Source organism: Motacilla alba, chromosome 1A, assembly GCF_015832195.1.
Source record: "Motacilla alba alba isolate MOTALB_02 chromosome 1A, Motacilla_alba_V1.0_pri, whole genome shotgun sequence".
Taxonomy (NCBI): Eukaryota; Metazoa; Chordata; class Aves; order Passeriformes; family Motacillidae; genus Motacilla; species Motacilla alba.
In genome coordinates, this window is record NC_052031.1 from 58,041,665 (window position 1) to 58,185,843 (window position 144,179).

General features: G+C 41.0%; 1 protein-coding gene, 2 long non-coding RNA genes and 1 pseudogene across 3 annotated transcripts; 2 read left to right on the top strand and 2 right to left on the bottom strand.

The window, feature by feature from the left end:
- The first annotated feature begins 14,665 nt into the window (after nt 1-14,665).
- On the top strand, nt 14,666-18,873 carry LOC119708469 (annotated as a pseudogene).
- Nucleotides 18,874-23,348: 4,475 nt separating this feature from the next.
- TRIM24 (tripartite motif containing 24) lies at nt 23,349-78,720 on the bottom strand. Its single transcript, XM_038153786.1, has 19 exons — nt 78,203-78,720; nt 57,465-57,583; nt 48,576-48,723; nt 46,552-46,684; nt 45,133-45,249; nt 44,018-44,132; nt 43,250-43,396; nt 40,531-40,648; nt 39,005-39,270; nt 38,205-38,369; nt 36,531-36,710; nt 34,697-34,832; nt 33,548-33,620; nt 32,206-32,374; nt 31,369-31,667; nt 28,267-28,399; nt 27,199-27,273; nt 25,849-25,998; nt 23,349-24,802 (listed from the first exon to the last, which is right to left on the bottom strand). The coding sequence occupies exons 1-19, from the start codon at nt 78,582-78,584 to the stop codon at nt 24,593-24,595; spliced, it is 3,135 nt and encodes a 1,044-aa protein (XP_038009714.1). The 5' UTR covers nt 78,585-78,720; the 3' UTR covers nt 23,349-24,592.
- On the top strand, nt 78,087-108,517 carry LOC119708015. The gene is made up of 3 exons (XR_005258944.1): nt 78,087-78,220; nt 96,453-99,720; nt 105,474-108,517. It is a non-coding gene; the product is annotated as an uncharacterized LOC119708015 (long non-coding RNA).
- Nucleotides 79,548-104,639, bottom strand: LOC119708014. The gene is made up of 3 exons (XR_005258943.1): nt 101,213-104,639; nt 96,431-99,958; nt 79,548-93,595 (listed from the first exon to the last, which is right to left on the bottom strand). It is a non-coding gene; the product is annotated as an uncharacterized LOC119708014 (long non-coding RNA).
- Nucleotides 108,518-144,179: the final 35,662 nt, after the last annotated feature.

Genomic DNA, 144,179 nt, shown 5'->3' on the forward strand with positions numbered 1-144,179 from the left:
ATTCATAGTATAAACTCCTGAGGGTGATGACTGTCCCTTGCTGTACATTTAAACTGCACAACTGGAGCTCAGTTCAGGCCCGTTGTTGTTGAAATAATAACATGTAAATAACTTAAACAAATCAACAAAATAACTGGTGGAAGAGTGCAGATGGACATGAAAAGAGATATGGGTGAAAGAATGTGAAGGAGCAGAAAAGACAAGGGGAAATTAATGGCCTGAAATGAAAAAAAAAAAGTTAGAAAAGGGAGTTAAAAAATAGCAGAAGAGCACAGAACATGGTCATTCCAAAATCAGCTGCTGCCTGCTGTTCCCCACTGTCCAGAGGGAGATTTGAAGTGGTTTAAACACAGAAAGAAGTGAGCAGGGAAACCATCCTGCCCTTCACCAGCTCTCTGCTAACCTCAGTTTCCCATTCATGAACTCCTAAAAAACCTTCAGTAATCCGAACCTGTAAAACAATTGGTTTAAGGCAGTGGAATTTCCTTAAGGACCCAGCACCACTATATCCCCAGCACACCACTCTGCCAGCATCTGTTAGTCCGCCAGGGGTCATCTTCGACCTGTGCTAATGTAATCCTGCTAAAACCTTCTGGCTGTCTGGGGCCTGGCTGTCTTCAGCAATACACTGGTGTGAAATAATTATGGATTAAAAGGCATTTTGAGGGGAAGTCTTTAGCTCTACTTGTGGCTAAGTGATGGACTCTAGAAGGTTGCAAGTATAAGCTGAGAGGCTCAGAATACTGTGATAGAAGGTGAAGTCCATGGAGAGGCCCAGGCTAATGCATTTTCAAGTCAATGGAAAGATTTCTCTGTCTCTGAGTGTTGAATTGGTCTGCGAGGGACTGGATGAGATCCAGTTGAGGCCCATAGTTATCAGAAGTTGCTACCAGCCAATGACCATTCAGAGGGTCACATTAGGCAAAAAGATGGTTGCAGTAAAATGTTTAGTGACCAATGGCTGCAGACACAAAATATTTTTCATTCTTCACAGTGGTCTGGGGTCAGAAGACCAGGGAGGAAAAGGCATGAAGGCAATAATAATGAATTTATCAGTCCACACCTGCTCCCACTGAGGGGTCTGGAGGAACAGTCAGATGTAAACCCCATTCTGTTTCCCAAAAGATCCAGGGAGCTGCAGGCTGGAGTTGCTGTGCTCTATCAGGCTGACTCCCTCTACCAGCACTGAACTGCTGCTTTAAAATAAAAATCCAAGAGTTGACCTATAACTACTACACTGCCAAACACAACTGAGATTTCTTAGAATCTGCTCATACTGTGAGTTTTGTGTAAAATGTTTCCCAAGATGTCTTTGTGTGGCTATTAGTTATTGCAGTTGATGTGCTGTGAAAGATTTTAAATGGCAAGTCACAGTGTTTTCTTGAGAACTTTTCTGTTACGGACAGCCCTTAAGTTAAACTGGGAAAACAGAACAACAAAAACAAAAAGCAATAATGAGGCTGTAATGGAATGGGAAATATTCCTGGTTTCTACCCTCACTGATAATTAGTCAGAAACACAGACTTTAGGTTCAGCCTGAAGGAAGACACTGGAATAAAAACTGCTTAAGACAAAGGATCAAAGTGATTCTTCAGCCATTTTAAATCTTTCAGGAGAAAGCTTAACTAAACACTGCAACACATTTTCAGAATAAATTGTCTACAGAAATAATGGAATTTTTAATTTTGGAGAATTCTAAGCAAAGAGCAGGCTAATGCTTGCTAGGAAAAATTTAGGTGGTGCTGACGCTATGGTGGAGCAGGGGAATAGACCAGGAGACCTCTTCATGTCTCCTGTAAATTTATCTTCTTGGATTCTGTGCTTACAAACAGGAATGTTTGCCAAGAACATGCTAAACTTGGGAAGGTGTGCAGTAATGTTTTAAATCCATTTATATACAAACTAAAGTTTAAGAAAATATACATATGAGATGAAGAACTGCAAATGAAAGATGACAGAGAAATAACACACAGGCATTTGAAATGTGGGCCGAAAATAAAACAGGATTCAGCCTGGAAAATGCATGCTAACATGCTTGGGGAAATATAATCCTAAATAATATCCTCAGTGGGAAAGCAAAACCTGGAAATCATTTATTTTACAAAGGAATCTTCGGGCTGATTGAGGACAGTGAATCAGATAGATGAGTTTTAAGCACCACCATAACAGCTGGAGCTCAGCTGGAACTTCCAAATTCAGGTTTGTTGCTGCTGCAGCCTGAGGCACACAAATAAATCCCCCAGCACTCACAGTAAGAGTCTACCAGCTGATTTATACTTTGATTGAAAATGTGAGTCTCTGAAGCTTCAGCTGGAGACCATCAGCCATGCCTGGAGATAGGGTCTGATGACGATCAGGCTGGACACTGTTTCCAACACAGCAAGGAAGCAGGCACCCTTCCACCCCGCCCCAGTTTACATGTAGTAAGGCAGTTTGAGGAAGGTCTTGACTCCCTGACATTAGTAAAGATTAAAGTTCTTGCCGGCTTCTAGGGACACAGAATTGTACCAATACTGGATATTCAAAATTTTGGAGAGCAGTTGGAAGAAAACACTAGGCAAGTAAGTAGAAAAGAATTCCAAGTGATGAGATAAATTACAGAAAGCAGCATGAAGAACTGGTGAAAAAAAACCTACCACATACACAGATATTGGCAATAACTCTTGCAAATTATTAGACACAGTCTCTTTTACCTGCCTTGGCTACTAATTCTGTTCCCTACTTTTCCGTTCATATAGAAATCCAAATCCATTGAGGAAAATTCCTTCACCACCTGATAAGAGCAATCAATTCCAAGGCCCTTGAAAGGGACCTTAAAATCTGGCTAGACAGAGATGTTACATGGCACTCCTCTTAGAATGTTTCAGAAACATTTTTGAATGTAAATATCTTAATGCAATAAATGTTAAAAGCAAATATATTTGTTACCTTTAAAATTAGACCCAGTGAATTTTTGGGGATACACCATATCAAATAATTTCCCACCACCTTTGTGCTGCGCTAAAGTGATGGATTTTTCTTTATTCCTGTTAGTTAGGGTGGATATTAGGAAAAGGGCACTGGAACAGGCTTCCCAGTGAAATGGTCACAGACACAAGGCTATGAGAGCTCAAGGAGTATTTGAACAACGCTCTCAGGCACAGGGTGGGGTTGTTGGAGTGTCTGTGAAAGGCCAGGTGTTGGACTCCATGGTCCTGATGTGTCCCTTCCAACTGAGGATATTCTGTGATTTTTCTTAGGATTACTCAGGTAACCCAGTATGTCCCCTAGGGGGTTTTTGCCAGTATTTTGGTTTGTTTCACCGGCAACTGGATTTCCAGACCTTCTACTTTGCAAAGAAAAAAACCTCTTCTATTTTTATTAAATTCCATATTAGCATAATGCACCACTGGACATGTCATTTTTGGGCTTCTGCCTTTCAGGTTCTGATTTGCATGAATCTGGTTCTTCAGCTTTTTTTTGGGTGGATATTGACATCTTTTGGAAAATGTTTGGAAATTGCTATCACGGGACCCCTGATAAGGCAACCCAAAGGCAGTGGGACCTGCTTTGCCAGCATTACCACTTTCTGTTACTTCCTTGCTGGTATTCTTCTGCTTGATCAGTTGACAATCTATGAGCAGTAATGCAGTCACAATTAAGTCCACTAATCTGGTAACAATATGGCTACATCCCAAATTTTTGAACTCCAGGGCATGATCTTTGGTGATCTTTTCTCGGTTCCCTTCTTGCTTGTGATTTTGAGCACTGTATGCATTGCTATTGGTGTTCAAACCCTTGATTAATAATGTAGGATTAATAATGTCCACTGCATCTGCACAACTAATTTTTTTTCTCTTGGCAACATTTCAGTTCTTATTGCTGTAGACCTCAGTTCTCAGCCTTTGCATCAGTTCTTGAACCTGTTTTCACACAGACATGTTAGGTGTTATCTCCTTCAGGTTTTTGCTCTATCAGGTAGAATGGAAATGATGCATCATTGCTTGTACAATTTCTGCAGCCTTACAATTGCCTGGGGAGAATGGAGTTTGCCTTGCTGAAGAAACAAAATCTGAATTACTCAAGAGCTTTGTCTGCTATGTCATGTAAGTTTCTCGTACAGAAGTCTACAAAGTCTGAAACCACAATCCTAGTAATGAGTTCTCAGCGCAATACAAACTTTAATTGAGTATTTCCTGACCTCATGGTCTTCCATGAGACCACTGTGAATGAAACCTCATCATTTGCATAAACTAGTGTCTCTTTGTTTAAATTATTTGCAAAATTCATCTTGGCCAAAACATATTAATTGACAGCATTTTCCCTTCTCTTGTAGAAAAGCTCATTTCTATTGACAGACTGGTTTATTGCTTTATAAAAATGTCTTTTTGGAAGGTGGAGTCTCTTCATATTTAGTCTCTTCTATATTGACACAAGTAACATTTGCTGATGGACTATTTTTATCTTTATTTGTACCTGTTCCAAGAGATTTATGACCAGGCTTTCCAAGAACAGCAAAATATGGGTCAGGGCCATCTGACTTTTCATTAGTCTCTGTATGGTGCTATTGCAATGACAAGGTTACAGAGTCTGTTGGGATAAAAGGAAACCTCTTCTAACTCTCACTTGCCTTCAAGAAGTCACCTCATCCTCTGTGTCCTTTGGCTCCTTTGGATTTGGAGTGGTTTCTGTGTTCCAGTGAAAATCTGGTGGCATCCACACTTCATATGTTCACCATAGACACTGAATCCTCCTGGTGATCTGCTGCAGTGTTGGAAACTCTTCCAGCAACGAAACCCAAAAGAGGGAATCCTGGAGGAAGTGGAAAACACTGTCACTCTGTTGGTGGAATTCCTGGGAAATGAAAAGCAGCAGAAACAGGAAGAACAGAGCTGGAACCATTCTCCAGCTGGGTAAGGCAGACACCAAATCCTTTGGAATTAGAACTAGGCAGGGGTGAGAAGAAATAATTGCTAAATTTGTACCACATGGATTCCTGAGCAGGATCTCAGCAGGGAAACTCCATGAGAAGATCCAGACTGGGGATTGTTCCCAGATTGTTCCCAGATGTGAACAGTGAGCCTTGGAATTGTCTGAAGGACAGCACAAGGATCAGCTGTCAGACAAGGAAATGTTATCAGACAATTACTCAGGAGTGTTTCGTTCCCAAGGCAAGTCATTCCTTCCCAAGGCAAGTCATTCCTTCCCAAGGCAAGTCTTTTGAAGCTCAGAAATCTGTGAAGACTCCAAGTAATGTAGGGAATTGACTGATAGATAAAACTGCTGGGCAAGGGTAGGGAAAATCATCATATTAGGGGGACTCATTTTGTATAGGAATTGTGCAAAAATTATCCAAAAGAACGGGAATCAAATTGGATTGACATATTCCTTGGAGACCACAATCCAGTGGGAAAGCTGAGAGAAGGAAACAAAGCCTAAAAAGGTAAATGAGCCAAATCTGCCAAAATCCTCAAATGGCCACGTTCCCTGGCATTGCTGAGGAATTCAGGCAAGCTCTAAGAAAAGGTGAGCCTTTATGGAATTCTTTATGGGAAGCCATATCCAGCTGTGACCCTTCCTGGGGAAAGTCATGGGATAGGTTATCCCAGTTTCAGAGAATATGTCATTTCCTTGGGAAAAACATTTTGCATAACTTTATTGTTTTAGCCTACCCAGTAACCTGGGATATCCGTGTCCATCCTCCCCAGTGGGGAGACTGGGAGTACATCTGGACATGGAGAATTTCTGGGAGAGCTCTGGAGAAGAAAGAAGGCTCCAGCTTTGCAGGTCCATGTCATAACCCATTGTGTCAGCCACTCCTGTTTGATCTCAGTGGATATGTCCTCTTGTATTCAACCTCAGCAGCACTAATTCCTGGGAATTAAACAGCCTTTGGTACTTCTTTTCCACAAAACCTCTCCATCCCACTCTTCAATCCTGTTGTGCATAGAGGAAAACCACAAAAGTTCATATTTTCCCCTCTCCCCTTCCCTTTGCCTCCTCTTTTCCTGCAGGCTTTGGGCTATCCAATCTTGGATGTGGATTAGGCAGAACACCTTGGAAGCTCAGGTCAAGGTAGGATTGGAGGAATGTTAGAACCACCATGGGTTCTCCCAAGGTTTGGTGTGAGGAGCTGCATCTTGGGAGGGGCCGGAATTTTGTGCTGGGCTTTTTTTTTTTCTTTTTTTTTTTTTTTGCCTTTTGGACCACCTCAGAGGAAAAGCTGGAAACCAAACCAACAGAAGGGGATTCCCAAATTCCTTTACAGACCTTTAGAAGAGGCCCAAATGCACATGTACCTGAGAGATATGAGGAGAATGAGAATAATTGAGCCTCAGGACTCTGCACTTCATTCTTTTAATGTGTTTGGAGGTGCAGGACAAATCAAATCACAAAGGAATTCTGTGTCTATTACATCAAGTGCAACCTCTTTTAAGCCAAGTCCTCAGAGCAGGGTTTTCCCCAGGTTAAGTCCAGATGTGACATGGAAAATCCTCAGCAAGGATTTCCAACCTTGACTACACAGCTTTTGGAAAAGCTTAGTAGCCAAACAATATCAAATTTATATCAGATTTGCATCAAATGTGGTGTTTATATCTGGGACCACTCAGTTCCCTGGGTGTGAAAGTCCTTCAAGTAGCAAAGCTGAGCCATTTTTGAGAAATTCCAAGTGTTGTGTCCCTAAGATTCTTACGACAATATTTAAATGATTAACATTTAATTGAGACAATATAAAGTGGATCTGTTAGAGTGGCAGAAATGTTTTTTCACCTGGAAGTGTGTTGGGATAATCAACATTCCTTATGTCAGAATTAATTGGTCCTCCTTCTTTTCTTTCTAGATTGTGGATAATTGGGGAGAATATTTGGGATAAAGAAATGAAATGCACGAGGGAAGCTTCATGTTCCCCAGGGAATGTTTTAGGGATGTGCAGCTTCTGAACTGCAAAAGTAAGGCTCCCACAGAAACCTTCCAAAGCTGGAAGGGACAGGGAAGAAAATTCCAAGAGTGGTGTGAGAAGTGCTTTCTCCCAAGTCTGGACACTGCTGAGCTTGGAATGACTAAAAAATATTCTATGTCCCTCTCTTGTTCCCAGCCCAGGACTAAGTTGGTGTTTCCTGAGTGGCTGCAGCTCCCTGGATGTGGAGGGAGAAGGTCTCCACTGGAGAGTGGGAGAAATGTCCCTGCTGGGTCCTCGGTGGGCAGAGAACTCTGATCTTGGCAAGATGGATTTGTGAGTATTGAATCAATCCTACCTCCTTTTGTAATGAGTTGTATCAATTAGTCATCAGCAGGGACCACTTTTAGCCAGCCTTAGTTAAGTTTCTTTTTCACAGATTTCTTGTTGTTTTGATCATGACATCATCAAAACTTTAAGTTTGCTAAATTAACCCTGAAAAGCTTCAATAAACAAATCCTGAGGGAATTGGGGATTGGATATCTGGGCTCTTATGGCCCTTCAAGGCCATGTTGGGTTTACTCACTGATTTTGTTTCAAGGGAAACTCCAAGTTAAGAATAATCAAAATATGAATCAGGTCTCATGAAACTCAGCTTTCCAAAACTTTATTTAGGATCAAAAAAGATGAGAATGCCTTTGGCAGAAAAGCACCTGTGAAGCAAAGCAGACTTAAAATGGCTGTAAGAAGATTGTAAGAAGATTACAGAAAATCATCATGTGTGTGTGTATATATATATACACACACACATATATGGATAGATATAAAGTAGATATTTTATAGCAGTTGAAGGTAAACTGTCTGGGTTGGCTTTTGACAAAAATATTGTTTTCACAATAAAGTATTCTATAATTATGCATGTGATTTTTAAGACTAAAATAGAAGACTAAATCTCTTGCTAGAGTATTGCATTGAAAGTCTACATGGTTTCTCCTCTTTCCCTGTTCCAGGAGAGTTCTTAGGAAACTTCTGTTATCTATAAGAAGGTTGTAGCATTGGAACTGCTGATTTCAGTGCCTTTATCTGAACTTGATATATTATCTGTATTATTGTTTAGATGCATTGTTTTAGACAGAACTAAGGGGCTGGAAGAGCAAATTGAAGGAAAGGGTTGTAGAGAAGGGGAAGAGAAAGAAAGTAGAGGCCAAATCAATCCTAAATTAGGATTGAAACCCATCAGGCTGCTGGTTCAGTCTCCTGGCAGGAAGTGGTGGAGGAGATCAGTCGGTGTTGAACGCAGGTGTTCCGTGGGTTTGTCCCAGCCAGACGAGGGTGTGGGGGACACTCTGCACCCCAGCCAGGGCAGGGAGGGCTAAGAGGGACAGGGGGGTCTCCCCAGCCTGCTGGGAGCAGTGTCACACGAGGCAGGTGCCTGCAAAGGTGCGTTGTCCTTATGGAGATGTGCCCATGGTGTCAGTTTGCCATGTACCTGAGACCCCTGGCATGGGTCTGGGTCTCATTTTGTAAAGGGTGAGTGTTGCACAGAACAATTCTGAATTATAATTTGGGATGTTGTGTGCTGTGGGCTTTGGGGCACGCTCTTTTGTTTTGTATGGTTCACACTGGAAAATTTTGTGTATAGGTGGCTCTGATCTGCTGGGTTTTGTGCTGCTTGTCCCAGTGTAAGCTCTGAGCAAAGGAAGGACATGGCAACTCTCTCAGTGAGTTGGCATCCTTCGCCTCAGCAGTCGTGGAAGCAGCAGACAGGTTTCTTGCCTGCTGAACCACTTCTTGTGGTGTTAAGGCTGACATCCAGTGCTAAAGAAAATTCCTCTCTTTTCATGTGACAGCAGCACTGACAGGAGAGGGAAGAACTGGAGCAGAGTACTAAAAACCTCAGAATTTCAGGTGTGACACAAAAGAAAGCTCAGAGCACAAAGAGGGAAATGTGTGCCCAAATTGACTCTGGAGGCAGTTTTGCTGTCTGTCCCCGTGCAATTTTGTCTTCTGAAAATGTGACTATTTTATTCATTGTGCTGTACAGAACACTTCTCTTAATTACAAAGAAACAGATGATACTAAAACTTGAAGAAATTTGGATGTGTAGAAACAAGCTGTTCTTTCTTCTCCAGTGCAAGGTACTTGATGTTAGGAAATACTGAAAAGGAAATGGTTATAGTTGAGTTGGTCACTCTTTATCTATTACCCCCCTTTTTTTAAACAGAGGAGTAACTAGGAAGGTTACAGGAACTAAAGGTGGATGTAATAAATCCCTAAATCTTAATAACAAAAGAGGCTTAATGGAGAAGTTAACAGTCCTGTGAGGGGATTATTTTTTTAACTCAGAGTAAGTACAGACTGCAGAACCATGAAATGCCATCTGAAGGAGCCTAAGTCAAACTGGACACTTTTTTTTTTTTTTTTTTTTTTTTTTTTTTTTTTTTTTTTTTTTTTTTGTCATTTCCTCACGTTGTTCTTCTTATCTTTAATCTCAAGGGCTGACACTGTCATGCTTCTCCACAATCTCGCCTTCCCCAGCACGGCACTGGGTGGATCCTTCTGTCTCTGCTGGAGGAGCAGCTTCAGAGCCCAGGGGAGGAGTCACTGCTGGGGCAGGGGAGGCGAAAGCTGCCGCCTGTGAGCTGGCAGGGGGGCTGGCCTGGTTTGAACAACTGACCGCAGCCAAGTCACAAAGAGACTCTTCTGCTCCCCAAGCTCCTGCCAGGATTCTGGACACGGGTGGAAATTAAGGGAAAGTGACCCAGATCGAGCTAATTTGTTGTGAAATTGTGTTTGTTAGGGAAAGAAGGTAAGGATGAGAAGTCTTGGGCTGAATGGGTTTTTTTCCATGAAATACCAAAAGCAATATTGGGAAACTTACTGATTCTATTGGTAATAGCTATATGCTCCTGCACTTATCCTATTAGTTTTCCTTTCAAATACTGGAAATTCAGAGACTGTTCTAATGGAATTGTCTCCTGTCCATGGTATTTTCTTGGTTGTTAAAAAAAAAAAAAAAAGCCCAAAAAACTTGGTCAGTAATATTTAAAACTCTTGAAATGCATTTGTTCATGACCAATGAAAATAGCTGTGTGACAGGGAAGGAACAAGCCAGGAGCAGGTGATGCATTAATTCTTGTGGGGAGATCAACCTGTTGTCCATAATGGGGAAACTTCTCTACCCCTTCAGAGCACAGGGATTGAATTTGGTTTGATTTGAGCCAAGGCAGTCCAGGCTTTCCCTGCCTGCTCAGGTGGAGCAGTCACCAACCTGTGGCACCAGGGCTGGGATGGAACTTCAACCCTTCTGAGGGCTGACCCCCTTTATTATTACGGTTGAGAGAATCCTTTTGGGGAGGATGTACACATATAAATTGTTAAAGCAACGTGCTGCTCTCCAGGGCAGTTTGACTCGTTTTGACTCACCCTTCTTCGGAGGTGGGGGAGGAGGTGGAGAGTCGGGGGCTCAGAGCCGATGTCATTTGGGGCCCCCCAATGTCCCCAGGAGAGTCAGGATGCTGTGGAGGAGCAGGTGAGTGGGGAATGAGGGGGCTCATGCTGGGTGCCTTCCCCCAGCGGGGAAGAAAATTCACAGGGAGGGGGTGTGTATAGAATATTAAAACCTGTCAAGATTTTCGTTTTTCATATATTGACAAGTAATACTTATTTATATATAAATTCATTTCAAAATAAACCCTATCTATTATATACAGGAAATGTAAGAAGCTTTGAGTAGAGATCTATAGGGTTTGAAAGTAATGACATAACGTTTTTATATGTGAATGAAGCAATCAAATGCCTGGAAACGTAAGAAAAGGTGATTGGGGTGAAGGAAATAAAAAGGGCTCTATCCCAACTTTTCTCTCCGCTTTCTCTCCACCCCTCACTGTCGCAGCCCCCGGCTGAGCTGTGCGGTGGTGCTGCCGCCTGGCGGCAGAGAGCGGCACTGCCGCCCCCGGCACAGCGCCCTGACCGTCCCTGACTGTCCCCGGCTGGGTGACACGGGACACTGGCGTGGCTGCCGAGCATGAGAAGGGCAAGAGCCGGGACCGAGCGCGGCCATGTCTGGAAATAGAGTGGAGGGGGGAAGGAGAGTTAGGAGTGCGAAGAGTCAGGGCCATGAGCGGGGCCAGGTGACAGAAAGAGTGGAGGGCGGTGACTGAGAAGAATGACAGCCGTGGCGCCGGTTGTGCCGGGCGGCAGAGACACGGGCTGGGGACACCGGGCGGGCGCGGTGCGGGTAGAGCTGCCCGTGTGCCCCTCTCAACATGGCGGCGCGAAAAGGACGCAGTTCGCCACTCCCAAGATGGCAAAAGTGGCAAAAATCAGGTGACAGGACGCGGCAGATGGCCGGTCGGAGTTGAGCCACACTCAAAATGGCAGACATGGCGGGACCTCGACAGAGGCGTTCCTGGCTGCCTGCTGCCGTTCGCGCGGCTCTCACCAGCCCCCGGCGCCGTTGTCGCCACCACCCGTGTCCTCACACCGGGAAACACCGCGAAAAATCGCTCAGAAAGCGCTGGGTCGGCGTAAGAGTCGGGTGTGGGGATTTCAGGCAGCCAGAAGGACAGACGCCCGTGTGAGCAGCGGGGGGGCCTTAACTGTACTACACCAAAGATGGCGGCTGAGCCGGAGATGACTTCCGCCAGCACCCAGGGTGGCGACAAAGGGCGGAAATCACGTGGTGCCGCACCAAAGATGGCGGCATCGTGCGCATGCGCCTTGACAAGGGAAAAACGGCGGCCCGGGAGAATTGCGCTCCCTCTGTTCGGCTGCCTGAACGCGATCCCGACCCCGAGCCAGTGCTTTCAGCGCTGTTTCCCGGTGCGGGGACACAGGCTGTGGGGCTAGCGGCGCCGGCAGCAGCCAGCAGGATGCAGCTCCTCTTTCGCTGGAGGTGAGAGAGGTGGCTGGAGGCAGGGTTTGCCAGGCAGGGCCAGCAGGGAGAATTCCCGCTGCCAGCCACCCTGGGAGTGCTGGGTGGACTCGGGCTGGGGAGGTGGGAGGTGTGGGGGGGGGTTCATGTCCCCGGGAGCTGCTGGAATGGCAGCTGGCAGCAGCCTTGTCTGTCAGTGTGGAGCCAGCCGCAGCGCTGGCAGCCAAATCAAATCCTTGTCAGATTTGTATCAAATGCGGTGTTTATATGTGGGACGGCTCAGTTCTCTGGATGTGAAAGTCCTTGAAGCAGCAAAGCTGAGCAGTTTTTGGGCATTCCAGGTGTGCTCTCTCCTGCTCTGTGACCCCCCCAGAGCACATGCAGGGTGAGGGAGGGATGTGCATCTCCTGTTTGCTGGGAATTCTGTGGGACCACATGAGGGAACCGGCCAGGTGGGCGCTGCGTGTGAGGCAGCGAGGAGATGAGCAGAAGGAAGGGAGAGAAAGAGATAGAGCTGAGGGATTGCTCAGACACACTTAAATGTTCTTCCTCGTCTGAGGAAGACTTTCAGCCCTTGTTTCAGTGAAATCCCTTAGGGCTGGGAGCAAGCCAGCAAACCAGAGCTGTGGGGTTTGATCGGGGGCATTCTGGGCGCTGTGAGGCAGCTCTGGAAGGAAGGAAATGCTGCTTTAGGGCCTGGGGCTGACACAGCGGCACCCAAAGACTCCGATGGCAGCTCAGGGAGACGTGAGGTGTGAACCCTTCCCTGTCCTGCCCAGTGGAAACAACTGCCCCAGATGCCAGGGCAGGGAATTGAAAATCCAAGCAGGTAGAACCCACTGGAAGTCTGTGGGGTTTTCATCAGGCAATGCTGAGCTGCTGACACAGAATTCTGCAGGTTCCCAGGAAAAGTGAGTTTGGATGGTTCTATTCTAAGATATATTTGGGGCACAGGGGAAGAGAAATGCACTTATGTGGTATCTTGGGACACTAGAATATACGATTCTCAAAGTTGAATTGGCTTTTTGTTTGAAGAGAGACAAAATTAATATGGTAGATTTTTGATAATGGTGAAAAAGTGGAATGAAAGATTCTTTTTTACCCAAACTGAAAAGGCTTTTTTGTTTGTCTTGAATTGTGTTGCCTGGTTTAGGGAAATATAGCAGATCTCACTTTTTTTTTTTTTTCTCTAGTTGAGTGAAGTGTTATCTTTTTAATTCAAAAAGAATTTGCTGTATGTGTAATATTTCAGCTGTAATTCCACAGTGGGGGAGAGACTGGAGCAGTCAAACTGAACCCAGCAGGCCAGGGAGGGAGCGCTGCCCTTGTCCAGCAGTGCCCTGCAGGCCGGGATGGGGAGGAAATCCCAGTTAGGCTGGATTTCCTTCTTTTGTGGCATCCAGAAGGTAACTGAGTTTGGAGGGAGGGTTTGAGTGTGTGCTTAGTGTGCACCTGGACTGTGCAAAGGGCCTGTGCTGAAGGTTGTGCTCCTGCTGGGGCTTCCAGGACACTTGTCTGCAGCCAAGAGCTGCGGTGTAAATAACTGTAGTACTGAGGGGTGGCTCTTTGTGCTAATTTGGGGTCTCCTGGCTACTCTGAGAAGAGCAGGAGCACAGCAGGGAAAATGTCTGTCCCAGGGCTGTCATCCTGGCAAATTTCACTTGGAATTTCTCTTTTCTTACATGTTACTCATAACGAAAAATTGCTGTTGAGGATGTGAAAGGCAGGGAAACAGGGACAACATCTATCCTAGGAGAAGAGAGATCCTCCTCTCCTGTGAGCTGTGCTTACACCTGATAATTTCTGTTCCAAGATTCCATCCTGCTATTTATGGTTTGCCTGTGCTGAGGTGGAAATGTTTCCCTACGAGTTTTGTCTGCCAGTCACTAAAAACAGACTCCAATCTTTTAGTGTAAACGAAATTCTTCTTATTTTTCCCAGCCTCACCAAGAGCACAGGAATTGGAGAAATGATCCTAATTTTTCCCTGCTCCACACTGCATCCCTACCACTTGATGGTCCTACCAGGACCTGTGATGTGGTGCATGAGAAAAATAAGTTATTTTGCTGATATAATTGGATTCTAGGTATTTTGCTGTGGATTTGAACTTTTTTTGTAGTAAAGCTTATAAATCTTTTAGATTAGAGCAGGAAGCCATGGAAAAACAGCCTGGCTTGAAGGGTTTGTAATAAAGTGGCGAGACTTCTCTGTCTCCTTTATAGACACCGGCTTTTCATAGTGCGATTTTCCATACAGGAGAAAACAGAAGGAAAAAGTGGGGGAGGACAAAAGGAAAAGGGGAAAAAAGGAAGGAAGAGCAGAGGCATAAGAAGCAAGCTCCACACAGCCCGAGGGGGGCGGGCTCCCGCAGCGTTCCCATCGCATTCCCGGCGCCGCTTCCCGCTCCCGGAACGCGGCGGGGCTGTGAGGGGCACGGAACAAAGGGCTGGAATTGGGCACCGTAAGGGAACTCCAGACCGCGGGCGGGGAGACCCGGGAGGCACTGCTGGCTCCAGCGGGGCCCCACCAGAGCTGGAGCTGTGGGATGCTGGAATGGTTTGGGGTGGAAGGGACCTTAAAAGCTCATCCTGCTCCACCCCCTGCCACGGGCAGGGACACCTTCCACTATCCCAGCTTGCTCCAAGCCCTGTCCACCCTGACCTTGGACACTGCCAGGGATCCAGGGGCAGCCCCAGCTTCTCTGGGCACCCTGTGCCAGAGCCTCAGCACCCTCACAGGGAAGAAGTCCCTCATAATAGCCAACCTAAAGTCTTTTCCTTTGAAACAAGTAAGAATATGCAGGCATCTTTGCCAAATTCTTACTTGTGTTCTGGGGAAAAACCCAAAACAATCCAAAAATACTAACAGGTGTCCTTTTTCCCCCTCCCTCCCAGCAATGTGGCACAAGATGGATGTGGAAGAAGATGGATTTCACACAGTTGGAAGCCGTGGCTTATGCACCAGAGGAGCTGCTGAACATTAAAGGCATCAGTGAAACCAAAGCTGACAAAATCCTGGTAAGGATGTTCTGGAACTTTAACCCAAGATATTCCACAGATTTGTTTCTGCTGCCTGGAAGCATTGTGGTGAATTTGGAAGGTCTCCAAAGGGCAGTAAAGGTGATTGGAGGTGTCACATGACTTGTGATGGGAAAAGGCAAAATGCATCAGCACAGGACTGAGCTGAAGGGGAGGATATTTCCATAAAACACACGAAAGGGATGTTGGAGCTTTTTCTTGGAGCAGAATTTCAGTTCTGTTCAGAGGTACCAACTTGTGCAAGGTCTATGAAATGTGCATGGAATGATACAGGCACCTCTCCACAAGGCAGGAAATACTAATTACTGGGGGTTAATGAATGGCATGAGCTCTCCTGGCACTGCTCAGTTAGGTTTTCCTTCAGGCTGAGGATGCCAAACTGGTTCCCAGGGTTTCACTACAGCCACGGAATTCCACCTGCAGTGGTCAGAGATCATCCAGATCACCACTGGCTCTAAAGAGCTGTAAAAGCTGCTTCAAGGTCAGCATTTTATTATTTCTCTTTCCTGCTTAAGCTCAGTTATTGGGGTGGTGTTACAGTCATATTTTCTGGAAAAATCCCTTTGCCCAGGATTCTTCTCCTGGGAAGCTGAGAAGCTTCAGAGAAAAAGGAAAACAATAATTATCTGATTTGCTTCTCCTGTGTTTTGCTGCTTTGGAATGTGTTTGGAGATCGTTTATCCAATAGGTGATTGTTTCATTGGTTTCATGTGAATTGTTTTGACTTATTGGCCAGTAAGGGTCAAGCTGTGTCAGACTCTGGAGAGAGAGTCACGAGATTTATTATTATCTTTTAGCCTTCTGTAAGTATCCTTTCTGTATTCTTTAGTATAGTTTAGTATAGTATTCTTTAATATAATATACTATCGTAAAATAATAAATTAGCCTTCTGAGAACATGGAGTCAGACTCATCATTCCTTCCTGCCGTGGGGCACCCTGCAAATACAATAGGGTGGCGTTTTCCCATTAGCTTATCTTTGCATGGAACCACGTAGAACAAGTCTTGGTTGGATGAAAAACCTCTAGGACTCCTCTTGAATAATTGCTTTTATTTTAAAAGCTGCAGAAATACTTTTTAACCCTTTTAGTCATGATGCAAGACTCAGAGTTGTCAATTTTTTGATGTGTCTGGTTTATTATGTCGGTGATATGTTTAGGGAAAACAAAACCAGGCTTCACCATCTCCCTATTCCTCTGGTAATCCAAAAATGAAAACAACTAATTTCAGCTCTTCAGCATCTTCATAAACACACTTGGACTTCTTATCCACAGCATGAACAAATCTCAGGATGAAAAGCAGTTTTCCCTCATAGTTTTGAAACTTTCAGCCAAGTTCAGTGTTTAACTGAGTCTCTACACATGTAATATTTTGTATGTAGGATAGCTACATGGATATCTGTTTATAACATGTGGCCTTTTAATTTTTATTAATAATTATTATTGTCATTTTCCTTTCAGGAGAAATAGAAACAGGATCTATAACAGAGTTATTCGGGGAATTCCATACTGGGAAGATGCAGCAGTGTCCCAGCCTGCAAGTCTCTGGTCAGGTGTGTGGTTCACCTCATTGTAATCCAATATTCAGACACCACAGCCTTGGGCTATTTGCTAATTTGGGCACTTTCCTTGACTTTCTAAGTGTCTTTCACTGTCTAGAGGTTGCCATTCCCTAAAACATCAGTGGCTTGGACTTAATTTGATCATTTAGTTGACTGCCTAAACTTCCCAGCTCAAAGCTGACCACCGGTTGTCTTGTGTAGAATCATACAATCCTGGAATCAGGATTAAAGTGACTGGAATCCTGGAATGGTTTGAGTGGGAAGGGACCTTAAAGCCCATCCAGTTCCATGGGCAGGGACACCTTCCACTATCCCAGGTTGCTCCAAGCCTCATCCATCTTGGCCTTGGACACATCCAGGGGGAAGCCACAGCTTCTCTGGGCAACCTCTGCCAGGGCCTCACCACCCTCACAGGGAGCAATTTCTTCCCAAGATGACATCTGTCCCTGCCCTGTGTCAGTGGGAAGCCAATCCGTGTTGTCCTGGCACTCCAGGGTGACAGGTATTGCAAAGGGAAGGTGTCAGAGATGGGCATCAGGAATGCTTCCTCTTGCTTTTTCCAGCTAAAAGGGAATTTAATCACAATAGCTTGGGATATTATTTGTTCTATGACCTCAGTGAGTGCATGTGGCCATATCTGCTGTATTTATGGATATTTTATTCCCTGTTCAATCCTTTTCTTCTCCTTTAGTTCCCCATAAACCATGGGGGCAGCAAGGGAAAAGCCACATCCGTGGACACAGAGGGGATCTTCCATCCAGAGCAGCTCCTGTCTGTGGCTGAAAGGTCAGTGAGTGGAAGACAGGAATAGATGGACTCACAGCTCAGCTGGAAAATGTTTTCCACAGGTCCTGGGGGTTCATCTGGCAGGTGTTCCCTTTGGAAAGCTCTGGTGTTGCTCCTCTCCCATTTCTGCTGCTCTCTCCCCACAGCTCTCATGTCATTGTCCCTTGGCACGAGGTGATTTCCCTCTCTTGCTGCTGGAAGGGACTGGGAGCTTCCCAAGCAGCTGGGGATAGGACTGGCTGCATCCTGACAGCTCTTTCTGAAGGGAATTGGATCTAATCCTGCTGGCTTCTCCCACAGCAAGGACTGCTCCCGTGTTCTCTGTCGCCAGGGAATGTTTGGCAGCCAAGTGAAGGAGAGGAAGGGAAATGATGCTTGCAGCAGGCACAGGTATGTCTGTGCTGGCCGTGTACAGGGTGTCCTTGGAATCGTGGAATCCTTCAGGTTGGAGGAGCCCTCTGAGATCACGGTGCCCAACCATTCCCCAGTGCTGCTGAGGCCACCACTGTCCCATGTCCCCAAGTGCCACATCCACACGGCTTTAAATCACTCCAGGGATGGAGCCTCCACCACTGCCCTGAGCAGCTGTGCCAGGGCTGGACAGCCTTTCCACTGTGAGACTTCCCAATATCCAGCCTAAACCTCCCCTGGGATCACGTCAGGCCATTTCCTCTTATCCATTTGAAATGGTTCCAATCATTCCCTTCTCTTTTCATCAGGTTGCATTTTTTCCCTCTGTTTTTATGTCTGCTGGGGATGTGAGTTTTTCTTCCAGTCTTTTGGCAAAGCTTCTGGCTAACTCCAGGAGCTCCAGGATTTTTTCCCCCTGATTTTGCAGGAATGGCCTCTGGCAGCGATGCCCTGGACAAGGTGGCCTCTGCCAGGGCTTTACCAGGGACCGCCAGACCCAGCTGCTGGATCAGGGTGAAGACAGGAAACTCCTTTTCTCCCCCTGAATGCCCAGTCCGTGTCCCTGAGAGGCTCCTTTCCTGCTGGCACTGCAGGGATACTCCCCAAGGCAGCGGGTGGAGGGAGCTGTGGGTGTCAGTGTGGGAACCGTCGGGACGCACCGAGCGCAGCCGGAGCCGTGGGAAGAGATCTCCCTCTGGGCTGCAGGCACAGGGCAGGCCCGGGAGCTTCCTGGGCAGTATTCCCATGGGAATTCCCTGCGTGCCTCCCTGGATCCCGCCGTGGACCCGGTGCAGAGAATCTCGGTGGCCACAGTTGGGAACTCAGTGAATTGGAAGCAAAGCTGAAGGGTTTGTCCATCAAGAGAAGTGGTGATTTATAGAGCAAAACAGAGTGGTATTCCACACAAGGGATTTGGGATTTGGGATGGTCCCAATCCATAATCCTTCTGTTCATTTTCTTTTGGATGCTGCAGCCTGCTGTCCTGAGGGAGCTGCTCCTTTCCATTTCCATTTAATTTTCTGTATTTCATTAATTCTCTGTGGAAATCTGCTTTTAATGAAAAGGCCCAGGAGGATACTGATGACATGCCTCAGGTGTGAGCTCAGACCAAGGCTTGTTCTGGGGAATTTAATCCCTGCACCAATCTCCCAGGAATCTCAGCCTGGATTTTCTTTCCCGGTTCTCCCAATTCTCACTTTGGAGGTGCAGTGCAGCCCTGCCCTGTGTATCTCCTAGATGAGTTTTGGGGTTAGAAGTGTTCTTTTATATTCTGCATATATATATATATATGTGTGTGTGTGTATATATATATATATATATATATATATATTATAATTTGATTAAAAAGAATAAAACCATATCAATGTGGCTTGGACTGGTTCATTTGCATTGGTTAATTAAAGCAAATCATTGAGAAGGGGTTTGAGCAGCCCTTGGTTGGAGCTGGCAGCTCTTCCTTGTTGTCTCTTCCTTCTCTGAGTTTCTTTGAATTATTTCTTACGCAGTTACTGCAATGCAGATACACAGTGAGGAGAAACAGCATTGCTGTCCTGCTGGATTGGGAAATCCAAGTCCAGTTCCTCAGAGGGATTGAGGGGATTAGGATCTGATCCTCAGGCTTGGATTTGGCAGCAGGAATTCAGTGAGGAGGGGAGAGGAAGATTCCCTAAAACTGGTTAAAGCCAATTCTGCTGGGTTTGGGTGCCCCCACCCCAAAAAATGATCCTGGTTAAAGGGAACTTGAGGAAGCAGTGGGACATGCTGGGGGGCTGTGCTGGAACCCCCAAACCCTGGGCAGGGATGGTGTGTAGTGCCAGACACACAGGAACACTATGGAAGGGGGGCTGTCACCTCCAAATTCGAGTCAGGAATGCTGGGCACTGCCAGCTCTTTGGGACACTGCCTGATCCAGAGAGTTTTCCTATTATTTTCTGTCCTGCTCAGTACCTGACACTTCATTAGAGACGCACAGGCTTAAAATCCTATGGGAGCAGCTGGAATCACAGCCGATCACCCAGAAGCCGGTGCAGGATTGGAAATGAGCTGTTCCACAGATTTATTTTTCCCCATGGGTTTTTAATTTAAAGCATGCCCCGACCCCGTACACTTTATTTTTGGGGTTTCTCCATGAGAATTATCTGCCTAGGCTGGATAAAAAATTCAAAACAAATTCCCCCGGCTCTGCGGGGCCCGGCGGGGTCTGGGGTGTCCCGGAGCCCCAGCGGGGCCGCAGCCGGAGCAGGAGCGGCAGCGCCGGGCTCGGCCCCAGCGCCCGTCCCGGAGCGGCTCCTCCCGCCCGCGGCGAGCCCGGTCCCCATTCCAGCGTCAATCCCACCCCGGTCCTCCGGCCCCGGGACCCCCAGCGGACACGGGCAGGGCCCACACCCGAAGCCCCGGTCCCAGGGCCGGTTCCAGCTCCGATTCGGCCCAGGTGTGAGGGGTGGGGCAGCGAGCGATGGGCCCGGCCCCATCCCGGGCAGGCCGGGGCTCCGTGAGGCGGACCCGGGGCGGAGCCGGGGCTCGGTGAGGCGGGGCCGGGCGGGGCCGCGGCTTCAGGGGCGGGGCGGGCCCGGCTCAGGTGCGCGGGGCCGCGGTCATTTAATCCCCGGAAATCTCCTCGGCCGCCATCTGCTCGCCCAGAGCGCGGTGCGGGGGGGAGCTCCCTGTGCGGGCAGCGCAGGTGAGGCGCGGGGGGGACCCCTCGGAAGGAGGGGCTCCGGGGGGAGGGGCGGAGAGGGGAGGGGCTTTCCCCCCTCCAGACCCTGCCGTCTCCTGCGGACCGCCTCCTCCGGACGGGCTCCGGCCCTCTCCCGGGGGGACCCCTCCTCCGGCCTGGGGGCAGGGAGGGAGGCGGGTGGGGTGGGGGGGAAGCAGAGGGAGTTCCGTCGCTCTGCAGCGTGAGCGCACATAAAAAAAATTACCAGAAAAACGAACGGACCCTCCCCTCTTGCCCCCCTTCCCCACCCCCGGTCCGCAGGAGGGGGTCCCCGGGAGAGGGCCGAGGTAGACCCCGTCCGGAGGAGGGGGTCCGGAGGAGGAGGCGGAGCCTGGAGGGGGAAAGGCCCGCCCTCCCCCGGAGGGGGCCCACCCCGACAACCCCCAGGCGCCCCCTCCGGACCGGGGGCCCTCCCTCATCCTCCAATCCACCTAGGACCCCCTCCTGAGGGGAGGGGCCCAGCCCCGACCCCGCAGTGTGATGTTGGGAAACCCGGAACCCCGGCAGTGTCGGGCGGTGTATTAGACTGGTATGGGGGGGACCCAGCGAGTGGCTCCGGCCCCTTGTTGGGGGACTCCAGCGAGGGCGGGGGGCGCCGGGCTCCGGCCCTCTGGGCTTTATTCTCCGGTGCCCGAGCCCCGCGGCTGCGGGGAAAGAAGGAGAGCGGGGAACGGAGAACGAGAATAGGGGAGCAGAGGAGGTGGTCGAGGGGAGGGTGACAAGGACAGAGGGCAGGTGGCGGGAGGTCGGGGTGTGCAGGGCACCAGGGCAGGGCACTAGTGGGAAGGCAGGCTGGAGGAGGGAGGGGAAGGATTGAAAGCAGGTTGGGGGGAAGGAGGAGGATGGGGTGGGGGGGAAGGTATCATGGAGAGGGGACAGGAGGAGCCGGGGTGAGGGGGGAAGGAAGAGTGGAGGAAGGAGGGAGAGGAGGGAGAGGTGCGGTAGGGTTGGGGTGTGTAGGGGGATGGAGGGGTAGGGGGGGACCCGGCCGGGGGGAGCTAGGGGGGAGAGGGAGAGGGGGTTGGGGGGGATGGTATAGGGGGGGTGGGGGAGGGGAGGAAGGAAGGGAGAAAGGAGAGGTATAGAGAAAATGAAGTACAGAAGAAAAGAAACGTAGAAATACAGAGAAAGTGAGATACAGAGCCCGCCTGGGCTACACCGGCCCGCAGCAAGACCCGAGGGGAGAATGATTCCACCGTTCCCGCCCTGCGGTTTAAATCTCCTCGGCCCCGCCCCGCGCAGGCGCTCTGGGGCCCCACGCGCCTCTGCCGGCTCCGCCTCTCACACCTGTGCCGGCTCCGCCCCGCCCATAACTCCCGGAGGATCCGCGCCCGCTCCGCTTGGTGCGGTGGATGCTCGGCCCGGGGTGGGGTGGGATCGTCGCTCGGAGCGCTGCGCAGAGCTTGAGACGCTGAAGTGGGGTCGGTACCGGGATCCGGGCCCGGAGATCTGGGTCCGGGTCCTGCCGGTGTCTGCTAGGGGACCCAGGCGGAGCCGCTTCTCGCTCGGCGGGCGGGGTGCGGAATTTGGGCTGGGGTGAGGACCGGGATGGCCACGGACAGGAGGAGCCGCTCCGGGACGGGCGCTGTGGCCGACCCTGGCGCTGCCGCTCCTGCCTGGGCCGGCGTGTGGCTGAGGTCCCGCCGCGGCTCCGGGTACGGTCCCGGTGCGGCCGCGGGGAGCCGGAGCTGTGCCGGTGCCGGACCCGGAGGAGGGCGGCGGTTCCCCGGAGCAGGCGCTGGATCGCGGCTGGAAGCGGGCGGGGCGCGTGCCGGCCCCGGGACCCTCCCGACGCCGCCGCTCCCTCAGCGCCGCCCGCGGCGCCGGCCCGTGGGGCGCCCCCTGGCGGACACGGAGCGGCGGCGCGAGCGCAGCGCCCCCTGGCGGGCAGCAGCGCGCTCCCGTGCGGGCCCGGCCCCGCAGCGCCCCGGGGATGCGGAGCCCCCCCGGCCCGGAACGCCGAGGTCACCGCACCGCCCTGGGCAGAGCAGCGCCCTCCGCCCCCTGCCCCCTGCCCGAGCCCCCGGGAGCTCGCGCTCCCGCGGAACGAGCGGCGCTGGATCGCCGCGGGCGGGAGGAGCCGCTCCGGGGCGGGCGCTGGGGCCGAGTCCGGACTGCGCCCGGTGCGGGACCGGGGCCCCGCCGGGGCTCGGTCCTGCTCCAGCCGCTCATCCGACATCTGCCGGGTGAGACTTGATGCTCTCCCTTCTCTCCTCCACTTTCTCTGTGGCTCGCACTCCCCAGTGGAGAAACCCGTGGGTTTAAAAAGCCAGAGAAAAGTGTTTGCTCTTTATTTCCGGAGCACAGGGGATTCCGGGTTGGAAAGAGCCACGAGGAGCGGCTCTAGAGCAGAACTGGCTGGTACCTCACATGACAGCACAAAACTCTTCCAATAACCCTGGTTTCCTGCCCTTTCCAGGATTTACCCATCAGCTGTAAAGGTGCTCATTCCATGTCCCTTTCCAGGGAGAAATGAGCAGGACAAGTCTTGAGGCATCACTTGGTCCAGGGCCAAAGTTGTTCTGGAGAGTGTCAGGGCTGGTCCCACCTGCAGAGGGGCATTTCCTGCAGGTGACTGTTCACAGCCCAAAATCACTGCAGGTGCTGAGGCTGGGGCCACTTTCCTGGCCCAGAGCTGCATGGAGGCCTTGGTGACTCCCGCTCCCTGCCAGGAATGTTCCTTGCTGTTTCCTCAGTGTGTCCCAGCTGGCTGGGAACATGGGGCTGGAGGAGGCGGGGAGCTCCAGGAAGGGAACCAGCACCTCTTGTCCTCGGTATTTGCAGGGGAGGAGCTGCGCCTGCAGTGTCCTGCCCGTGGCAGGCAGCGTGCCACACACACATCCCGGGGATGGGCACTGGGATGCCCGGGCAGCGCTGGGATGGGCGTGGATAAAGGCCTGCCCATGGCTCCTCGGCCAGGGGCTGCTCTGAACAGGCACCTGGAGATGCTTCAGCCCAGACAGACCCCACTGACACCCCAAAATTACCCTGAGGAACAGCTGGTGTTACCTGGGAATGTTGGCATAGTGCGTTAGCAGAGGGGCTCAGACAGTGATTCCCGGTGCCGACCTCCTGGAGCTCCCACACACCCCCAGGTAAGTCCCAGCCCCTCAAACCCCTTCCCTTCCAGCCTAGGGACATCATCCAGCAGCAGCATTAAAGTCAAGGGAATCTTCCCTCACAGAAATGAAGCCCCAGGCAATGCCCTTAGAGATGCCTTAAAAGGTCAGAGTCGGATGAAGTTTTGTTTGCATTAAGTTTGGAGTTTTTCAGGGAGCCAGCTGGAACCACAGAACTGATGGAAAGCTTTCACAGGTGGGTCTCACTGGAGGTGTGTTCAGAGGGCAGAAACAATCCCAAGGTTATTGTCAGAGCTCCTGGAAAGTAGATGGAACAAAATAAGGTAATTAATCTTCATTTTCTGGTCATCAGGGATAGATGGAGGGCTGAAGAGCAATATCTTTCCATTCAAACTTGTGTACTCCCAAGTGAATACTGGTTCCATTCTGACATAAATAGAAATGTGGGAAAAGAACAACAGATTGTGGACAGGAAAGGATGCTTTTTCTCCCATCTTTAAAAATTCACAAAAATGACTGGTTTTGCAAACAAACATTTTTCCACTTAAGACTTTCCAACCAACTTCATTAAACAGAAGTACATCACACTTGAGACACCTGTTAAACAAACTAGTACAGAAATACCATTGTTTCCTGCTGGTGGTGAGAAAAATTGCTCAAACCAAAATATTCTGTTCTTTACTTCCTCCATTAGAAACTCTCACACAAATACCTCTTCTTAGTTTTGTTGGTTTTTTTAAGTTATTTTTAATACCCTCTCCCTTACATTTAAAAATTTCCAGTAACTTCTTTGGGGGCAACTACACTTCCATTATACCAACCAGCACTGCAGGACAATAACATTACACCATCTTTTTTCATGGCTTGTGTTAAATTCAGTACAGAGAGATCAAATTATGGCCCGCCACATGCCTTTGGTAAAATTAAAAGTCTGGTGAGATCACATTTTCTTTAAACTCAGCCACATGTTGAACTCATGTCGTATTTTGAAGTTCAATTCTATACAAACTTCTTCAAAGCAAACAGCTGTCACCCCACGCAAATGGCAGTTTCTGAGCTGCTCCAGAAAAGAGATGAAAGGTTTGAACTTCAGAGAAGCTCTTCACATGCCTTGATCTCCATTAGATTTGTTTTTCAGATAGGGGGTAGAAAGTCTAGTAAATATTCACAAACCTACAAGTCAAAACAGTGATACCAGTGATAAATATTCTCAGTTTTTAAAAAACTTTCTGTAGTAACACATGTGGCTCATTTAAGCAACTGACGCTCTTCTCCTTTGAGGCGTTTTTTCCGGGGCTGTACAAAGTCATCATCTGAGTCATCGGTAAGTTCTGGATTATCTTTTTCACTCTGGCTGTTTGGCTGTACAGGGAACTTTCTCTCAGGATAAAGGTTCCTTAGAAGATCTTCAAAGTAGGCTTCAAGTTTCATGCCAGCATCAGCCACTTCTGAATCGGGCTGTTGGGTGAATTAACAACATCAGTGCATCGTGAAATAGCTTTGTACTTAGATCACATTAGGTTTTTTAGGTACAAACTACAAAAAAAAATCACTCATCAGCAGGAATGGCTGTGGAGCACAGGGCCCCAAAGAGCACAAAAATACAGAGTGAGGGCAGATTTTCCAGCCAACAACCACCAATGATTTTTTTCTCTAATGGGTGATCATAGAAGCCACTCACAAAAGCCACACTGTCTGGGTACTCAAAGCTGTATAAAGATTCTATAAACTTTTAAATCCTGACTGGAGTGGGAGCAGGGGGACAGAGTTGTGTTGTGCTGTGAAACACACAGATATGCCCTCAGGCTATTAGAAACTTCTCTAGCTTAGAGATCTTTTTAGTAACGGAGAAAATATTACTTGGTAAATGATGACTGCAACATGGAAGACTTAGCAGTCCTAAAGTCATCCACAGCCACCACAGCTACCAGTTTCCTGAAGCAGGTATCACCAGTGTAGGAGTCAGTCCTACCTCTCAGGATGACTGGATGAGAACCCCACACAGGCCACTTGGAAAAGCCTTTATTCCCAACTGTAATTCTCTCTCATTTTGTGGTCCACTCAGAAACTGAATCCCTATTTCACCACATATTCCCTTATGTGCAGTAGGGGATGATAACAATTACATGCATCTTGAAATCATAAGGGCTCCCAGAATGAAAATCCCACTGAATTTAAGATCTGACAAGCAGGACAAAACCAATTTTTAGATCATAATGCCCACCATTAACTTGTATGATAAGAATTGTCCTTTTCTTTAGCTGCTGTTGGCCTTTCAGCTATGTTTGTTACCAACATCCTCCCTTCTATGGAAAGATCTCCACTGCAGAGTTATTTCATGCCAGAGCAGTGTCAAATCTGATCTATGTTTTCACTGCACTGTTTATCTCATCATCAAAGTAAGTTTAATACAATAAATTCTTGTGTTGTAAGTTGTACCCCCATTACAGTTATACTGAAAACAACTAAGCCAACAAAGCTGATAAAGTATCTACTTTTCTAACCTCATTAAATTCAGCACAGTTTTGGAAAATCAGTCTGAAATCAGCCACAAAATCTTCTGGCTTTGTGTAGAATGAATTTGTCACTTCAAGTCTTTTCTTGATGGTTGACAAGTCCATAGGCTTCTTGATTATTTTGTAGTAATCAGGGACCTAAGTGGGGAAAAAAAAGTCCAAAATGCCATCATGTTCATCATTGTTTTATAAACCTTTAGATTTGAGGGAGTAGGCAAGATTTAGTCTCATCTTCAAAATACAACTCAAAGATACAAGAATTGCACTTTTAACATTATTGCAGACAGTTTCTGGAATAACAATGATGTATGACAATTTGTTGGCTAAAGTGTACTCTTTCCAATACCTATTTTAAAATCAAAGAGAAACACATAAAACCTCCACTAAGTGTATATAATAGAGCCAATCAGTTGGCTTGGATGTTATTTTCAGGTGTAGTCAAATAAGCTCTCTATTAAGTTTCAGTCTCAAGACCACCACACGAAATAAGACCTTTGAAACGGTGACAAATTTCAGAGATATCAATGGTTTTCATACCCAAACTGTGGCTGTAGGATAAAGAATTTTTTTCTTTAGAAAGAATAAGAAAGTAAATAAGAATGAAAGCCAGTAGTAATATATTTGTATTTTCTCCTACTGTCTCCTAACTGGATTCATGTTTTTAATACCTGAATTTAGTAACACATGAAGATAATATGAATAATCAATTAATCTCTTGTGCCATTTCTTATTATTAAACTCTGTGGAATGTTCTTTGGAATTCTTACTCAAATGGAGTAGAGGCTGCCTAGGAACATACTACTTTTTGATGAACTCTTTCCCCATTGACTTGTCCTTCCCTGCTGCCTTGTGATGAAGAACATCTTTTCATCTGATCACAGTGGTAGCTCTTTGTAGCTTTGGACTTCTACTGCACCCAGGTACTGTTTACCATTTAAAATAACAAATTTCAAGTCAATAAGAAATTCAATTTCGTACTAGTACTATGGAGTACCCCAATTCTCAAAATCAGGTAATGTTTGAAACCCCAAATATATCCCGATTTACCTTCTAAGTGATATAACTCAGGGTATGAAGTTAGCAGTGTTAGAACTTACTTTTTAAAACTACTTTTGAAGTATTAAGTAAAATCAGTTATTGTGGAATTTTACTAGTAAATCCCCTGCAACCCAATGCTTCAACTTTTAACTTCCCCCTTCAGACAGTCTGAATAAAACTAAACATGTTCAATGTGTTAAATGTCTGTGGAATTTGACTTATGATAATGGTCTTTAGAATGCCACTAGACACATGGTAAATGTGCTGCTAACATAAAATAGAAAGAAGTGAGGTACATACTGTGGGAGGAACTGGATCTTGAAAGGCAGGACTCATTTCATGACAGTAGAGGTATAGCAGCAGTCTTTCACACTTCTGTGCCAAGAAAAATAGATACCCAAGTAATTCAGGAATCCTACATGGCTTATTCTAAAATCACAAACTACAGAAAATACAGAACTCAGTATTCCCCCTTTTTCTTTGTGTATACAAATATATTGAACTGGATCTGGAGCCTTGAAAGAGATTCTAAAAATACTTCTGTGTGATTTTATGCTTCCTGATCCCTTATTAGAATCTTTACAGGGCTTATAACTTACATTTAATGCAAAATAGAGCACATGTAAATAATGGTGTGACAAAGTCTGTCCTCCACACACACACACACACACACACACACACAACTGATGTGATCTGTCCTAAGTTAAGAACACCAGGTGGGAATTGCAGGAGGAACTGTCTGGATGCTTGCATAATTAATGCATTCCAAGGCTGGGGGAGTGGTGATGGCTGTGATTGATCTGGGTACACATGGGCCTGCAAAAGGGTACAAAATGCTCCTGGAGCCCGGGCCAAATGGCAAACTGACCTCCCGAGGCTGCAGGGCAGCTTCCAGGTGGATCCCACCCCTGCAGGGACACCTGCAGGGTACATCCAGCCCGAGGATGGGAACACTCAGGTTTGGACAGGTGGGTAACACGTGGAGATAAAATCCTAATGTAGCTCCATGGGTGCTTTGCTGCTTTGCAGTTGTGCTTTCTGCAAACCTGCATGTCTCCAGCTGACCCTGTGTTACAGCCCTTCAGACCTGCTTATACTATACATTTATATATGCATTAGCAATATTTAGATACTGTGTTAGCAATAAATCTCATCATAATCACCCACATAATTGGTGTCATACTTCTTACACCTGTCTCCTCTCTACCACGCTTCCATAAATGGCTCTACATGTAGACTAAGACCCCAAATGAAATACTCATTTCAGTGTATTTACACGACCGAAAACAGGTAAACACTAGCAAAAGTTTCTAACACAGTTCAAAATTCCTTCGGCTTCAAAGTTTTAAATAATAATTTTATCCTCACCCTGCGGTCTATGGGTGCCAAACTCATGGTGTCTTCCAATTTTCTTTTTTCAGAGCTGTGAGCAGGTTTATCACAGTCATATTCAACTTCTGGCTTGGACAAATCCCGACAGAATGTACAAATCCACTCCCCACTAAAGAAGACAAACAGACACACTGACTTCAGTAAGAGAGCACTCCTTTGCCAGAAGGCATTCCACATATTTCTGGGTAAATCCCTCATCTGTGGGGTGGGTTTTCTCTGCATCTCTGTTTTCTTGGTGGTGGTACAAAAGGCTTCTGGCAAAAATGCTTTGTTTCCTTTTAGTGTCACTGGTGCCATTAATAGTGTCCTAGCAGAAAGACAGACAGATGGTCTCTACCTTTGTCAATACCGAATTTCTTCACTTGAGCTCACAGGATTTAAGGATGGCACTATGAAGAGCCCTGTACAACCATATCTACAGAAAGACTGAAGGAGTCATATGGGCTGAAGGCAAAGGATTAGTATTATATGGTGAGAACTACGTGCCCTTTACAAGCTTGATCTACAGCACATTACTAATCTACAGAGATTACCACAAGCAGGATTCTTTATAAAACTGAAAATTTTTCACTCCCTAAAACATTCAGATATTCATGATTTTACCAGTCTGCATAAGAGAATACTGGAGATTTAAAGGTCAGCATGAGATTATAAGATAATTAGTTCTGCAAGTTATTGTCTAATTGTTAAACACAATTTATGAACTTGAAAGTTTTGAAAAAATACTATTAAGAGTCTATTTTTTTACTATAGTTCTCTACAAAAAGAGAGAAACTGCACGCTTGCAGATAACCACCAGAGGGCTGAATCATTACACAATAGACAGAATTCAGCAATAACCAGTTACCAAATGCATGCATTTACCCAGAGGTATGCTATGATAAACAGAGCCTTCATAAATGGGAAATAGTTTCTGCAGCACCCTTTATTTCATTTCAGTAGTAAGGCAGAAGAATTCACAGATTTAAAAAAGAAAAATCTTACTGTTTTCTATTCAGAGGGATGTAAAGATTTTCACCATCTGCCAGTTTTAGCATGCAGTGGTGAATGATGGGCATTTTGCTTCAAGAAGAAGTTTTACTTTCTACTGTTTTAACTTCACAGAGTGATTTATGACAGTGTCACCTCTGTGCCTGGACTAGCCTCACAGAATTGATGTGGCAGATACACAAAAATTAATACAGGCTATGACCTAAAGATCTTGAGATACAAGAAAACAAGAAACAGATTAGAGGAATGATGCATTAAAATATCCAAGAATCAGGAAGAATGTGATATGTTGGAGTGAAGGAAAAAAGATGCTGTGGCCTTATGAATCTTCGTGGGAACATTGTTTTAAACGGAAAGAGGGCAGATTCAGACTGCATACAAGGAAAAAGTTTTTTACAGTGAGGACTGTGAAACACTGGCACAGGTTGCCCAGAGAGGTGGTAGATGCCTTATTGCTGGAAATATTCAAGGCCAGGTTGGATGGGGCTCTGAGCAACCTTGTCTAGTTGAAGGTGTCCCTGAGCATTGCAGGAGGGTTCAAATTAGAGAGTCTTTAAAGGTCCCTTCCAACCCAAAACATCCTGTGAGTCTATGAACCTATGAAATTGCTCTATCCACCTGAAACAGGAAAAAAAGCAACCATGAAAGCAGCAGACTGACACCCCGACACAATAATAACAGAATTATTTTGTGTGTTTTTAAAGGAACTAATGCTAAGAGACTAAAGTTTGTTTGGCAGACTTAGAGTTGGGAGAAAAAAACGCAAGCAACCCCATAAAGATGAGAACAAAAACCTGATACATCAGAAGTCAGGAGGAAACTTCACCTAACTGTGCTCTGGAGCCCAGGAACACAATGAACTGTAGTGATATGCACCTTTACAGATCTGAACACCTGCCACCGAAGTGGTTTTTGGTTCTCTTGCCCTCAGACTTCATTACCTCAGTTTCCACTGAATGACCCAGTAAAAATGAAACATTTTACAGACTTGCTATTGAATATTTAATTTTAATAGAAACAAAGTCTTGTAATGCATAGTTATCTACCTGCTTCAAGATTACTTTTTGTTTCCTTGCCAGAAAGAGTATTTATTAATTTAAGTGCCTACTGTAGCCTTACTGGGTTTTCCTTATGGCATAAAGCTGTAATGTGGCATTGTTTTAATTTAAAAATCCCTGGAAATTGAAGTTTCAAAAAGTAAGAGAAACATTTTTACTGACATTTAAAAGAAAGATATACTTCCAGAAGTATGCCTGTTCAGAGTAGCACAGAGATGATCAACCTGTTAATCTAAGTTGCTATCCAAATGTTTTACACCAGTAAACTATGCTGATATTTAATCAGAAAACCTAATATTTATAATAGCATTAATCAATGAGCATGTTATGACCAATGTTTTTATCCTTCAATACAAACAAGCTTATTGCATGACATTTCCAAGCTGGGGCATTGACAAATGCCCTTTATTTTAATAAAAGACACTAATTCCAGAAGCAAAGGCCAGTAATGCTTATAACAGTAATCCACCTAAGACTCGATTTTGAAAGTCAAAAAACTGAGCAATGGTTTTGTAACAGCCAACCAAGAAAGCCTAATGCTTGTTTCAACACTGACTGTTATAAAATATGTCAGTCACTACACATCCCATGCTTGGAGTGTAGCCATGCTTAGCACTGAAGTAATGTATTAATACTATATTAATTCAGATTTTTCCTGTAGACATGTCTTAATTTTTCTTTTTTTTAAAATCATTATTATTAAGAAATTTAACTATTTTCAGTCACCCTTAAAACATTTTATGACAGACTGCTAAATCTGTGTCCCAGTTTTAATAATAGATGCTCTAGATGTGATCTTTCTTAATTGTCAAGTAAGTGAAGAGTTTTACTAGATTTCATAGAAAAATATACAATTAAGCTGAAGTTTCATGAAAATTCAGATTTTCTCCAACTAATAAAACTCCTGGATATAAGACTTGACAGGAAGCACTGCTCTTCCTCTGAGACTGAAACTTTTTACCCTGGGTTTCATGATACAAGTCTAATGTCTTCTAGTGCAATTTTAAATGGAATTTAAAAAGTCAATTACCTTGGAAAGCTCATCAATGTAGGGACATGACAAGAAAGATGGAATACTTTGGGACACTTCTCACAGCAAAGGAGCTTCCCTCCATTTTGACATACAGCACACCAATCTTCATTGGGATCATCCTCTTTTCTGCCCTCAACAGTGTGGGAGGGTCCCATCCATCCTGTTTTCCCAGGGAACATGTTCTCCTGCAGTGTCCCTGGCTGGTCATCTGTGCTGTCTGGTGCATCTGTTCTTAGCATAGCTTCCTCAGAAGTGGAACTGTGGCTGGTATCCAGCAGCAAGGAAGTAAGTATGGACTGCAGGAAGAAACAAAGGAAGTCAGATTACAGTTATTTATGTGAATTTACATGACCCTAAAAATGTGCTAACTGACCCGAATAACAGATTTATATACCAGCAACCATACAACTTGCTACATGCACTGCAGAAATTACTAACACTCTATAACATAGGCAAATGAACACAAGATATTAGCTATGAAAGGCTATTTACTGCTCCACCAATAAAAAACTCATCTCTGATGGCCCAAAAATCTAGTACCTTGTTAATGGATATTCCTGCACTATGACTAGAAACACTTCCTAGCAGCACCTGAAAATTTAATCTCTGCTAGTTATTCCTGGATTTCCCAGGTTTTCAATGGATAAAAGCAGTCTGATCACACCATTTAATTTAATTGGCAGTAGAGCTAGTTTGATTTTGAATTTCACCTCTTTCTTACTTAGCTTTTCCCCTGAAACAGTTCCCAACAGAATGTGAGTAAATTATTTCAGTCCCCATAAATACAAAACACCCTCCAAAGAGAAAGGAGCTCTTTCTAGCAGTAAACATTACATTCCGAGGCCGGGATTCCTCCTCCGTCTCTTCCTTCACTACAACAATTGGGAAATCAAAGTTCTCGTTTGATGCACTTGACTCCTGTTTAATTCTGATCGGCTCCAACATAACAACAGGGACTTTGTGTGTAGAATCAGCTCCTGGTGGCCTGCTGCAGGAGCCAGAACTGTAAATGACAGGAAGAGGCAGGAAAAAAAGGAAATTGGCAGTCAAAACTGGACTTTAATGGCTGCACCATTAAAATTTGAGAATTACTCATGGTTTGACCCATTAGTGCAAAATTTGCAAAGCTCAGTTTCTTTCAAATCATGCACAAAAAAGCACCTTCACTGAACACTGTAAACCACACAACCAAATAAGGCAGATAAAATGCATATTTACATTATCTTGGAAAACTTTCTTAAGAGCCTTGCAGCTTCACCCTTGAAGCTTGGACCCTACTTTTAGAACTAGATCTATCTTTTTTCATGTATTTAGTCCTAATAGGATGAGAATGGACAATCAAACTTTAAAATACTTGCTTATCTTTTTAAATAAAAGTGAAGAATTTAAATCTAACAAAATTAATTCAAGCAGCAGCATATCAAATCACATTTTTAAATGCAAGTGAAGACTCTTCAAACAACCATTTAAATTGTTCATTTAAATGAATGTTCTGTTCATAAGAGTCCTTCACAGAATTTACCATGTAAATGGAATAGAGCAAAAGGTATTCCAGATTAAAAAGCACCTGCATTTCCAGCTCAAGTAGGATGAATATCATCTGATTTTTCTCTGCATGAAAAATTAATCTCATGTCAGATGTATGCTCTAATTTATTGCCACGCATTAATGGATATGCACTCTTTAAACAACGCTGTGTAAATGTATTTGTTCATTAATATTCCATCAGTAAGGGATAAAAACATTTGTGTAGACTCTCAGTAGATATCTAGTGCTCACTTAACTGTATTGCAGCAGAAAATGCTTAATAACCCTCTTTGTAGCATCAGTTCCTTAAATCTGGAGTCATTTATGGTTCCGCACGGGCTTTCAATATGCAGCTTTTTCCTTTAGCTGATTTTTCTGAACTTAAAACCTAATTTATAAATGGTATTCTTTCAATAATGCCAACCTAGCCATCATTTACAAAGTCAATACATCTTTAGATGTTCTATTGATACGTTACAAATTAAATTACTGCTTTTAGAATGTCAAGAGTGCTGTAACAACCATCAGGCCTGACCTGTTAACAGAGAAGGTGAGACAAATCAACATCTTTATGCATTAAAGAGAGAAGAGACTGAGGCATGTTCTGTGGAGGTGGAAGTTACATTTTCTTCTCTCACACATTCCTTACCTCTCTCTGCTCCCAACACTGGAGGCACTGGATGAACGAATTGGAGGGTGTACATTTGTCACACTGATTCCTCCTAGGACAGAAGGATCAAATTAGAACAGAACACAGGCCTGTGCCAAGTCTGAGATACAACTCAGAGAAGTACGCACGTTTTGGGGAAAATTTCTCCTGCAGTGAGAAATATCTCATTTAATACATATTCATGAAAGGATGAGAGGCATGAGATAACAGAGGGAAAGAGGACTAAGAAAGGGCCCATTACATGCAAGCAGGCTGATGGGTGAGTACCTTTGCCTGGCTGACCTCTCCACCCAATCACTGCAGGCTGTTTTGTCTTAATTAATTCAAGCAGATCTCTTAGGAGAATTGCCAGGAAACTTGGAGCTGGTGAGCAGGAAGCATTCTGGGGGACAGATACGAGAGAGACCAAAGGTCTGGGGCCCAGAGAGCCAAAAGCCTTGTGAAGCTGATTGCTGAGCAGCAGCCCTGAGAAGCCTGAGTGGGCTGTTAGTGCTGCCTGTGAATGCACTACCCGCTGTCTCTGCTATCCCGCAGGAATGTGGGACCAACACATGAGCGCACGAATGTTGCATGAGTGCTCCCTGGGAATTCCCACTCACACAACCTTCCCACAGCTCAGGTCAGAAAATGGGAGCAAGGAACAGCTACCACCAGCATGGTGACAGGAATCCCCTGGATCCTCCAGGTCTACCACATTCAGCCACCCATCGCAGTAACTTCTCTGGTCATCCTGTGTCAGTGCTGCACTACCCACCCAAGGCACCCTTTCTAGTCTGCTGTTACACCCTCTCTCACTTTCTCAAATACTTGTCTCTTACCACAGCTGCCAGGTTTCAATCTGGTGTACACCTGAGAGTGTCACTTTCCTATGGATTTCTACCCAATTTGCTAAAATCTACCTTTTTTTTCCCTCCCTGTTTTTAAGATCTGGACGCTTAACTTTTGATCACAATGCTAAAATATTATCTCAACTCTACCTCCTACTAGGATTTCTACAACTTTGTGTTCACTTCCTTATTTCTCATGTTTAATATAAAACAGAATTAATTCTGATGCCAATGTTAACATTGCCACATTTGATTTTTCAATTGCACCACTTAAATAGAAAACTGCACCACATTCAATTACCTGAGAGGCCTGGTGATGGTACTGAGGAATTTGGTGACTGCACAGTCCTGTTTGAAGGGGGTTTGGGCTGATTATGCTCTACAGTGCCATCCTTCCTTACAGCATTATCCAGTGTGATGTTTCCTGAACAATCAATCTAAAAGGTGGGGAAGCAAAGGGAAGCAGTTAGTGTTGGGAAGGGAAAAAAACCCTCCAAAACAACAAAAACCAAACAAAACCAAAAAGCATCTGCCATGCTGTTATTTTGAAAGCGAAGACCAAAATGCATTTCACCAAAGTTTACCCATCCAAAAGTGAGATGGTTACTTTAAAACATATAATCTTGCTTTCCCTAAAAAGAAAATTAAATAGCCAAATCCAGACAGTGCTTCATTTTAAGAGCAGATAATTCTGTAAGTGCCAATTTTTCTCCACAGGCTACAGAGAAGGCTTAAATCAAACATGGAGCTTTCACACACTGAAGTAAGTTTATCTCCACACCTTCTTTGGACTTGCTCACATTAAATACTCTTGAAAATATAATATGCTATACACAAACTACCCCTTAATCCATGAGTGTTGAACAGGACTGGAAGAAACTCAAAGGACTCTCAATCCCATCTGTCCCACATACCCTCTGGACAGGAGCCATGCATATTGACCCAAAATGGAAACAGCAAGCCAACACTTGTTCTTTCCACCATGGCTCAGGCCAGACAACTGAACTTTATTCCAGGGGCTCCCAAAGCAGCATTCTAACTTTCCAAAAAAAACTAGTTCTGGTTTGATAAGGAGGAATGACTTTTTGAAATGTTTGGTTTCTTTCAATATGTAAGATAACATTTGATAAGATATATCCAAAGTGGATGCAGCAGCCTTGGCAAGGTCAGCATATTTACAGTGATTTGGGCCACGTATCTTGAAAGTATGAACTCCATCACATACAAGTGGAAGAGTTCATAATACTGTGCACAGAAACAAATATGCTGCAATGTCTCACAGACTCAGTGGTTTAATGACCATGTTGTGTAGTTCCCCCTTTAACTCTGACAGATACTATGATTCTGTAGCCTATGTATTCCATGTTAATAAAGAGAACACACAGTATGTAGGTAAAAACTAAGCATAGATGGGAGATAAAGGAAGTAACAGCAAGCTATGACTAGAAAACCATAACACTTCAGATACCTACAAACCTTAGACCACAAAAAACAGGTTAGGCAGTTATGTGGAAAAATAAAATCACCTAAGACTCAATAACTCCAACAACATGTACCATTCAGAAGATAACTATAAAAGACAAGCTTAGAAGGTTAAGAAATGATCTTACTATGCTCTTTGTATCACCAGCTCAACAGGCACGTTAGAGAATTTATGAAGAAAAGAAGTACCAAAAGGAAAAGACATAAGGAATATATCCAGTATGTTGACCAATAATAAGATAGCACCTTTATTAAGTAAAAAATAGATTTAAAAAATATTAAAAATCTACCAGAAATGCCATCAGCAAACCACTGCTATCTATGGACAATGGTAAACAAAAGCTATGTTAACATATTTTTGTAAGAATTTTGTAAGGATCATTATGAGGGCTGCAGAAAAATATGCAGCATACAAATAAACATGTCCAATTACAGTTACAACTTGTAATCCTACTTTTCTTAGTTGTCCTAACAGCTGTCTCCCAGAATGGTTCTGAGTATTTCCAGCAACATGCAGGCAACTCTGCATTGTTTATTTCCTAGAACTGTTTCACTTTGACAAACAGAATTTCGGTCTAAAAGGTTTCTATTTCTCACAAACGTTAAGACTTCCAAATAGAATCCGTAAAACATTGCCTCTATGTTACACTCACATCAGGCAGAGACGGCAGATTATAGGAGCTGCCCACTGGGGAACTCAAATCTATCACAGGGGGACCGTAATTCTTCCCATCACTCCCAGCAGCACTGGTGACTGTGGGGCTGGATGGAGTCGATGTTGAGCTGCTTGCAGTTGAAGGGGTGGATGAAGCTTGTCCACTACTGATCTGCCACTAAAGAGAAGAGACAAAAATCCACAATTCAGCATTTTTTTTATTTTGCAACAGGTCACATCTAACTGAATATACTGATAAAACCAGCAGCTTAGTTCAGGAAGCTGACTTCAAACATAAAATCCTGATTTACTCTGAAGTTATCTCATTTCATGAACCAATCTCACAAGACAACAGAAGATGACAAGTAGTTGAAAACTATGAATAGAAGAAATGAATGTAAATTCTTAAATTCAAAGCTATACCTCAGTGTTAAGTATCTATTAATATTTCATGCTGCATTGACAGTGCTGTGGAAGAAAAGTAACAGTTTTTGTTAAATAAAAGCATTACAGGTAATAGGCTGAATGCACAACTGCTCCAGTGCTTTACCAAATAAACCTGTATGCCTTGAAGTCTTTGATGTTCCCTTAACAACATAAAGTCATTAAGAATTTGAAATGCTGACTGGATCTCCATCCATCCATCCATTTAACACCATGATATGAAGCGCACAGTCAAGTCAGACCAAATTTATTTCTTTCTCATCTAGATGTATGCAGTTTTCAATGACTTTAATGGAATTTCCTGGCAACTGCAGGCAAAATCTGACTCTGCTCAATTTCTTTTTAGTCAGTCATTCTGTTTACTGGCCTCTAGTTTCAGAAAGACATTACTGAATTATGAGGTATCTTGAAAGAAAGACTTGTAGACAGGCCAGTCTTCTTTTCAGAGGCACAGAATAGAAGTGACTTACTTTATATTCTCTATTCTCACAACTTCTCTTAGCTATTGTTCAGCTTTCTTCCATTTAGTTGAACTAGTTCTCTGACATCATAAACATTGCAAACATAACTGGTATTACCCCACTTTTCAGGTCACAGATTTGTTTGATTCTTTCCTGCTTACCGGCACCAGCAATCATGTACTTTTTAATAAAGATGAGCCTTCCTAAACACCAATGTGTTTGCTTCTGCCCCAGTTCAGCTGCTGATCAGCTGGGCATAGATCATTCTCACTCAGCAAAGGTGTCACAATTGTGGACTCTCATTTCTTCCCTCACCTGTAAGGGTTCAGATTTGCCATACCCTGGGGAACCATGGCAGCTCTAGCTTTTTAGTCAAGATTTTACCTGGTTCCTGGTGAAGTCACTATCATCAAGATAAACTGGCATTTTCTGATCTGTCTACTCACTGACTGCAGTGTGCAGACCATGGCCATGCTAAGTTTTGCATAAATGGTCAGAAACCACAGCAACATCAAGTAAGAGAATGAAACACCTGCACAGCATACACAGTGGCTCACCTCCCTAATGCTTCAGCTGCTTAGAACTGGCAAAATGAAAGCAACTTGATAGTTACCTCATTAAGAAAACTATGGGTATCTTGTCATAGAAAAATAATGTAATCTCCGTTTTAATTGAAAAGCACTCTAGCAGTGTAGTATAAAAGATGATATAAGGCACATTTGATGTTTAATTTCTAAATGGAGAGTAAAAAAGGAAAGATACTCTACCTGTTTTATAGCTTGCTGTGCCAAGAATGCCATTTGCAATGGGTTGGGCTTCACTGCTGGCCTTGGTAGGTTCTGATTTTGGGGAAATCTCATCTGTTGTGCAGGAAGAGCTGAACCGTTGGGCTTGGGACTATGATTCGGAAAATGAATCAAGCGTGGAGGTGCCTGCATAAAAACAATAAAAACAGTTCTGCAAGTTAGCTAAGATCTGTTCTATATTACACACATTTTTTACTAAACAGTCCTTTTAAACTTCTTAAACTCCTCATAAATTATATGCAAATAAATAGTACCACACCATTTATCTAAATGATCAAAAGCATTGAATTTCAATGTTAAAACCTAGTAGATAGTTTTGAATTATTTTATTATATGAAGAGACATAACAAGAGCCAGTGAGAGTGTTTCCAACTTTGAAAGATACATGAGAGAATCACTCGGTGTTATGCAAAATAGATGTAGCAAAAAAAAAAAAAAAAGACATTACTTTTTGATCACTTGACAAAAACACAAAAATGTTGCTAAGCACTGTATATGGCTGGATGCAACAAGATTTTATTTTTTTAAAGAATAAATACAGCCTGGGTGCTACCATGCATTTTGCAAGGCAAGTTTAAAATGCCCACCCATTTCTCAGTAAAGAAAATGTCCTCTAAACCATCTACATAGCTACATGCTGAAGATGAAGATAGCTGAACTTACGTATCTATGTTTAAGTGCTTTCCTTTTTTTCCTATATTACTTTATTTTCTCCTTCAGTGCTATGGCAAAAAGAGACTCTGAAAACACTCCTAACTTACCTGATGACAAGCAGGAGGTTGTTGCATGGCTCCTGGCATTCTTGGGTTTGGCAGAACTGCTGATCCTGCTCTGCGCTGAGCCTGCTGTCTCTGAGCCATGACCTGCTGCTGCATGTGCTGGAGGCGGAGCTGAGCTAAGCTGATCTGTGTCGGGAACTTGGAGAGCTGGTTGGGAGGTAAGCTGCCTGGTGGCTGTAAGTTTGCTTCCATCCCAGGGCTCTTGGGCATATGTGGTGGAGTTTCCTTATCTTCAATTACTAAAGAACCTATTTTAACCAAAAGAAATAAAATCAATAGTGAAGCATGGCAGTCAGCAGAAATGCCATCGCACTGTTAGTGACATGCAGCCTGACTAGAACTCAAAAACCATTTCTGAAGTAATTTGTTTCTTTACTCAGACTTTATTTTATTTTTCTTTACTGGTTCTTATATCTAGCTTATCTACAGAAATTGAACATGTCTGATCATAAACAAAATGACCTGAAGGCTGTGATTTCTGAAACTAAGGTAAATAAAAATTATTTAGTTTTATCTATCACTTAAAGTCTTACAAGAACCCCAGTGCTGGTCTGTGCAGATGCCATTTCTATTGTAGCACTTTTCAGAATATAAGGAACTGTATTTCAGAAGTTAATTAAATAAATATACACAAGAAAAAGTCCACCAAACACAGGAAAAAGTCAGCTCATGAGAAACATCTCAGCTGAGCAGCAGTTCAGTTATCACCACACAACCTGACAGCTGGTTTCTGGAAACATGTTTCACTTTCAATTCCTGTCTCTAAGAAAATTATTTATAAAGAAGGAACTTGGAGAATTTCCTTGCTAGCATCCAATGTCCTCATGTCTGGGAAAAGGAGCTTGTTTGCCTTGAAGAACTGCCATAACACTTTCTGCCTCTGACACTGTAGACAATCACACATTTGCACCCCTGTACACTGAGAGAGCACTTTCTGATGAAAGGCAGAAAATGTCCCACAGGCATCTCACGAAGCCTTCTGCACATGACAGAAAAACAAAAATGCCCACCAAGATAACAGTGGAGAGAGAAAGGAAGCACAAAAACAGTCAAAATCCTGAAAGACCTCTAAAACCTTTAAGTCCTCCTGCTATGCTGTTGAGTTCTTAGGGTGCTTATCATCGTGGCTGAAAGCTGTCCCATGGGAAAGGACCTGAGAGTGCTGATTGATAGCAGGAACCCTTTCTTTGGATGTGAAATAAGGTTAAAAAAACTGTGTTCCTTGTTTTAGAAGGCAGAAGTTAGAAGTATTGACCAGAAAACTGAAAGCTGCTATTTTCACCATCGCATATACCATTCAAACAAGGTAAGTTTGTTAATACTTTATCATAGTATTCATAAATAATACTTTTCCCCATGCAATGCACTTTAAATGTTTCTCAGAGTTAGGGAAATATATTTAACAGAGTAAATGAAGAAATGAATAGCGCAGAGGCTGTCATCACAAAAAGAAAGCTGCTTTCAAAATAGGATCAAGACACTAAAAGAATAATAAAAATGTATCATACCTAGATTGAAAATATTCTGAGCCCAGAAGCTAGGATCACAGTGGAACTGGATGGTATTGTTAGTCACTGGGGAAGGATCACACCTTGCTCGGAGGAGATACCGTAGTCGATATGTAATCTAGAACAAGAACAAAAAGAAAGGGTTTTTTTTTAACTCTAGAGCCAGAGCCATGTATCTGAACAGCACAAAAAACCCAAAAATACACCCCCTCACACCCCCCCACACACCAAACAAAGCAACCAATAAAAAAAACCACTAACAAAAACCACCCTGAACAAGCCCCTAGAGAATTGAGGTTAAAGATAGAGAAGCTTGTCCAAGCTACAAATAAAGAGGTATTTTTAACACCTTCCCTTATTCCTAAAGTAGTTCTTAAAAGAATTAATTACAGCCTAAACAAAAATAACAATTCTTCCCTGTAGAATTACATATCCTTCTAAAAACTTGGCCATTATATTCAATGACTTTAACTACTTGCAAGTGAAGTTCAGATTTACATAACCATTGATGTTTTTCCCCCACGAATCTATTTTATCCCATTCATTTTTCTTTCAAAGTATGCCACTCGTTTGGCAACAAGTATGATCCTAGGGAATTTTCTTTTGTACTAAATTTAAGTTTTCTTCAGACAGCCAAAGAACAGATTTTTATAAACTGTCTTTGAAAACTCAGATTCACAGGTATTTTCAGATTTTTTCAGTGCCTTGGTTCCAAAGAACTGGACTGTGACAAGAGAATATTCTACCAAATGCTCACAATTTATCTAGTGCCTAGAAAGAAAATGTTGTCTTGCAGTTTTTCACTAGAAATGTCAGGAACTGATATACCAAAATCTAACAGGCACTAATTTTAGAATCACACACAGCAGATCCTGGAAAAAAAAATTAGGACTTCAACCCTCGTTTTTCTGGAGTGATAGATTATTTCCTGGAAAAGAGAGATACTTGGCGAAATAATCTTAACTGTTTAAAATGACACACGTTTTTTTCTTTTAATTTTAGGCAGGTCAGTTTAAGACCATACTCAAAAAACATTTAACGTGACTCAAGAATTTTAAATGACCATGGAAAAATTTTAAGTGCATTATTATTATTTTGGATAGAGATTTCCTTAGGATTTTTGTGTACACTACCAGAATCAAGTAGATGACACTATAGAAATTCTAGGCTTTTGTCCTGTTACCAGTACTGGTCACACACAGTCCTGCCACAGTTTGCCCCAATGTTTTCCTACTATTGTGCACCCACATGTGTTGTAGATAAACTCCTGCCTGGTTACCTTGTATTAGTAGCAGTGAACAGTACAGCCTGAGAGTGCAGCCCCCGAGTTCTAAGGCTGCCTTAAAGTCTGATGGGCATTCCTTCCTCTCTCCTGGATATGCCGGAGCACAAGTCTCACATGCTCCTCTACGCAAAACTCCTTGGAAATAGATTTTTCCAAATGCCCACAGATGGGTTTATCTACTCAATTCCCAGGCAGCACCAACTTTCTAAAGCTCAATCTGTTCTTCTGAAAAATACTTTTCATTTGCTGAGGCTTTTTGGGCTAGATGGTCCTTTCCTTAGCTGCCTAATGTTTACATGATTAAGATGCCTGAAACACAACTTGTTTTCTTACTCATGTAGCAGAGTCTTGATGGCAACACTAAGCAATTATAAACAACATGACTCAGTTTGATGTCCTTTTTCTCTATTCAATTAAAAAAAATTACTGGCTGGGGCAGTATAAGGCAGATAAATTCATTTAACTACTAGAAGTTGATAAAAACAAGTAATATTCTGCTATAGTCTGCAGTATCAATAATGGGTGTAGGAAAAAAAAACCAAAACCCACCATCAAAAACCAACAGCAAATTCAAACCCAAACAAGCAAACTCTACCAAATACCCTGGTAGGTTCTCAACTAACTAATGAGAAAATAAAGAAAAAAACTTCGTGAACCAGTTTATAGGAATTGGAAAAAAACCATCTAGCATCTTTCCTCAGCATTGCCCCAGATTTCTGCTATCAGGCAAGTACGGTCTAGTAACCTTTGGAAAAATCAAGGTAAGCTTTTGGGTTGTTTTATTTCTTTCAAATTGTCTAGGATTTCTGTCCACCATGAACATTCAGCTTAGTGAGACCACGTGCACTCAGATCTTAAGGGTCATTACAGCAATGAAATTACATTACAGCTTTGTAATTGTTTGTATGGGCAAACAAAAACCTTAGTTCCTTAGTTTAATTTTTATCGATTTTCAAAGTCTTTCAGTGGGAGATGAACCGGACAGAACAAAGACATACAATAATATTTACACTGAAATGCTAGATACCAGACACTATGAAATACAAATACTGTTTTTCATGAACTCAGATGCTGTAGCAAATATTGTAAAGAAGCACAATGATGATGTTGGCCACACAACATTTTTTCCCAGTGTTTCACGGCTTCATGGTTTTCAACCTACAGAAAAGGAGCTGTCCCTACTTGCGCAGATCTAAAATAGTTCTATGGTATTGAAGCAGGACAGAACCATGATCAGAGAGCTAAAACAGAAACATTAATAGAAATAGAAACATTCTGTGTTTATGTTTAAGAGAAAATGACGACAACCATATATAAATATTCCAATTAGTAGAAAATCATTAAAAAGTCTTAAATACCCTAGTACTCCAGACAAGCATGTCTGACTTAACTCTGTCTCTGGGTGAATGGAGAGAGCTGTCTTCCTAACCTTACCAAACGTTTACTGTATAACAGTGCTGTGCTGCTCCCACTGGAAACTGCCCATTTGGAAAAATTCATGACGTGTTCCAGCTGTTTAGAGAGACCTGCCACTTCCTGTTGTTGCTGCAGAAGTTTCATCCTATGCTCTTTTGCCAGAGTCTGCAAGAAGAAAAGCAGTTCCAGTCAAAAGGTTCAATTTGCAGTTAAAAGACATTCACAATGGTAATTCACAATGATCAAGTGGTTTCACTCAGGTCCTCTAAAAAGGACTCCTGCCCCCTGATGCAGCAGCTATCAAACAGAAAAGTCAGTACACATTTACTCAAGGTATCAGGACTTTCTGTGCTAATGACACATGTTTACATATATATAAATATGTGTATGTGTGTGCCTCTCTACCCACACACACACACTCTCTCTTTTAAAACACAATTGAAGATATTATTTTTCCAGGTACCCATTCTAGAAAATTCTCTCCTGTGATTTGCTACTGGATTACTGAATGTATGAAAAAATCTGATAGAACACTTTTCATGCATGATGTGTGGAATTATAAATTGCAAAAGCGTGGAGAAAGAAACTGGCCACTCCTCAAAACCCAACCTTTCCTCCACCAAAAACCCCACTTGCTCAAGCAGTTGTATAGGACATCTCTCCACTTTGGAATCATGATAGGACATGCACAGGGGACTAATGCTAGAAATTTACTGCAATCTGAGTACATAGAAAAAAAAATATTAAGATTGAAATTTTTCTTTCTTATAATAGAAATTAAATTACCTCCAACTGATGAAGCAGAGCTTTTCCCTTTTTATTTATTTCTACCATCAGCGTAAATATGGCAACTTTAATATCCTGTTCCACCTGCTTTTGATTCTGATTCACTTCAAGAATTCTGTAAGTATAGATAATAATGTTCTTTAGCTCATAAACCCATCCTCTAAACAGTATTTTAAAAAAAATCTGTTGCTTAGACGACAATATTTCTTGGTCATATGCACCAATTAATACATGTATTATCAGATACTTATAGGAAAATTACTGGGAGAAACAGAGCAAGTAAGAGTGACCTATGACAAAATTAATTAATTGGTGGCAAACTCTAATGCCATAACTCTGACATTTGTCACTATTAAATGCTGTTGTAATTGAAATTGTTGATTTTCAGAGTTCTGCCACTTTTCTGGAATGGTCCATGCCAATCAAAACTGCTTAAGTCTAATTTCCATCTAAGGTAGAATGGCACTAATTTAGCTGTTTCTACAACAGTGCTCAAACTCGTAACAGCAAAGCTTAATGGTATATTGGGGAAACCTCTACTGCGAAGATGAAGGAAGAGTTCAAATCACACTTGGCATCCCCAGCTGTGCTGGACCTCCCTGGGTACTGCTGCCCCTGAACTCTGCTGAAGGAGCAGCCACAAAGGCTCGCTGCAGATTGCATTTTACAGATTTATTTTTCTCCTGGGTTTGTAGTACCCAGTGAATAGAGCCCCAAGCATAAAAGTACTACATAAATCTTCAAATACATGTCACAAACATTATGAAAACATGAGTCATAAACTTTCACTTTCTACAAGGGATCTTCACTAAGAAAATTAATCTGCTGATGGTGGGGAAGCATTTAAGACTGTCTTCTACAGTCTTTATTGCATAAGTTGTTTTGTTGCACCCAAGCAACTGCTGCCCATTAAGCCCACAGGCTGAACAGAAGAACTACCTAACACAGCCAAGCATACTGAACAGGCAATAGTCACTACAGTGAACTTCAGAATTCTTCTTTCTGGAAGAATAAAAGGAGGGAGGTACAAAATACACTAACTTAAACATTTCAAGAAACTACAAAATATGTAAAGTTGCCTTCTCTCAGTTTTAACCTCATAATCTATTACAAACCTGTTATGGATCTGTTTTCCTGTATATTTTATGTACTTAGTCTTCTCCATTAATTTGGTGATTAGTGTCTCAATGATAACTTTCTGGTTCTGAAAAGCTTCTTCTATAAACTGGTACCTGTAGTAAAAAGAAGTGAGGATTTACACATGTAAAAGGTGTTATATACTTGCTAAAAAAAAGAGTGACTTACAAAATAATACTTCTTTAATTGAAGAAAGGGGCTGCTCAAATCTGAAACTCAACTGTCATCATAGAAACATATGTCAGCAAATGCTTATATATTTAATTTACAGTACATTTAATTTTACAGTCCATTTCCTGTCACACTGGGGTAAGAATTTATGATTTTCATAAATACAAAAGGATATTGTGTGATCATAGCCTAATTTTAGCAAAAGAAAAAATTAATGTTTTGAGGTAGTCATTACTATGAATGTGAAAATGCAGGTAATCTATTACTTCATGCAAGACAAGGATGCAGAAATAGAAGAGATTGCTGAGTTGGTAGAAGTTGGCAACATTTTAAATCGAGGAACCAAAATCTTTTGCAATCTGAGGAAAAAAAGAGGTGGCACATTATAAAAGGGATATAAATCCTAAGAAAAGAAGAATAAAAGAGGAAGACTGCAACTCTGCAAGAGCAATGTTTAGCCTGTTCCAAGGAGCAACAGTGGCCAACACTTCTCCACCTACCTAGTCAGTTCACCAAGTCAGGCAAGCAAGCTCTTTGGGTGGTTGCATCAGGCATAACAAGCATATTGATATTTAACTAGAAAGCATCTGCTTCCAAACACGACAGTATGTTTAACCAGCAAGATTTTTGCCCTGTACTCAGAAGTTGTATGTAATTCTGCTTTTCAGCTTCAGTGACCAGTAAGAGATGAAGAAAAGAACAGCAACACGAAGATTTGACTGTTATAGTGCTGTCAAAGTACAGTATTAGCCAAACTGTAGGTTAACTCTTCCTCTGAAAGTGCTCTTCACAGAAAAACGAATTCCCATTTTCTCCATTCTGAAATGGTTTGCTAATGTTGTTATATAATCTTGTTGAAAGACAAATGGAGAAATTACACGTAAGTGTACAGTTGCATAACACAGCCCCTGTGTTTTCTAAGGACTCTCTGAAGAGCTGCATAACAAAAAATTCTGACCAAGTAACTTGACTGTAAAAAAGGTCTTGTGCTCAAGTTACCAGATTAACAACTGGAAGAATTAGGTTTTATTCAAAATGTAACACACACTCATCAGTCACATTCTTTGGAATACAATCTCTGGTATTTTGTGAGTTTCGTGTCTGAGCAGAAAATTTTAGTTTACACTTTTTCCACCTGACTGTGTTCCATAAAGCTAGAACTACAATCTACTTCAGGCTACCCTCCTGTAAGTGAGATGGATAAAATACACACTTTGCTTTGATACCTGTGCTCTTTGTGCTCTAGCAACTGACAGTCTCGGCAGGTCAGCTTGTCACAGGTTTCACAATACAACTTCAGCTGCTCCTTTTTGTGGTAAGGGCAGAACACTGGTCGCTGACTGGGCACTCCAACTGCCTCTGTTGAATAAAGGAAGATGTTAGTACAGTCTACTGAACTGGTTCAAGATTTGCATTCTCCTGCTTTTCCTTAGATGTACACATGTGTATCAGGTCCCTCACTGAGACTGTAACAGCCATAATTTAAACTGCAACTCTTCTCACTCTTCTTGTTAAAGCATGGAGCTAGCACCGTCTCTAATGGAAAATGTCTAGAACCTATGTTAACATAATCTCTTCTGGCCTCACAAAACTATTTACAAAAGGAATAGCCAGAACTGCTGCAGCTGCAAAAGACATTGCACAACCAGCAAGCTCCTTTCTTAAATGGAGATGAGGAGGTAGTTGACTTAATTTTTACTCTGTCTTCTTTCTCAGCTCACTTGGTGGAAAGGGGTTTGAGGATATCAAGACATGGACATTCGAAGTGTAGAGCATACAGAATGTAATATCCAGGAGATATGAACTTCTCTTCAGGACCCCATTCTAAATGGGTGAGAGGTCTCATTCAGTTTCTAGTTAGCAAGTATCAAAGGGTGCAGGAGACACCACCTGATCACAGAAATGGAATCTGTTTCTCTAAACAATTTAACTGACGAAGCCTGATTTCCTAGAAGTTAGGTTGGACACTGAGTTCATAAGGATTATCCAGCCTGTAATGAAAACTGGCTTCACACTGCAACCCTTCACTTCAGATCAATAAGGTCTCTTTTCCATACCCATTCATTTACTTATTTTCCAAAAATATGGAAGAAATTATTTTCTGATCTGTATCCTTTTGTCAAAATCCTTTACAACTCATTCCTACCACCAAGTCCTGTTCTGCCTAACAGCTCATCAGCCACTTCTACCCACTTCTGTCCTCTCTTGAAAGTACACTCAGTACTCACTTTTGATTAACCACGGGTGAAAGTGGGATACAGAATACAGCAAATATCTTCAAAGTACCATGGTGGAAGAGACCCTTTGAGCAATAGATTACTGCATAGTACTAGATAGGGTGGAACAAAAATAAGTATCTATTCTAATACATATATTTAAAATAATAATTTCTAAAAATTATGTATTTACAAGAAAAATCATGCAAGTCCAATGGATGTATTAGAACCAGTAGAATGTTTGTCAGCATCCTGTAACATTTACTATCCTCCTTCAATCACACTAGAAGACAAGACACAGCGGGGGGAAAAACTGAAGCAAAAGAGGTTCTCAATGAACAGAAAAATACAACCTTTTCTACCAGAGAGTAGTCAGGATTTCTCAGAGAGGCTGTACTGTACACCACATTCACCACTGTTGGTTCCCAGAGCCCAAATGGATAAAGCCCTGAGCAACTGGAGCTCAGAACTGAATGCCTGAAGCAGGAGGTTAGACTTGATCTCCTGAGGTCCCTTCTAGCCCAAATTATCACAGATCCCACTGAGGAAAAATTCCCCAATTCATAATATACTTCCCTTACATTTCTAAGGCAAAACATTTCAAGCTAAAAAGACACTTAGCTAAAACACAAATTTTGGCTGGCTTTTTATAAGAATGCTGAAAATATATAATCTATTTGTGCTCCTTTTCCTGCTGTATACAACAATAAAGCTCATATTAACCATTTATTAGACCTCTAGTAAAACTAGAGAAGCCAAATGCCTGAAGAAGTATTTTCTGCAGCTGATCTCTAAAGTCTAGACAGTAATTTGCAATCAATCCATGTGGAAGATAAAATCTATGTGTATTTATCGATTTAAAACATGTTAAATTAAAAAAAAAGAGAAACAACCTGTACCACTATTCAGCTTATCTGAGACAAAAAACTGGCAGAACACTAGCTTTCATGTTACCACTTTTTTAAAAAGTGTGTTGGTCCAACATAACTTTCCAATGCAGATACAAATTCTTTGTGAAATTATAAATATTTTACCTGGAGATACTTCCTCTTTCTGCCTCACAGTATGATCCTTTGTGAACTTAACCCTCTGGTGAGCTCTGATGCAGGTCTTGCACAACCACTCTACACATTCCACACAAAACCCATGGGCTTCTGCATTGTCTTCACAGCTTGTGCACACCTGACAAGAGGAAGAAAGGCAGCTGTTAAGAGAAGTTTGGAATATACACACAGGTTATTTTTCATATATCATCAGTGTAGTTAAATAGTCTTCTGAAAACAGTGAAATGAGAACAGAAAACTGCCTGAGGTACAAGAACATTACAAATAACAGCATAGAAGTAATTGAATGTGACTTTTCAAAGAAACGGGTCATTTTGTCAGTGTTACCCTAAAGTCTTTCCCTGACGTGATAAAAGTCAGACCACTACTTTCTGCCATTCCCTGCACACTTAGAAGCCAAACAATATTTACTGTATACAAGATGCTGTTGTGAAATATTTACTAATGACAGAACACAAGCAGCACTACTCTGATTTTAGAAGCTTCCCTCAGTTCACACAGCAGCTTTAATTTTAGCTTCCAGTCACTTGCTTGGTTTCAGGAAGAACACACCATACTGAGCAGCAAGCTTCCTCTCAAGAATCTTAGCACCACCTCATAAAGACAGTATTCGAGTTAAGTTTGTCAAAAAAGCTACCCCAGAACAGATCTGCAACCAATGCATAAGAATTCTCAAACTGTGGCCTGTCAGTTCCTGGGGGTCTTTGGACTACACCCAACAGACCTAGGAAAAAATAAATAATTAAGGAAAACAAACATGTCAGCACACCAAAACCTCTCTACATAGAATAAATACACACACAAGAAAAGATTGCTACAGTACCACAATCTGAACAACAGGTTGAAAACTTTGAATGATGGACAACACCATTTCACACACTCATCTTTTCATTTTTACCCCTCCTTTACAATGCCTCTGTAGTCCTACCTTCAATGGGGTTTTGGTAGTAAAAAATAGTGAACATGCTTATGTAGTACTGGTTTAGGTAACTACCACCCTTTTCTGGCAATGTTTAGCACTGCTGCAAACCAAAGCCTCAGGTGTCTGAAGATTGTTACATCCTACAGATCACAGTGACAGATTTCTGCTTGCAGGAGCAACAAGGAGAAAATTTTAGGTTTTAGTTTTGTTTTCAGTTTGATTTTAAAAAGTCAACTAAATGACTTCTGTACCCACACAAGGTAAATATAGACTAAGTTAAAGAGGAAGGAAATATTTATATCTCATGCAGATAAAAATTATATACATAAAACTGTGTTCAAGTTTCCCCTTCAAGAAAGAAAGGAAAATTAGCACAAAACTTGCCTTAGGCCAGACAGCAAGTTACTGACAGAACTGGAATTTGAACATGAGTTCCAGATTCCCAATGCTGTGCTTATGCTTCTGGATCATGTTATCTCTCAAAGTAAGTATCTTCTGAGAAATGAAGTTACAACACAAGGGCTGTTGACCCCTCTTGTTGTCACTTGGAGTTTGAAGCAGTTTCTTTTCATTAAAGGTGACCTGCAAAGGAGAAGAAATTGGGCTTGTGCCCTTTTTTTCTGTTTCTTTACAAAAATGAGGCCCAAAAGTTTTCTTTTTCAAAATAATCTCAAAAATTTAACTTCTCCTTGGTTTTTCTTCTTCTTCCCCTTCTTTTCTTAACAAAAAAAAAAAAAAAAAAAAAAAAAAAAAAAAAAAAAAAAAAAAACCCAACAAAAACTCTTATTCCTATCCAGACCAGTAGTCTAGTGAAAAATACCAAAGTCAGGACATCATTTAGAAGTCTAGAAAATTGAAATAAAGCAATTAAAGGAAGTGAACTGTACTCAGGAAATTGAAAATTTCTACTTTCTGTCTTGATTTCAGTTGGGATAGAGTGCGGGTTTTCCTTAGTAGCTGGCAGAGTGCTGTGGTTTCAGATTTAGTACAAAAATAACATTGACAGCAACAACCAGCACATCAGCTTGTTAGGCAGTGCTTACACAAACTCAAGGAGTTTTCAGCTTCCCGTGCTCTCTGCCAGTCAGCACATGCACAAGCAGGGAGTGAGGCCAGGACAGCTGACCTGAACTTCCCACAGGGATATTCCATATCACAGAATATCATGCTCAGCATATCAACTGTGGGGAGTTGGGTGGGAGGCACCAATCTCTGTTTAGGGAAAGGCTGGGCACCGGTCAGTGGGTGGTGAGCAAATTTATTTGGCATCACTTGTTTGTCCTGGGCTTTATTCCTCCCTCCCTCTCTCTCATTACTACTATTATTATAATTATTTACTATTACTTTAGTTCATTTATTAAGCTGTTCTTAGCTCAACCTACAGTTTTACTTTTTTTTTTCCCCAGATTCTCCTCCCCATCTCACTGGAGGTGGGGAGGGAGGGGGAAATAAACTGAAAGAGGGAAGTAAGAAAGGCTGCATGGTGCTTGGTTACCAGCTGGGGTTAAAGTGTAACACTTGTTATTAATCCTGAAATTCAATGACATTTTGAAAAACAAAACAAAAAAAAATGTAAAACTGTTCTTAATTCTTGGGAAAAAATCCTCTCCCTCCTTTCTCTTTAGCCAGTTGTCTCCTCCTTTTTGTGCCAGTGAAACTCTAAGACTATGATGCAAACCAGGACTGATTACACCATCATAGCCCAAGGCTCAGTTACATCAGCAATGCTGACTGGAGAATGAACTGAATAGGCAGCACAAGAAAGTTTTCACATCAGTCTTGTGGCCAGAGAGGTGTGATTGTGCTGTGCCCCCTAATACCCTGACATGTTTTTGAAAGTCAGAGTGGAGAGTTACATACTGGATATTTGGTTTTCTAGTGTTAAAAAAAAAAAAAAAAAAAAAAAAAAAAAGCCCTAAAAACAAAATAAGCAGAGAAAAAGAACAAAAAAAGTCTTTCAGGCATTCTATAAGTCAAAGAAGCAAAACAAAAACAAAAGCAAAATAGGCAGGAACCAAATTAAAAGCACAATCAACCAACCAAACTTCCCACTACAGCCTTTCCAGATCACCTTCAGCAAAATCAGGCAGATGAACACGCCAGGACATTCAGGTAAGTTCAAAGAATGTTTGAAGTTATTAATTCTCCCTAGATTCCAAGAGCTTCATCTATTTTCTTTTTTCAATATGCTTTAGTTGGTTCTTTTTAACTCCTTTGACCTGCTGTATGTGGAATGAGATGAAAATTGTGATTCAATAAGCAATAATCAGGTGCTACAAAAGAATCAAAACTCCTCTTTTGTAGTATCAAAAATATATATCCCACCTTTATACTCTTCAAATCCACCAAGTGGACATGAGACAGATTTCTAAAGCTTTTCAGAGACATCTTAACTCAAGCTGTCAAAACAGCAATGCCTTCTAGGTAGCATCAGATTTAACCCTATCCACTTCTGATTTGAAATATGCATTTTCAGATATAGGTTGGATTTTGCTAGAATTCCTAGTTATTACATTAAGCCATACAGCTAAAGCACATGGAAGTATAATTACTGCAAATATTTGTTATGCACTTGCAAAACCTAAAACTCATTCTTATTTGTGTGACTCACACAAGCAGTGCTTCAGTGATTTCAAAGAAAACTCTCCCTAGTTAACCTACAAGCCTTTATTCTGGTCAGACAGACATTTATTTTTAATTGAGTTTTCCTTGTAATTACATTTAATTCAGTTACAAGTTCTAGTATTTACAACCCCAGGAAGTGTTCATTCAGCCTTCAGTAAAATTTAATGAAAGCAGAAATTACTCAGCATGTTGCAGGTAAGTACTATTTTAAGAAAATACACAAGCTTTTATGGCAGAAAAAAACACATTTACTTGCAAGAGTTGAGGTAATAGACTTGTCTTCTCAGCTCCAGTAATAAGTAACCACTCTTCCAATTAAACACACTTTGAGTATTAAAGAGATTAAATAATCAAGCAAAGGTTTCAAAGGAAGAGAGCAAAGTAGTCCAGATGAATATTCAGGGAACTCCAAACTTCACCAATGTAAATTAGATGCAATGCTTTCCCCCACTGAATCCAACCCTCACTGATGCTAATACTTACACAACTATCTCCTGGCACACACAAAATCACCGAAAACAGAGACTCTATGTAATTCCAAATATGAACCATGTACCGGCAGCTCAAAATGCATGAAATCCTTCTTACCCCACCATCCCATCAATATCCACATCTCTTCAAAGCATACAAGAGCATATTGTGACTCTTCCTGAGTCAATCACCCACCTCCATAAACCTCACTGGCTTTCAGAGATGTTTTGAGGTACAGCTTTTATAAGCTGTTTAAGCATAATAAAACACACAGTGGTTCCTCTGGCACCATACAAACTTAAAGAAACTCATTGTTCTACATTCTCCTTATTAATCACCTCATTATGGCAGTCAGACTTGCTCTTCTAATATCTGGATCTAGTTAATCAGATCTAAGCTGATACCTTGTTTTGTTACTACATTCCTGTTAAGAATGAAGTTCTATATGTCTAATTAATAAACAAAATTGAATTTAGCAGCAGTTTTAATTGAACAGCAATTTTATATAAATGAATACAATCAAGTATATTAAATATAATCAAGCATATACAAAAATTTGGCAGTGATTAATTAAGTATGATTAGAGTTCATATAAAGCACAAGCAAAACCGACTGGGCTACAGGGAGGGCTTCTCACCCTGCCTCACGTACAAAACAAAGGAATCCAAAGTAAACCTTATATACTGTATGCTAATACATATTCATCAATATTTTTCCATAAATCCCCTCCTGTTTTCGATTCTTGAACTCTACATCACTATACTGCACAGTGCATGCTCCACTGGTTGCTAGGGGGTCTCCTGGCTTTTTGGTGGTCTTTCCAGAGGAAGGTTCGCTGTCTTCCTTGCTGTACTCTGAATAATCTGGCATGTTGCACATGCAGACTAAGATTTGTGTTATGTAAGTAAGCATTATATTCCAAATAAGCCTTATTATTTCATAGATAAAACCACAACTTAGATTCAATTCCTGGAATTGTCTCAACTTTGCTCATCCCAAAGCCGATTCTGTTTTGGGATCTTGCTTATCTCAATACTACTCCTGTATTCTGTTTTTCACATGTAACATCTGCCAAGGGGCCCATCTGCTTTGCAACACTAATCACATATACTTTTCCTTTATTATTTTATAACAATTATTTTCTAAAATATTGATATAGTTACAATTTAGTTAGCATGAATCATATCCATTCTTACAATTCCCAACATCTTACATAAAACCCAGCTGTTCTTCATTCCTAGTACAATATTTTAAACTCTCAGGTCAGTAACTGGTAAAGATACAGAATGTTATTCTTACCATCAAAAATATTTTTACACACATTCTGTTTTCGACACAGAAGCTACGAGAATTAGAACCTAGACTAAAATGCACCAGAGGCTCAGTATGCTGCACCAACTCCCTTGTTATCACTAAGGTCCTCTCTTTGCATCAATTTCACATTTCTCATTTTTATTTTCATGGCTTTGCATACACCATGTTCTTCTGTTAAAGTCGCTAAATTTCCCTCACTTGTCTACCCTTTAGTCTTATTCAAATCTAGCACTTGCTTCAGCAACATCTCTTAGGTCTGAAGCCCCTTTCTGCTCACTCTTACGAATGAAATATAATTAATTTTTATTTTCAAACTTCTCTTTAGAAGCTGATAATTTTGCCAAGTCTTTCAATAAATCACAATGTGAAAAAAAATTATAAAGCATCTGCTCTTTGAAAGTATTTGTGTCCTGGCTGCCCACAACTCACAATTACTGTATTTCGTGTGAGTTTCTTTCCTTCTGCACAGTTTCCTATGCTAATAGCCAGCACAAAACCTTTAATGCTACCCAAGACAGCTCTTGTGGAACATATACTAGGGAATTCGAGTTCTAGACTTTCTTCATGCTCACTTCTTGTGCTCCTGAAGTTTTCAGCAGAAATTGCTAGAAAGCACAGGTATGCCAGTAGTGTACTGAACTGCCCAAATGAGGCTCAGGAAAGATAAATGTGATTATAGATAGATGGACAGTACTTTCATGGGTTCCAGTTATTTTTCTCTTCCCACAATGCCAGGCTCTATGATATGCCATTCACTCCTGCAGCTTTAATTCAGTATGCTAAAAACTGCTTTAGCATTAGTACCATTTTGAATCTGACACAATCAAACATTTAATTTGCAAGAGGTTTTTTGCAGTCTCTTTAGGACTGAAATAAAACAGTCCTTCCTGCCAACACACATATAAGGCTAATCACAGACACAGACCAGTGGTTCTAAGCCATGACAATATTTGCACAAAACCCTTGCCTTGCTTCCAATTCTAATTTCTTAATCGTTCAAATAAAGCTGCAAAACTACTTAAGACAAACCAACTATCTCAGTAGAAAAAATCCTCTAAAATAGCCACAGTTTTGGATAGAATTTGGATGATCTCTGATGCAGTATTTTCTGCAAGTGTCACTATCTTTTCTATTTTAATTTCTCTGATCTGTTGCCTATGCTAATGGCAAATTTTCTTTCTTTTCTCTTTGCTCCTTCAAAGGCAAAACAAGACAGGCTGATTAGAAGGCTGTATCATCCTTAAACCTCATAATATTCCCCCCTGGACAGTACACTAATCAGTTTAACTATTATTGATTTAACTTTGCTGTTCCACAACAGAGACATTTACAGAACAGTGTAGCTTTTTTCTTATGTCAAGGTACAAAGGAATGTACAAAATGTTTCATTATCATACCAAAATAAATCTATTCCAATGAAGAAAACTGCACATCATTCATTTCCAAGAGGTAAGGTCCACACTCACTTAGCAGGCATCTAACAAAACATCTAGCTCCATTTTTTTAGAAAAAAGTCATCAAAAAAGCAAATGAATGTCTTACTCTGCTGGTTCAGCAAAGTCTGCTAGTCTGCCTTCAACTGCTGCAGAAAGTGTGCTGAGTTCAGCCAAGGACCTTAGCTGAAGAACAGACTTGCTTTCAAAGTGCAAAGCTGCTGGTTTGTGTCAGGGAGAGGGAGAAACAAATATGGAATGGAAGAGTAAGACTAAAGTCTAAAAGGGATCTGAAGGAAACACAAATGCATTTAAGAACCTCCCTGACAAATGCTCACAACACTCAGTGAATGGAATTCTCCACTTGACTTTCACAGGAAGTAAAAAAATATTGTGAGGGGAAAGAGGGGGTGATCAGAGACTTAAAAAAAACCAGTTACTACTCCCAAGGGAAAAAACATTCCATTTCTATCACCACTCCCCAAAGCCATATCTTTGAGGATTTGTTACATAACTAAACAGGCTATGGGACAGCCCCACCCTCTCAAAAAAACCCCGAACATTTAGGACTGCTTCTGCATAACATTATTTGCTATCTTGCTTCTCTTCCTACTTTTAAAGTCACTATAAAAGTCATGGTCAAATTTTCAACAGGGACTACTCATTTTGTCAATCTTACTGGTACAGTATTGAGAGACTGTGTAAATCTCACAACCATCTGCAAGACTCAGATATTATCCTGCAATTCCCAGGGGACAAACAAAAAACCAAACATTTCCCCCCGCCAAACAAAAAAAAACCAAGTTCAAACAGTCCTACATTGCAAGAACACAGCTTGTACTTCCAGCAACTCACAACTCAAGTTTCTGGTAAGGTCTATCATTTCTCAGAAATCCAGTTTCAAAATTCCTAAGAATCTGAACAGTTTAATGGCTTGCAAGACACAAGTTCTGTTCCTCAGAGATGATGACACCACTTACGCCTTCAATAGCCAGTGAGCTGGTAACACAAACTTGACTGGCTCCTGTAATCTGCTCCCAAGAGATGTGGCCATTCCCACACGCAAGCACAAATTCCAGCTAAGCCTTGAAAGGAGCAGAACGCACAACAAAGGACCTCTAAGACACTGCCCCTGAAGCAAGCAGCTCAAGAGCCAATGCTACAGTGCCTCCTAAAATGGAAAAGTGAAAAAGAGGCATTTTCAGAATAAAAGGAGACCACCATCCAAATATTAGGGCATGAATTAGAATGCAAGCCACACTGATATAGCAACCTTACTGTACTATTCTTATGAAGAATGCAGCAACATACAAAGAGGCTGAATTATTTACAGTAAATTCTTGGAGTTTAATAAAAAGTCCTTGAGTAAAGAGATGCATGAGATACTCCCTTACTAGCTAAAAATGAAGACATGCAACGTTTTGCTAACAGAGATTGTTCAGTTGTGATCCTACACAGATGTGATTATTTGTTTGGTATTGCTTTCACACTAGCTAGTACTTGCCTCCTGAAAAAAAACATAATGAGAAAAAAACCCCTAATATTACTGTTTTTCCAGATAAACAACTTTTATGAGATGGCTATTACTTGACTGCAAAAGGAAGAAGAGGCAGCCTACATAAGGAAAACAAACAAGAAATCCCTACAATATACCATCCTCCCCAGTTAGCATTTTGAGCCTCTTCCATGGCAACAGGACTCCAGCTATTTAATGCCTTGTTTTGTCAGTAACGTGATAAAAGTCCATTTAGATCTCCTGGTGTACTGTTATTCAAGTCTTTGCTTCAAAGAGTGCTTCTGTACTGTCCAAAGTACAGAAATTCCCATTCTAATGCCTATTCCTTACTTTTATCTTTTGCTATTAAGATGCACGTTTATATCAACAATTAAAAATAGTATAGGGTAACATAACCACCTTCTTCACATGCATTTTCATACATTTTAACTGATTTTCCAGAGTAGCTACCCCATGTGATGTCTAAATAGTTGAAGCTCTGTCTGCATATGAAGAGCAAAAAGGCTACACAGCAAGAAGCCAAGGATATGCACACACATCCAAAAGGTGTTAACTTGATTACATGTTAATGCACTTACCTGATTTGATTTCTCTACTGTGCTACTGGGAACCTCAGTGGTATCCTTCACAAAAAAGTTATCTATGATGTGTCTCTCTGCACATTCCTGACCACAAATTGGACAGCGGATAACACCGACTGGGGGGAAAAAAGAAAATCTGATTATGCTTGCACAAACTAAGATATATTAAACAACTTCAAAGACAACTTGCAAGGATAAATATTTTTGAAAGGATATTTTTTTTGAAAGGATATTTTTTTCCTGTCAATAAGGTGTGAGCAAGAAAAAGAAAATTCTCATTTATCACTGAAGTAACATTTAGTTGTTCTTCCCTAATGACATATTCTATCATCCAAGGTCAAACACTTTCTTGTTTCAGTGCCATAAGGAATTTGCCTTAATCATATAAAGAAATAATTATTTTACTATAAAGGAAACGTATTCCCATTGATGATTTGTTGCTGTAGAATGGATTAAAGTAAACACTTATTAGTGTGGAATATTAATAAGGGACACTGAGTGGTGTTACATACACACACACATACACGCCAGCAGTGTGACATGACTGACCTTGATCCATGTCACATGAGAACACAAATGTTGTATATTCAAATTTAATGAGGTGACTTGTAGAGAGGAAGAATTGACCTGTATTAATATCATGACTACCTTCACATTAAGCAAGGGAAAGCAATAAAAACTTCAGAATAAATAAGCAGGGCTCTCTCCCTCCTCTCCTCTGCAAGACGCAATGGGGCACAATTCTAAGACAGAGACATAGTTAGGCTCCAGGTTGAAGAAAGGTGAGAACCAGTAACACAAAGGGGTAAACAATTAGTCTTTTTAACAGAATGGAAAGGACAAAGTAAAGTTCAAAACTTGGGGTTGAGCTGTGATTAGAGTAGTTGAAATGGAGAAGATCTATATAAACATTTTTAAGCAGACACCTCTTCTAGCTGCAGAAAATAAGAATGTCCTATTAGCACTGAGGCTTGTTTTTAACATCCAAGAAAAATCTCTAAAATGCTAAGCACTGATATCTTGCTTGAAGAAAATTACTGTAGTCATTACAACCAAAACAGGAAGCAATTGAAACTAAGTTAGGCTGAAATAATCACTTAGGACATGGAACTCACATGCAAAAAGCCTACAGTAGAACAGTCATGCAAGTCTACACTGACACAGATTCTAGACCTTCAGCTCCCATTTGAGTGGAAACACAGATTTAGTGCCTTAAAAAAGATCTGTTTAATCCAATGAATTCAATACCAAGTATGTAACTCACCACTTGCATATTTAACAAAACCAGCGTGGCTTAAAGCTGTTCCTGTTTCATTTTTACAATAAAATGTAAAAGTACAGAAATTATTAAATATTTTACTTTCTGCAGAAGAACTTAATTCCTTACTCTAATTCCTTCATACAAGATTTAGGTAACTTTATCACAAGATTCTTCCAACAGATGCTCAAGATTTGACTGGCAACTCAGCATAAAGCAGTGCTGTAATAAAAGTCCACCCATTTTACTAAAACAATTCTTATTCTGGAAAATCAAGCAGTTTTTCACTTGTTATCAAGGCATTTCACTTTCATCTGAACAGCTATGCTATTAAGCCTGATTTTACTCTAAGTGCCATTTTACCAGTCTGCATTTCAATACACATTTGTGCAGTTTCCTTTGATATACAAATTCCATTTTTTGGCTACAACTTTTGTAACATTTTTTATATCATCATCTGCAAGGATAATGGAGAAATTCAGTTCTGGTAAGTCAAGTAGCTAGCAGAACTGCAAGTACTGAATTTCTCCTGTAATTAAGCAAATCAATTTACCACACTCAAGAGTGAACACATCTCCTAATACTCAAGCTACACACTTTCCAAAAAAGACTATTTTTTACATTTTTCAAGAGCACCAATTACAAACCACCCTCTCCCTGTTACCTCACTGCTCATTCTTGACCCTGACAAAGCACAGCGCTCTGGGTTGATACCAAAATAAGCTAGGGAGGAAACTTTCTAACACAATTTGAAGTACTAAAAAGCAGGCATTCTTTATTGCAGCACACTGGACACACAGAGGTTATTTCCTCTACTCTGATGTGTCACGAAACTTCACAAAAAATATATTTATTCCATCATGATCATAAATATTGATTACAGTGTACTTCCTGGCTAATACATACACATCACTTTTTCTAGAACTAATTTGCATGCATCTGGGTCTTTAGTAAGAGTAGTCTTTTTATGTTCCTGCAGGGTCCTCTGAAGGGGTCTCTGGTGAGTGTATTCCCTGAGAGTCCCCAGTGTTACAGGTGACCTTTCCTTGAATTTCTCTTAAGGCATGCACTGTTGCCTCTTGTTACATAGCTACCACAAAACCCACTGTATTCCTCATTATCTGTTTGTCCACTGGTTCTGGCTACGTGGAGCATCCTGTGTGCCTACTTACACATTAAATAATCTACTTATTTTAAACACGTTGTTCCCTTACTTGGACAACTAAGGCATCATTAAGTTCTGTTCCTTTTATCAAGATCAACACAGGTGTCTTGAGTTGGTCTTTGCATGCGTTTGGGAGATGGGTATAGACACAGAATGAGACTGGCAAACCAATTCAGGCATGGATGTATTTTTCCTGCTCTCCCAAGCTTTACTTTCATCCCCTGCTCTGCTTCACTGACCAAATGCACTACTGACTACAGTGAAGCAACATGAAAAGCAGCACAAGAATGGGAAGAGGACAACACCACTACGGAAGATTAAAACTGGAGCCACTCAACAAGATTAGCAGCATTAACCAGGGTTCGTAAGTCAGCTTGAGTTGAAAATAAGGAAGACAAGGAAGGGGAGGCAAGAAATAAGAAGCATACCAAGACAAACCAAGTATTTCACGTGCCTTTTCACCAACAGAATGTTGCCAACTACCTGTTCAAGAAATCACTTAGAATTTCTAGTGTGACATGGGAAAAGGGAAAAAAAAAAAAAAAAAAGCAAAAATCGCCTACAACTCTCAAAATCTTTGTGAATTTCCTTTTCCAGAATTTCTTATGCTGTCTAGCCTTATGTCAGGGGTTTCTTCTGCCACTGTGTGAGGGTAAACTTGCTTTTGTTATAATCCTGGATTGATGACTGTTACACAAATCAGTTCTAACCCAGATTTAGTCAAACTCAGGATGGTTAATTTAACCAAAAAATCTCAAGTATCAGGGTTTCTATTAGTCAAAGTAATTCTATAAGATTCTTATTTCTCTTTAATGGCGCAAACACAGGAAGGTGAAAATATATGACTTAAGTTGGGAAGAGTTTCATAATCATCATCATGATAATTGTGAGGATAGTGAATGAGCAGATCCCACATCTTTATCTGCTCCTTTGTTCCAGGTGTGAGGAGTTAACACAGTTGTCACAGCCACAGGTTGACTTTGCCATGAGACAGGCACAGAATGGTGTGACAGAATAGTGCTATCTGCAGGCCTGGCAGAGGTGAGACCTGGTTAGCTCATTCTGGGTAATGCATCCAGACAAAAATTCCCACTGTGGAAATGTGTGTAAAGAAGCAACTGCTCATACAGTTCTGGGACAGCTGAAATCTGTGACCACCACCAACCACTGAAGCCACATGAAAATGCCTCCCTGAATACCTGGAACTTGGACTGTAAGACAAGCCACCACAGCAGGAATCTGAGATAAGATAAAAGGGGTACTGTTGTCTGAGTGTTATCTCCGATCTAGGGGGAGGTTAACAAAGCTGGGGGAGAAGAATGAGCCACACAACTGCAGAATTTGTGGGCCACAAGGAAAGCCAGCTCAGCAACTGTGCTGAAATCAGCTTGGACTTGGTAAAACTAATGGTAGGGGGAGATGACCACCAACTCAAACAAAGAGGAAGAGTACAAGGAATACAAGGGCTAATTAGCATTAGAAGCAAGGCAATCAATTAACCTTTAGAATAGTAGCACTGAGTAGCCAATGAGCAGTAATTTGTTTCTTTGCTAATATGTATGAATAGTGAAAAGACCTGGAGAACACCACTACCAGGAGAAGCCCAGGGTGAAGAAGGATCAAAAAGACACTACCAGATCTATAGGCGGTGACTATCTTCTACCTGATCTCTATTTCTGTTCTCTTTTCCATTTCTTTCTACCTTTCTCCCTGACATTCCATGTTAAATAAAATCTGTATTATGGATATAAGTGTATGATCTTGTTTGACCCTTAATTTGGGCAGAGGCACATCTCAATAGCTGGATTTAGCATCAGAAGCATTGTTTTTTTCAGCTGTAAAAGGAGCTGGATCAAGCCCATGTGGCTCTTAAGTAGGAGTAAAAGAGAAGACCTCCACCCTTCTAAGCAGCATTCTTACAAAAACCAAGCAGTTGCAGAATGTCACATTCAGATTTTGCTTGAACCAGGCCAGGACACCGCAATGCAAACAAAAGTAGCAATGCTGGCTCCCTAGCTCGCTCATTTCTATCCTGTGACAACAGAAAGATTTGTGCTGCCATGCACTGAGCTGGATTAGGGACTGCAATATTGATTCCACGGGGCTGTGCCAGGAGAGGAGAGTGTTTTCCCCCACTGTCTACAGGCTCATAACATGTGCACCTCTTTCAAGGAATGCTAAACTGCATTTTAGGTAGGAAAAATCATGGCACATTCTTAGGCTTCTTCACAAGTTACGTGCTGCACCCACAAGGACATCTCATGCTGCTCAGTGGAATGGATTTATAGGTTATACAGTATTATTTCCAACTCTAAACTCAATTTCCTGGGAGTACATTCGAGACCACTGAAGCATCCTGAGGCAATAGGAGGAGACTGCTCTGCTTTGCCCCAGTTTTGACTCATTTTTGTCTTCACCGTTGCAAACAGGTTTGAGAGCCAATTTAATAAAGTCACTGGATGATCATTTGTAGATCCAAGAGGGTGTTTTTGTTAGTAGATGCAAAGTGCTTTAATAAAAAAAGGAGGATTTAATAGTTCCCTTTCTTCAGATTAAATCAGTCAAAAAACCCACTAGTTTTCTGAAAGAGAGCTCTCTTTGTTAAATAGAGTGCTCAGAAGCAACTGGCAATTTTACCTGCAACGACATAGTCATTACAGAATAAATAATTAGGGTTTCGTACAGCAATCTTTCCCAGTTTTACAGATGTTTTGCTTGAAAATCTAACCACACAGATTTCAGAACAAAAAAAATATTAACAGCAAGTTACACATCCACTTAAAATGTTTAAAACATGGACATGCTAATTAAAACTAATAAAAGGTATGTCAGAGATTGAAGGCAGCAGCAGCTATAAGATTTTTAACATAACTACAGAGAAAATTAGGGTGTTTCAACAGTGAGATACAGATTCTTTTCTCCTCTTGCTCTTTCTACAGATACCATTAATACTTGCAAGCCTTTTCATTAAAATGCATGGGTTTGAGGGTAAGCAGGTTGTATTTACACAGGTCATGTTTCCCAGTTAAGAACAAATACTTAGAAAACTTAATTTGAGAGGCAGTATCTTGTGCAATAATGTCTGAATCAATTTTTAAAATAATTACTGCTTTCCTCTTGCTTTTCATTAAGCCACTACTGGTGCTGCAAAATTGGCAACTTCTTGAAACCAGTTTGTTCCAGAAAAAGCTGCTCCCATCTAGTTGTGACAGCCTGCTGCTGCTAGTAGAGGGGAGACAGGTTAAACCAATAAGCAGGCACATCTCAAGGGAAAATTGGCATCTACTGCCAAGATACTAACATTTCAACCCACCACCAATCTAGCAAAAAGTTCATTAAAATTATAATTAATTAATTGTTAATTTAAATTATTTTAAATCCTTTAAAATGCAAATAAATGAAAAGCAGACAAAGACTATTAGCTGTAATCCCCCCTCTGGAAGAGTGTTACAGGCCAGTTTTTATGCTGCAGTACATTGACTTTCTTGGAAAGCACTGCAGAGCTGAATTAAAATATTTCAGCTGCTCTGTGAAATGGTTCATTGTTTTTGCTACACATGCCTAATCTTCAAACACTTTAGATAGCATGTATTAGACTTCAAAAATTGTAAATTTTGCAGGATTGACTCTCCAGCCACTTCTGAATACCTTAAGAAATTCTGATGGCAGAGTTTACATTCACATCCAAAGCTGTCCAATGCATTTTCTTCAATACCACAATTATAAGAAGTGTCATAGTGCTAACAAAAGGAAACATGGTTATTGTGGGATGGACAATGTTTGAGTACAAGATGATGAACAAAAAGTCTCACTGTCTTGCAATGAACGTACTTAAACGATGATGCAGAAGCTGCCAACAAGCCAATTGTTACTGCTGACTGTGATGAGCATTTCTTTCATCAAAATTAAAATACATTCTTTCCAGTCCTGAAATTGTCAAGTATTTCCAAATGATATGTAATGAATTCAGACATATAACATGCAAGGATGTTTAAGATTCTGTGATATTCTTGCATCGTTTTCTCTGATCAGCCAAGCATTTCATTTTGAAAGTGGGCTTAATGCTGTTTAGATTTATACATTCTACTGAAATACCATTTTGCAGATACTCTTGGATTTTGCCAACAATCCTCAAGTCCATTGTATCCATGTGTTTCTGGAACAAGGAAATTAGTACCTTTCTCCACAAATAGCAGCATGTTAACATGTTATAATTAATTTAAAAAAAAAAAGATAACTGGGATAAAAAAAATTTATTCTCAGAATCTCTGGTATGAAGATGGACCCTTATAGCACAATACAGCTAATGATCACTTCTTTGGAGCACTACATTTCATACTCTGGTCTTCATCTTTTCGAGTTCTTATCTACCACCAGCTGTTAGTTCAGCAGTGGCAGTACAATGCATCTATTCCCAGAAATCATAGCTATAAAAATAGCAGATTAGCAGAGTGCAATTTGGACAGTTAGAGCCAGTCACAACCCAAAGAACCAAGCCCTTCTCAGGCACTGGAAGAGTTCATTCTTTTTAATTCTTTGTTGAAAGGATGAAAACTACACTCCAACATGTGACACTCCTGAGCGTTTCGCCCACTTCTTCTGTTTAGCCTCAGCTACCTTAATGTTCCCATGAACACTGAGCAGATGTAAAGGTAAAAAAAGCCTCAAAAAACAACTTCTAAGAATCTGGATCATATTAAGGGAACCAAATTAGAAGCAGTAGAGGGATCAACAGAAAGTAACAGGCTTTAGTCAGCGTATTTCACTAAAAATGTCATCCAAACAGGAGGGATAATGCAACTCAAGGCCTTGGACTAGCTCATGCTAGTTCCTCTCTTCTTCAAGTGCTCAGATGCGTCCTTGCAACCTGTTCTTCACAAGTCTGCTTCCATTCTCAATATGTTCACCACTCAGTAACTGGAAACTACCTAAGAGACTTGGCAAACTACCCTCTTGGCCCTCATTTTCCCAGCCACTAGCCTCAGGGGAGCAATTCAGGTGCCTAAACAGACATAGCTAATTTGAAGGTAATATCCTGCCTGGCTTCCAGCTACTATTCCAGAAGGAAATAGGGCTCCTGTGGATTGTGCAGTACATTTACTAGCCCTTTCTAAAATATTACAGGCATCCCAAAAATTCAGCAATGGCAGAAGATATTTTAGTTCAGACAGCTCAATTTCAACTTACCTGCCTATTCTAGCCATGTATTTTTGATACTGTGATTTTAAATTCCTGTAGGAGAACACAACCGAGGCACACAGATCTTTGCACCCTAACAAACTGCAGTCTGTAGCTCCAAAGGAAAACTTGGTTTAAAATGCTGAAGTGTCAATATTCAGAGCCATCAACTTGTTAACTGCAGTGTTCATGGCATCTGTCCATATTCTGCTACATGGATATTTATTTTGAGGTTCTCTTCGAGGACAGAGTTCAGAAGTCATCAAGACCTCTATTTTGTTTCCTTCAAACTATCTCAAAATACAGATTACAGTGGTGCAAAATATAATGGAACATTCCATCAATTTTATCTGTAAAGTATTTGTGCAGGGAATGGATGTTTAAATTTACATAGAAATAATATGTTGATTTAAAATAATAGGCTCTGCCTTTCCTTAGGTTATTTTGTTTGGTGAGAGAGTGGAGAGAAAAAATGGGCTGATTGTTGCTAAGAAGAGACTTTTACTAATTAATGTCTCTTCAATATATTCTTCAACAACAATATGGTAATAGCACATTTACGATCTAAGTACACTGGTCAACACTTAGATACCCAACAGCAAAAAATAGGAATTTATGTATTTATCAATAAATTCTAATACTCAGAATTTATTATTCAATTTATTTTGAATCTGTGCTGCAATAAAATCAGTTCTTTAACAAATACTTTGACCTGGCCATATTTTAAAATTTTCTAGATTTATTTTTTTAAAGCTTGCTGTTGACAGGGATAGAGAAAAAGTACAAAAAATATTTGATGAAAATTCTCACTCTAATAAGAGAAAAAAATAATGATACCTATTTCCTGCAGTTTATATCAGAGAAGTCTGAGTGCTCTGAAAGACATTATTAATGGAATAAAAAAGTAAAGCTCCAAGCCATTTAATGCATTTAAGTAATATAACCCAAGACTCCCAAATCTGGTCTATTCTGACTACATGTTATATTTAAAAGCTGTTCAATGAAAAAGCTTGTCTGCAGGCAGGATTTTTGCATCTATGAAAAATCAACTCTTAATGGCAGCACAAAACTAATACTGATTTATCATGCTGACTCCACAGAATAGAATTTTACACCTGAAAAATTGATAAGGCTTCTTTGCAGTGTTGCCAAGTTTTAGTACCTTCAGTGGGTTTCATCTAAATGTTATATGAAGTTCCCTTCATAGTCATTGCACACATAGGTAATAGTTAGGTCATGAGTGGTGTCATTGTTAAAGCAGATGTTTACACTTGGTCAGATGAATTACACCTTCAAAACATCCACTTCTTTCCAGTAACTATAGTAGTATTCTTATCCACTACTGGGCATTCACTTCAATTGCAAGAATTCCTCTGATATTCTAAAATCAGTCATTAAAAGAGGAGAATATCCTCCAAGTATACTGCAACTTACAGGGATTGCACTTTTGGGTGTAGATGGTCAGGAATAAAAAGCCATTTCATTTTATATTCTTCTCTTACATGTGCCCAGTATGCCAAGCACCGTTGTAAGGGTTCAAAAAGCAAGGTGCCCAGCTTTTTCCGGCTCCCACATAGCTTTAAGAGTACCAAGCTGGAGCAATATAAGCATTGTGAGATTCACACATGGCTATGCAGCCTGCAAGAACCAGCATTAATTAAGAAGCAGTGTTATCATCTCCTCTGACACTGTATTAATATGAAAATTACTGAATGTAACTAATAAAACATATTCCTTCTGGGTTGAAGAGATGAACTAATTGATCAAAGAACAACAGGGATTTCTAATAGCTGCCCTACAGCTTTCAGAAAACAGTAGGTTACAGAGCCAGCAGTGATACTGCTTATGTTCCCATAGTGCATCTCCTTCTGTTGCTGTAATCTGCAGTAGATAACTGAACCATGAGCCAGAGCCTGTTGGCTGATGTGAATGAACATCCACATCCACTGAAGAAATCTAGTATTCCTATGGTTTCCTCCATTTTCTCAGAACTAAAGAAGAACTCCTCCAATGGAGCTCTCCCAGCATGACACTCTTAGCACGAAGAATGAAGCTTAAGAAAATTCATCTTCTACCAAAACTGATCTTCATAAGTGCCATTTATATACCTTCTGCTCTTCACTCACTCAATCTCTTTCCATCTTCTTGCACCATACTGCCTCAAAGGATTGATAATGAAGTTCTGGAAATACTACACTTGGCATCCAATAGCATCTTGGGAATGAACTAGGACTGTACTTCTATTCCTTCTTTATTTTTAAGGAATGATCACAAGAGTTCCATCGTGGCATTGTGGTTCCTTATCTACTTGTCTGGCATAATGACAAATGAAAAGCAAAAACAACTAGCCACAGCTTCAAGCCAGAAAACAGCGATTCTGGCAAAAGTTTGAAGCCAAACATCCTGCAGCTTACAACACCTACCCTATACTCTCAAAAATTTAGATCAGTCAAAAAGGCAGCCAAAGAAACCATTTTAAATCTGACCTCATCTCAACGGAACTGGGAGCAGTGAAAAGAAAAAAAGCCCACACAATACAAACAATCAGATTGGAACATAATACATTAATACTGTTGCTAAATGGACTTTTAAAAGATTGAGATTAGCATTTAGCTTCTTAAAGAATCCAGACTACATTCAGCTCTTGCACAAAGGGTGGAATGCAGCAAAGGAGACTGTCAGCTGAATCCATTCGGGATACCCATAAACAAAGTCATGTTCATTTTGCCAAAACAGCTTCAAAATAATCTTTTTTTGAGGAGAGATCTTTGGCCCTGTTGAGTGTCAATGGCTGTGGTAATAATCTAGAAGACACATGGGCTACCACAAATCATGGCTTTGCTTCTAACTTGTATCTAGTCCAGCCATAAGGCCATTCTGAAAAGGAAAAGGCAGCAGAATTACATCTCCCTGCACAATCCATCAAGATGCACACAATTTTACTGAAGGTGCCAGTGCCAACAGTCTATATATCAAATACTTGTTTACTGAGTGATAAAAGCAATACTTGCAAGTCATTCTTATGGTACAGATAGGAGTTATGACAAACATGAGACTATTTTCTTTCATTTTTTTGTTTAAAATTTACTCCTAGATGTGGGAAGAACACAGGTCCTCCCACATGTTCCATTGCAGAAACTTCTGAATGCTCTCTCACACAAGACTGGACACTGCCTTTGCTATGAAGCAGAAAATAAACATTCTATTTAACAACTTGGAGTGCAATATTTGAAGAAAGAGCTGCTGAAATCTTTGGACTCCCATACAGATGAACTATCTGAACACCACCTATGCTTATCCAAGAAAAGAATTCTGTGTGTCTGTTTTGAGGTAATACTTACTCAGACAACATTTAACACATGAGCTCTGAAACCACATTTAAGTTTGTTGCATATAGAAGGGACTGAAGAAAACTTTAGAACTTCTCAAATGAGATAAATTAAACAATCTAAGTACTCTAAGTGTAGTGATTTCCAATATATGCTAGCCAGTGGGTTATACCCTCACAGTCCATTCTCCCTACTCCCAAAGGGAAGATAAAACTGAACTATTGAAGGCTAAGTAGTCTGTATTTAGTAAGCTCAACAACCAGTCCATAAGCTAAAACGAGTGCAATAGCTGCTGATGTGTGAAAGGCGCCTAAACAAGACAAAAGCAAATAAGGAACAGAACTACTGAGTGCTGAAAACCAACTGCTTAAGCAAGAAAAGGTAGGAATTGTAAACACACAAGAGATAAATATAATCCAGACATATGATACCCCCAGGATTTCAAAGTTGCCAGACACTTGGCCATTACTGTGGTCCTGCTATGGGACACTACCCATCATTATACAGCTCTACATTCATTCAACAAAGCTTGTCTGCTAAAAAGATGGTCTTTATCTCAGTGTCCAACTGATGAGTCGCCTACTCCCCTAATTTATCACTTTGAGGCTGTGATACTGAAACCATCCAGATAGTTTCTATCTAACAAGTTTTAAGTATTAGAAAGCAGGCACTCCTTACTGCAGTGCACTGGTCCCTTGGAGGATCCTTCCTCTAATCAAGTTCCCTGAGCAAGCAGGTTTTCATCATACACACTGATGGCATATTCATTAGCTATCCCCCCTTATTTGATGTATATGTATTACTTTATTTGACACAGTCACACCCTTACTGGGAGTCCTTACAGGATTCTTTGGGGGTCTTTTTCAGTTGCCCTCAATGTCCTTTTGAGGTAGCTGTTCCTTGACCCCCATTTTTGAGTAAGCACAATATCATTGTTTTCTGTAACTTCTGCTTTGTTAGCCTTGCAGAGCTGAGCTGGCATCCTACTTGCCTTTTGCATGACTTCTGTTTGCCTAAGTTACATCCTTTACCTATTTCTGCAAGGCTATGCTGTTCTGTTCTACTATCCTCAGACTAAAATGGTGTTCTGTTCTACTGTCAGCTGGGCAATGCTATGAATTCCAACTTTTACTCGAAAACTGTTGAAACAATAGTTACAAATCATCAAAGTTTTTCCAAAGGCAAAGAAAATTTTAAGCTGCTACCCCTTCTTAAACCAACTGGCAAGAAGGGCATGTAATTGACATTCCTACATTATTTCAGCAACTCCTTTACTTATTTTAAAGCAAAGTCCATGATAGAAAAAAATATGTGTTTCAATTCACACTTCTGCTGTTCAGGACAATTTTGCATACTGCTTATTTCTAGTAACAGACTTGTTGGTGCTGGGCTGTTTTGTCAAGGCACTGCACCTTGCATTTAAAATTAGAACCTTGCTCCCACTTTAAAATGTCTCATTCTCCAGTCCCAGCAGTGCTGCAGCTCTCTCCCTCTTCCTTTCCACCTACTCATTCTCCGTGCAGCTGCCAGCATTCCCTCCTCTAAGAGCATCAGTGTTACAAGTACCCTGACACAGCAGGTTCATAACATGAACTCATGTGAGGGCTGGATTAGAGCATTAGTTCAACAAACTTCAGCTCCACACATCCTTGACTGCGCTCAGACTCAAGAGCATATGCCTAGAAACAAATGACGCCAATCAAGTAAGTTTTATTAAATGCTTTTTGACCTCATCCTAGAAAATACAGGGGGAGTTTCCAAGTCAGCATGTATGTTATAATAGCCCTATTTCTTTTTTATGAGCTACAGTCCAGACAGATGTGTTAGCTCACTGGGAAAATTATACAGTCACTTTTCAAATTAGGCAATCATTTTAGTTCAAAGGGTATTTGCACTACAGTCTTGTTTTATTCAAATTCAAACTATATTCACTTGAGGGACTATAGTTGAAAGGGAAACTCACCATTTTAATAGAAAGTTGCCTGTGGCAACTTAGTTATTAATCAGAAGCAGAAATCTTTCTGTATTCAGAAGGCAAATGGCTTAGTTCCCCTTCCATGTACTCCCATTTACAGAGGATTTAGCACCGGAGTTGCAGATTTCTTTTTTGAAATGAGGATGTCTCCATGACCCAAATCCACGTTACAAACAAAGGCCCTCAAAACCCATGAGTGCAGTTCAAAGAGCTGAGCCTCGCTTACTGTCATCCTTTTCCCACAGCCCACTGATAAACTTCAAAAATAACTAGAAACCTTGTTTAACATCAGTCCTCTATCATGTTAGTAATGTATGTAAGGTAATATGCAATTTTGTCCCATATAAAAGCTTCAAATAAGCATTTACTTGAATCCCTGGAGACACTGTATCAAGTAATTAGGGACATTCCTTGGCTCAACCTTCAGTTTCATGGCTGATTTTACAAGACAGTTTCCTGTTAAAAATTTGTGTCATTTTCTTACTTACTTCACACAACTGTTTCATGCTTTCTTTGACGGTAAAGAAAGAGTTTTGCACATACTCTCTGGCTAAGATGTAAAAAAAATAGATAATTTGGTCAGTTCAACCTATAGCCCTGACACCTTCAAAGCACATTTGAACTGTAAGCACCTACTTTAAGCATACACAACTCCATAGCTACCTAATTGCAGAGGAAAATTTTAAAAGCATCAGTGGAATTTTCTTATTGAAACATTTTTTCTGTGTCTTTTAAATTTGCCAAAGAAGAAAGAATGCATCAGAAAACTGTTACAGCACATAAAAGTTAAATCTAAAACAGGAAGTCCAATAGAAGATGTTGATACTATTAACAGTTCAGTGGGATCATCTGCATTGGCCCACAACTCACACTTCAGGCCGTACGCACCTGAAGAACCCTGCCTGACCAGTGTTGTGGAGACCATGTGAACAGATACCTGCCTTCAGCCCATGGAGAACCCTGTGCTAGAGCAGGCTCCTGGCAGGACTTGTGGGTCTGTGGAGAGAGGAGCCCACCCTGGAGCAGGTTTGCTGGCAGGACTCGTGACCCCCTGGGGCCCCACACTGGAGCAGTCTGTTCCTGAAGGATTGCACCCCATGGAAATGACCCCTGCTGGAGCCGTGTGTGAATGACTGCACTCTGTGGCAAGGATTCACATTGGACAAGTTTGTGGAAAGCTGTCTCCCATCAGAGAGACCCCGCAGTGGAGCAGCAGAAACACCATGTGACAAACTGACCACAACCCTCATTCCTGTCTCCCTGGGCCACTGAGCAGGAAGGAGGTAGTGAATCGGGCATAAAGTTAAGCCTGGGAATGAGGGAGGGGTGGGGGAAAGGTTTTTTTGAGGCTTGCTTTTACTTTTCATCATCCTACTCAGATTATGATTGGTCATAAATTCAATAATTCCCCCAAACTGAGTGTGTTCTGCCTATGATGATAATTGGTGAGTGATTCCCCCATCCTTATCTTGACCCATAAGCCTTTTGCTACATTTTCTCTCTCCTTTCCAGTTGTGAAGGGGATTGACTAAGCAGCTTTGGTGGACATCTGGCATCCATCCAACGTCAAACCACTGCACTATTGTACTAAAGTATTTCATTTTACTGCAAAAACCTTTTAAAAGCCTAAATTTCCAATTTCAGAAATAATGGATTTTTTTATCTAGTCAGTTACTCATCCTGAAATACAGTCCTATTTAGAATTCACCTAAAGTTCCTTTTGGTTTTCCCCTGGCTTGCTTTTAGATTAGACACAACAGGCAAAATACCAGCTTTACAAGTTTACTGTTGCTGGGAAATTCCACTAAATAATATGGAAATTCCTCCTACAGTACCTTAGCAAACACACACAATACTGGCATAACGATTTACCTGTACAAAAGACAAGATTCTTTAACAACACTGCATTCTGTATCAAGAGTTTCAACAACATTTCTTTCTCAGATTTAACAAACTGGGTGAAGTTGAGAAAATGTGGTCACTTTGTAGCACTCATGGAATTCAGCAGACCAAGCTAAAAACCTGCTGCATAACTGAGTAGTTCTTCAGGACATTTTTCCTAGGAATAAGCTAGCCCACAAAAACATTCTTCCACTTGCCTCTTCATGAACACATGCACCACTATTTTCCCTTGCTCTTCAGACAAGACATTTTCATAAGAGATATCTCTATTATAAGCATTAAAACAACCCAATACATTTTCAATTAGACACACCTGAGAATTTTTAATACATTAGTATATATTTGCTTTCCTTATGATCCTTTCACCTTATGATCTAGAATTCCTTTCCTCTGCTAAAACTACTAATTGCTTACCAGAGACATAATTAGCTGATTTTGTATTGAAACAAAGCTAGGTTGGCCTCTGAGGATAGAAATCTTTGTCTGAAAAGAAGTTTCACACAATGATACACCTATTTTGATAACTTGTACAGCCTAATTTCTCTAAGGAATGAGCTTGGCAACTGCAGTTGTTTTAACACTCATCTGATGTTCCTGATGGCTTCAGCTTTTCAATCTCCCACTTTCTACGGGTGAAAGAAGCAAGAACATAAATGCATCCAAACCACCCCAGAAATACTACTCTGCATACATAAAACAATAAACATCTATTACATACTTACAGTAATCATATATCAGAGCAAGCATGATTCGAGCTAATTTCCACAACATGCAGTTGCCTGCCTTAATAAAGGCTGTATAGGCATGCCTCCAGATTTTTATGGAATTCCTGGTAGAAGAGAAAGCAGTAACTTTTGGCAAATATATCCCTACTTCAAATTACACTTGTACAGTAAGTATCATATCCTATCATATATATTGTGAAAGCATACTTTTCTCTAAAAGTAGGGTATTATAACTAGAAAAAGAAGAACTTTCTCCATTCATTAATACTTATATTAATATTTTAAGCTTTTATTAGGTTTTCTTTTTTTCGTTTTTTAAACAAGAGATTAGTACATTACAGGCTATCAAAACAATAATATTGTATTTCACCTGTAACAATGCTAAATTCACTTCACATATGCATTATCTGGGGCTCTGGGAACTTTCAATTCAAAGTAAGCACAAATCTAAAACAGAATGAACATTAGACATGTCTTTCCAATACATATTCCTATAACATACACTATTTCCCAATATTAGCACTCCCAAATCTCCTTATGTTGGAGATTAAACAATTCACTTCTTGATGCACCAAAGCAGAAACAAGATGATCCTTGTGAAAAGGATGCAACCATGCCTGTGAAAGTGAGTGTATAGCCACACAAACAAAATATGGGCTCTTTGTAATGGCAAAGATGGAGAGAATTCACTTTAAGCAAGTGGCAATATTTCATCAAGGATGAAATGGAAATTATTATTTCCATTATTATTTGTAGTGGCAGATTTAGAAAAAGAATCTTAAGTCTTCTTAGATTACCAAGACATGGAAGAAAAACTGAACTTCACCATAAGAAACCTCAAATGAAGCTATTATATCCTTCAAACCAACTAATAAGGATCCCAATCATTATCTAGCTAAAGGCGGGAAGTAACTAAAGAAACAAGTAACAAAATTTAAATTGATGTCAAAAGCTGTATTTTCAAGGTCAAATGAAGTGGTGACACCAGAAAGTCCAGATGTAAAGATCAGATGAGAAGCTGAAAGCATTTGAATCTATCTTTAAAAGGACTGCCTGTGGGATTTGATAAAAAAGCAGATGCCATCCACATATCTGAGGGGATGTCAAGGGTAGGGTCTTCACTGCATCATTAGAGAACTTCAAACTCTATTGCCAAGTAAATATTTCTGGGAAGTAATAACCTGAAACATGAACACCTCTGAATCCTTGCTTAGTAACTCTGAAGTATTTATTCCTTATTTAACAGCACGTATTGAATATATTTTAAATGTTAGTCCAGACACTCCCCAAGAATTTAGATCATGGGATTGTCCAAATATTATATGCTTCTAACAGCTTCATATAAATTTGTTTGTTAGCAGGTTTGCTACAGAGGAGTTACAGAAAAAAAATCCCTCTACTATTTTAGCATTGACACTAGTAAGATTTCATGATGATAGCTGCATAAAACTTTGTTACGCCACTCCATGCACAAATATTTCCCCACACCAGTTCCAAGTATATTTTGTGTACAGATTTATGACAAAGAACAAACAAGGCTACTTGCAACTTTAAAAGTTTTGAGAAGGGATAGAATTTCAATTTCTAACTTCGCACCTTTCACGAAGTACCAATTTCACATTTGAAAATTCCAGGAGAGTACTATGAGGGTCTGCACATTACAAACACTACCCTTTAAGTACAGGCTACTACTCACTAACTGAAGTGCAGCGCAGACAAAACCTAGGCAAATGGCAGACTTCTAATAGCAGAACTTTTTGTGTATGCTCCAGTTGTAACTCATACACTAAAGAATGACCATTTGAGAAACAAAAAGAAAACCCATATGAACTTAGCCAAATAGTTAGCAGAGGTAACTGTAGATACTTGTTCACAAGCCAGTGTCACATTTACAGAGCTGCTCTTTGCAGCACTCCCTGAAGTCCATAATATGCTGCCTGACAACCCATTTTTTGGCAGTGCAACACCAAAATTATCACCTATAGCAAATAAACTACCACCGAACATTCAGAAAGCAGGGGGTGTCTAAAACCACTGGTGTCTGACACACTGATGATTCCTCAATGCTTCCAACTTTAGGAATGGTAGAGAAATCAGAAACTCCAGGTTTTCTTTTCGATAGAAGTTATTCTACTTCAAAACTGAGTGCACGTGGCAGTATATAATATATCCATACCAACTGGCCTCTCCGCCAGTTTGCTTTTGCAAAAGGAATAATAGTTAACATTTATCACATGAAACTCCTCTGTATGTCTTGCCACTTGTCTGCAGTCATCCATGTTGAATCTTGTATTCAAGTGAGCAACCCCAGAACTCTTAATTCACTTTAAGTTTGGAGGCTTTTCTTTCACAGCTCCTTAATTAGCTGTTAAAATCTTCACAGAAAGAGAGCCAACAAATAAACTCGTCTGTATGTTGGAAGTTGAAGGCACACTTTATTCCAGTAAAGTGAACAAATGTTTCTTCTTGGAAACAATTTGATGGAGACAAAAAGTCTCTCCAGATTATACTTGAAGCTCAACCTCTTCAGCTATCTGTTTCTCAGCTAATTTCAGTATCCATACAACACACAAGGCTGGTTTGGTGAAGCACTTTTCAAATCACATCCTCTCTTTTGCTCAAGACAGACTCCATTCTACTAATCTTCCTTCCAGCTTCTTTTCGTGCAACTCAAGTGCTCAGCACAGGTGCATAAGCAGCCTGTCTGCTTATCTCTCAGGACATTTTCATAGTTTGCAATTCTATAGTGTTCCTTACTTAGGACATTCCTTCCAGCAAAAACAGCTTCCTTGATGTTTATTTCTTCGGTTTAGTCACAGTAATTTCATAATTTACATCAAAAGAGTCATTCATTATCCAGCTTTCTAAGATTATACTCCTCTGTTAATTTCTTCATGTCATTCCTCCTAAACATTTGTACAACATATTACCAGAAGAGGTGACAGTTTTGCACCACTTTGGTCCTTCCTACCATCTTGTGAGAATTTAAGAACTCGTCCAACTGTAACAAATTTCCTCTAAATAATCAGTTTTGGAGTATAACACGTGGGTATTTTCCCAATCCTAACTTCAAATTCACAGGGTTTTTTTGTACCAGTTGAAAAACAGAAAGTAGACAGTGCACTTCACCAAGTTTGGCCACAGCTAGCTAATACACAGTCGCTGTCATTTTAACCAGGACAAACACATGACAAGTAAAGATATAAAAAATGCCTCAAAGTGAGTGTGAGTTTCTTCTTCCAACTGGACAATGAACTCTAGTATGGAAGTATGGAAGCATGAAAGTAGCTTGGGAGAAAAGTCAACAGGGTAAAAAATAATTGTCACCAAAAATACAGTATGTCTGCAAATCTGTAGAATGAGGAGGAGTATGTACTGTGAAATCACTCATACAGAACCAACTCACTATCAAAAGGAGGGACAGAGCTACCAGCTTACTGTTGCTGTGATTCAGTATCAAGCAGATGTTTGAACAGCGCTAATCTTTTAATTGTTATGATGCATCTCATTTCTCATTCAGCTACAGATCCCTGTTTCTGCTATATTTATATAGAACATCTGGGAGTGGACCTGTGCTATTCATGACCTCTAATCTCAGAAGACAATGATGATATTGCCTCTTACACTACCTTGCAAACTCCTGAGCTTGTATCTATCCCCTCTTTCCTATTTCCAAGTATCGCATCTTGAAATATCTCATCATACTCCAGAGTCTGTGTTTTTCTGTTCCTCCCATGCAGAATTTTCCATTTCTACTCATAGATGTATGAGCAATAACATGTCCTGAATCAATGAAGCTTAAGTATATAGGCTTTGGGTCCTACAGATTTTCCCACTCTGTAACTTTTGATTAGGCAGTCTTACTATGACATACTTTACATGCTAAAATTAAAAACGGAATGAATATACTAACACAGACATTCACATAGATGAAGAGTTCAGCATATCCTGTTAACATATTTGGGAGTTTCTCAGATATTCTGAAGCAAATCTCTAGCTGTTCCAAATATTTCTCTCTCTGAAGAGGGGTGTCTCCTTTACAAATTGCTGCAAACACTTTTTATAATTAAGTGGTAATCTTTGGTCAGAACTCTGGCAGAATGGTCAAGTTTTCCTAAGACCACTTAAAGGACTTAAGAATGTCAACCTAGAGCTACTACTTTTTACTTGAGCCTCCGCTACACAGTCCAGCAAGTACAAACTCCACTAATACCTATGGATTAGCTTAATTTCCATCACAATTCCTCTTTCCTATACAACTTTTTTCCAAGACCTTGACGAGCTTCCACTACAGGATGTTTGCACTTTTTTTTAAGACGAAACTACCTTTAACAAAACCAAGTGATCCATTAGACCTAGCCTGAGAGGGCTAGGAAAAAAAGAAATCAAAAACATTAGGAAAGTAGTTTCAAACGGAAGGAGTTTATTCCGCACCTTCCACAGCGACATGTACTTTTCAAACACATTGACAGAGGCTACTGTGTCAGTACACGAGCTTAACAAAACTTCCTAGCGGCATTCTTCCTCCGGCGCGGTAATCAGCAAGTAAGTGGTGCATGAATGCATTAGCAGAGCCATCCAGGCTGCCCATGGCCCGGACAAGTGTTATTATTGCTCGGCCGCCCCGGTCCCCGCCCAGGCGCGGGGTCGCTCCCGGCCGAACGCCGCGCACGGCTGATGACACCTGCAGGACTCCCCTCCGGCCGCGCTCCACACTCCGAACACCGCTCATAGAGAGTCTGTGCTCTCGTTACGGTTTTGTGCCTTGTTATCAGCCCGTGTTCAGGTTTTCCGCCGGCCAGGGGCCAAAGCCTCCCGGCTCCCCCGATAACGGCTGCCCGGCCCCGCTCCCCCGGCCCGGCGCGGGAGGCCGGCTCTCGCCGCCCCTCTCCACCCGCACACAGAGGTCCTGAGAAAGCACAGTGGTTCTTCCTTCCCTCCGAGGTGGGAAATTTAAAAAATAACGATTAAAACAAACCAAGCCGAAGCACAACCCCGCCGCCAGCCTTGGCGCTGGCGAGCCGCTCCCGTCCCGACAGCTCCGTGCCCCGGCAGCTCCGCGGCCGGGCACCCGCACCCAGCCCACGGCACCCAGCGCCGACAGCTCCCCGTCCCGCCAAACGCGGCCCACAGGCCTCCGGGTTGGAGGGGGCAGCACCCCCGGGCAGGGGCAAGGGGAGTACGGACAAGAAGGGACACTTACTGGGCGTGCAGTGCAGAGGTGAGGCTTGCGAAGAGACGGGCGACGAGGGAGGCGCCGCCAGCGGCGGCTCCTTGAGGGCGGCGGCGGACGCGGGGGTCAGGACGGGGGGCAGCATGAGGTACCGGTCAGGCTGCGGCAGGCAGCGCTGGCACACCGAGTGCAGGCAGGGCAGCAGCTTGGGCCGCCGGCTCTGGATAGGCTGCCCGCACACGCCGCAAGTGTCCAACAGGTTGAGCGGGGCCGCGTCCCCGTCGCGCTCCGCCGGGCCCTGCCGGCTCTCGGCCTCGTTCTCCCCGCTCAGCGCCGCCGCCGCTGCCCCCGGTCGGTCCGCCGGGCACGGCCGCCCCGCCGCCGCTGCTAACGCCGCTGCCGCCTCTTCCATTGTCCTATGCCGGCCGCCGCCGGAGAGCCGAAGGAAGGCGGGGCAGCCCCGCCGCTTCCCGCCCGCGCCGTCGCCGCCTACCGGCCCCCGCCCCGCGGGTGTTCGTGCGCCCGCCCGGCAGCGGCTGCCCCGCCGCGCCGCGCCGCCAACGGCCGCCCGCGGCCCGCCCCGCCTACCGGCCCGCCCCGCCGGGACCGCCGCCCCGCCCCCGCCCCCGCTACGTGAGGCGAGCGCTGCCCCGCCCGCCCCGAGGGAACCGGCCCGGCCGCCGCGGAGCCCCGCCCCGTCCCGGGAGCCCCGCCCTCTCCCCGGCACCAGTGACCGCTCTCACTCAGCTGGGTGGCGGCCTGGCTCTGTCCGGGTGAGAGGAAGGACTGGAAGTTCCTCTTGAATATGAGGAAAAACTTCTTTACTGTGTGGGTGGCCATGCTCTGAAAGAGGTTGCCCAGAGAGGCTGTGGAATCTCCCTCACTGGAGATGCTCAAGAACTGTCTGGACACAGTCCTGTGCCACGTGCTCTAGAATGACCATGCTTGAGAAGGGAGGTTGGGCCAGATGACCCACAATGGTCCCTTCCAACCTGACCCATTCTATGATTCTGTGAGAGGTCTTTGTCCCTTGGACAGGGCATTGAAAAAGGTCACTGTTCTCCCTGCCCTGTTGTGTGGGTGAGTCTAATTTTTGGTCTGTGTTTGGCTTGGTGATCACAGCAATACCACCACATGCAGCCACGTTACCTGACTGAAGCTAATTGGTGATTGGTACAATTAAAGAGATACAATGCAAAAGTACAATTCTTGTTTAGACACAACATTTTATTGAATCAAAGGCCTTAAATATTGTGCTGGTAAGACATTGGAGCAGGCTGTCCAGAGAATTGTGGCTGCCCCAACCCTGGAAGTGTTCAAGGCAATGTTGGACTGATACTGAAATCAGACAACAAAACTTTCTAACACAATTTTGAGTATCAGACAGCAGGCATTCTTTATTACAGTGCTGGACACATCAGAAGGATAGCTCTGTTAATCTGATGTGTGTCCAGAAGGTAAAACAAGGTATTTATTCCATCATGATCATACATATTGATTAGAGTGTACTTCTGGCTGATACATAACCATCACTTTTCATAGAACTAATTTGCATGCAGCTGCCTCCTACTCAGGAGTCTTTTAATGTCTTTTAATGTCCCTAGAGGGTTGTCTGAAGGGGTCTTTGGTTGTTGTACTCACCAAGTGCCCCCAGTATTACAGATGACATTTCCTTGAACTTCTTTTAGGGCATGTGCTGTTTCTTCTTTTTACATAACTTGTCCCAAAAAGCCACTATAATCCTCATTATCTGTTTATCTACTGGTTCCAGCTACATTTATCATCTTGCATGCACACTTTTACATTCTTTTATCATTTTTTGTTAATTGGTCTTTAAGCTCTATCCAGCAACTTCAGGAGAACTGAAAATTTCTCTTCTCTGTGTTCTCTGTCAGGACAGGACTTTGAGTAATCTGGTGTAGTGGAAGGTGACCTGCCCATGGTGGAGTGGGGTGGAAGCAGAAAATAGTTATTTTCCAACCCAGACTGTTCTGTGGTTCTGTGAGCTTCTATGAAGTATGCATGCAGACACAAAGCTAGATCTAGCACGTTGGTTGCTAGATCAACCATAAACCAGATCCAAGCTCCTCAGAATATTCCAGATGTCTGTGCTTAAATTCCCAGAGCAGTTATTATACTTCCCACTTCCTTACAATTTCTTCAAGACCCTAACATCGGTCCCATAATAAAGAGGACCGTAATAAAGCCGTACATGACAAAATACAAATTTCTTCAGCACAGGGAATAACTCTGTACAGAAGCATTGTCATGATTCAGCATGTCTCACATGCATAATTTATCATACTACAGGTTGTTTTGGGGAGGAGGAACGGATTTGGCTTTACAATGAGGAGTTGTTAAGAGGTAAATGTCATTCTCTGATTAAGAATATCAGTGGAAGGGACAAGCCATATATTCTCAAGCCTTGACCTGCCAACACATAAGGAAAAAATGCCTCCAGAAGCACTCTCCTGAAGTACACCTTCTGCCTCCCAGTCCAGCTGCCTCCGTCCCTTTACTAAGAGTCACCAAGTGGTAGGAGAGTCCTGTAGTCCTCTTTCCTCCCCCTCACCGGTTTGGTTATCCAACACCCTATGATGTTGTGCTAACAATGCATTGTGACAGAAGCTTGCAGGCTGAGAGCATGCCATGAATGGTGAAATGGATTCTGGAATTAAAATTAAGGAGGATGGTACAGTTTCTGCAAGGTGAAAATTAGCAAAAACGACATTAGAAAGTGTCTATTGAGGAACAGGCAATAACTGAAGAATGACTGATTAGTATTGAGAGCAAACATGATCAGAAACTCAGTAAATAATACATTTGTGAAGAGTAATAGCAAGTCATAAGATCATCAAACTGGGTAGTTCCTGTAACTGGTATGAACTATTTCTTTAACAGATGTCAACACAGGAAAATAGCAATACTATGTAATGGTACAAAGATCACCCTGTGAAAGAACTGAGTAGAGGCTTTGTTGCAAATGATGATCCCCGTGAGGCAGTGTCCCAAAGATTAGTAAAATAATAGGATTATGTTTCCTGCAAAGTTTGTTTGCTTGGGATGTTTGCAAAGCTTGCTCAAACTGTTGTAAAATCTGTAGTTGCATGGCATCTGAACAGCATCTGATTAAAAATGAAAGTTTGAACTTGCATAATTTGAATTTGAATGTAGAGCCTTCCTGTTAGTGATGGCATCATATTAGGAGTACTTGGAACAGAAACAAAAAGGGCATGGAAGAACAGAAAAAAACACCCTGAGATAACGAAGCATTCAGTAAATGTAGACAAAGGAGCAAGGAAAAAAAGCTTTTAAATGTAACTACATTGTTCAGGCAAAGTGTGACAACGATCAGTGAAAGAAGTGGTATCTCATTATACTGACCTGGGTGCACAGCTTTTGGCCACAGCTACACCACACCTGACCATCAAGGAATACTGGCAGGGCTGGCTCGGGGCTTTTGGAAAAGGTCATGCAGACAAACTCACCACAACGCAATATGTGCTGTACTTGCTTTTGTCTGAAAACAGCTGATAGTTTTGTCTAGTTTCTGATGGAAGACGACTCGTTGGGCTCTCCAGTGTTTCACTGGAATGAGTCAAACCAATGAAGAAAGAATGACAATGGTGACAAGCTGATAGCTGGAAATCAAGATGACTAGCTAGGAAACATCCAGAAGCTGATGCTGCTTCTCTCTTTCCTTGCTATGCTACTCATTACTTCTGTTTACAATTTGTTTTGCTACCTCCTCTGCTTCTTCTGGACATCCAAATGTCCAAGGAAAATTCCAGAAGCATTTTGCCTTCTGTTCAGATATACACTTTGTGGCTGCAGTCTAGATCTTTGCCATTTGTAATCTACATTCCTGCGATATACTCCACAAAAAGTTATCATTCAGAAACTTCAGCTGCAGAAAGAAATGGCTGCCACTTGCACTGAAGAACTTCTCAATGGAGATCTCATAACTAGAAGTTTCTTGCACTTAAAATTTACTTGCTGGCTCTTATTTCCTCCTTTTGTCCCTGGTTCAATTTGTCTCTTTCTTGTATTTCTAGATTTTCTAGTAGTCACTTGGCCTTGCAAATCTTCCCAGATTACCGCTAAACATCAGCATGTGCATTTCCTCCTCTTAAAACAGCCATGGGACACTAAACAGTCTCTTTCCAAAGTTGTTTTTTTTTTTGGTTTTTTTGGTTTTTTTTTTTTTTTTACAGACTAAAATAAAATCATGGGGCTTTGCAGTGTGCCAGCCCACTTTAACCTTTATGTGGCAACAGTGAAGGAAGTAGGGAGGAGACTCAGCGCTCCATCTGTGTCATTAAAAAATGCTTTTGACATAGTAGTCATCCAAGACATAGATCTGGCAGCTTTCTGGCCAGGCTCTACTACAGCAACACAAAGCAGTCACTGGGAGGATGTGTCACAGAATATACTGCCTTTACTGGTCTGTGTCCTTTTGAGAAACGGACACCTTAATATGTGGTTGGTTTTCAAAATCTGTAAAATATAAAATAAATTCACTGGGAGCAAGATGAATGCATTAGGAATTCATGGTTAGGCAAACGTAATATATTAACTTTTCCAGCAACAGTGAAGTAGGAGAACTTTACATACTAAAACATCTGGAAAAAGCAATGAATGAGCATAGTGCCTCCCAAGCTCTGAAGGCTGAATTAGGAATTGATCTAGAATACAGCTTAGATCTGTAGGCTGCCTTTTTTGAACTCCACAATCAAGAACCCATCAAACTACACTTACTTGTCCTTTCAGTAAGGAGAGGGTAAGAAAAATTACCCGGTTCAGGTAATTTCTTAGGATTTTCAACTTTCTGTTTTCCGTACTAATATATACAGATACACACATAAAACTTTTCTTCCAGATTGGAGGATGGTTTCTTGGAAACCTTTTTTTTGTCCGATTATTTATGCTCTTTACCCAAGTAAAATATTTCTCCAGCACCTGGCAAATAACAACTGAGACTTTCACAATTGAGAAGAGATTTGCTTGACCAGTTTCAGCTGGAAGCTCACCACAGAGAAGGCTGGGTCCAGCACTCTGGAGTGTGCCAGCTGACATATAATGTTTCCAGTTCTCCATACAACATACCTCCACTGTAAACTATGGAATAATATAATCTCTGCAAACTTTCCTATTGGTTTCATGGTCACAGAATACACACTGCTTTTGTAAATTAACCCTGGGTGCATCCCATTAGATTCCCTTTGAGGGAAAAGGAGTTTGCCTAAGGTGAAAGGCAACATGCCAGGTCTGAACATCCAGTATTAGATAAAAACTGATGGAAATGATTGTGGTATTCACAACTCCTTTTTCCTCCAAAGGTATTTTTTTAGTTTTCACTTTCATTGAAAATTCCACAAACACATGGAAACAGCCTAGATATACATGAACATATCACAATTAATGTCTCCTGACAATGCTCTATCCACTTGTTCTGTCAGACACTTACAGGTCCCATCTCTAATTCCCAATGCACCTTTGGAACCCTCTGTCTGTCTCTCCTAGGGGTGAGTAGGATTCTAGATCTGCCCATGTAGAGATGGTGTGGTTCAAAACTTAATGTCTTCCCCTTCCAAGTCCCTGTGCTCCCTGGCTGTGCAGTGTCAATGGAAGTGGGGCATCCCAGGGTAAGGAGCACAGATCGGCCCTGATTATTTAAGAATGCAACTGCAAGCTAATCTCTGATGAGTTAAACCCAGATATTCAAACAAATAATCAGGCCAACAGACCATATTCCTAAATTATCACAGGCCAGCTCCAAATCTGTCACATCGAGTTTCTTTTCTGACACGTAAAAGGCCAGAAATATCTTTCTGCAGCAGCACAAGTAACCTCATTGGGTATTAGACTCATTTCAAGGAACTTGGGAATTGCCCAGTGGGGGCCACAGCTCCTGTTGATGAATCTCAGTAATTATAAAGCAGGGGGTATAGTTGTATTGCCTGTGGGTTTGAAATTCAGTAATAATTGATTGCTTAGCTCCCTACCTGCCCAAGCACTTCCCTTGCCCTGTCTCGATGATCCTTGTGGGTCCCTCTCAACTCAGCATATTCTGTGATTCCTTATCTCATGAGGGTTTCCTACTCAGGTTCTTGTTAGCACTGTTGCTAGAACAAAATTAAGCACTGCCAACTCCTGGCAATATATGAACAAAACAGCGTTTCCTCAAGTCACCTGGCTCTGCTGGGAGACTGTAATCTACCAGAATGAGATTGTGCCCTGACTTCATTCCTGAAAAGGGACTTCCTAGTCTCCTTTTTGAAGGAGGGTGGAGAAGGAAAATGTTGCTTTAACAGTCAGGTTGTAGGTGAATGTACATGGAAAAGAAGCCCTCCATATCTTTTCACTTCCCTAGCATGAGTCCAGCTGCAAGGAGAATCAAAGATTCATTTAACATAAAGGATCCCAGGTTTTAAAATGTGCTTCCATTCCAATTGGGAAAGAGTTTCCCCAGATTTAAAATGCTTTTTAAAGGAAAGTATTGTGACTTACCCTGGATTTGATTAAAAACTCTGCTTTCAATACATATATTTCATTTGGATTTTGATATTTCATTTATTACTATGTTAAATAATTTAGATACATGAAGTATTTGGAACTTTTTCCTCCATAACACCTAAAAGACACTTACAAAGTTACTAAAACTTTTGCTTCAAATTCACAGTTTGCTGAAGCATTTTTATTGAAACAACTAAAAGAAAAAGAAAAAAAACCCCAAACCTCTTCAGACTGCAAAGGAAGATGATCATTACCTCCTTACTGGTATTCCTTGCTGACCTCACCTGTTTTTCAATAATTCCTTCACAGGCTGTGCCATTTTTTCCCCATAGAGCTTTAACTGAATACCCATAGTAAGGTACATTTTGTTCTCTTAGTCTTGTTGAACATCAGAGGTTTGTTTTCCCTCTTGTTGACAGCAGATCACATTAAATTACTAAAAACAGCCCAGGACCAAAAACACATTAATTTTCACTTCTATTCTGAAAAGTCTCCATATAATAGAGTTATGCAATCATGTATTTCTTTTCCTAGTGATTTTAAGGTCAGATGTTCTCAGTTTAAAGGTAAAGGGTATTTTTAAAGTATTATTCGCTCTTTTAAGCTACTGCAATTTGCAATTTAAAGGTCATAATATTCCTTCCTGATCAACAGTACTCCTAATGAACCCTTATTTTTGACCAGAAAGTCCCTCTCTTTCAACTCAGGCTTTCCGGGGCACCTATATGAATCACATTAAGGAATCAGTTGGGAGGAATAGGATCTCTCTCTTTCACTTCATTTTAAACATTGGGTATATTCAGAAATGCCCTACTTTGCACACAGGCATTACATCTGTGTGAGGGATTTGCATCAGTGTGACTAAATTGATTTTGCTGCCTCATTGCACATTTGCCTAATGTCAACAAGGCCTTTACTGTTGGCTATGCTGAACTAACAAGAATAGAAAAGTAGCATCGAAAACTTTCTTTAAGGTTGTTTGGAGATAGGATTCCGACTATACCTACAGGGAAAATAAGAAGGATTGGTATGCTTTCACATGTTGCTGTTTATAGACAGTTGGTTTTCAAAGATGCAAAGCTTATTAGAAAATTCAGAGTCCATCAATTTAAGTCAAAGGAACATGCTACAAATTTCCTAGCAGAAAGATAAAACTAATCTTGTCTTGGGTACTAAAATTCTTACTTGCAGTGGTAACTAGCTAGTAAATAAAATATTCAGCTCTTCAAAAGCCTTTGAGTATTCTGAGCTTCTCTCTCATTGTGTCCCAAGTGTTGTCCCCACAACTAAACCAAACTCACATTGGACAACAGGCACCAGGACCAGCTGGAGCCAAACCAACTCTTCTGTTTCATTATGCAACTTCTCTGAAGAGCCCTGAATAGAGGGCAGGACAACAAAATAGAGGATAAACAAGTCACAGTCCTGGTTAAAAGCCACAGTGGATAGAGAGAGGACTGTGTTACTTGGAATAACACCTTCTGAGCCCTTCAACCATCTGTGTCTGAACAGACCTCAAGATTGCTGCACAGAAATGTCAAGGCTCTAACCTGGCCTCTCAGCCATGAAAGTCTTCTTTGCCATAGGAGACATGGCAATATGACTCATTTCAGCCCCAAGACATAAGGGATAAGATATCCCAAGCTTCTCTCCAATTTGTTCATTCTGCCATCACTATTTTTGGTATTAATTCTTAGGGGATTACATGATAATGGAACTATTTATGGTATTAATTCTTAGGGTAGTATAATGAAATTAAAAGGAGTAGATTATATATATAAGAACTTTGGTTAGATAATATCTAAACCCCACAGATTTTGCTCTGGGTTACCTCAAGACATTTATGGATCTAGGCAAATGCTGAACATCTAAGAGCATTTCCTTTTTAAAAATCTTTTTGTTTGGGTAATATCTGGGGGAGATAGATAAGGTTCATTTTGCCTTTGCTTTTCCACATGCAATTTCCAGCTGTTCAGAAATTCCTTCCTGGGGTTATGATGTGATACACAACCCTTTTGGCAGCAGTGCCAGGGATGAAGTGGTGCCACATCAGCTGCTCAAATGTTCAGTCATGCCTGCTGTGTGTTCCAGTTTTTTGGTCGGGGAGGGGGTTATCATGCTTTGGTTGGCTGCAAGAAAGAGAATCTTCAAAAATCAATGACTATGCCAGTGGCAGCTCTACAGTGCCCCATCACAAGAGAGTTACAGAGCATTGATGGTACCATGATGCCCACTTTCCAGCTTCTCAGCCATGCTCTCTTCTGGATTTAAAATAAAGGGGTGATTCTTAATTGCATTTATGATCAGAAATTGAAGGTGTTAAGACTGATACCAGCTTTTACATCTGTTGACTTGTTTTATTTGAAATTTCTGATATTAATAGAGGAGTCAAAATGAGGCTTCAACTATGAGCCTTCAGAAGTTCTGGTTAGGAGGGATAAATAGCCATATATCAGGCATATTTTAATTAGATTTCCTATGAAATCATGTAGGTGCTGATAGACCTCTTAGAAATATTTCTACCAAACATTGTCATATTCTGCCCCTCTTACAGCCTTAGTACATATTTTTGCTCATGTTCGGAGCAGTCAGCACTGTGTAGTCATGCAATACTCTGACAAAACCTGTTCCTTCACTCATGTGTATTTCCATCCTAAATCAAACGTGAGAAAAGCAAGCAGAATTTGACCCTAAATTGGAGAGCTTTGCCAAAAGATATGTATGACAGTCACAGGAACCTGACCTCCAGATCTGTGGAGCTGCATATTTATGATTTTCCAGTGCTTGAATAGATTATAAAATAAGCCAGCCTGTAAATACAAGGGAAAATCTAACTGCAGCGTTACGAAGTTGTGCAATGCAGCACTTCAGATTTGTTTTCCTCATAAATCTATAGAACTGTGGGCAGTATGTAAGTAAATAGCTGCCTAATTTATTTCTTGTACTTCTATTCAAACAAGTCATACCCCAAAGGAATATTTTAGTAATATGTCTAGAGTATAATTAATTTTAATATATTTTTGAGGGTATCATTTGACATTTCAGGATATAGGATCAAGGATTATGGTTCATGCATCAGAGGCATATTCTGGACTTAAACACAACTGGATTTAGTTTATAGATATGCACACACACATGTATATAACAGACATATTTATATTTTATATATATACACATGCATCAGTCACATGCTTCCCTGGGGAAAATAGTCTATAGCTCTGTTTGCATTTGCACAGAAATTGCATTTTCCTGTCCCATGGGCCTGTTGTGAGGGACCTCAAATACTGAGATATCTCACATGTTGTAATTGGAAATAATATTAAATGTGCAGCAGACAGATATCCTAAATGTTAAAATGAAGTTGGAACTCGGAAGTAATTTCTAATTTGCCATTATCATCATCTAGTAAAAGATTAAAATAAGGAGAATATTGCAAATTTTTTTCCCGGTCTCAAGTAATAACTGGGTGTATTTTTGCCCTGGGAGACAGCTCACAGCTAATGACACAATTTTCATTTCAGATATTGACCAAAGCAAAATTTTCCCAAGTTATTATTCCTACAGAGATTATACTGCATTATGAATAACATAGCAAGGATACTTAAAATTCAGATTCTCAGGAGATATGGTTCACCATAACTCCACCAATGTAGCAAGAACTAGACCAAGTTGGAGTTCCTGACAGTCTGTCACAGTGTTCCTACCCACAGCTTCACAGTTACTGAAACCTTAGTTCACCTTTACAAAATACATAATTTTATTTCTTAGTTTCTGCTTGATTAATCACAGGTGAGTGACAAACCAAGAAGAATTAATGTAAAACCAGATCTGAATAGCAGCAGTATCAAACAATGAACATGACAACCCTTTTTTTTTCCTTGAAAAAAATTGAACAACCAAAATAGGAGTGGTAAAAGAAATGTACATTAGCTTATTACCCCCCACCATTTTCTGATAAAAGGAAGTAGCTGTGATAAAACTACATAACAGCATAATTAGTTGTCCACTGATTTGTAAAATATAAGATAGAAGTTGCTTTAAATTATTTATAGTTATCCAATAGACCAGTGCAGATTTTTTTTCCATTCTGTAGTTTTCTACAGTTTTGCCCTGATATGAATGCTAAATAGCTCAAGTTAATGATTCCTGCTCTTGCCACTGGAATGATGCCAGTCCAATACCTTTCACAGTTTCAGGTGCATTTGTTAATCTGTTCCTTTCATTTTCCTACCTCATTTTTCTTATGTACATTCTTTTGTATAACAAATGAAAAAAAATTATATATTATTATTGTCAGTATCTATTTCCAGAGTCTGCAGAGAGTAGGAGCCTTCACCCTCTGATATTTTTTTCCCCGAGTGCATTTACTGTTAATATTCCATTTCAGTCTTTCCATTCCTTTACTCACATTTTGCCACACTTCACTGCCTTCTTCCCAATGTTGCTGCATTCTTGTTGCAGCCTCTAAGATTTCCCCCCAGTGTTGTGCTAGCTTGGTGCTGACTGCTATGTAACAATCACATCCCAATAGCATTCTAGGCTGTGTCAGATCAGAGTCACACAGGAGTCATGTCAGATATACCACACTCCTCTTATATGGTTACCTGTGAGGTGCAGTAGCTGAGGCACAGAGTTATATTAAAAAAAAATGCCTAAGGACTTGTAGAGGAAATACAGGGAGCTGAAGAAAACCAGTGTTTCAAATAAAAGAGAAGAGTTTCTTCCATTTAACAAGGTAGTGGAAAAAAGAAACTGTGTAAGTGATATTGCAAGCCACTGAAAATTGAGTGATTCAGACTTCGAAGCAACCAACATTTACCTCTCATATATACCTTGGTGAAAGCAGTATTTCACTCTTTCCCTCTTCAGGTCATGTGGCCATCACCAGCTTGGCAGAGGATGGAAATACAATCAGGCAGTGCAGGGAAATGAGGCAGGTGTGCACCTATGCTTCGGGGTCCATAAGAGCTGCTGCACTGGGACTGAAGAGTACTGGGAGCTTTCTGTGATCTGCTCAGCCAGGGCCAGTGCTGTGTGTCCGGTTAAAAGTCCTTCCTCTTGGGTTGCACAGGGAGTATTTCTTAGCTCGAAGGGGAGAAGAGGAAAAGAAAATAATAGCCCAGGTGGGAACACTCCATCTGTTTGCCCAGACTAGGAGCCTGGAGATCAAAAAGGCTGCACACATTTCAAGCAGATTTCTCTGAAACGGGGAAAGAACTGCTTTACAGCTTATGGTAATAGGCTGCTTTTCATGGACTCTAATGTTTAACACAAAAGGGAGTAGGAGGGAAAAAAAAAAAAGAGAGAGAGAGAGGAAAATCCTTTTTTGACCAACCCCTAATTCTTTTCCAATGGACTTAACATTTTTAAGTGGAAACAGCTATCCCTGGCTAGGCTTCCATAGCCTGAACATGGAAATAAATACAAATTTCCTGCAATGATTTGTTCTAGCACGTCCTTAAACAACGGATTGCTCTGTTTTATTTGACAATAAGTAGATATAAATATTAAAAATGAACCAGAGACAAAATAAAATCTGAACATGATTGTATAGCAAGAGGGAAGAGAAAATCAGGTTGATTGAACAATATGGAATATAAAGAGAATAGATATTTCCATAATTTTCTTATTTGCAGTCATATGGAGAAATCTTTCAAATACAGAAGATGCCCTGTATTTTAGAATTTGCTCCAGAGCTTGTCATTACAGAACAGTTTCACAAATATCAAGTAAAAATAAATTTGGAAAAAAAAGATTACTTCATAGTATCCATTCAAGAATTTTGCACAATAAAATGACAGTAGACTGCCCTTACATAAATATATAAACTATGCCAAGGAAAAAGAGTGCTGGTAAACATAGTAGTTAATACACCATCTATTGTTCTCATATTCACTAAGCATCCCATAGAAATTAGGTGCATTTCTGTACAACCATCACCATTTCTTCTTCCATTCAGCCCTAGAGTAGTAACTGGAATGTTAGGGTGGGAGTTGATTATGCAGCTTTGGCAGTGAATTGGTTTGTATCCAAACATAAAATGAGTTGTCTTGCAGAATGATAGAAGGGGATTTAACTTTGCTGAGTCAAATTTCAGTAAAGCAAACAGACACAGAGGGTCAAATGAAATAAAGGTCCTGTGTCACTGGAACAAAACTATATTGCTAAACAAGCTTTGGATAGGGTTTGGAGTTTCAAATGCTCGTTTATTGCTGTGGCAATATGGATCACAGGAAATCTTTTAAACCCTTTGTTAAACATAGAAAAATGGAAGGGAAAAAAGAAGAATAAAAATATTTAGAATGCAGAAAAGTCAGGCTTTCATTTTAAAACTCCAATTTGCATTCACCGTCTAAAGTCTGTGTGAGAAAAGCACTGTTGTTTAACAGGCTTAGATATAGCAAGCAAGACAAAGTATTTGGTTTTCTATTTAAGAAAAGAGAGTTATTCAGTTCACGGAGATGGGCTGGAAATTCTACTGGTGCTGTTGACAGAGCCCAGTCCTTCCCTGGAGAGGCAGTGCCGTATGGGAGAGGGACAAAGAGAGCTCAAGAGCTGCAGGGAAAGGGAACTCAGCCTCTCTCGCTGGTGTTGGCACTGAATGGCAAATTCATTGCTGGAGAATTTCAGGACAGCATATTGTCTGTTGGTCACATGGAAATATGGAATTGCAGCAATGCCCTGCTGTTTCTAACACAGCTTTTTGGATGTTTGTTAACAGCATCACAGCAGCTCTCCAAAAGACAGCTTTAGTACCTCAAACAGATTTTTCTCAAACAGAAATTGAAGGGAAACACAGGTGAAAAAGGAAAGAACAGGGGAGGGAAGGAAAAGTACAAACCAGGCTGTTGTGCATCTGCTGCCTACCTATCTTTCTGCAGTTTGGGTCAAAGTAAGCATCCTTGCAGCTCAAGATTCGGGTCACCAGGGAGTCAGAATAGCCCACCACTCATGATTTTGTTCATTAGCAAAGTTTACTCTACCATATCAATTTTGCCCCGTGAGAGTGACAAAAAATAGTAGGGTCTTGGAGTGTGTCCTCCACGCACACCAACCCCCTCTTCCATGCAGTCTTGGAATATGATCTGTCCTAAGATAAGAATACCATGTGGGAATTGCAGGAGGAACTGTCTGGATGCTTGCATAATTAATGCATTCCAGAGGCGGGGGAGTGGTGATGGCTGTGATTGATCTGGGTACACATGGGCCTGCAAAAGGGTACAAAATGCTCCTGGAGCCCAGGCCAAATGGCAAACTGACCTCCCGAGGCTGCAGGGCAGCTTCCAGGTGGATCCCACCCCTGCAGGGACACCTGCAGGGTACATCCAGCCCGAGGATGGGAACACTCAGGTTTGGACAGGTGGGTAACACGTGGAGATAAAATCCTAATGTAGCTCCATGGGTGCTTTGCTGCTTTGCAATTGTGCTTTCTGCAAACCTACATGTCTCCAGCTGACCCTGTGTTATAGTCCTTCAGACATGCTTATACTATACATTTATATATGCATTAGCAACATTTAGATACTGTGTTAGCAATAAATCTCATCATAATCACCCACATAATCAGTGTCATACTTCTTACACCTGACTGAGAGTCTTCTCTCTACTACTCTGCTAGACTACTACTGAGTCTAGTCTCACTTTTTTTATCTTTACTGGACATGACTTCAGCATTGTCCTTGGGGCTTTTCACTGGGTCTTGTTTTCTTGAAGAAGCTGTTATTTTGTGTTTAATTTTCACTGATCTTTGCAAATTGTTTTATGTAACAGTCAGAGCTGTACACTGGTCACCTTGAACTACTTAGAGCATAGGCCTTGGCACAACAGAATCTAATTTTTCTTGTTTGCAAGGACATTCCTTATCTTCTCTAAGGAATAAAAGTCTGTATAGTGGTCACTAAAGATATTAGAATGCTTTTTATAAGATTAAATGCATTAATACTGCTGTCCTGTCTAAACAATATGAAATGGTATCATGCAGGACTTTTTACTTGACACACATTCTCAAGGGGAGCTAGTGTAAAACAAATCAGACATCTCTGACGTGTCTGACAGGCTGTAGGGGAAAATGTGCTGTGGTTAAAAATTCTGGTGTCTTCTGTGACAAAACTTACATCTTGCAAGTTTGGTGTAAGGACTTAAAAGCTGAGAGAAGACAGCTTTTGTGCCAGTGACAGGTATATGAAAAGTCATGGTGCATGTTTAATAGAGATTATTTTGATTTCAACAGAACACTTTCCTAAGAGGTCCCATTTGCTATGGATGAACATGAGCTGTAAGAGTTTAGTCAACACAAGAAAAACATGGGTCTGCCTTCCTTGGGTCCCAGCAACACAGATGTTCAAATCAAGAGAACAGAGTTATTCAAATGCACTGTGAAGAGTTTCTCAGACAGAGATACTGGATACCAAACCTATTCTAGATGAGAACTAGGATCATAAGAAGGAATTGGGGAGTTAGGGCAGTCCAGCCAAGTAGATTGGAAGCAAAGAGTGTCTTATTGGGGAGTGAGCAAAGAGCTAATCAGATTGGGAGATCAGGAGCTGGGATCCACTGTGGCTTCCTGTAGGAGATGAGGTCTGGGATGAAGTGGGGAAAGAAAAAGGACAAGGATGGTGAGAGGCTGGAGGAGATACAGTAGGTTACCTTCTATCTGGAATATACATCTATCCAATTGCCATCCCAGCCAAGAAGCAAATCCTCAGATCATGTTTCTCACCAGTGCCCATCAGCAATCCTCTTCTGGGAGGGCTTTACTCAGAGGATAACAACCTGTGACTGGCAACGGCACTCCATTAATTCAAGTAGCAGAAATCTGTGCTGATGCTGCAGTTGTTCATCTGCTGAGGAGAACGAGGAACCAGGATAAAATTCATCTCTTTCCAGCTTGTTTTCATTTTTTTTCTGCTTAAGAAAATAAATAAAGAATTTGTTACAGAACATTACTGAGATTTCTAAGTAAAGCAATTGAAACAGGAAAGAGAAGAATCAAAGAAATTATGTTTATTCTGCTTAATTAATTTCTCCTAATGTGATATTAAGAGCTTATCTCCCCTGCTTATCCCATTTTGGTCTGAGAAGTAATTAGCCCAAACTCATTTAGAGCAGAGAATATGCTAGCTAATACAGCATAAATATTTCTTCCAGTATGTGTTTTTTCATGTATTCACTATACAGGCTTATTTTGCCCTCTCTGTTAGTACGGTGGAAAAACAAGAATGCAACTATGCAGTCAGCCTGATTTATCTGTTTTGGACATTGTGTCTGCTGCCCTTGCATTTAATCTCAGTTGTTTCTAGACTGTGCAGTCTGGTCACAGACTCTTTCCACCTCTGCGTGAGATCTAGAATATTTTGGAAGCGACTATGAAACAATAATGCCATGGCAATTTCCTCAAATATCTCCAAAATATAAAGGACCCTTTGCTCACTCAGAGGAGTAGCTTATTGCTGCCTAAGAGCAAAATGGAAACCTAATAACATTTTTCAAAGGAAAATAGGGGCCCATATTTGTGCCTTGGCTTGCATTCCCTCTCTCTTTGAAACAAGCCTCAGTATTCCAGCTTACATAAGCTACGGCTGAACCAGCCAGATCAGCCTAGAGAAAAAAGGACTCCTATCAAAACTTATTGTTTTCAGAGACAAAATTAATCCAGTATTAATCCAAGAAAACCACTGAAATTGTTGAAGAGTCTTAGCTGTTCCCATTGCTTGTGGCTTCTCTACCCAACTGATACCCTGCACAAGGGCAGAGCTGCAGCTAGAACCCAAAGAAGAAATTATTTATTAGCAGAAAAGGTGGACATTACTCTCTGTGGCAAGGGCTCTCAGTGGCTCTCATGGCCATAGGACCAGGGCACAGGAGGAGGTGAGGCAGGGCAGGGCAGGCAAGAATGCCACTTGCTTAATTTTGTACCCAGTTAGTGCTGAGAGCTTATCTGCACCTCTTGTCACTGCCCGGCCTGTTAGGGAATTAACTCAACCTCATTTACATCAGAGAATATTCTAATACAGTCTAAGTATGCCTTTCAGTCTATAATTGAATGCTCTAATTATATAACAAATTTGAATGTCACAATGTAGATTTGCTTCATCGCAGCTGTGTTCTGGCATCCATGACCTTCATCTTGATGCTCCCACTGCATAAAGGCCGGTTTCTAAAGCACATGGTCTCACCTGAGGAACAACATGTTGTATAGTACATGCAATGTGTCCTTCTTTTACTGGTGACACCAGTGTGAGCCATGGTTTATACCCCCTTGCTGCTGCCAGCCTTGCAAGCAGCAGATGATCCAGGCAGTGATATTTCAGTCAAGGTTTGGATTCCAGAAAAGAAGCCCGTTCTTTGATGCATCCCTATTCAGAAAAGTGTGTAAACATGCATGACACCTCTCTTCAGTCGGTGCTAGAAAAAAGGCACACATTTAAGACTCCCTCCTGAATAAAGTTCTCTACTTCAACCACTATATACCTATAAATACATATGGATCTTGATGGACAAACTCCCAACATTTTATACACACACACACACACACACACACACACACACACACACACACACACACACATATCTGTATTTAGTTATTTAACTTGGAGAATAAGAACAACCTCATTTGGAAATGAGGTTAAGCCTCTGTGAAAGTAATGAAAAAATTCTCATTATGAAGACATGTAAGAAACACTTATGCTCCTTTATGGATGCAGGTATCTAAAATAACAGCAGTCTGCACTCAAAACACAGACACAGGCTGCTGCTCAGGACATAGGAATATATATAGCTCAAGAAGGTGGAAAAATTTCACCAGCTACTATTGAGGAATCTGGGCTGTGTGTGGGCTTGATATTATGAGAAGTGTAGAAGAAAGCTGGGAACAGACTGGTAGAGATTTACTTTTCTAAAGAAGCATAGATTTACTGCTTTTGTGTCAAAACTTGGCTAAATAAATGACTGGGAATTGTAGCAGAAACAATGTATCCTGGATGTATTCAATGTGCCCCCTTATTTCTACAAGTAATCGCCTCAAAAAGCACACTCAGATCTTAGTTCAAACTTAATATGCAAAAACAGCTGGGTAGATAATGCAAATAAAAAAAGGACCACTTATTTTATAGTTACTACTAACCTTACAGATCGACACCAGATTGCACACCAAATATTTATGGTTAAACAGCAGAACTGTCTCTAAGACAACACAGTTTAAGACCTTTCATTCATTCTAGGTAATGAAAATAAACTGCCATTGCTAATGACACCAGTAGACTGTAGATACCTTTGAAGATACATGAAAGGCAAAGCCCCTTTAATCAGGGATCAAGTAATTTCCACTGGCATGACTACCTGAGTCCCACACCTGCCAAATCTTCTTGACATGGACATTCTCCCCAGTCCACCATGGATGCAGCAATTACACAGTTATGCCTCGGCAAGAGGGTTTTCCTGTTTAAATAAGTTTATTTCCCTGTTTAAATAAGTTTTGTTTAAATAAGCTATTGTTTTACTTCAGCTCCTTGAAGTATTTGGTGCAGTGCTTTTTCCTGGACAGCAGCTACCCCTGGCATCTCTGGAGCAAGAGCATTATTTTCCTCCCCTTTGGTAAGGTTCACAACTATTATCTCCAGTGGCAAGCTCTAATGCAAGTTTTGCTTTGCAGAGCAAACAAAGCACTTATGGAGAATATATTGGATCCTATTTGCAGCCCCTATGTTATTCTTGCTGTGGAAGGTAGCATCTTCCATTTCTTACTGTCATTCCTTCTTGTTTCCAGCGCAACAGTTGGGATCGATCACCATCATTCCTGTCAGGTGAGTCTTCTTCACACACACTGGATCATCTCTGGGGGAATTCTTGGGAGCTGCCATTCAGAGGATGCACAACAATTACATCCTGTGCTCCCTGCTGACTGTGGTGGAAGGAGAAGTGGTGGTGGGCAGTTCAACTCTGTGCTGAGACAGAGACCAACATTCAGACTTTTTCATAGGCACTTTCTTTTTCTCAAGGCATCTAGTTTTCCTAGCATCTTTGATATCTCTGTTTTCCAGGATCTATTTTAGCATTGTCATTACATGTAAATAATAATTCTAAAAAGTTTTTTTTTTCATCTGGAACTGAGTATCTTGAATTTCCATATGCTGAAATGAGTGGTGGAAGACTTTCCTATTTTTACTGTCAGTTCTTTCCTAATTAGTCAGAAGTGGGATATGGACAGGACTGGCAAGCTCTGCTTTCCCAGAATTTGTGTTTTCTAGCATGACTTTGATGCTTGGTATTAAGCTTTCAGGGATGTTTGCTTTGATAACTGATTTTGAATCCTGTCTGGCTTACTTATTTTGCTAAGTTATGTATTTTCACCATTTTTTCAGGTCTATGGCTCAATAACACAGTGCTACTAGCACAATTTATGCTTCCAAGATACGTGCAATCTGCACATATCCATGGAATGCTGCTGCTTGTGTTGCCTACACAGTAGCTAGGTGTGATAATGCTAAGCAGCCCTAGAAAGCAAGTGTAGCCTTGCTTCACACCAGTGTTCAAAGTGAACCAGCCTCTTACTTAGATGGACTCCCAGATGCAGCCATCCACCCCTCTCTGCAAGACTGTGATGACAGAGTAAGAGCTGAGTGCTGAAGTTCCACAAGGCACTCCTGAGGCCCATGTCAAGAAACCTGAAAAAATAATCAATGAAGCTGGTGATGAGCAAAGCATGCCATTGCATGTGTTCTTTCAGGACACTCCTTTGCATGAATATCTGGTTTTCTGGGCCTGAGTCCAGAGGGTGCTCTCCTCTAATTCTGTGTCATCTTGCACAGTATTCCACTGCAAATGACCTCCCCTATAGCACAGGGCAGAGAGACACTTTCCCAGTCTCACATTTTAATATTTTAACAACTCCATGTTTTCTCTTGTAAAAATGTGGCATTTTTTCCTAGCTTTTTTTCAACAACTTTTTAAATTTTACTTCTGCAGTGACATAATGGTCTCTTAGCATTTCTATTACAACCAAAATGTCTTTCAATGCATTTTTGCTGCTACCTACTGGGCTACAACTTGCTTTTCTGATGTCATCACCGCACCAACGGCAATCTCTTTTTAAAGAGATTGACATCATCTCATGTTACAGAATCTCATGTCAAAGTAGGGCTAACTTTCTGCTGCTGACTTCTTTAAAATGCTCTGCTGATCCATATTATATCTGTTGTACGTATTTCCCTATCTTTGCTTTTGATCAGCCCACTTCCTGTTTAAACTACCCACACAGGATTTTTGTAACTTGGTAAACAGGATCTGTGGTTTCCTACCAGGGCAGGAGTTTCAATTTCAAGTTTTAGGTATTTGATACATCTCTTTACATCTTTTCAAAGGACATTATTTGTCACTGATTTGTTTACTCTCACATTCCTTCCTGTAATTGCACACTTTTTGTTGTCTCGGCAATGTGGAAGATCAGACAGCTACATACAGAAGCTGAGCTGGGTAGCACCACAGACCTCCTGGCCCTGGTACAGTGGAAGCCATGGGAGAGATAAACTCAAGGCAAGAACAAAAGTGAACATATCATGCCTGGTCACTCTGACCCCTCTGACGAGAGAAGGTGTAACAAGGACATTGCTGGCAAAAAAAGAATGTAACAGGGACTTGATCACTGAAAAGATTGTGTTGCTAAGGGAACAGAGGCAAAGGGGTCCTAGTGGAATGTTTTGCATGGACATTAGAGAACTATAAATACTGGTGATTAGTGTAATAAACTGGCTTTGCTTGCACAGATGGTCTGTGTCCCTTCAATCACTGCAGAGCGCTATAGAATTTTTATTTCAGAGATTTTGTTTTCTTTATGATGCACCCTTTTTGGGCTTACCTGATTCGTTCTGCCCATCCCTCCCAGACTTTTCTGCTTGGCATTACAAAGACCATCACTGATACCAGCAGTCATATAGAACATCTGACCTTTCAGGGTGTTTGTGTCAGTATCTATTTCTGAGTCTTTTTGCCATCTGGCAAGACCCACATGTTTAAGCCAGCAAGGTGCTTAAAAATACATCAAACAACAAATACAGATCAGTCTGTCTCCCACCATATTGGTAGATCTTTCACACTCAAACTATTTTAACACAAGGCCTAGGTAGGCTATGTGGCCCCAAGTCTGCTTGATTAAAAAAAGGTTGCTAACCTATAAGTGACAATACAAGCACTTAAGCCAAGCAAGATATATAAAAAAAGGCTGAAACAAGAACAGAAGTGAAATTGTTGAGTTGGCAGCAATCGCTTGCGGACTCATGGAAAAAATAACAACTGAAATAACTCTAAAACTCTGAGAAAAAAAAATAGAATATAGCAACTCAGCAAAACCAAGGATCATCCTATTGCAAGGAGCAATGGAGTCTGGCACTTCCCCATGTGATTGCCATCTGCCTGACCAGCAGAAATCCAGTGGTTACCTGCACCAAAGGTGGTGAGGGTATTAATGCTTAGGCTAATAGCTCATTACTCACAGCCATTTATTGTGTGTACAATCCAACAAATAGCATAATTGCTCCGTACTCATAAATTGTGTTTGTGATCCTGCTTTTGAGCCTCCATGCAGAGGAAAAGACACCCATATAAAAGTGAACAAAAATGCTGAGAGGGTTACACTACACCATTGCTCTATTTCTTGATTGCTATGTTCATCTTTGTTATGAAAGTGATCCATGAAAACAAATAGGCTGAGTTTTGGTATTTCCTAATTCCTACTATGAAGGCCATTTTGGAAGTGCATTCTTGTGTTCTTCTCCACATTTCTCTGTCATAGCCAACATTGTGCAACCTCTGTTTTGGCATGTGGGGTGCCATGCATTGCTCAGACCACCTCTTTGGTTGGCACACTTCCTTCTTCTCCATCCTAGTTGCCAGATGACAGTCTGCCTTCCTGGAATGACTCAGCCTACAAGCTGGCTGGCTCACCTGTCACTGCCCCTGTCATCCACACGTGGATATGTGTCAAGGCAGGATGTGGGTGGAGATGGAAGCACAGCCCAATTACAGAATGAAGAATGCAGGTGGGAATGCATGAAATTAATATTGGTAGAGTGGGAGCTCTGGCTTTCTTCCTCAAATCTTAAACTCTATTTACCTCTTAAGATGACTTCCAGTAGAGCAAAGAATTTGGCTGGTCTTGCAATTTAGGAATTTGGTGCTCACAGGTATATAATAGATTCAAGGCAATATTCTGTGTCATCCATTAGCTGAAGAAGCTAGCCACTGAAGCAGGAAAGAAGAAGAACAAAAAAAAAAAAGCTAGGAAAAAACGTAAATAAAAATTATTTTTTGAAGTTGAAATAAGTTATTGTTTTACTTCAGCTTAACAAGATTTAAAAAAGAAAAATTAAACAGTGATGGGAGCATCAAGGTTTGAGAGAAAATGCTGAAGAAGACGGAGGGATGAGAAAAACTTGCAATTTGGCTTATAGAACCTCCTTGCTGTCCTGTAGCAATTCTACAGACTCATCAAGGAGACAGTCGTCTTGGCTTTGGGGAAGGAAGGATGGGTGAGTCTGCTGTCCTGTACATTTTTGCTGTGTGAGCAGCCCTCAGTGACTGGCCAACACCTGATGATCTGCCCAGCAACATGACCCTGGCAGCCTGCCAGCACTTGGTGATTTAGTCCAGCAGTAGCACTGAAAACTTTCCTTCTCCACTGGTGAATGGATCAGCACAGATGTGTGACCTCACCAGGCTTAATGCAGTCAACAAAATACTTCTGGTGCACACACAGTTGTTTATCAAGCCATGCAAACATGCAGTGCTGCTGTCACCTCAAAGCAGCAGAGTTAATTTTAACACACCCCGATGTTTCCTAGAAGTCAAGGGAAATCAAGTTCCAATTGAAATTTGGGCATAAGGGTAAATGTCTGCCAAACCACGGTCTGTATACATGACCTGATGCCTGGTTTCTATTTTCTGGTTTACAAATGTTAAAAAAAATCCTTCAGTTGTGAAACTACCCAAACTCTCTTGCAACATGAGTAGGACCTTTGTTTTCTCAGACGTAATAGCACATATGGCAAAGAAAATGTATGAGTTGTGAATAGATGACTTCATATAGGTTTCAGGGCTAAAAAAGATGACTTTTCTATGCTCACAATTAACCTTACCCTCCTCAATCCCCCTTATTAATTGTTGCTGCAAATGAGCAGCTTCCTAGAGAAGAACATGACCCAAATTACTGTTGAAGCTGAAGGAACAGAGACTGCAGCTCAACTTCTCCAGCCTGAGAGCTGTATTGACACCAAGCAGCTAACACTGATCCACTGATCACAAAGCCCACAGGTAGTCCAGACAGCCTGCCCTTTTTCCTACAAAACTGGCTGGAGCTGGAGAAGGAGCTGGGACAACTAGGAGGATGATGTAGACACAAGTCCTGAACCCAAGGAAACCACGTTCCCATGGTTCCAATACTGCACTACAAATATATCTGTTAACTACCAGTGGTGTCACCTGATGGGAGCATATCAAAACAATATTTAAGAAAAAAACAATTAAATTACTCACCAAGCTAGTGAATCCTATTGACATCACATGTGGGGGTTTCGAACACATTTTGAAGGAAGTAATTATTGATAGGTGGCTAAATGGAAGAAGAGATTAAAATGCAATAATGACTTGAAAAAAATAGATCATGCTACAAATCATTTTCTTCAATAAAAATTGAGACAAACATGCTTTCAGGATACTGGAAAAAATAACCTTTGGTATAAATCAAGCCCTAATGAAAGTGTTAAATGATGCTTATATAATTATGTCACATTCCACATGGTGTGTGTTCAATACACACAATGGTGGTAGGTAACGTCATTTAGGAATGCATAGCATAGATAATCAGCAAAAAATAGATCAGTAAGTAGGGCTGACCATTATCCCTCTTCCTGCTTACATTCTCAAGTCTTTCAAAAACATTGTTTGACTATGATAAGATTTATAGTTCGATTTCTTAGCTAAATTGTGATTGAAGTGTGTGATATATACAAAGGCACATGTGATGGGACTCCATAAACCTGTGAAAAATATGGGCCCAGTGAAGTTGAGGAGAGAGAGAACACCTGAGAAATTAGGATACAGCCCCAGGAAATGGGTGAAGGATAGGAAAAGGAAGAGGAGAATGTTCCTTGTAAAGGAACTGGAAAGGGAATTCAAACACAAGAAAAATGGGGTGATGCAGGCCTGAAATGATCCTCTGCAGCAAGGATATCACATCTGACTCAAGTGCTCCAGTGTATTATCACCACTGCCCTGGTTATTAGCATGGGAGCTCAAAGTGAATTGTCACTAAACCAAACAAAACCTACACCCAGCTGCTGTCTTCTGTGTAAGAGGGAGGGGGTGTTACATCCTTTGGTAGGAACAATTTGACTTGTGGTTTGCACAGCACACCCCAAATTCAGACATATCGAGTAAAAACTGAAAACAAAGCCCTTTCAGCCCTAAGAGATTCAGTGCAGGAACATAAATTTACCCATTTTTCTGGACAGCTGTTCCCAGACTTCCTCCTCCTACATCCTTTATGAAATCTCCAAAACGCCAGAAACTGTGACACAGATTCAGTGCATTGTATTCCTTCTTCTGAACAAAGCTCTCCCATCTGGTTTCCTGATTTTGTAGGTGATAACTTAATGACTGCCACTGCTGCTTCCTGGGATTACATGGTTGGGTTTTTCCACAATGCTTCTATCAACTCATGCCCTTCTTGTGAGGAAAAAAGTTCTAGATTTAGGTTAAATCATCCTGATACAAGTGAACACTTAACCACAGCATGCTCAGTGAATTGAATAGGCTGAATTGAGACGTGTTTTCTTCATAAAAGGTATCACTGCAGTAAGAAAAGCCCACTGATCTCTTAGGAAGAATTAATTAGACAGAAAAGAGATACTGAAAGAACCTGAGCTAAATTGGTGAAAATAGGAAAAAAAGACACAGCAGTGGCTGGGGAAGTGAGGTAGTTAAGAGAAAAGAAAATAACAATGAGTTAACCAAGGGGAGAAAGTATATGATGCATTATTTCATACAACATCATTGACAAAGTATGTCAATATCAGCAGATTCCTTGCTGGATCTGTGGCAGCCCTGCAGCTCCATCCTTCCAGCCCATGGTGGGGGAGCTGCAGCCAGCTTTGTTTCACTCACCGGGCGAGGAGCGGCATTGTGGGACCCTTGTTAAAGTCCTAGAGTGGTTTAAGCAGCTTAAATTGCTTTATAAGCTTACAGTATCTAAGCCTTCAAAGCTGCTTAAAGCTATTTAAGCCGCTTAAGACACTTTAGTCTGTTGGTGTGTGCAATGGGGCTGTACCAACACCCTGGCCTGCAAAGCAAAGAGTCCACCTTCATATTTACAACTGCCAGCAATGAAATCACCTCACTGGGGCTGCCCTGAGCAAGCTCTGCTCAGCTGAGTTCTCTCCTCTTGGGTCATAGAATCACAGAACAGCTTGGTTTGGAAGGTCATCTACCCCAACTCCCATTGTCTAATTGTCCCTCTCTGTACTTTGGGATTAAGGCTGCCCTCGACACCTAACATGTTTGTACCAGGGTCTTTGAAATTCTGCAGGTTTTTTGCAGTCATGGATCCACGGGTGGGGTGTTTAATGATATACCTGCCACATGTATTCTGTCGGTATTTATCCATTTGCACAGCAAAATTCACGAGCTCCAGTGGTTTTCCTATGAGAGAGAAAGTTCTTGTGCAGTATGAAATCCTTATTCTGGTGTCTAAATGTCCTGTATAGTGTCAGAGTCTCCCCCAGGTCAGGGTGACCCCGAAAGGTGGAAAAGTCTCTGCTCCAACCCGTGCCTTCAAAGAAAGACTCAATAGTCTTCAGTTGTCCGCTCTCAAGGTTGTTTATTGAATGTTATCTAAAATATTTTCTTCCTGAGCTGCTGCGGTCCATTCAGCAGGTCAGACAAAGGCACACTGCCCTCCCAGGGGGCTGGTGCCATCTTTTATATCATACATTACATATCAAATGTTTATGGATTTCCCCAATGCCTATTACCTATATTGAATGATGGTTTTCTACTCTAAACCAATCTGTGAGTGCCAACATCACCAAAGACATGGAGGTTAGGAAGGAGAAAGAAGGAGGACAGGGCACACCCAAATCCCTCCATCTTAGAACTCCTGACCCCCATGTACAAAACTCAAACCCCCTGTATACAAGGCCTAAAATCCCCCTGTACAGGACTCAAAAACTCCTTCACTTTGTGATTATCTCTACTATGCTACCTAAAATTGTGTGGCTTGTAATTCTTCATACAGAGTTGGTAATTTGCTCCACGGGCTAAGATCAAAACCCCACGTGTCTTTGGGTGCATGCCAGGGTCTCAGAGCCCCCTGCCAGCTGCTCAGGCCGTCCAGGGCACCCAGAGGGATGTCCTGGGTTCTGACAGTATAGTTTTAAAAGAACAAAAGAACCAGTGGCTATTCACTGAAGTATAGCCAATTTCTGGACAGTCATAACCCTGATCCTATCTTTGAGGATCATCTTTAGCTAGATTAAAATAACAACTGTGACTGAAAACACTTCCAGTCATATTTTGGTTAACACTAATATGACTTTACAGTCATATTTTGGTTAACACTAATATGACTTTACAGTCATATTTTGGTTAACACTACAGTCCACTCTGATGAGCACAGATTTCTCTAGGAGACATTTTTGAGCCAGTTATTTTCGTATTAAGTAGTTACTAGAATTTGTCAGAAGTTTTATATGGGTTTGAATTTCTACCAAAGAGCATATTTTCTGAAAAAACTTAGTTTTAAATAGTAAAAAAGTGAAATAGAAAAATAATGGTGTTTGCTCAGTTTTCCATTGTATGATTTTAAAGAGATTTATTTTGAGCGAACACAAAAAATATCATATTGCAGGATGCTATTTTACTTGCACAGTAATTCTGGTTGGCATTTTCTTGTGTATATGAGGGCTCTGTGCTCCCCTAGCTAAGATATATAGATAGATATAGATACATACATATATATATATATATATATATATATACACACACACACACACACACGCACATGTGTGGTGCACCATGACTGCAGTATTTTGGGTTTTGAATGTTGAAATGTGCATTAATAATTCAAGCCCTTAAAACTTTCAAATCTTTCTCATTCCCATTCTTCCAATTTTCCAAAATAGAAAAAGTCCTAAAACTTTGAATAGAAAGAACTACTAAAACAGAATTTCTCTCAGGTAGAGAAGCCTGCACTTGTTAGTTTTACTGATGTCTGTATCTGTGCTGTTGTTTTGCAGACCCACTGGCATGAAAACAATATTTTGTCCCTTTCCATTGGCCAAGATTATTTGATCTGTGTTTATTCTGGATATGTTTGTTTAATTCTTCATTTGAGCACTATCATAAATGATTAGGTCATTACTGCCCTGGGAAAAGAACTAGTTTAATAATTAACTTGTGCTTGCAAAGCTCTTCAACAGCTCAGAAAAATACAGTAGCTTGCACATGAATCATAGAAGCACAGATTTGGATAGAATCTCAAGGGGTTATGTAGTTTGTTATTCCTCAATATTTTTAATCAAAGCTGTACCAAGCCTTCCTGAGGTAAAATAAAAACAAACCAAAAACCCCACAACACAAAATCAAAGGAAAGATGTTAAAAAAATACTAAAGAACAACCTCTACAATATTCCATAACAGCAATTGAATATGCTTAGAACCACACATCGAATTTTCAAATGCTTTCTTAGTAAAAATATATTATGGATTACCTTGTAATAATTTGTGTGCTCTGTCACAGTTCCAGTGATCTCAGCCACCTGCTACAAAACATGCACCTGGGCCATCTCCTAGTTTCAAAGAAAGTCACAACTGTCTTGATAAGTGCAGATGGCAGTCCCTCTGATTTGTATCTAAAATCAATAATGGCAAGTATTATACAACCTTTTCGGGTAATATATTCCAGCAGTAATCTTTTCTTCTAGTTAGAATAGGTTACTGTCTTATTTACTATAGTATAGCTGAAAAAGGTTTCCTCTACATTCTGCATGTCATTAGTGGGCACCAAAAACCATAAAACTACCCTCTTTGTAATAGCCTTTTATGTACTCAAACACTGTTGAACACCATATAACCTTTTTTTTTTTTTTTTTTTTTTTTTTTTTTTTAAGATTAAAACAAAACTACATCTTGCAACCTTGCTTTATGTATCCAATTTTCCAATCTTCATCCTTGTTGATCTCTGGATTGCCTTCAGTTGATCTACATCTTTCTGAAATTATGGTGCCTCAGAGTAAAACGGTATTTTAGCTGAGGCCTCACCAGTGCCCAGAAGAGCATGCTAATTATCCCATCTTACATACACTGTCATGAGCAGACAATTCAAGAAAATCTAGAATTACATTTATCTCTTTTCCTCAACAGTATCACACTGTTGGCTCATCCATGGCCCTCATTAATCACTAGATCTTTATCTGCAGTGGCATTTCGTGGTTATGCTTTTGATTTTATCCTCCCGAATGTAGCCCTCTGTGATCGCCTTTGTTCAAATTTTTCATGTTGGATTTCACAACCTATCAGGATATTTTTGAATTCTAATTCTGTCCTTGAGCACATTCTGCAAATCTTTACATATTGTCACCTACCAAGCTTATAGGTATATAATCATTTCCAATTCTGTCATCTAACTCTTCACTGAAATGTTAACAGAAGCCTATCCATTAGGAGCTGTGCAAGACATGTCCATGTGCAGCTACCAACCACCATGCATTAGGTTTACTTTTGACAGTGGATTGAATTAGGAGTGGTTTCAAATGGAACAGCTTTCCCCAGTTCATTTATGAGCATGCAGGATGATGTCAAAAGCCTTACTAAGGTCAAGATACATCTTGGGTCTTACATACAGTCATTTGAACTGCTTTTCCTTATCTTTTGGACCAGTTGCCTTATTCGAGAAGGAACTTAGATTAGTTTGACAAATTCATGTTGGATGCTCCTTATCACCTTCTCATGGTGTGTATGAATTTACTTCTCAATAATTTGTCTCATTATCTTCCTCAGTATTGGCATTAGGCAGAGTACTCTGTAATTCCCTAGATTCTTCCTTTCCCATTTTTAAAAGCAGGAATGGTTATAACCCTGCAAACAGCCAACAACTTCTTAATTGTGTCGAAATGTAAGCCTGCCATGAATGCCAAATTTAAGAAAAAAAACTTCACTAAATTTTTCTTTTCCTTTTTTTAAAACCCAGGTGCCATGATGGGAAGAATCAAGGAAGAACAAGTCTTTAAACCAAGTGCATGTTTAGTTTAAAATAATGTGCAAAATGTATATTGTAATGTCAGATTTCTGTTAATTACCAAAAATTTTAAGTATGATGCTGACTGTATTTCCTTCTTAGGGTACATAGTTGCTGGAGGCCCTGGTGACTTATCCACTCCTTCAGGAACTTTCAGAGATAAGTCAAGAGCCTAGTCAGTATTAAGTGAATTTCAGCAAGCACTAGAGACTTGCATACATCTCACTTATTCAAACATTCTTTTACTTGTTTTCTCCCTACTCTGGCATATGTCATTCTGTTAAAAAAAATAGCATTGTTAAGTACCTATCATTAATGCTTATGAGCGTGTGAAGAAAGTAGCAAAATTAATAAAAACTTTCCCTCAGCTCTGGGTGTCTGTTATTTGTGCCTCTGCCCTTCTCTTCCTCTAACTTCTCAGTATTTATAGAATCTCTCCTTCTTCCATTTTAAGCTCTGGGAAAGTTGTAACTCATTTTGCAACTGATTCTTTCTACTTTTATCCCTAGATGTTTACACCAGTGCTTTGTTGCCCATCTCACTTATATGCTTTGAGATTAAGAATAACAGCCCACCACTTTGTCATCAAGCAGGATTGTCTTTATAAAACTCACCAGAGTATTTACATGTTTCTCCTGTGTACAAGTTGTAGGATCAATGAGCCAGCCAGTAGGAGAGAGAAAGTAACCACACAAAAACAAGAAAAGTAGAGCTGATGTTTCTAGCTCTTATCATTCATCCCACACACATTCACAGCCCAGTTTTCTGGGCTGTGCATCAAAGCACAGGTATTTATGGCTGGACTTACCCTTTGGTATGTGCTTTCCCATGGGAGAAGAGCTGTTAATCAAGGTCAGGATTGCCTGAGCAGGCCACTGTTTCTACAATATGCCCTTGATTTCACTCTTTGTAGGATTTCCTTTTTGATATTCAAGTCACTGGAGGATTCCTTATGCAGATATGCTGGCCCAAGACTACTTACCAGTCTTTCATGTCAGGATGGTTTGCTGGTGCACCTACAGCATTGTTTCACTTACAGGTTTATTTTCCTTACAATTTCTTCACATGGGACAGTTCCTAGCAGCAGTTCCCTGATTTGCTGTGATGAAGAGTGGTCAGGTTTTTTATCAGCTTCATTTAAAATCAAAACCAAACCAGTGTGTTTCACCTGACAGTTTTCACATGAGAAAAATAATAGGTTTAAAATAGATAATATGTGGCTCTAAGCAACTTAATTATATCCCATTTTAAAAAATTACTTTGCCAATGAAAAAAGGTATGTCAGGGCTTCAGCATGATGATTTATGATTCTGTCATAATGACAGATGTTCTTCATGCATCTCTAACATTGTAATCTGGGATCAGTGTTTTTTTTCATGTTTGCTGGTAAAAAGAAATGCACTATATAAATACATCATTATTTGTCTTCAAGGCCTTGTTCTGCATTAGCTTAGGAAATTGGTTTGGTTTTGAGACAAGTTCTATAGTAAAGCCACTGTAACAGCGATAGTGTACCACAAAAGCAGCACTGCACTTACCCTTGCTGGACCCTTACCAGGCTGATATGCTCAAATGCAGGGAGGATTTGGCATGCTGCTGTGCTCCTCTGAGCCTTGGCAGACTTCAGCCAGGGTATCCAGCTTCCCAGTTCATCCTGCAGACTGAGATTCCTGATCTTCAGTGCCCTTTGTCTGCATTCAGGATTTATTCCCCATACTCCTTGGCTGCTGAGAAGCAGAGTTTGAGCCTAGTGGGAGAGAGAATCAGTGAAGCATGAACTGAGAAAGGCACTAACTCTCAGAGGAAGAGAAGTGACAAACTGTACCAAAAAAGGAGCTTCTTTCTGCCACTCCCCACCTCACACACTGCAGTTCGATAATCCTCCATCTCTAGCCCTTTCTTAGGTAGAATTGTTCTTGGATCCCATGTTTCTGCATAGAGAACTGCTGAGAGAAGCTGAACAGCTTTAATTCAATAAAGCAGTGGAGTGACAGAGACACAGGAATATCTGTACACATCTTTTTTGAAGATTTGATGTTGCAGTGAAATTACAGCAAAGTTCTCTACCAGTCCACCTTAGGGATTGCACTTCTTCACAGCGTGGCCACACTGGTCACAGCTTGTGGGATAAACATAACTGAGGTTCAGAGCTTCTGCAAACCATATCTCATCTTGCTGCAACAGTTTCTATGGGTTTCTTATTGTGAGGGTATTTCTCTGCAGTCCAGATGTCTGCTACAGTTGCATTTATTGGTTAGTCTTGCTCAGCTCCAGGTTCTCAGAAAAAGGTGCATCTTCCACAAAATGAAGAAGTAACCCCTTTTGCCAGAAATTATTTTATAGCCTATCTTCACTAGGAAAAAATGTGTGATCAGCTATAGATTCACCCTTAAAAACGTAATGAAATACTGCATCAAAGAATATTCGTTAACAGTGAACTCACTTGGCCGGTGCCATTTTTATGAGCTTTTTGATAAGATAGGCTTGGGGAAGAATCAGCTACAGAGAATGGTTCTGCACTGAGGATAAAAGGGTGTTAATTCATCTTTGAGATCTCTGCTTTTCACAAATGAGGTAACAAACAGGTGCAGTCATCAACAGGCAAGCCAAACCCTGTATTTAAGACTGCCTTTATGATTGTTACCAACAGAGGATGACATTGCTACATTCTGGGGTTTCCTGAAAGCTGCATCGCTTATTAAACTCACCCAAGCCTGCACTGCTAGTCTTACTACATGAGTAATAGTAGGATGCATGGTAAGTAAAAGGAGATCTACTCTAGAAGATATCTGAAGCCTCCACAAAGATGAAATTTCGTTAACAAAGGTGTTGTTTGGACAGGGTCCCAACAGAAATGAAATGAGCAGTGTGTGATAAGGGACGCTGAGATTCAGGCTAGTCTGGGAGCTAGAGAGGCACAAGAGTGGATCTCCACTGCTGCTGAAAACCCCTGACCCTCATCTCAATTAGCTCCCCAGCTTCCAGATTACAGCTGGTGCACAGGATACAGGTACAGAGCAAGGGCAGGAAGTCTGTTTCCAGCTGTATCTGCTCATCTGGCCATGGTTCGAAACCCAACCACAAGCTAAACTTAGCAATACAAGTACATGAAAGAAAATTGCTCATAAGAAAGCTAAAAAAAGGGCTTATTTTCAAGGTGGTATGGCCTGTCCATGTCAGCTCTGCAGAGCTTCAGATACTGCAAGATTGAGGGCTTAGACTATTCTTTAGGGTTTAGGAAATCAACAAAAGTTAATCTTTAGACAAAGGACATGCAAATAATTCACAATTATGGTGCAAATATAGAAATCAAGTTTCACATAGTTACTATTTTCTTACTTTCTCGGGGCTGCAGATCTTTCGATTCATTTGGTCTTAAAAAAAAGAAGCATATGACATTGCTCAAAGATTTACCCTTACAAAATCAATGCATTTTTCAGCTACTACACAAACTTATTTGGGGTTGAAATATTTTACAACATGGCAGAAAAGCAAAGTATGAATGCAGTTCTTTGTATTATTGCAAAGCTGTCCTGTTAGGAAATGTTCTTTTTAGTTTCCTCCATTTTGCAGAAAGCCAGAAACAATAAGCAGTAATCACATTATTTCTTTTTTATCATATGCCTTTCAATAAAACCCTTAAGAAAAAAATTCTTGGTCATGGTCATGAGGAGACATATTCATGCACTTCTAAGGCACAGTCATTCCCTTAACTCTAGTAACTTACCTCATAGCAATAGGGTAGTTTTGAAGCAAATACCCAGACTGTACCCATAAAACCACATATTAACTGGTTTCTCAAAATTATGTTGGTGTGCACAAAGCAGATTCCTGTTGCACGAAACCAGAATTCTACGGTATTCCAACTCAATGGAGTAATTGGTCCTAAATCCTCATGTGGACTTCCCATGACAAGAAGCTCTAGCGGTCAGACCCTGAAGAGTGGTCTCAAAGCTTGAAGGAAGCTGCACAGTCGGGTACTGCATATATCTTCCTCTTTACCACCAGCTGCCCTTCCTCAATCTATTTAGCGGCATCTATCCCTCCTGCTTTATCCTCAGTTATCCAAATTTCAGAACTAAAACCTTTCCTTTCTCATTTTCCTTGCCTTTTGCTGCTGAACCCATCTTTTTTGTATTATCTTTCTTTTCCCCACACTTCAATCTCCACTACCACACTGGAAGCCCCCTCTTACACCTGCCAAAACACTCAGGTAATTGCAGACTGTAGCCCCAAAGAAATTACATTTCCAACAAATGTGTACCATGATAGAAAGAGGAGTTTTTCAAGGGGCACGATAACCCAGTGGCACTCAGAGGTGGAGCAATGCCTTATGTGTGTAGTTGTAGCTGCAGTAGGCTGGAAGTACAAGAATAAGATAAGAATCTTATCAAGGCTTCTCTCTCAGAAGTCTTGGAGATCAAACCCTTGAAAAGCTCAGATGTCCCCCATAGCACTACTGAGGACAAAATCTCCATAATCCTCTTCACCTGTGGTGTACCTGCTCTCCTCAAAGGAATTAGTGACCAAGGAGTAATGGTCAGACGCTGCAAGACTAAAGGATGGCAGGCATTTGGACATGACTCTGGGTTCTGAAATCTCATCTGAGGATGGTGAAATTATGGCACCAATTTACAGAAGAGGGCCTTGATGATGCTCTTCAGCATCCAAAAGTCCTGCACCCACCTCGGGTTATCCTGTCTATGTGTCACTATCAGCATAGTCCCAATTGTTATATTTATTTTAAAATTTGTATCCTATATTCAGAAAATGCTGCACCATTTAAGTCCCAACAAATATTATGGAAGGACAGTGGCATTTTTATGCTCTTCCAGACCAACATTATTGAACTGCTCAAACATGATCTTCACAAAGCATTGCAAACACTCCTAGAAAAACACTGGCACTACAATACTCGCTCAGACCCATGACTGGTCTGGTCCAATAGGTAGTCTCAGAGGAGTGTAATGCCAAATATCCATGAGTAAGTCTCATGACTCAACTGTTACTTCAATAATTGGGGGTGGCTGAATATACATTATTGGAATTTTGTCATGCAGTGATGATGATCTAGAATTTCTCCATGAAGTTGTTAGCTCTGATGCAATTAAAAATGTTAACCACGTGTGCATTCCTTTTTAATTACATGTTTAACCCAACAACTTACTGAAACAACAAAAACTGAGAAAATAGCTTAAATTTTAAAAAAATCTTTTTAACTGTAAGGATGCTAATCTAGGAAGATTACTCACCATCTTCTTTAATAATTTCCATGTTTGCTTGCTTTCTGGAGAAGTGTACATAAACACTCATTTGAAATGCTACAGCCTACTTCAGTCCTGCTCTAAGAGAATTCTCCAGTGAGACTTTGCTACAAATGCAATTCTTTTCACCACTCTGGATTGATGAGAAATTGGGTGCCTTTTATTGTCAATTAATCCTAAATATGGGATATAGGAAAAAGACTTGTAATTTTTAAAATATTAAATGGACTTCATCTCTTTTTCTCACTTTCATAATTTTTTGATTGTGAAGAGAGGCTCATTGCATCCTAGTGGAAATGCAAACACTTTGTTTGAGATAATTAGTTTAATTTTCCAGACTGGCTTCCTTTTGAGGTCTCTTCATTAACCCAACAGCCACAGCCAGCCTCTGCACATCCTGTGCCCCTCATCAAAATGTGTTTTCCTCAGCCTGCAGCCCAGCACCTACAGCTCATTCTCTTGGGGTATTATGCATCTCCTCAGCAGCCTCTTTGTATGCGCTGCTCATATCTACACGAAGCCGCTCCCTCTGTACCCTTTTCTTTCTCATCCTTTGTTGAAGCCTGCATTTATTTTCAAAGACTCCTCTACTCAGCCTTTTATGTGCAGTGCTTTAAATCCTTTTATTCCCCTGAGCATTCCCAGCTATCCAGTCTTTCCCAGAGAGGGAGGTGGATCTTCCTTGAAGTCATTATTCAGGGAAAGAAGACTAGGCCCCATTATTTGATTGATTTTACAAGTCATTTAAATGAATGGTATGTAGGCACAACTAGCAAATGCTTGTTAAAATGGTTAATTTGATCATTTCTTTTCTGTGATAGTGGGAGAACAAAAAAATTACAAAATGAGTAGCTGAGCAAAATGGCAAGAATTATGTTTCGTCCTTTGAAATAATATTAAATGATGACATAAATCCCGTAGAAACACTTTTGGGATATTACTTTATCTACCAAGAGTTCATTATGTCTTACATTATTAGAATGAAAGACAAAGAAATGAGCGAATATGTTATGTTGTTAAAGCTGCACCAATTTTTATTTAAGCATTCACAGTACTAGCAGCGCAGTGTGCCAGAAGAATGCCTGGTTCAGTGACAAAAATCCTTTTCTATTACAAAGCCTCTTTTAGGGTAATTAGCAACAGGACAGAAAATAATATACAAAATATTTTTAAATGTAGGAAAAATGGGAAATTATTCTGATGATCTAAATTTGCCTTAAGCACTTGCTTGTATGACAAAATCACTATAATGATATATTTAACTTAGTGGTTTTCACACAGAAAAGGTTGAACACTTAAGTAGAGTAATAAGACAGGAAAGACAAAGCTCTTGAAACAAGATCTTGCCATGATCTGCCTGACTTATATACTGTTTCAGTCAATACTAGAAATTTTGTTATTACTGAGAGGAAAAAAAAAAAAAAGGCTTTTTCCTTAAAAATAAAACTGTCTACCAACTTATTCAAAACATAAACAACTTCCTGAAATATCACTGAAAGATCTTAGGAAAAGGCTACATTGGCTTCAAGAGATCAGGTTAAGTTTCTGTTCCCAAATATTGGGGTGTGATTTCCAATGGTTTTATCAGGGGTTGTACCTGTAATCTGTGAATGTAGAGAAAAAATGTGGACATGGAAACAGAGACTCCAGAGCGATGTCTGACAGTGTCTGCAGCCAAGCCTGTGACAATTGCTGAAAGTATGGTTGGAACCCATACCACTAAATTTTGCCAGGTGAGTGCACTGATGACAGGTGTCCTGTGTTTGGAGACCTCATTCAGACATAAATGTGTTTCTTAATAGCAGAGCCTTAGTCTTAATGCTGGAATTTCCTATTTCCTAATTTTCCTCAGCATTTGTTAACCTCCAGCCCTGGTCCCTAGCTTGCCTCTCTCTGCTCAAATAGAGCAAAGGAGCTGCAGTAACTCACCACTCCTGCCTGGAGAAGGACTTCTCCCCAGCACATCCCCAGATGCATTATAGCCAGCACTTTGCTGTTTTTTGCTTCTAGAAGCCACAGGAAAAGGCTTTAAGGACTACATTAAAATGTTTTGGAGGTCTTATTGCAGCTGGCCATTGGACTAAATTGCCACAAGGCACTCCCTTTAGTGGCACAAGCATGGTTCCCATAAGGAACTGTTTCTCCTTGGTGGTTAGTCCTTCAATTGGGTATTCTCTCTGGCAATAACTTTACTACACTCAACAAGAACAGAGTCATGTTTCATGCATCTCTTTCTAGCAGTGATTGGGAGGCACCTTGAAGCTGGTTATCATTATTAAGCTTGCCTGTGCTGGCAAGCAGTTTGCCAACACTTCCCAGACCAGACAGCAATGACCCTTTGTTCCATGTTAAGCCTATCAGAGCTGTGGCAGTGGGTTCATCTTTCTCAGAAATGTGCTCATTTCTTGATTGAAATTCCTTCAATCTTTCTCAAGTCAGCTGGGAATGTGTCTGAAATGAAAGGTCACTCTTCTGAAGTCTATGCAAAGTAGTGATTGCAACAAAGCAAGTATCCTTTAGGATGTATAGTGCCTTCCATAATTCAGTCTCTCATATACATGCAAAGATATGTTTGCATAACTTTTATTATTTATGCTCTAGGCTTCATCAGTTTTCCATATTGAAATGTGATGATTTCATATTCACTCCGTGGCAGCATATGCTGATCATTCTGAAAAATATTAATCATTTTTCTGTGGTTCTTATTCTATACAGCCATTGTTCCATCATTTCTTTGCAGTGGATGAAAACTTACCCACTGGTGTAATTCTAAGATGATAGTCTGCTACCAGGGCCTCACTAGCAGCATAAAGTATATTTTAAAATAATTAATTTAATGAAGAAATAGGAACTCAGTGGCAGGAAATAGCATTATAAACTTTAGAACACCAGGAGCATAATTAGTACTGTGGCATAATGATGAAAGAAGGCAATAAGATAATTTTACTTCACTCTGTAATTCTTAAAGCATTGAAAATTAGCTTGTCAGCAGGGAAGGGTTGGTTTCTTTTCTTTCAATTTCATCTGCATGCTGTCTTAATGTTATTTTTAAAAGAACACAGAAGACAGTGAATACTATACAAACAAATTTTGAAATCACATGGTACATGAATGAATGTATTATTCCAGGCTGAGAATCTCACATTAAAGAGAGTTTTTAGTGTCTGGACAATCACTGGTTCTGTGGTCCCAGGAAAAATCGCAAGATGTGACCATTTGATCTGTCATCTCTGCCAGCCATGGAGGCTGAAAAGGGTGGAGATAACAGCATCTCTGTACCAGCCTTATCCAAAGCACAGAGATCACACTGGGGACAATTTGACGAATTCAGAGAGACGAGAAGAACCAACATGCCTGATATTTTAAATTTAGTGGAAAACAAAATAACTTAGTATATCTTATAAGGTAATGGTGGATAAATGATGCAAAGGAGCAGAACACTAGAACAATTAGAGTAAAAACGTATTAGAAACAAAATATCAAAGGATGCCAAGTGCCATCTCCACTTTCTGTGGATACCCATGTCAAAACATGCCCTGCACTACTTGTTATTTCTGCCCTGTATCAGAAAGCCATTATTTATGTGCTGGTCAGAGAGATCATTGTGCCACAGGTGTGGAAAGATGACTGGAGACCCCTCGAACAGAGGACTGGGGATACAATTGGAGGAAACGGAGTAGTCATATTCACATCCTAACAGAGGTGATAACAGTACAGAAAGTAAAGGGTACAATACAGTGGCTGCTCCCTGGATGGAATGGGGCTAGCGTGCTCAGAGACCTATTCCACAGTGATGCCCCAAACACACGATCTGCAACTGTGAGCCCCTGCTGAGGGGGATGGAATGGAGGGTGGAGCAGTGTGGAGAAACTGTGGCCAGGCGCTGTTAAAATCTTTGCAGGGCGGGGAACTCTATGGTGAAATCAGTCTCCTTGGATTAACTTGTTTCATGATATAATTGTAATTTTAACACACACCTCCATCCCAAAGGTACAACCACTCCTCACTGGGCACGTGCTCTATATTTTTTTAACTGTCTCTTTAAAAGCAAAGTGAGAGAATTTTACATCAATCAGTAACAAAGTTATGTGTGAGTAGAGTCACTCAAGCTCCACCTAAACATTAAGAAATGTTATAAGTTGAGCATGGGGGAAAGTTAGGTATCAGTACTGAACTTGATTAATATCCATTTTACTGCTGGGTATTTATTTCCTGTTGACTTTATTTATAATATAACTATGATACCAAACTGAAACATATTGGATAATATCCAATTCTGGATGCAATCTGATTCTCTGCTTTTCATTTACCTTTATCTTTAACAGGGGACTGGAATTCAGATTTCTTTAGAAAGAGAACAGTCAGTCTGAGTTTCCAAACATAGTCGGTTTGCTGCTTTTTCATTAAAACCAAATTTAGACTGAACTAAACACTTCTATGAACTAATTCATCTGACATGGAAAACTTCAGAATACTAAATCACTGATGGTTGCATTTTGTATTAATAAATGTAGGCAGATGTATTGGCATCTTATGGATTCATGTCTTTGAAAAAAACACGGAGAAAAAAAAGTCAGGACCTGACAGCTCTAAGTTTAATGGAGACAAGCTTGGTCCAGAAATGGGACTGAGTTCTCTTATGAGAAAGAGGGACAGGAATTATAGGCCTGGAAGATAGGATTTGGTGATGGGATTTAAGGCAACTCAGAAAGCCATTTAGTCTGTTCCAGATGGCGAAGGCAGCATGGGACAAGGACTTCAGTGCCAACAGTGGCAAAACAAGCAGAGGAAACACAATATTTAAACATTTTTTTCCTGAATTCTGTAAAAAGCATCTATTCAAAAAGTGTAAGGGTGTCAAGGTTGTGTTCCCAAGGATAGGAAATGTCTGATTTAATGTTTCCCAGACAAATTAAATTTGTAACTCTTACATGCACTGTAAAATCTTTAATTACAGGATAACATATACTTTTTGCATAGCACCTTTAGCCTTTCTGTGCACATGGATGGCATACCATTAATGAGCAGCGATTCATTAGCCCGTTTTGTCCTCATTGCTAAGTGCATGGCCTCATGCCTCATTTACTATATCCTATTCAAACTCTGGCCTGAGTACACAGTTAGTAACATTCTGATAGGATCACCCATGTAATTTATTTCTATACTACTTATTGCTTCACAAACATTAAGTAATATCTCTAACCTTCTTGTGAGATCAGGTAATTTTTCTTATTTTTATGTTTTAGAATAGTGTGAGATGATGAAAGTCTGTTTTGTTTTGTTTTTTTTTTTTTTTTTTGGGAAAGCCCACATTTGTCTGTGGTAGATTCCTGTGTGGGTCTCATCTATAAGAAATGACCCTTCACCATTTCCTTTTTCCATTCCTATGGAATCCCTGGAATCCCTTCCTCTTCAGGAATACCATGTCATTTGGCATGACAGTAAATCTCTATCTTTGATTGTTTGGGGGCAAGTCTATCCCACTGGGCCATCTGCAGCCTGAGCTCTGACCAGGCATTTCCTTGAGCAGTGGGGTGATAAAGTGAGCAACCACCTTTCCAAACTGTGAAAAATGCGTATTATATGATTGGCTCTTTGCAAATATTAAAATGAATACTATATGTGTTATGTTAGAAAGTTATGCTGTATTAATCTCTCTTAAGTAGTGTCATAAATATAGTTTTTAGGCTATAGCATACTATTAAAATAGAAAATATGTGATGTAAGATACTTTTTGTAACTACCTCAAGGAATGGATAAAATAATCAAGAAATTCTTAGCACAGAGATAACAGCAACAAGACACCAAGAATTCAACAGAAGAATTATTGCCTCCTTATTGGAAAAAGCCAGACTTCATGAGGACCAAGACAATTGATTTACAAGATGAGGAGGGAAAGTTGACAATAAACAGAAATATCCCTAGTTTGAAAGGAGTGTTTGCATCATGTATGAGATATATGAATATGCAACAGGCTATTGCTGTTAAGGGTTAATCCTTTGTTAGCAAAATGTGTTTCTATGGCAGAGTGCCAGACACCTCGAGGTCCGTAATTCATTGCTTTTTATTGTCCTTTATTGTCCTAATTCTGATTATCCAATAGTTTAAAACTTAATTTTTAAAAAAATCTTTTAAAAATTTAATTTTTAAATTTTATTACTATAAAAATAGTAATAAAATTGAGTTTTTATTTTATTTGTAATTTATTTTTATTATTACTATTTTATAACTATTTTATTACTATTAAACTTTTAAAATTTTAAAACAAGCGATTGGCATTTTTCATACAAACCTACTGTTTGAGGAGAGAAGACAACTGTGCAATCAGAGTCAGAGTACAGGTACACTGAGCTTCTTTTATCATGGTCCTGCACATTCACATGAGCCACCTTTACATTTAGAAGTTGACATTTCATTGCTCCCTGTGAAGCTGAAACAAGCCGGAGTTGCTGCCATAACCAGCAGGCAATTTTTCCAATAGGTAATAACATCAAGCACATTTCTCAGTCCTCTGCCTTCCCAGACCCATCAGATCCCAAGTTTAGTAGAAGAGCTGCAAACAACTCTGTGATGAGCTTTAGTAGAAATATCAGCCTTGGTATGGATAGAGCAAAAGTAGAAACCTGAGGATGTGGGAGAACAGGAAACAGTGAAAGAAAAGCACGTGTTAATGGCATCTAAATTAGTAGATCATAAAGTCTCCCTCACAGCTATCTGCAGTTTCTATTTATAGAAACATCCAGATTGAGAAAAACAAAGGACAACCTAAATACAACAGCCTCCACCCAGAAAGAGACAAAAGAACAAGGAGTTGATCTGCAGTTTTACCCAAGGGCACACAGAGGTGGGACAAAAGGAGGGACAAATGATTCACAGTCACTGGCAACTTTTAAAAGGTGTTAAAGACACATTCAGAAGCCAACCACATGACTGCCATTAAGAACAACCCAGAAGATACCATGAGAACTAAATTGCTAGCTTCCCTAATTCTTTGTGGCCACAAATATTTTTGGACAGACCAGGTGCAGACACACCTTCAAGCTCCCCAATAGGAAAGAATGAGTAAAACTACGAGAAGAATGCTTGTGCCTGAATGATACCTGGTTTGTACAAAATAAAATTACTTTTCCTTCTTATGCTGCCTCTTGTCAAGGGTTGCTCCATTAGTTAAGATTTGCAGAACTAGATGCTGGATGCCTCTCCATGACTCCCTTCCCACCAAGTGAAGCCTCAATGTATAAATCAGCTGCACTGACTAAGCAGCAGCAAATGCTCACAAGTGTGGCTTCCTTGCAGAAATCACGTTTGATTTGAGCCCCAGGTTGGATCATGGAGAAGAATCAGCACACGGTGAAGGGTTTTGGGTGGGCATGGGCGTATGTCTCTGGCTCTTGTGCAGGGACACAGCTGCAAGCCAGCATCTGAGCACTGCTCAAGGAATGCTACACAGATTTCAAAATATGATCTCACCCATCCACCATCAGTCCCTGGCCATTTATTTGGTCCTCTGTAATCACTGATAGGCTGTGTCGGTTGACTCTACTTCTGCAGAAAGATGACATTCATCTCTACTCCCAGATGCCTGCAAAGGTTAGGTCATCAATCCGCTGAGGCACCAGCTAAACTGCATAGGCTGGGGAGGAGATTCTAAATACCAAAGCCTCCAGAGTCTTTACAAACAGTTGCTCCTCCCTCGCCTGTTAATCACTTTGCAAACTCCCACTGCATGTAACTATAGACACACCTTTAAATGTTTTACAAGGTTGTGGTAGTCACCCATTCATCATTTATGGTCGAGCACTAAAATATTTTGCAGGTAACTGTAACACTAGAAAGCGTTAGCAACTGTCATTCACGTAGTGAGAATTTCTTGTGTGATACAAGAAAGATGTAACATCAGCATAAGTAGCATTTTAATATTCAAAGCACTTTTAACAAGAAGCAATCCATACAGGATCATTGTGACAGAGATAGGCATTGAAAAGAGATTCAAACTATTTATTTTTCATACACGCACTGCAATAGAAATCTGGGTTACAGCCTTATGCCATCAGGGCTGAAAACTCTGCTTACATGTGTATAAGTAGTACATACTGTAGTTGTATTTTCCTGTATACCATACACTGCCCTCCTTAGAGGTAAACTTTTAGTTTGGGCTCCATTAAATTACTGCAGAACAGGCTACAATCAGACACAACAACATGATTATTGCCAGGCAAAATAAACTGCTTCACTGCATGTCTAGCTACAAATATAATAATTGGTCACAATCAACATTTCCAGAGAATTAGGTTATTTTCTAAAATAACTATATCTAAAAGCTAATCCTTTATCATAAAAGAGGTCTTGGCCATCGTAAGCAAATAGAAAATGACAGTAAAATAAATAACAAAGGACTAGTTTGTTTCCTCTGCTTCACTTAAGCAGTGTAAAGGGACGCCAGTGAGAGTGATAATCATGGCCAAAGACATTACACAGTGCAGCTGCAGCATTTGTCTAACAGTCTGAGGACACATTTGTCCATTAGGGTCAACACTCCTTAAATATTTTCTGTGGCTAACAGTTGGCCTGGAGGCCTCACAGTTAAAAATAATCCTAATTATTATTATATAACTAACATATAACTAAATTACATAACTAGTAGTTATATAACTCGACCATTCTAGGCCACTGGGCATGCGGGCAGCTATTGGCCAGTTAGCTGGGAGGCAATGCATTCAGCCAATCAGGGCTAACCATGCAGACTTTCGGTAACTATTTAAATGGAACTGAACTCTATAAAAATTGGCTATTGTTACATGAACTTTGTGCGTCGTGTTGTGCCCATCTCTACTGCGACAATTTTCCAGCCCAATCAAGTCCCTCATCTGGTTCATTGCACAAATAGCTATGCAGGCACAGAGGGTGGAAAAGAGCAGCAGAAAATTGTGTGCCAAAATACTGAAGCGTAAAGGGCTTCTTGTGCCCTCACCATTGGCAGTCGAAGAAGGCTGAAGCTACACAATGCAAACACTCTCCTGGAGTTCATCGTCATGTCCTTTAAGAGCATGGTAGCCTAGTTTAGTGGTGGATTTGGCAGTGTTAGGTTTATGGTTGGACTTGATAATCTTAAAGGTCTTTTCCAACATAAACAATTTGATGATTTTGTGATCTTTCTGTGATCTTTGTGGTGTCCTTCCTCAAGGTCACTAGGACGCTGTATTTTAGAACTAAACGCTGAGAGGCCCGTGGCAGTACATTCAGGAGAAAGTCCAACCTTATGAAATGGTCAATAAAGTGTAAACATCAGGTGAGACAGCTGATCAAATAGTAAGTCTACACATGTTTAGCAGCAATTTATCTGTAATGTGATAAAATCATACAGGAACAGCTTCAGAGCAGTAAATCAACACAACACAGCCATCAACTAGCATCTGTGTATAATAAATGCATACAAATCCCCAAAATTGCTCCTGATATTAAGACTTGAAGTGAAAAAGTCAGAGCTGTTTTTTCCAATCCTGCATGCATTTATAGTAACAATGACTTCAAAATGGACTTTTGTCCGACCAGGTATTGTGAAATGGTGCTATCATTGTCCTTGACAGAACTGTGGTCTGGCTGCCAGAGAGGGAATTATTCTCTTTGATTCCAAAACCATGTGAAACCCAGTTGATAGTTTTTTGAGAGTTTGGAGACTCACCAACCTGACAGCTCCTGGCAAAGTTTAATCAACTCTTAGAATGATTTAGGTTGAAAAGGCCTCTAAGATCATCAAATCCAATCCTTAACCTAACACGGCCAAGTCCACCACTAAACCATATCCCTAAGTGCCGGGTCTAGTCCACCACTAAACCATATCCCTAAGTGCCAAGTCTAGTCCACCACTAAACCATATCCCTAAGTGCCAGGTCTCCACATCTATTAAATACCTCCAAGGATGGTTATTCTCTACTTTCACCTGGGCAGCCTTTCCAGTGCTTGTCAACCCTTCTGGTGAAGAACTTTTCTCCTAATAATCAATCTAATATTGGAACTTAAGGCCTTTTCCTCTTTTCACTTGCTACCTGGGAGAAAAGGCCAACCCTCGATTTCCTTTCACATGTTTAGAGAGAGCCATAAGGTCAGTTTTTTTGGCCAACACAGCTCATGTCTGATGTATATTGGGAGCTGCATCCTTAGTTCAAAGGAAGACTATCTAAGAGGTGGAGTAGGAGCGACAGGAAGAGATAAAGGGCCATTACCCAGCCATTATCACCTGCAGACTGCTGTCTCCTGCAGCCACTGTCTTGGCATGGTGATTGTCTGGCAGTTTCATCAGAAGCTGCTAAGTCATGGAAATGGCACAGACAAAACTTCCATGCTGGAAGGTATAAAACAGTCTGTTTAAGCAAAAAGGTTTGGAAGCTGATCCAAGAGCAGTTGCACTGGGGCTGCTGTGGTTCCCAGCGCGATACCAGAGATACCTGTGCAGTGACAGTGTAGGAAGGATGACATCTCCCCACCCAGTTAGGTAACTGTTCTGCACATTGGTGCATGAGTTGAGTTACAAGTTGTCAATTACAACTTATGAATTAGAAACCTCATAACTTATGTGATGAATTAGTGAATTCACATGGCAGACTACTCTGTGCAAAGGCAATTGAGCCTTTGTTGTGTTTCTTCCTTTATTTCTCAATAAGCTCATAAAATATATCTTAATTTACAGAGTACATTGCCCTATAAATCTGAAATACCCAAACAGACCATGGCAGGTGTCCTCAAAAGTTCATTTTTATTTCAGTATGACTGGTCTATTACAGCACAGAAGAGTTAATGAAAATTTGAATTAATTAACTTCAACTTATTGTGAAAAAGTAAATAATTACAGAAACCCCAGCAGCTGAGGCCTGATACACACGAACGTTTGCCCACAGCTAGACAGACAGGTGAGGCTGAGAAGCCGTATTCACTATTTTGGTCACCTAAGATGCCCTTGCAACCAGAAAGATGCACACAATCATTATTTTGATTAAATTTAATACCCTTGAAACCAAAGAATTACAGACCCCAAATAAACTTATTTTAAAACCAGACTGAACTAGACATTTTGGTTTTTATTGCACATCTGCCATTGAAGCATGTAATCTAATAATTTCTGGTCTAAGTTTCACTATATGGTTTTCTATGTGACATTAGCAAACTTCTATCACGTTTTTCTAGAGACATCAAAACTTAGCACAGCTGCTTGTGGAGACTCTGTATTTAATTATATCACTTTGTACTTTATACAATTAGACTAGGGTGAACCATCTCGATTAACCTCCTCCCCAGCCTTTTGTCAGTAACTGCTTCCCTTATGATCAATTATCATTGCAACACACTGGGAGCACTTTTTTAAAGAGACTCAGTTCTTCATCTGTCATTTATTTACAAGCACGGTCCAGGCCAAGAATTTGTAGATTACTGTGTGTTCTTTCTCGAGGAATATAGCCTGCGAGTATTACTAAATCCCTGTAAAATGCTTGAGAAAAATACCCTGAGTTTGAGCTAATTCAGTGAATTCTTCTGACAGTAAAAAAGGGGGAGGAAACAGAACTGGGATCTGTCCCACTAGTACTCTGTCATGGAACAGACTTCTGTTATGGGTGCGATTGCCAATTTAATTTTATCAATAATTTTCCAGAGCCAAATTATGATATAAAAACAAAGTACAAAATTTATTTCGCGCAAATTGACAAAATTTTGGTAAGCCACGGATCGGACAGAGTCTAGCCCGGGAATAGACCCTGGGTGACGCCCTGAGCAACTCTAAGCGCTGGCAGCTTCAGAGTGCGGCGAGCACACCAGCTTTCTCCATGTAGGTCTTTTTATCCCATTTTTCTTGCCGCGGGCTAGGAAGTCTATTGTCCTTTTCATAACCAAACAAGTTCCAAAGGTTTCTCTGGTCCAGTAGAATGGTATCTGATGGAAGGTGGTCCTGTCCTCGATGTCTTCGGGAATAATTCATCGACTTTTGGTCTTGTGCTAGACAGGATTAATCTACACAATCACATCCCGAGAGAGATATCCTTATCATCCGATACTCAGTTCTTACTGGAAATCTCTTTTGCAAACCGAAGTTTCCCAGAACTGTTTTAAAATTCTAAGCAGTGTGTTCCCCCCCCTTCAGTCAGGGGATCCAGGTGTGCTGCTAATGACATCATTCCCTGTGTGGCTGCAATTGTGAAACTGACTGTCTCTGTTGGGTTTTTACATGTAAATAGAGCCTATCGGTGTGGTAGGCGTTGGTGCTTTGCTGCACTGACTTTTCTAGTGTATTTCCCTGAGAACATGTCCAAACGTAACTCTCCTTCTACCTTATTCTATACTATTCTGAATCTATTCTTCTACTCTAATAAATATGAATTTTGACACTCATTCATAACACTTCTCTTACACCGAACAGTCCCTGAGAGCTACCAGAGAAGGTTCAGATGCGAGAAGAGGATGCTTTTCCTTTTAATGCTGTGTCTGTATACCTGGTGGTTTATGACATTCTTTGTGACAGTTCTCAGCAGTGGACCAACTCAGTAGGTGCTGTGTTGCCAGAGAAGAAGATGATCCTGGCCCTCAAAGCTTCCTCTATCCCTAAGCAATGCAGGCAGGGTAAGAGGGGAAACCCTGGCCAGTCACACCAGTGCCAACAGTCACAGCCATGGATCCGTGGCTGGAACACTGGTGTTCTGCTGTACTCCCAGTCTGCCTGGGGGTGGAAGAAGAATATTGTCAGGGCTGGAGAAGTGAGACAGCCAAGGAAGTGGCAGCCAATGTGGGACTGGGAGCTGTGGCACAGAGGCAGTGGTTTATAGGAGGCACTGGAAATGGCAACCACACTGTTTGCAGACATGCTGCCTGCATGCACATGAATGGAGCTGAAGAAATGTGGCAAGAGAAAACTAAACAGAGGGTCTGTCACATACCTTGAAATAATGAATATCTGGTTATATAATCCCATCCCAGGTCTGCTTCTGGTGGGCAGCAGAAGCAAATAGTCACTGACAGGGTAAGGCAGACATGAACAGACACACTGAAGAAGAAGCAGAAATAGCTCCCTGTCTAGAGCTGTTAATAATCTTTACCCTGGATGGACAAGAAGCAAATTGTGCAAATTCACACCCACACACACAAATGTGCATAGCTCATGTCCCTTATAGCTCTTAAGATGCTCCACCTCTGGAAGCAATTTGTTGTTGTTCCGACTCTTGTTCAAAACAAAGGGAAGGGACAACCCAACTGCAACCTGCTGACCATGAATGCACACTCCTGGTTAGATAGGATGGGCCATGCCATGCTCCTGGAGCAGCGCAGAGATGGGACCTACAGGTTTCCCAGAACCACCATGGGAGAGGCTGGCCAACACTTCTCTTCTTACGCTTCCCATGTAGTATTTCCTGCTCCACAGAATAATGCAAGATCTTCCCTAATTTAGCAGCATCTTTATAGAGGTTCTGTTACTAAATATTCTGTCTGGCAAAGAATGGCTATTTTTGTCTGTTCAAAACAGCAAGTCAACAGCAAATGTTACCTTCTTGGTAAAAAAAGGTCACTCAGTAGGCATCTCTAGCTCTAAGTTACTATATTTTAATTTGGGCTGGAATATTCTTTATCTGTTGCAGCTTTTAACAGTACACTCTCCCCTATAAGTAGCTTACATACCCCTAGCAGCCAAAAATGAAAGAATGCATTTCCCAAATAGGTGTCAAGCCCTGAGCATCTGTTGAGACTGACCTCATTCCTCACCAGAGAAAATTAGTCCCAATTTATGTCCTTTGAGAAAAGTCTCACGTCACCATAAAATCCCAGAGCAATTTGTCTAACAACTGTCTACTACATCCAACATGTATTACTAGCAATCTTACCCTCAAAGGGAGAGGATTCTGAAATGTGTAGTAGGAGAGCCACATACTCCAGGCAACACAAAACCCCTGCCATAAACTCAACTGGGACCCCTTACTCTGTAGTGGGTCTCTGTCACCTCAGGGGCCAGAATTTACAGACCAGCGAAAGCTCATGCCATGGTTCCACTGGATTTCAGCTCTAATCTGCATGCACGCCTTGTCAAAAATCTCAGTTTCCAAAATTGCCTGCTGCCCAAAGCATTTTCAAATTCCATGTAATCCTCAGTAATTCATGTCAAACATCGGTCAGGGCACTGTTTTGATTCTTCTAACCAAAAGAGATGCACAATTCATATCAGCATCCCTGGTTGTAGGGAGGAGAACTCACTGTCGTTCCCATGAAAGCCCCCCAGCATCCAGCTGGCACTTTCCCTGCCTCCTGCAGACTTGTAATTACACTCCTGCCTCCCTCCTTACATTGCTGCTCCTGAGCTCCCTAGCTCAAGATCTGTCACTTTCCAGCTATGGATTTGTTCTGGTTGACATCCAGTCCTGGTTGAAGTCCAGGGCAGGGCTCACCAGTGCTGATAAGCAATGAGGCCTGCATAGCCAGGGTGCTCAGCCAACCTGTCCCATACGGCTATTTGTATCCCTGGACAGGCTTTTGCTTCTCATCAGGCTGACCTGATTCCCACAGTCTTTGCTTCTTGGTGGGGTTGCTTCCTAAGACCAATTGCCCAGGCTGGGAGAGCTCACACTGCAGCTCCAGTGCACATTTTGGAGTGCTCTAACTCAATGGGGACACACAGGCTTGAAACTCCTCCCTTTGAAGGGATTGCAGTAACCCAAAATCTGCCTTTTCTCCTTTCTGTAAGGCTCCTCCTTGCAGCTTAATAATAGTGCATTTTTTAGGAGATTTTGCTCCTCCGACTACTGAAAGCTTTTTGGCTGCAGAAAGCAAGCAGAGAGGTCTGCAACTTCCAGGTCAGCACACAGACACAGGCCCACGCTCAGCCCAGGATGTGTGTGGTGCTGTTGGAAGTGCAAAATAATGACTTTGAATCAAAAGTTCAAAGAATCCTTGGGAAATTGGGTTTTAAAGATGCCTGAGACACCTGCAACAGGTTGTTCACTAAAAGGATCTACAAGAGGTGAACCTGTCAATCTCACCAGGCTGAGCTCTGCATGAGGCGTGCTGACATATTTATGCTGGACATAAACACAGATGGAAGGAAATTGCCACAAAACCCCCAAACATGAAAAGTCATAAAGGATGTAACTATATCTAAAATGTGTTAGAGATGAGGCAAAGTTTAGGTTAAGCTACAGAGGAAGATTTCATCCAACCAAAAAAAGCCCAGCAATCAAGTTCAGAGAGGTCCACACATGGTGCTGGAAATTATACAAAGTTTGAAATTCATTTATATAACTTTAGTCAGGGGCTTTGTTCACCTTTGCCCAGGGGAAAAGGAATTGAAGCTTCTTTTCGAAGCACTGTTTTATCATTCAAGGCCTGATGAACTTTACATCTCAACAGACCGTTAGTAACACAGAAAATACAAAAAAGATAATGATTATTAATGAACATCAACTCTAAACATCACCCCTGGCATGGCTGGAGACACCTGGCTGGGGAAAAGACAGATAAGAGAAGGAAGAATGAGACATTAACACAGAAGGTGAAGGGATCAATAATCAATAGGAAACCAAACATTGAACCAAGGAGTTTTTCTGGGTTTTGAATGCATAAGTATGTGAAAAATCTAGTAATGAGTCATGTGTGATGGAATGATTTTCTCTGCATAACCTGGACAATGTGGGGATGAAATTATTTCTGTTGCACATCCTGGCCAGAATAAAGTAATGCCTTGATTCTCTAACACTAAAAATGTTGTTGGAGAGTTTTCGTTTTTCCTGCAGTTTTGGTGACAATGGGGCAACCCATCCTGGCCCCCTTTCTCTTCTGCTGAGCTGCCAGCAAGGGCCCAGACAGCAGACACAAGTGGAGATCATCAGTCCAGGGTGAGGTGTCATCCCCAGCAGCAACAACAGTTCAGAGGTGAGCTCAAGTCTCAGGGCCCAGTGCAGCCACCAGAAGGACGTGCCAGCCGTGATTTGTGTTCCCGTTGCCGCTGAGAGCAACAGTGCAACCAGAAATAGGAACAGTGGGGACAATCTCCTAATCAGGTGGGAAGCATTAGCCACAGAAATGAGCGATGAAACTATAAAAGAATCTCACTATCGAGGGACCCATCTGGCTCTCACCAGTGAGAATTTGCATGGCTCCCAAGCATTTACAAGCAGAATTAATAAGCATCTCTTTATTTCATCAGTTCTAGGCAGTAGGAGGACCAGTTGATTAGTTTGCTTGTTAAAGTATTACTGACATTTTATTCTATAGTTCTCAAACAATCAGATCTTGATTATTTTTGGTCATGTAAATAAAGTCCTTAAAAGGATTATTTCCAAGCCTATTTAACTCTATATATAAATGCAGCATTATTTTCAAACTTCAAATTCCCAACAAACTTAACAGTATGTTTTCAGGCACATGGCACAGGAAATGAAGAGGTTTTATGGGGATATTTAAAACTCACTTTTGCAGACAAAGCGGACTTAGAAAACCTCTTTCAAAAGGGTGATGTTTTCAAAGTTGGAAGGGGCTGATTATGAGCCTTTGAAACAACATTCATCCTCCAAAAATAATATGCCTTTTATCACATGCAGAAGATTAAAGGTAAATGGATGGAAGGATATCAGTTGTGCAGAGCTTTGAAATAAACCCAGATTCCAGCTTTGTAGAGAAGTTCACTGGAAATTCTTGCTGAGAATTCTTATTTCCATAATAAAATCATAAAACAGACATCTTCCAAATGCTCTGGATGCACTACAGTGGCCTATGCTACAAGCACATATACTTTGGGAAAAGGCCAGATTATCAGGCTTCTGGGCCAAAGAGCAAACAAACAGGAACATGAATATTTCTGGGCAGAGATGGACTCTGGCCTGAAGGACTGTGGGCTTCCCTAGCAGAGCCAAGCATCCTCAAGGCAAGAGGTGTTTAAAGAGCACCATGCCAAGCTAAATTTGAACCTTCTATTCCTCTCTCCTTGCACAGTTTCACACTTGTGTTTTAACTGAATGTCCCTGTTTGGGGAAAAAAAAAAAAAGAAAAGAAAAATCAAAGCAAGTCCAGGAAGAAAGTGTATTGACAGCAACATCTGCTCTAAAAAGGCACAGACAGAATTTACCTTACTCCTTGTTAGCCTGTAACTCTATTATAGAATAAGCAGGGGAAGGCCAAGGCACAGCTGACTAAGAGTCTAAACAGTTTCACACACTAAATGACAGGAATTTTCAGATCATTAAGAAACAAAACCAAAATGATCTTCACCGTGAAAAAGCAAAATCAAAAGAAACCATGTAAAAATAGGAGAATATCTCACTGAAAGGGCAGGAAGAAAATTCCAGAATCAATTCAGTAGGAAGAAGAAAAGTTCTGGGGGATATTTTTTCACAATCATTCAATACAAAGGAAAAATAAAATATTGAAACAATGAGTAAATGTAGGTTGAATTAAGCTAAATCCTTGGCTGAAAAAAAGATTAAGTTATAGATTTCTCAAGATGGTAAATATTTCCATTCCAACCATTTGCAAGTAAAATTTTGTGACTTTTTTTTTTCAAAGTGTCATTCAATTAAAAAAAAAGGCAAGAGTAATCAGAATACAAACATTCAGTTTTGGAGGAATGAAATATTTTGATTCATTCAAGGTTTTGGCATAATACATTTTTGGTTTCATTCTGCCAAAGAAAACTTCAGAAAATTCTGACTTTAAACATTTTTTCCTGTCTTTTTTTGGTTTGGCTTCTGAATAAAAAAAAAAAAAAATCCCAAACCAGTATTTGCCTGGATCTATTAGAGTCACTGAATGAAACCATGCCAAGTTAACATCATTTTAAAGTAGCCAAAATTAAGATGCTAAAGCATCAGATTAATCCAAAGCAGCTGTGTGCTGTCTTGTGCTTGCTGACTGCTGAAGGAAATGCAAAAGGAACGATGCAATGCTACACGTGGTGGATTCTGGAATAGGAGTATATGTTTGGAGCCCAAACTGGTGGAGGATGTCTCCCTCTGTCCTTTGCTTTTTCTCCCTAAGCTGCTGGCCAAACACACCAGTGATATACTGCTGCTGAGGCAGGCAGGTGCTGCCTAAAACTTTATTAAAAATGGACTTCACTGACAAACAGCGGCTGCCTTTTACTAGCACAGGTATTGTCTTGGCCTTCACAGGTTATTTATTGGTGCTGTGTTGCAACATTCTTCATTTCAAAAGACATAAGCCAATTTAGCTGTAAAGCCCTTTAAATTTTTGTGTGCTCTCACTCATAATGCTGAATGTCCTCCAGTAGGCAAGATGTGATGGTTCATGAGACAGGCACAGCCTCCTGCTGCTCTGTGCTCCCATTCCTGCAGCTCCTGTGGCCATTTCTGCCACCACTGAGGCCACCACTAGGATCACCAAACTGCTGCCAGCATCAGGAAAAGCAGCATATTTCAATTCCTTTCACGCGTATTTGGCAAAATTAAATTTTTAGAGCTCATTTCTCAGTGGAAAAAACCCTCAAACTGTCAGGTCTCACCCCCGGATTGGGGTGACCCCGAAAGATGGAAAACTCCCTCTTCCAACCCGTGCCTTCGAAGAAAGACTCAGTAGTCTTCAGTTATCCGGTCTCAAGGTAGTTTATTGTTGGTTATCTAAAAGATTCTTCTCCTGAACTGCTGTGGCCCGTTCAGCAGGTCAGACAAAGGCACACTGCCCTCCCAGGGGGCTGGTGCCATCTTTTATATCATATATTATGTACTACATGTTTATACTTTTTCCCCAATGCCTATCATCTATATTGAATGGTGACTTTCTACTCTAGACCAATCTGTGAGTGCCAACATCACCATGAACATGGATGTTAGGAAGGAGAAAGAAGGAGGACAGGGCACATCCAAATCTCTCCATCTTAGAACCCCCGACCCCCATGTACAAAACTTGGACCCCTGCGTACAAGGCTTAAAACCCCCCTGTACAGCACTCAAAAATCCTTCCTTTCACTTTGTGACTACTTCTACTACAATACCTAAACTTGTGTGTGTGGCTTGTAATTCTTCATACAGAGTTGGTAATTTGCTCCATGGGCTAAGATCAAAACCCCACGTGTCTTTGGCTGCATGCCAGGGTCTCAGAGCCCCCTGCCAGCGGCTCTGGCCATCCAGGGCACCCAGAGGGATGTCCTGGGTTCCCACATCAAACCAATATATTGTCTTCACCAGGAAACATATGGAGACAGAGCAGAGATAAGGCATAATGAATGGGAGCTAACAGAACAGCAAATGCAGGAGGAATCCTGACAGCACTCAGCTTCCAGCATCAGCAGCAGTGATGTGTCCCTATATCTCAATGATTGTTCATGTCTGGGGCTTGGGGGATTGAAGGCAGCATTTGCTTCCAAGTCAAGAGTTGTTTCATGCCCCTTTTACACTTTTTGCTATGGCTCCATCACAGAATGCCTCTATCTTATGTGAAATTAATAAACAATGTACACATCATAATAAAAGAGACCCCTTTGGCTAGTACCCCCTCAAACCTGCTGGTTAACTGCTTCATGAAAAAACAAGTAACACACTGCGTGTTATACAGCCAAAACAGAAATTGTCTTCCTGACAGAACAGTAAACAAGAGAATTTGTTTGTAATGAAAGAAAAACAGAAATGACAAAGTAAAGACAGGGAGCAGAGCACTTTGATATGCATGCAAGAGCTTAAGAGTATCATTTTTATACTGTCATGAAAACTGTAAGTAGACTAACGTAATAAGGAGTGATATTTTCAGTGGTTATCAGCACATTCGACAGCACACATGACAGCCAAGAACCTTGACAATGATATAAAAACTTGCTTAAGACCATGTAGGAGGAGATAAAGTGATTTAGAACATCTAATTGTCTAGTGAAGCTCAACTTACTGTGCTACATTTTACTAGAAATGTCCAAAGATATAACAAGGAGAAAGAGAAATTAAGAGGGAAACATTTGCTTATTCATATTTATCATGGTGGCAGAATAACTTTCAAATATGTAATGGTACAATTTATGTTTAGTCATATTTTATAAAAATCCTCCATGTGATATATAGTAAGGCAGTAATAAAGCAGAAATACAACTGTCAAAAGGCAAAGGCTCTGCAGCCATTGGCTCAAACAAGTTCCTAAAAGATCTTACACAAAGCCAGATAACGTGCGTGCAGTGGCATTCTCGCACCTATTCCCACACTGCTGTAAGCAGTTCCCAAAAGAACATGTTCAGGTTTAAAAACATGATATTGTTTTAAGTTACTATTCAGCACGTGGCACAAACAACAGGTGGAGGTTTCACTTTGTGTATTTCAGGTTTATAGCTGAAGCACAAGTCAAAACTCTACAGTCAAAGCTATATCCCACATTCACCCACTGTGGTCTGGTACCCTCAGCAGCTGCTTTTCAACAAACCCTAAATAAGGAATATAAAACTATTTTTATATCTACTGAACGTTTTTCTTTTGAATCTGTGGAGTCACAGTCAATATCCTTGGTATGGTACTGAAAGAGAAAGACAACTGCACTTGTTCAGAGAACATAATACCCGAATATCCATTTTTCAAAGACACTTCCATTCTTTGGTAATTAATATAGATTAAAGTCTTAAAAACCTTATCACCAGAACTGGCATCGATTCCCAATGTTGTCATGAGAGAAACAGAATGAACCAAATCTGGAGACCCTCTCTTTTGACAGCAGGCTTGTCAAGCCTAAATTACTTCTGCATCCTTCTGTCTGCAAGCAGTTTTTTTGTCTGCCAAGTACATTTTGCCCACAGTATTTGCTCCAAATAGCTTACAGGATGTCACTGCAAGGGCAGTGATGCTATATATGCAGGACAGCATCCTTCATCCCAGAGACCTGCTTCCTCACCTGGCTGCATGCTGTGTGGAGCCCCAGTGATACAGCAATGGGCTGCATTTAAACTGCCTTACAGAAGCCTTGAAAATAGTTTTAAGGTGATTTATATTCCCATTCATGTCACTAGTTACTTGTATCAGACAGACCAGACTTCTGAAGACTGCATCCAATAAAAGTAGATGAAACCTGCAGGCTTGGGGTTGCGCTGCTGGAGCTACAGAGGGACATGACTGTGCCAGGTTCAGAACAGATGCTGCCCAAGCCAAGAATGGAAATTGCTATCTGTGGTACCAAAATTTTAAGCTTTTTGGTCCAGGAAAAGCATCTTCCCCTTTATAAAGCCAAGGTAAAAAAGCACTTCCAAATGTGACAAAAAAATGTCTATGATAAATTATGCATTAGCTTTCTGTGCAAAGTCTTTCAGGTGACAGAGAAGCATATGGTTTTTGAGTCATGTGTACATATGTTTCTCAGCAGAGCTTCCTATGGAAGTTTCTAGGCACAAAGAACAGTGAAAAGATCAGATAAAATCCTTTCAAAGAGGAAAAGGAAAAGATGTCATTCCAGTGACAACTTAAAATATATTAATCAAATACTGGAAAAAATGTTTCAGCATATATTTAAAGCTGAGCAGAAGTTTCCTGGATTGAGACACAAATTAATATGAGGTATTATGTCTTTTCTTTTAAGGTGTTCTTAAGCAGAATGTCAAGGGGGTCCCTGAGAATATGCTCATAGAGTGACAGCAAAGGCCTTGAAAGTTCAGGCAGAGGATGACTTCAGAGGGAAAAGCACGAATATGAATTGTCAAGGATGGTCAGTTAAGGATTGCAACCTGAGAGCTGGGCAGAGTTTGCTTCAGGGTGCAACAAAGAAGCTATAAAAAAAGGGAACAAAGAACTTACACTGAACAGATATAAAACACCATGTATATAGAGAAAATATGAAAGAATAAAAAAGAGGAATAGAAAAAAAAAACCCTCTGCAAGATTGTGATTGCAGGAAGTAGAGGGTGAGAGGAGGTGCCTTGCACTGTGCCATCCCCTCACCCCAGGAGTAACAGCATTGTGCCTAGTCAATACTTATCCACAGCAGGTCCTCTCTCCCCTTCTGCAGAGAAGGAATGCTGCTCTACTGAAACTATCCATCAAGTGTTATTTTTTTGTTCATGGGTTAAATAAACTAGAATTATAATGAGCTGTGTACTCATGCACGTGTGGGTTTTCTGCTCTTGCTTTCCAAAGCAAGGTAGTAAAGACCACAGCACCTGGTTGGAATACAGGTGGACACAATCCATTATTAGAAGTTATTTTAAAATATAGAATATTAAAAAAATAGAAATCTACAAAACATCTAAGTATTTAAAGGCTTATAAATGCCATAAAGCTTCAAATTATGAATAAATAATTCATTACACAAATAATTCTTAAAGGTGCATTTCCTTGCTCGAGGAATTCCTGAAATGAAGCTTGGCAAATGCAAAGAACCTATGAAAAAAAAAAGGCATTAATTCCAGAAGGTTCTGAATGTAACAAGTTTCTACCTTAACATGAGATGAGAATTATTATTCTGTCACTCCTCCTGGATGATACCAAGATTCAGATGCCAGAGTGCGAAGCTTTGCTGTACCCAGAGCAGCTCCTCCCTGCACCTGTCTACGATCGATTGCCTCATTATCATTTGCTCAGCAGGAGGGAACACAGCTAAATTCACCTCCAGAGAAAACTGAAAATTCCCTGGCTTTATTAATGTCGCTTTCCTGTGCAGCCCTGCACGCCAGTCCTTGAGCACTGGGAGCTTTGTTGTCTGCATGCTACATGGCAAAGAATTGCTCCACAAAAGTCACCAAGCTGTGGGGACAGCAACTGGACATGATAGAGCACAGAAATGAGAAGCTATGCCCATATGATATGTTGGTGCTTTAGGGTTTTTTTTTCAGGGTATTTCCCCTCCCCCCCAAAAAAATGGATACATCTAACCAAGAGCAAGGATAGAATTATATATGGAGAGGAAGGAAGCAGGAAAAATCAATATATTTTTCACAAGTTTCCATAAATCACAGTAAACCACCATCATTATTTTCCTTCCTGCAGCCAGGTGGGCTCTGTGCTACACTGCAGAGATCCAGAGGCTGGACTTCACACCATGGCTTTCTGCTTCTGGCAAGGGCAAGAGACCCCGTCTTGCTGGGCTGCTCCCTGGAAACACGCAAGGTCAGACTGGAGGGGGCTCTGAGCAACCTGGTCTAGATGAACATGTTCCTGCTCATTGCAGAGGGTTGGATGAAACGATCCTTAAATGTCCCTTCCACCCCAACTGCCCTATGAGTTTATGATTCAGAGCTGCCTGAGGCTCCAGGCACCCCTCTAGACACTCACTAAATTGACCTGGGGTGTAGCTTTTAGGGGTAGACTCCTAAACCCTTGGAAATGCAGTTTTTACAACTGGAGCATCATAACACTGCAAATTTCTGTAGAGTTTAATTTCATTGGTACTTATGTTCCCCCGCAAAATTTGCAAGCCCTTATCTCTGCTTGGTTTTAGTTCTCTCTCTTTTTTTTTTTTCCTCTACACTGCTGAAAGCAAAATTTATTTGCACACAGGGAAAGCTCAGCAAATAGTTAAATATATTCACCCTAAAGAGCCACATGTAAGAATCATGCATGCAGAAACTGGTAATTGTCACATGGAAATAGCTGACCAACCACAAGTCCCAAAATAGCAAACACCCACTGAAACAGTTGTACCACTGGAATATGTTTGCATAAATTATTCACAGAATAATTCTGAATATTGAATGTGTTCAATGTTAAGGCAGTCTGGTGAAGTCTGCACAGATGCATTCTTCTTTTTTGTACAGATTTTTATCACATCATGATAAGATCAGTCCTGTGGTCTGCTCATTTCTCTCTCTCCTCACGGTCTTGTAGACAAAAGGTGTAACTGAATGTCCCTGTCCCACAGCCCTCTTGCAAGTCAGAGTCTGATCAACTCTAACACGAGGAGCATTAAGGTCAATAGGAGCAAAGTGGTTAAATCAGGATTTCTTCATTAGAACAACTGCCTGTCTGCTATTAGCAGATTCCATTTGCTTGATGCTGAAAATTCTTACAAAAATGAACTCTGAGAACTGACTTGTTTTATTTGCTACCATTGGACTGTGCTATCCTTTTGGGTGCCTGGATCCTATGCTGACCAGTCTGTATCAATCTGTCACTTGCCCAAAAACTGCTCACGTCTGTAAGGTGAGATAAAGTACCAAAGGTCCTTTAAAAGGCAGTTTGACACCACTATTTATTTCCTGTGATTGATTTAGCACAATGCGAAGGAACAATTTCAGTTCTTTCCTAGAGTGATGGTACACAAGAAAAATAAATATTCCTTTCTTAAAATTCATGGAAGATGAAGTTGAGGATCCTCTTGGTTCATTGTGACCAGGAATTTAATTCTATTCTGACAAGTGCATTAATTTAAGTCAATTCATCTTGGGTGGAAGAGGCATGAATCAACTGAATAAACCTTTTTTTTTAAAAAAATATTCAGTAGAAAAGGGGGAAAAATCTTATACCACTTTTCCTCTGCTGATTCTCCAGCAGCAAGTAAAGAATAAGAAGTGTTTTGCACACTGTTGTAAATTTTCATACTAATGATATTCCCTGAAGTACTCGTGCGCCATGAAGTGAAAATAAACAACGTAGGTTTGTGCCAAAAAATTAACATCTGACAGGTAGAAGAAGACAACCACAGAAGCAAAAGGTGACAAAAAGCAGAGGTCAAATGAATAGAGCAGCCAACACATTCTGAGGTGTTTCAGAGGCAGAAGCTCTCCATCAGTTAAGCTCCAAGATTAGCTTGTGGCCATGTGCAATCCTTATTTTCACCCCTGAACTCTGTCCAGTGTCTCAGGATACCTCTTCATGGCACAATATCAGGCCACACAGAGACCCTGAATGAACTTGCTCAAAGAACTAAAGTAACTAAAGCCCTTCTGAGAAGTGTATTAAGAACAAGAACATCACTTTATCCTGGTTAGTCTGTGTCTAGTCCTGAGAGGATGACTGAATATAAATCTCTCAAGCTCTAGCGAAAATGTAGCCTTGGCTTCTTGTGCGCCATCTGCAGGGTACAGTATTTTTCCATCTAGACAAATTCTTAATTGCCATGACTGATGCTGAATGTTTCTTTTGCATGGCTCATTTACAGGCCTAGTGATGAAGGTATTATTTCAATTATCATGGGAAAAGAAATATAAATAAGAATGAAATCCTTAAAGAGTTGGTGGATTCAGAGAAGTCAATAATTTTACCACTGATCTGAATATTACAAGAAGTTCATCTTTACAGCCAAAAATATCCTTTCAAACAAGATGGAATGGTCAAATTAGCATCTGGAATTATTTAGCTCTACCTGCAGTAAATTTCTGACTTCTGTAGCTATTAGGTATAAGAACTTCACAATTGTTAGTACATTTATCAAGTATATGAATCATCCCATCTCCATTTTTCAGGTACAAATTCAAAGGCCCCACAGAGAACATCAAGGTACTTAGCATCTAACCTTAACCAATTTCCATGGAAAACAAATGGGCATCATACCTTGAAGAATCTGACACAAAATTATTTCCCTCAGATCTTATAAGTAATCAGCTGCAGAAGAGAAAACTGAATCAAATTTTCCAAGTTCAAGGCTGGCAACCTAATCTCTGGACAGGTTCCCTGTCCCGTGTGTTAAAACAGCAGCCTGGAAAAGAAGCCGTGTTCTGTCCCTTGGTTGAGTCTTTGACTTTGTCATAACACAAAAGATCCATGGGACTTCTTGGGGCAAGCTATGAGAAGAGGATATGATATAGAGATATATTTCTATATGGAGTAAATATTTATTGTAGGCTCTTATTGCTCAGAGCCACTTGCATGGGTATTCACTGCTACAATAAATGTCACTAATTCACCTTGGGGTGTTTGGTTTGGTTTTGGTGGATTTGTTTATTTGAAATCTTTTTCCCCATACAAGTGTCAGAGATCTCAGTGCTAGCACAGCCCTGCCAGAAGCCACAGTGGTGACTCCTCAAGGTGAGGCAGAGCAAGCCTTTCACATTGGGAGCACTGCATAGCAGCAGTCCTGCCTGCTTTGCCCTATGGCTGCTAAGAAAACCTGCTGAGTACCCCACGGGAGAAGGGCTGGCAGAGCCCTTCTTGAGCAGACAAGACCTGCAAACTCTGGGGCAGGTTTATCATAGCCTTTCTGGCAGGTCTGTGTTCTCAGGAACTTCATGCTTTCCTCTCCAGGGGCCCAGAAGACTTTTGTTCTAACCCACAACCAAGACATAAGCAGGAAAAACATTTCAAGGTGACTGTTGAAATGTTTTCTAAGCTTTCTGCCCCACTCTGTAGGTTTACTTGGGAGAGTGGTGTAAAGCACAGAGGCAGGAAGGGCTCCTGTAATCCCTGGGATTTACATGTGAAAATCCAATCCTGGTTAGCTCTGCCTTCTGCCTCTTTAAAGAAAATGTATGAGCTTGGATTTGTGGGCCCTAGGAGTAAGTTCTTTAAATTAGTAAAGTCTGATTATTCAATGTAGGAAAGAAATCTGTTCCTTGGTGAGTTGAGGACTATTGAATAAATTCCGCAGTCAAACACAATCCTTAATCTTAATCCTTAATTTCCTGATCCTCACCGCAACAGCAGATTAAATTCTAATTAGTTTATTTTCAGTTTAATTGTTCTCACGTGAAAGATGCAAAATCTGAAAGATTGCTTGACAATGGGTTCAGAAATTACTTAAACAAGGGCTTTATCCCAAACCACTGAAATCAAAATTTTCCATGAGTTTTGGATCAGTTGCTGCATAACACAAATTTTGTACAAATATCTAAACATATTTTGTTGCATAAGAAGAGCCTAGAAAAGCTCCCATCTTCCTACACAATCGTTGCCTTAAGTTCACCCATTGTTTCTTAAAAGTAATCTAAAGATGCTTTATTTGGAAATTATTTTATCAGCATGTTTGGAATACTATATGCTTCTCCTATCTCTCTGTTTCAATTACTACTAGTATTATTATTAATAAATCACAATTAGTTGCTATGGAGATAATTAAGTCTGCAAATAAAATATTGTGACTGAGCTTCTGAAGCAAATAAACACTAAGTACCAGGAACAGATTAATGCTAAACTAACAATGAGTTTATTTCCATGAAAATTGTGTAATCAGGAAAAAAAAAAAAAAAGGAAGAAAGAATTAAAAACCAAAACACACACACACAAAAAAAACCAACCCCAAAACAACTAAATCACTATCTATCTATATTCAGCTCTTTCTGATGGTCTCTGGGAGACACCATGTTTGCTAGAATGTTGTACTTAAATCTGAATATTTATTAAATCATATGATAGATCTCCCAAGGGCAGGGCAATAATGCATTGCCACACCACATGGCTGGCAGCCACACCAGTCAAAAACAAGCACTAAGTGTGCTGCATGTACACACAACTGTTTGTACCAGTTTATTTGAAATGGGCTTGCAGAGTTGGAGGCAAACCTTAGCATTGATGCAAATGTGATTTTCAGCATGTGAAAAAAGTTTTTTACCTTGAGCTGTGAATACAACTGTACCAAGCCAACAAGAGTATTTTGCTCACAGTAAATTTGGGGTTTCTTTACCGTGAAGAAAGTCTGCTAGCAGAAACTGTATATCATCTAGGAAGAAGATACGGGTTTTGGGCATGGCTACGTGCAACTACGTATTTCTGAATGTGAGATGGCAGATGGGAGGCAAACCCTTGGGAAAAGATTGAAATCAGCGTTTTGATTAAACTACATTTAAATGAAGCCACAGAGAATAAATTAGGTATAAACATTCTATCCAGAAAGGATCCCAGGCAACAAATTTGGTTAAACATTTTTTTCCCTGTACAGAGAATGTCCTCTTTAGGTTCATTAAAGTATGGGTGGATAAAAGAAGAGTTTTCTTCTTAGTTCTGTCTCTAAATTCATTGTAATTGCATCACCAACATTTGTGCTATGTAAACAAATTCTCATTTACATTTGCTTTCATCTTTACTCCTGTTAAATGTGATTTCAAGGGAGCTAGAAAGCAACCAGGCTTGGGTTAGTAAGCCTTAAAACTCTCTGTGCTTGCTGGTGTGATGCCATTCCCAGGTTCTCCAGAAAGAAAAGCTGTGCTCTTCTAGAAATCAGAGGGGTCAGGGCTGGTGCCAGCCATTCATGGTGTTTGCACAACAGAAATGTCCTTCCCCAGCAGCAGGACACTGGTGAGGACTGCCAGCACCCTGCAGCCCCAGAGTGATATTTTAACAGTGGCCCTCCTTCCCCACAAAGTTTAGGAAGAAACTCATCCACATCAACACACTCTACAAAGTTGTTAACCATCTGTCATTCCCTCCCCTTCTTTCCCAGATTTCATACTAGCTGTTAATGGAACCAAGTACAATCATTCTCCATCACAGGTGGTTATGGCTAGAGTCTCATTTGCTGGGGCTTCTAGAGCAATTCCTGATCTGCTAATTAAATTGTCTTCTCAGCACTTCATGAAAACAGAGTAGTTGTACAGTAATAAAGTCAACAGCTGAGAAAGAAAACTGCTAAGCAAATCTGAGATTTTGAAGCCCAGGGTAATATTGAAGACCTTTACAGGCAAAACATTGCAGAGATACCTGTGGAAAGAGTCTTTTTCTTTCTCCATAGTCTGATGCATACTTCAAGCTTAAGACTGTTTTGACTTTACAGATCATGTGCATGATGTAAGACTTTCATGGCCCCGATTTTTCAATTTCAGCTAAGCTCAGAGTCTCCTGGATTTGCTTTCAGCACAAAAGCAATGCTAAAATACTCCAGAAGATTAAATTCCTTCTCCTTCAACCCTGACATCTAGCCTTGCATAGCAAGTTGCACTTTTCACCGAGCTTTTCTTTCACCAGTGGTTTTCGAACCATACATCCAAAAGCTGGTTAGGCTGATGTTGAATAGCATCTGTTTAGCACCTTCAGCATCCTAGGCACACTCCCATTACCAGTATTTAATAGCTGCAAAATCTCATTCAAAACTGAGCATTCTTTGGTACAGTAGCAAGCCATGTTTTACATAGATTCAGCTGGAAAACCCCTGAAGAATAACTGCTAAAAAGACTTCTCAAAGCCTATCCAAAGCACAGGAAACCACATCAGTGAACGAGAAAAACTCTACCACGCCCGAACATGGGCAAGACACAACCATGATTTGCAACCAGTCAGTTTGAAGATATGACCTTGAGGCTTGAAGCTGAGGAAGAAATTTCTGCATTGAAGTGAAACAGGGTAAACATTTGTTTTCTACTCCAAGGCTGCAAGAGTACCATCTGACAGGGTGATCCCATCTGAACTGTCAGCTTATCTGAATTTAGCTGCCTAAAAGCAAAACTACAACTTAGTCTAAGTCTCTCCCATGGTGTCTGCACACAGACAAAAACATTTTGGGAGAGTGATTTAATCCACCTATTTGGAACACCTAGAAACGATACCTTAATTTTTGGTAGCTAGAGGTGGGTCTGGACTAATGGCAAATCTTCATCCAGTTCACTCAGGGCAACTTTTGAAGTCTATGCAGGATGGTACACAACTGTCAGTCTCCAGTGGCACTGACAGGTTTTAGTCACCCTGACCATCTTTTTGTCTTCTCTGGCACATATGGCCATTGTGGTTTAGCTGTGAGCCCTCGAGCTTGAGATCATATAACCAGGTACCAAGCTGCATTAGCAAGACTTTACCCAGCAACTTAAATAATTTTATCCTCCTTCTCTTCTATTTGGCACTCATTAGACCACAAGTGGAGTACTATGTCCAGTTTTGGAATCTCCAGTAGAAGACAGACATTGTCAAACTGGAATGAGACCAGGAGAAGACATGGGACCACTGGAGTGCTGGCTCACACAAGTGTAAGAAGTGAGACACTGGGCTTGTTCAGCCATAAGAGGAGGAAAACAGGAATCTCCAGGGAGATCTTATGGCTGTCTTCAACAAACTGATGGTAGTTTGCAGAGCAGGCAGAGAAACATGCTTGAACATACACAGCAAAAGCACAAGAGGCATAAGAGTGCTACAGGCAACAGACACAAGTTCCAACAAGAGAAATTCCTGTTGGATCTTAACAAACACTTTTCCCCATCAGATGTGGTCACCTGTTAGCAAAGTTACTCAGAGAAGCTGCAAAGTCAATGTCTTTGAGCTTAGGGCTCAACAGGACAAGACCATGACAAGCTGACCCAGCTCATCATGCCATTGGCAGGAGGTAGAACTGGAAGAAACCAGAAGGTTCCTTCCACAAGTCTCTGTGCAACTCAGGGCTCACTCAGTTTCCACTAAGTCAAATTCAGACCTCTACCAACCTCAGTGTGGGTTTTCTATCCATTCTATTTCACTACCATTGGAAAATGAGGATAAAATCCATGCTTCAAATGGAAAACAAGTTTGATACATACATTATAAAAATATTCAGAAAGGATGAAACATGTTACTTAAAAAGTTCCCAACCCAATTTTTTTTTGTTAGTCCAGTTCTAGATGTGTTGAAACCGTTGATTTTTCTCATCCCTATTAGTATAGGCATTTGTGGAAGTAAAATTATTAATTTTTAAGACTGAGTACTCAGATTCTCCAACACATGCAAATAGTAAGTGAAAATTGAAGTGCTCAAACTTTTGTTGTTTGTAAGGGCTTTTACAGTTCACCAATATAGAAAATGAACAAAAACTCAAAAGTGCAAAAAAAACTGGTCACCCATGATGACAAGTCTGAAAGAAGGTGGAGAACTTAAAGGCAGTTTTCCTCTCTACAGCAATTCCCAGCAAAGGCAGTCAGGAGACAGGAGGAAATCTGATAGAATCTATTTTGCATTCAAAAAAGGCATAAAGCAGAATCACTGAACGAGTTGGGGGAGAGAGAGGGAAGTGAAAAGGCTGGACAGTGTTCAAGGCAGTAATGGTTGTGAATGCTAATGCCCTTACTGCAATTCCCAACTCAGCCAATTTAATGTGATGACAAACAGAAATAAAACACAACCCTGCCTCACACTCCTACCGTAACATCATGACACTGCACACTAATTTAAAGATAATTAACTTACTTCATCATCAGATTTTGCCCTTGCATCTGGCTGTAAAGTATGCCAAGAAGATAAGGAAATTCTGCATCAAAGTAGAATTAGAGATTCTCAGTAGTTTCCCTCTAAGGGGGTGGCAAAATTTTCCTTCTACACAAGTACATGTTTTTGGGTTTAACATTTTTGAATACATTTTTGAATTCTTTGTGTCATTTGTGGCAGTACTCCTTTCATTAACTGAAAAAGAATATTTATATAATCTGTGTTGTTGCTGAGGTTATGGAATATGCTCCATATAGAATTTGAATCCCAGCATCACAAAGGGCGAAGATTTATTGCAAAGGTTTTTGTCCCCATTTTCCTTGCTTTGCAGAAAAACAGCACTTGCTATTCTCTAGTGGGATAAATATTACTCTACTCAGAGCATGGAGCTGTCCTATGGCACCTGGGCAACATTCAGGGCTTGTTTAAATTCCATTGACTTAGGACAGTGCGATCAGTTCCTGAAATCTGCAGAGCTTAGATGAGGCTCAAAGCTCTCTGAGTTTTGTCAGAAATATTCCTTCCTAAGCAAGTTTGATTAAAAACTGGCTGTTTCACAGAAGATTCTATTAAGAACTCAGTTAAAGACACTCCTTCGTATCTCCATGGATAAGATGCTTGCTTCCTACGACTACATGAATGGGAGAAAGCACACAGTTTCCAAATCAGGACTAAGACTCAGGTAAGGCTGTTTAACTTCCAGTTTGCTAGAATGTATCAGCTTGTTTTCTTACTTTTATGCATAATTTTCCAGCTCAGATGGATTGATGTTTTTGATGTATTTTCTTGGGAATAAAAAGCCCCAAAAACCTACCTTGGAACTAGCTTCTAATATTAATTTTTTTATTGCTCTCCAAAACATTGTGAAGATGAACCTCTCAATTATCAATTATCACTTCCACTACCATTGGAGACAGGTAATATATCTTGAGTGGCTAAAACAGGCTTAAATTTCTGCTGTCCTCTCTTTGCTTTTATGGCCTAGC

Coding starts and splice junctions, on each gene's coding strand:
- TRIM24 (XM_038153786.1), bottom strand. CDS start 78,584: ATGGAAGAGGCGGCAGCGGCGTTAGCAGCGGCGGCGGGGCGGCCGTGC. Junction 46,685..48,575: donor GAAAGAGGAAGTATCTCCAG/GTAAAATATTTA, acceptor TTTATTCAACAG/AGGCAGTTGGAGTGCCCAGT. Junction 27,274..28,266: donor TGGCACCCATAGACCGCAGG/GTGAGGATAAAA, acceptor TTCTTGGCACAG/AAGTGTGAAAGACTGCTGCT.